Raw genomic sequence first — 144,179 nt, 5'->3', positions numbered from 1 at the left:
GAAATTAGAAGAGGTTGATCTCACAGTCCTTTAAATAAAAACTATAAGAATATTATTGTCATGAGATTTCCAGAGTTCACATTTATTTTAAACATTGCGGAACTGTATGACTTTTACCAATCAAATGAAATCAGTATCAATAAAATCTTGTCTGTTATCAGAAACCATTTACACTGAAATCACAATTGCATAAATAATCATCATAGAATAATGTTTTAAATCTAACATTTGAACATGAAAACTAAATGAAACTGTACTGTCTGAATCTAAACCCCCAGCAGGAGGCAGCAAGAGTAATACAAATACAGAAATAATTTCACCTTCACTTTCTCAGGAGCATTGCATTTATAATAAACTCTGGATGGACTTGAGAAGAATTCACAGTTTTATATAACAGAAATATAAATATTAATATAGTGAATTACTGGAGTAAATTTACATTCTGATAATCCTCAAAACATAACATTAATCTAACAATTTCTTAAATGCTCTCAGAATAATTACTAGCATGAATAGAGATAATTCATCCGTCTCACTAAACTATAAAGAGTAAATTATTAATGTTGTTCTCAGATAAATTAATGTTGCACATTGTAATACAAGTATAAACATGACTCATTATTTAGTTTTGTGGTCTGCATGTAAATATCTGTTAAGTGGAATATCTCGTTTTAAAGACCAAATGTAATTATTAGCTTTAAGAGTTTTTGCAAGAGTAAATGTATTATCTCAACAGTACATTTATTTAATGTTGCCTTCTAAAATTACATCAATTGCATAATATTTAATACATTACATCACATTTAAGGTTTCCATAGCTATCGTCGCTCTGTTGAGAATGTCTCTAGTCTTAATCAACTCCAATAATTCAACTTTAATAAGAAAGGTTTGGGGTTAATCAACTGAAAGTTCAGGGGTTAGCTGACGGTAAATTCACTGTGTTTTCTGGAATACACCCACACGGTTAAAAATCGCTGTAAAAAAAACAACCAAATTTCGACAGTAACATACTGTTTTTCATTAAAACAGTGCATTCTGGGTAATATTCATCATTTTTGAGAAGGTAGTCTGCTGCTATATATCGTAAATTAACAACGTTCAAAGTCGACAATCGACACAGCGGCTGTGTTTCAAATCACACCTTACACCCTCATTCACTATTCCCTACATGAGTTTACTAATATAGTCCACCTGATGGAGAGAATGAACACTAATGAGTGAATTCAGACACTGATGAACAGCTGCTGTTAACGAGTAGAATCACTGAAGAAAAAAGAAACAAGACACACCCAAAAACTACAACTGATTTCAGCCACAGCTTTAGATGAAATCAACTGAAGATTTAAACAATCAACAAACAGCTTTACCAACTTCACTCATTACTAACCAGACTGACTTTATTTCTGTCAGATCAGAGATCAGAGATCAGAGATCAAAAGATCTTATTGAGAATTACAGAGATGTAGATGATAATGTCACTGTTTCGTTTGACGTCACCATTGTGGAGATCAGTGTTTGCTTTAGTTGGGCTCCTGACCCTTGACTTTTGTACTTTACATTTTGTTTCATTGCTGTGTTTGTATCTTTATGGTACATCTGTTACAGCAATACTAATATTGATAGTCAAGTGATTATGGCTGCTTCTGTCAGGCATTATCTACTAGACTGACTTAAAGTTTTACTATCGTAATCAAATATTAATTTGGTCTTGAGATATGTGAGTTACACAATTTTTTTTTTTTTTCAATTTTATAAGATTGAACAGTAATGTGATAACCAGAACATATGGATTTAACGACAGTTTGAGTTTTAAATATTTTGGGCAACAGAGACGCGAACCGTTTAAAACGATTCAGTTCGGTTTGGTGAACTGGTTCAAAAAGTTCCGGTTACATCGAATGATTCGTTCGTGAACCAGATATCACAAACAGCTTTGTTTTGAACTCTCTCTCACAACAGACACGGAAGAAAAGACAATGCTTAATAAAGTCGTAGTTTTTGTTATTTTTGGAACAAAATGTATTTTCGATGCTTCAACAAATTCTAACTGACCCTCTGATGTCACATGGACTACTTTGATGATGTTTTTCTTACCTTTCTGGACATGGACAGTATACTGTACACACAGCTTCAATGGAGGCACTGAGAGCTCTCGGACTAAATCTAAAATATCTTAAACTGTGTTCCGAAGATAAACACAGGTCTTACTGGTTTGGAACGACATGAGGGTGAGTTATTAATGACATAATTTAAATTTTTGGGTGAACTATCCCTTTAAGAACCCCCTCCTCACAGTCAAGCACAGAGGGGGAAATAGAAACACTAGTTATTTTACATTCAATATGGAAGCTCCGAAGCTTGCACTAAAAAACCCAACACATTTCACATTAAAGAACTGTATCCAAGCTTGATTCGTTTTGCCAAAAGCATGTGATCTCTGACGTCTGAAGCTTTGTTCACCTGAAAAATACGGGACTGCTTCAGAGTCTGTTAAATGAAGTGAGCCTCAGTGCTGTTTCTTTTGCATTTGGCTATATCACATTATAATGCTTTAGCATTGTTCTATTTTAATATTGTTATTTATACGTTAAGCTCAAATGAACTTTGCCTATGAAATAATAGTGTAAGGTTTGAGGCAGGGTTAAAACAGGCAAATCACGTTTTTCATTTATGGATTTGTTTAATTTATTTGACTTATTTGTAGATGGATTTGTAGATCCATATGTGAAACCAGCGGCTGTAATTGAACACACAGTACTTTGGAAGGTGCCCCCTTCATTTTAATGACCACTAGATGGACACAACATAAACCATGTTGAAAAGCTTAGAGTAATGAATCTTTTCCTGATTTAACTGTGTTGAAAGCTTCGCTGGTTCAGAAAGATTCACTTCACCATTAAACATAGCAAAACTATCCAAAATGCTGAACAATGAAAAATAAAATTAAAAGAGAAACGGAAACGCAGAACAGAAGCAAACAATATATATATATATATATATATATATATATATATATATATATATATATATATATATATATATATATATATATACACACACACATGGGGCTATCAAGTTTCAGATAATGTCATGTGTAACTGCAACACTCACCAATTTCAAATGTAGTGGAGTAAAGAAGACAGATTCGAAAGTGAAGTGAAGTAGAGAATAAAAGTTGCTAATATCTTTGATAATCAGTAAAATCTACATCTGGATTGTGTTTTCCGTCGGCCCGGTCCAGAATGATCTGATGTGAGTCTGGATGTAGAGGATGCCACAGATCTCATTGTCTTGTGTATCTTCTCCTTACTAGAAGTTAATGGGTGAATTGATGGATTTCAATTATGCTTGCAGCCGCTATTGACAAAAAAAATAAATCAATAAATAATTCAGATTTGCAGCACTAGCTAATATAACTTGTGTGCTTAGATTTGGTCATGCATTTAAATATTTTTTTTATTTAGAAGATGACTGTTAATCAAACTCATTCACAAATTATTTATTTTGTGGTATTTTTCTTCTTCAGAAAATGCACTTAAATAAATTAAATGTTTTATACTAACGGAGGGTCAGAGTCCATTGGTCCACGACTGAAGTTAATGGGCTTCTCGGTGGAGCTCTGTCTGACAATCTTATTGATACTGAAAAAAAGAAAAACAGATTTGAGGCACTAGCTAATATAACTTGTGTGCATAGATTTGGTCATGCATTTAAATATTTATTCATTTAGCAGATGACTGTCATTCAAACTCATTCACAAATTATTTATTTTGTGGTATTTTTTCTTCAGAGATGCACTTAAATAAATTAAATGTTTATACTAACGGAGGGTCAGAGATCATTGGTCCATCACTGAAGTCAATTGATGTCTCGGTGGAGCTCTGTCTGACCATCTCATTGACACTGAAAAAAAAAAAGAAAAAAAAAAAAAATATTTGCAGCACTAGCTAATATAACTTGTGTGCTTAGATTTGGTCATGCATTTAAATATTTTTTTTTTATTTAGCAGATGATTGTTAATCAAACTCATTCACAAATTATTTATTTTGTGGTATTTTTTTTTTTTCTTCAGAGATGCACCTAAATAAATTAAATGTTTTATACTAACGAAGGGTCAGAGATCATTGGTCCATCACTGGAGTTAATGGGTCTCTCGGTGGATCTCTCTGTGGTCACCTCGCTGAGACTGAAAAAAAAAATCTGATTTGAAGCACTAGCTAATATAACTTGTGTGCATAGATTTGGTCATGCATTTAAATATTTATTCATTTAGCAGATGATTGTCATTCAAACTCATTCATAAATTATTTATTTTGTGGTATTTATTTTTTTTTATTTTTTTTTTTTTCAGAAAATGCACTTAAATAAATTAAATGTTTTATACTAACGGAGGGTCAGAGATCATTGGTCCATCACTGAAGTCAGTGGGTCTCTCGGTGGAGCTCTGTTTGACCATCTCATTGATACTGAAAAAAAGAAAATCAGATTTGAAGCACTAGCTAATATAACTTGTGTGCATAGATTTGGTCATGCATTTAAATATTTATTAATTTAGCAGATGACTGTCATTCAAACTCATTTAAGGAAAACATCAAGTAATTCAGCGTGGAGGCAGTAACATGATAATTGCTGTGATAAAAATTACAAAACTGTTCAAAGTACAGACTGGAAAAGAGATGAAACTATAAGCTATGTTAAGATTTAATGTGCATACATTACAAGAAAAAAAGAGTGTGTGTGGATTATCAGGAAGTTAGTCAAGTGATCACAGAAAGCTCTTTACATGCTTCATGAAAATTGAAAGAGACTCAGATATTTGGGAAGATCATTAATGAGGATCAGAAGAGAGAAGGCTCAGGAAAGGGGTTTTGTAAATCTCTGTGATGGTATCATGAGACACCTCTCAAGCAGAAATGACCAGTGTCTTACCCGGGGGACAGATCCTTCATGGGTTGCTTGCAGGTTGATTCAGGAGATGGAGAACTCATTTTATATTCCTGATCTTCACTCTTTTCACTGCAGGGAATAATTCTGGAGTCACTGTTCTCCAGCTGTCACGTGAAGATAGAGTTAGCTGTTTTCTTTATTTTCCAGAAGTACAATGATACACATATTTTACTCAAACACAGAGAAACTTTGAGCCACAGAAACTGAATCATCTGCATAGTCTAAAATGGACAACAACAACAATAATGTAGAAGGTGAAGACATTGTATTGTACTGGATCTTCTGCTTCATTTCCACTAATTTTATGTATTTATCTCAATACTGAATTATTCATGTATCCAGCTTGCTGACCACTTATATCTTACCCTGTTCAGCACTGTTTAAAGGAAATGTATTTAAAATATGTATTTGATTATTTGATTGTGAACTTTTTTAGGATATTGGAGCTAAAGTTCACTGCAGATCCGTTAATAATTCACCTTAAACATCTTGAGTAATAGGCTACTCTGGTACATTTATGTACTTCTTTCTTACTGATTATTGAGTTACCAATACAGTATAATTTCACCTGTTTTTTTTTAATAGTTTCATATTAAAGTGGTTATTCTCTATGTCATCCAGCATTTATTTTGTACAGTGATCGTATACCACCCACTGTAATGTAACGCAGAAGTGTTTCTCAATCCGCTCGAGATCACAACTCATTAATGTTTGTGTAACAAATCAACAAGCAGATGGTTATTACTTTTATATAATGTGATCGATGTGCAATAACGCCTCTGTTCGTTTTGTTAGTTAAATATCTTTAAAATCTAATAATTTATCATCAAACTTGTATTTTGTTGAAGCTGATCAAGAAATGCTCATGTATAAAACAATTAGTCTATACAAGGACTTATTTCTACATGTTTAATGATATTGTAGGTATGTAACAAAGGTCTGGATATCACAATTAAATCTCAATAGTATTCATGTCCTTTACTTAAGTACTGCTATCGTCAAAGTTTCGCCATTTTGGTTATTAGGTAAAAACTAAATCTAATAATTCCATAAAGTAGATGAAATATCAAATAACATCTTATTATATATGACAAGACATAAAGAATAAATTCTTAACTTACCATAAAAAATGAGAAATGTTTCTTATTTACTTAGCAGGTTAACAGGTTCAGAGCCACGAAATGGGGTTTCATTTTTCTTCCTTTACTTTGTCTTTTACCTGAGTCAGGTGTTTTTTCCCCTTTATCTGCCCTCATGAGAAAAACAAATTTACTCCCTCTAGTGGCGCAGAGCGACATCACATCATGACCACACAGAAGTCTTGCATTGTCCTCACTAATATAGTCAAACAAACGTGTGTGTGTGTCTTACTCTGGAGTCATGCAGCAAGGAGGAGAGCAGACAGTGTGTGTGTGTGTGTGTGTGTGTGACGTCTGTCCGAACACATGCTGTTATACACACTGCATCACTAATTCCTCTCAAGAGTTTAGTGTCTGAATCAGTCCTGAATCTCAACTTTACATATGGAACACACCGTGAATGTGATTCATGCACAGATTTATTATTTTAAACCAGTAACCCAGTGTTTGTGCAGCGTTTAAAACATTAAAGAGACTTTCAGAAAAAAAAAAATACAAAAGCTGTCACTGGGGCAGTACCCTATTAAAAAGTAAAGCTTTGAAAAGATTGCATATTAGTACCTCAAAGGTGCATACTGGTGCCAAAAGTGAATGTAAGCTGCTTTTGATAAAAGCATTAATGAAATAAAAACACTCCAAAATTAAAAATGTAAATGAACATATTGTGTATCTTCAGTCCGGGACACAATCAGGATGGACAGCAGTTACACTACAAATACATTGTGGTTACATGTTTTTTATAAATGCCTTGAATGTAGTTTCAACCCAATCTCATAATGATTTAGACCAGGGGTGGGCAACAGTTTTAGTCTGAGGGCCACAGTTACTTTGGCAAAGTAAACGGAGGGCCACACTTTGGACAATTGCAATTAAACATAGTTACTTGATTAAATAGTACAAATTAATGCAATGCAAATATGTATAAGGCTACTATACAGTTACTTTGACAGCCTATTTCAAGGCCTATTTTTTTGCTAGGCCTGTCTTACCTAGGCTACTCTAAGGTTACAATAACTGGATTTACTTTCAAGGATTCATTTCCTACACTACCCTGCATTTAGTTCAACTGTCATTCATACCAGCTGTAGCTTTTCAAGATAGAAAACTATTAACAACTGAACTGCAAATGTATGTGTGCAAGTTACATTAACATACAGACTTCAGGCAATCTGGCTTGGAATTATCTAATTTAATTGAGGCTATATATCAGAGGGAGACCTTCATAACTGCATGAAAAACATATTCAGTTTTCAGTTGTGATTATTATTTTTTTTTGTAATTTCTTTCACATATTTTGTTAAAATCTTTTATAAAATAGAACACAATTTAAGTGCAGATCAACTTCATTAGACTGCTTGGTAAAAATATTCTGCCTGGCAGTTAAATTGGAGGACAATCTCGTGGCTTTTCTTCTCTCTCCTTTGCATGTTTACCATTGAAGTGCCTGCTAATATTATATTCTTTAAAGACAGCGACGCTCTCCTTACATATCAGACAAATGATGAAATATTTTGACGTCCATTCTTTATTGAATGCTCGACATTCAGAGTCAACATTTTTCTCTTTTTTACTGCACTCATTTTGACATTTTTTTTATTCCGCCAGCCGTTTAGAATTTGTTACTTTGAGGAGTGAAGAAGAGAAGTAAAGGCGCAAATTGTAATTTCACACAGCGACATCTGTTGGATTGTTTTTAACCCCTTTCACATCAAAGATCACAGATTATTGTTGTTCAAAATTCATTACTCGTCAAAATATCACACTATTACTTCTGGACAATCTGAGCATCATTTTAGACACTTCAGAAAGGTTTAAGACTCCAGCTTCGATATTTGACCACTGTTTATGATTAAACTGGTTTGCAGTTAATTTCTTAATTTATGCCAGGAGTGCAAAATAATTAATCTTTAATGATCGTTATTTTGAATAGAAATCATTATACTCACACAACATTTATTCTCCGGTTTATTTGTGTTCAGATGCATAAAAAATACAGCATCCGCCAGGCCTATTAGTCCAATGATTTAGACTGTTTCCACCTGTATTTAACACATTTGTGGAAAAAAAGAACTAATATTTGATTGTTTGACTTGAGCAAAATGATGTGTCAGATGTTTCTAACTGGAGGCTGTTAAAACTGACACAGAGACATTGAGGATTCATAAACCCTAAATCCAGCATACAGGGGTTCAGTGAATGTGTTGTTGAATGTGTGTAAGTGTGTGAGTGTGTGTGTGTCAGAGACGCTGTAGAATGACAGAGTACCGGCCGACACGTCCACATACACTCCTACTCTCTTAGAGTATGAAGGGACTGATATATTACTGCTCTTATTATTGCGCCAGATAGTAAATTCATTAGCAGAGCAGTACAGACTCCAGGATTTTTCACTGTATCCAAACCAACAGTCATAACTCCCTCCTTTCCTTCCGATTTCTTTATAGGTCACTGCTATATCAACCCCTCCCTCGTCCCATTCAGCCTCCCAGTAACAGCGTCCAGTCAGACGCTCTTTACAGAGGACCTGCTCATGGTGCTTAAATCTGTCTGGATGATCAGGATACGACTGTGGATCTTTCACATGTGTAATCTTTCTGTTGTCCTCAGACAGGATGAGATGATAGTTTGCTGTGTTTGGATCCAGTGTGAGATCACACGCATCTGAACTCAAGAAGAGATTAGAAATACATGAAGACAGTTTTAGAGCCGTATGAATAAAAGAGAGAAAATACCTACATTTTCTCAGTCCTGGTGTGATTCTGAAAGTTTCTCCATGATCCAAACTAGAAAGACAGATAAAACAAGTATAAACAAATTATAAATGTCTGATTGCTATAAGTGTGCAAGAAACAACAAAAATATCAGTGAGCAAAGTAACAGAAAACAAAGCAGCTTAATACAGTTTTCTGCTAGGAAACAGAAAAGTGATAGAAGAGTCTATAGACCAGGGCAATTCAATTAGTTTCATGTAAGCGCGAGATTATCAAACTGAAAGGTTGAAGGGGCCGGGTTCAATGGCATCTTTTTACTTAGTAGCCTACTGTTAATGAAGGCCAGTAGCATTGATAATGAACTAAAATTGTATATGTATAAACTATTAAATGAATGTTAAATAATCTTTATTCAAACTATTAACTAAAAGTTAATCAGCGTCTAGAGCAGTGGAGTGATTTATCTTTTTTCTTTTGTTCTTTGATTTACATCAATGACAGACTTCTTCAGGTTTCACTTTAAAAGCAGCGTTATCTCTTTAAAACCTGATGCACATGTGGCGAATCACACACATTTGCTTTTCTCCCAACACTTTACCATCATTTAGGACTTACTTAAGACCATGTTTACAAGGTTACTCACAATAACCGCATATTTTCACATAATTGTGTGCGTTTTTGTCTGCTGAAGTGGCTCAGCATATGTGGAATGTTGAACGTGCAGACTTTCAAACTCTATTTGACAATCAGCTTTGTCCAGTCTCTGTGCTTTTTCTCACTAGAAGATATGACAGACAGCATGGTCTTTATACTCATTGTCTTCCTTTTATTTTTCGGCTGTGAAACAATGACCCGGGCCAGTGTTGACACCTTTTGGACAAACTAATTAGAGAAAAAACAATTTGAGGCATGTGTACGACTCTTCTCCGGGCTGGATGAAGATGATTGGTGGGCTGGATTAGGCCTGCGGGCCGCCAATTGAATAGCCCTGCTATAAACCTCTAAATTCAGAACAGTTTATCAAAACCAATACAATGATTTAAAACTATAGATCAACTGACTAAACCAATTTTTATTTTACAAGGGTTAGTGTTAAGCCAGAAAAATACCTAATGCTAGTACACAAAAATTAAAATGTTTTGTATGAAGATCTTATTTATTCACTTAGGCCTCGTTTACACTGCCAGTTAAATGTGACCCAATTCAGAATTTTTGCCCATATGTGACAACAATGGACATCTGTATAATTATGATAATGTTAATCTAACAATAAAAGAAAAGAGGTTATCACTCGCTGCACTCCACTGAACTGCTTTTGTAGTTTTAATAATCAATTTATTTGTAATGCACACACTTAAGTTATTTTTACATTTGATTATTTGTTTTTCGTACATGAATGCTTTAGTTTAGATATAAAATGATAACGGTATTGTATTATTTGTTTCTTTCTAGGCTATTTGTTCTGGGGTTTGTTTTTGCATCTGTTCTTATTTATAATAACAAAGATAAAAAAATAGCTGTATTGTGATTATTAATAGTAATTAAGAATTATAGTTAAAAGAAAGATAAAGGACTTCATTCTATTGAGTTCAAATGGGTGTGACTTAGTAATTTTTTGTCCAATTCGAACAAATCATAAATCATTTTGAAGGTATTTTAATGGAGAATGTATTTTTTTTAATTGCTCATTGTGACTCGTTTTGTCAGCATAGGTCACAGTATTTTCAGGAGGAAGCACATGTGGGGGCGGTAAATAACAACAACGCATGCGCAATGTTTCAGCCGATATGGCAAGTGTAAACACATGAATCATACATGGGTCACAATTGAAATAATGTGTAAATGGACAGCCAAAAAATTCAGACGTAGGCAACAAATCAGAATTGGCATCAAGACCTGCAGTGTAAATGAGGCCTTAGTATTCAGGAGTGACATGCTGTAAAAAACTTTGGACCCACTTTATATTAAGTGGCCTTAACTACTATGTACTTACATTTTAATTAATAATTTAGTACAATTTACTTACTGTGTACATACATGTTTTTACATTGTACTTATATTTTTTAAAAAACTACATGTAATTACATCTGTATTTAATTTCTGTAATTACATTTATAATTACACTGTTGACCCTTACTTTACACCTTAACCCACCTTTAAACTTACTCATACCTCCAACCCTCTCCCTAACCTTACCCCATCCCACCTCAATAGCAACAAAAGTGTTTTACAATACAATATGAACACAATAAGTACATTGTACTTATTTTTTATGTAAGTACATAGTAGTTAAGGCCACCTAATATAAAGTTTGACCAAAACTTTTATTGAATTCCTGAAGAAAAACAACAACAAGTTACACTGATCATTCTGTTAAAAAATAAGCACATCTGGCTTTTAAATTAATGCATCAATCAGTGTAACTGCTCAAAACAAAAACAAAAAACTTATGACTACCTATTACTTAACATAAAATCAAATAGATAATGATGCAAAATATAGAAGGGGTACATAAACACTTGTACTGAGTCATTTGTGTAAATTTAATTATTGTGGATGACAACACAGCCAATAATGAACAGCCAACAACTATAGAAATTAACCAGTTTAAATCAACCAATATTAAGCAGTATTACCAATCTAGTTTAAAACTACTACCATACTGCCCCACATACTTGAGTTTCTCCAGTTTATAGTTTGGATCCTGCAGTTTGTGGTTGAGCTGGACTCCTGAATCTCCTGGGTGATTGTAGCTCAGATCCAGCTCTCTCAGGTGTGAGGGGTTGGAGCTCAGAGCTGAAGACAAATAACCGCAGCCTTCCTCTGTCACCATACAGCCAGACAACCTACAGACACAGAGTCAGATTATCTACAGACACACATCAACATTATGACTGACTGACTGACTACACATCATCCCTTATATGTTCTTAATACCGCAGTATCTGCAGTAGACAGTTTGGACTCTTCAGTCCATAAGAGAGCAGCTTCACTCCTGAATCCTGCAGGTCATTGTTACTCAGATCCAGCTCTCTCAGTAAAGAATTTGAGGATTGTAGAGCTGATGACACAATTTCACAGGACTGAGCAGTGAGATTACAGCCAGCAAGACTGAAAGAAAGCAAATTACATAAAAAAGAGAATTAAAATTAAATTAACTGCATTCTACAATTTCAATCATATAATTTTGATTTTGTACAAGAGTTCAAGACATAATAAACATTATTTTTTCCCTTGAATAAATTCTGAGCTTAGTTTTTGACAGCAGATGGCACTGAATGCTTTAGAAACAGCTATAATTTGCTTGCTTCCAGTTCCTTACACATGCACCTCTTGAAAAAAAAAATCAGTAACTTTCATTTATTAATCATTCACAAACATCATGTAACACTTAACGGATTATTGGTTAATATATATTCACATATCTAGAAATGTGAAATAATGTGTTTGTTAATGTTTACCTATACATTTTCTGAACATTAATAATAATTAACATTACATGTTAATTTAAATGCTTACAAATGTCATTAAACTTCTAATTCATACGATCATGCTCATTACTATAAATTACTATATTAGTTTTTTCCCATGTTGGCTGTGCTGTGATTTCAGCTATGACTAAAGTTAGACAAAAAATTTCACCATTTCACCTTTGCATCCTGCCCTGAAAATAAACCAGGCCGGGATCAGCCAGCGGCGGCACATGCACAATTCATTTGCAGTCTGGAAGCAGAGGCGTGAACATTTGCTCTGACTGCAGCTGGGAGACGTAAGAGTCGCCAAAAGTCTCCAATAACACCAGAAAATGTTGCTAGATTTGTCGCTAGTCGCTTTTTAAAAAATGTGTCACTAAACGGGTCTGGAAACTCACTAAAAATAGTGATAGTGTTACAAAGTTGGCAACCACATTGTTCTTCTTCTTGAGCATTCAAGTGGGCGGTTAAAAACTAGTCTATAGAGTGCCATCTACTTAACTCAGAATCGATTCCCGAGAGAACCGTGATGCATTTGGAAAATCGAATCGATTTATCATTGTACCCCTACTAAACACATTCAGGATGAATCAGCAGAACAACATAAACTGTAATTCAATTCACTCACAGTGCTTTTCTGCAGTTGATCACAGCTGGTATCAGTCTTCTTGTCCCCTCATCTGATGTGTTGTATTTCATGAGATCATACTCATCCAGTGGCTCCTCTGATATCTGAATCATGTAGGAGATTGTTGAGCAGTGACCAGGAGAGAGTTTCTTCTCTGAGTGTTTGTCTGATTTCACAAACTCCTGAATCTCTCTGGATAGAGTTTGATCTTTCACTTCAAGCAAACAGAGGAACAGATTGATGGATCTTTCAGTGGAGAGTCCATGTCCATCTTTGATCTTCTCTGTGATGTACTGTGTGGTTCTCCTGATGCTCTCTGAGCTGTTCTCTGTGTGTGTCAGTAGATCCTGTAAGAGTCTCTGATTGGACTCCAGTGAGACGCCCAGAAGGAACCGCAGGAACAGATCCAGACGACCATTCTTACTCTTGAAAGCTTTGTCTACCACACTTCTAAGCAAATTATGCAATAAATCAAAGACCTTAAGGGTCTCCATGGTGCTGCTTAAATAGCAGTAAAAGACATGGAAAGCAGCGAGAAACTCCTGAACACTCAGATGAATGAAGCTGTAGACTTTCCACTGATGAATCACAGACTCCTCCTTAAAGATCTCAGTACAAATCCCAGAATACACCGAGGCCTCAGTGACGTCTATGCTGCTCTCAATCAGGTCATCCTCATAGAACATCACATTGCCCTTCATCAGCTGTTTGAAAGCCACTTCAGCAAGTTTCACAATCACTTCTCTGTTGGACGGCAGGAGTTTCTCTGGATCTCTCTCTTCATACTTCTGCTTCCTCATGTTGATCTGAATCAGCAGGAAGTGGATGTACATTTCAGTCAGAGTTTGAGGGATTTCTGCTCTCAGATCTTCTTCCAGGAGCTTCTGAAGCACAGTGGATGATATCCAGCAGAAGACGGGGATGTGGCACATGATGTGGAGGCTTCTTGCTCTTCTGATGTGTGAGATGATTCTGCTGGCTTGATGCTCATCACTGATTCTCTTCCTGAAATATTCCTCCTTCTGAGGCTCAGTGAATCCCTGAATTTCTGTCAGACGGTGGATGTATTTGGAGGGGATCTGATTGGCTGCTGCTGGTCTGGAGGTGATCCAGATGAGAGCAGAGGGAAGCAGCTCTCCTTTCATGAGCTTTGACATCAACACAGCCACTGATGAAGTCTCAGTCACATCACAAACTTTCTGAGCATCTGAAAACATCAGTGTGATTCTGCTTTCATCCAGACCATCAAAGATGAACACAACTTTACACTTCTCATACATCTGTGAGTCCAGATCTTGAAGTTCAGGATGAAAGTCCAGTAGAAGTCTGTGAAGACTGTACTGATGATCTCTGATCAAGTTCAGCTCTCGAAATGGAAGCACAAACATGAAATCTACATCCTGATTGGCTTTTCCCTCGGCCCAGTCCAGAATGAACTTCTGCACAGAGACGGTTTTTCCGATTCCAGCGATGCCTTTAGTAAGAACAGTCTTGATCTGCTCTTTCTCCTCACATCCTGCTTCAGCGGAGGCTTTAAAGATGTCATTGCAGTAGATTGGAGCGTCTTGTGAGTGTTGTGTTCTGGCTGTTTTCTCCATCTGTAAAACCTCATGTTCTTCACTCACTCCTTCTCTCTCTCCCTCTATGATGTAGAGCTGTGTGTAGATCCTGTGCAGGAGAATTTCACTCTTTGAGAGTTTGATTCCCTCAAATAATCTCTCATACTTGTTCTTCATGCTGGTTTTGTGCTGCTCTTTGACTCTTTGCAGGTCTCCTGTGTCCAGTGTGGGTTTCTGCAGGACCGGGACAGATCTGATCAGCTCATGTATCTCTCCCCTGCTGGAAATAAAAAGAAAACAGCAGCAAAATTACTATTATTTTAATGCTCCTCTTCAAAAGAAATGTTTATATGTAAAGATGTTAAATATTTGGGATATATTTATTGTTACGTAATTCTTTAAAATTGTTATTCATCTGAGATGCACTACAGGAAACTAGCAAGTTAATGTTTACACTAACAAAGGGTCAGAGGTCACTGGTCCATCACTGAATTCAGGGGGACGAATGTTCATGGATCTGTTACTCTTCACAGACACACAGCTGGGTGGAGATTCTGATCTCAATCTCTTCCTCCTGCTGATACTGACAGAGGACAAACAAAACAGTCAAATATAGCACTTTATGCAAAAGTACAAAACGATTCAGTGACACGTTTCAAGACTATTCATATGAGAAAAGACTAAAATAGAGATTGATAAATAGTTGATAAAAAATTGAAATCAAGGGGGTGTTCAGGTAAAGCTCAAAAAGCATTCCACCACCAATAACCAGTTTCAGGAAAGTTATTTGTGACGCTACCATGAGGTGCCACCAACTCTCTGACCACAGGATTCTGGATTACACCGAGCATTTATATTTATGCATTTGGCAGACACAAAGAAAAATGTACACTCTTTGTCAATTATCACAGTCTCTATCAAACCCATGATCTTGAGCCTTGTGAAAAAAAGACCAATTTTCATACCATGCGTCACTGATTGTAGAGGGCAAATTGTGTATGGATTCATAACTTGAAGAACTCGCTTCAGACATAATGTCTTCATCCTCTCTTTCTTCATGGAAACTCATTTTGGATGTGCTGTCCTCCTACTTCCTGTGACTCAAAAAGAGTGTGACTGCAGACCTATTGTGTGGTAAAAAAAAAAAAAAAAAGGTAAAAAAAAGAAAAAGATGTAGTTTAAGATGTACCCTGATGTATGTAGTTAAACAGATAAATAGTTACATGCCAGAAATTAAACTAAACACAACTGTGAATTAAACAGTGAAAATAATATTTTCATAAATTAAGTTTTATTTGTATCGTTCTGTTCCAAAAATCCAAGGATGATTTACATAGAGCTGATAGATAACATGAATGCAAATATTTACACATATAGTCACGTGATCAAGCAAATAGAGCAGACAGAGATCATACAGTACACAAGGGTAAGTATCAAAAACAAGTATTGAACTGAAACTTGAGACAATCAATAAATTAACATAACATATATCAAATAATTAAGCTTCAGTTGTAAATTAATTTAAGGTCAGCTGTAAAAATGCCCACAAAGCATCCACAGAGAAATTGTAATCCCTTTCTTTTCAATAGTAGTGCAAATAATAAAAAAATGTTATATTGATTGGATTCAGTATAAACATTTAGACATAATATTAATTTATTTTTAATGTAGGATCACTTAAAATAATAAATAATATAAAAGTTTTTGTTTCTTATTACAGTATACATGATGTAATTTATACAGGTATTTAGTAGAAAAAGCAGAGGAAATATTTGAGCATATTTGTTCAGGAAACAAATTCTGTGCATTTAAAAGTGTCTGAAATATATATATGAAATAATGAAATATGTTCAAACTCGACTGCAATTGACCTTCAAACTTCTGCTGATGTCACAGGATGTATACTGTAAATACTGTCTTATCTGGATTTAAAACAATTACACACGACAAGTCTTTATAGTATTATTTATTAATATAATTATAAAAACAAAACTATTCAAAATGTTAAAGTAAAAATCGTAAGGCTGAATCTTCCAAGTGCTTTAATCATTCAACTATTTTAGTCATCTACGTTTATGCTAATTTGGTCAGAAAGTTTGGAAATTAACAGTTAGATCGGGTTAAAATCCAACAAATTAGATCATTTTTAGATGATAATATTAATGCTACTTGAAGAATAAGTTCTGGACTTACCACGAAATATGCTGGCTGCTTACAGCTTGTGTTAAAAGATTTAAACCCTCAAAATGGCGACTTACCTTTTACTTTCGTTTAGTCACGCAGTCAAGGTGAGTCTTGTTTACCTGAGCTGCAGTAATATGAAACCAGCACAGACGAGCTCCCTCTAGTGGCACAGAGCAGCATCACTTTCTCAGAGAAGTTGTGCTTCGAGCTGAATAAACTGAACACACAACTGAATCAGAATGAGTTTATTTGCAGGTATTTTAACACATAAAAGGAATTAGTTTTAGTGATGTTACTGTCTCTGTAGCAGCTTCAAAAACGCTCCAATCAGTGACGTCGAAACAAAACTGTAAATCCTGCTCTGCTTCATTAGTCCATCTTTTTACAGTCCTTAAAACAGGTTTAGCTGATTTCTGCCTGTAGGTCGGTACAAAATGAACTAAACAAATCTCAGTTGTCATGTTTAGTTTAAAGGGATAGTTCACCAAAAAATCTAAATTATGTCATTGACAACTCACCCTCATGTCGTTTCAAACCCGTGAGACTTCCTTTTATCTTCAGAACAGTTTAAGATATTTTAGATTTAGTCCGAGAGCTCTCAGTCCCTCCATTGAAGCTGTGTGTACGGTCTACTGTCCATGTCCAGAAAGGTAAGAAAAACATCATCAAAGTAGTCCATGTGACATCAGAGGGTCAGTTAGAATATTCTGAAGCATCGAAAATACATTTTGGTCCAAAAATAGCAAAAACTACGAATTTATTCAGCATTGTCTTCTCTTCCGTGTCTGATGTGAGAAAGTTCAAAACAAAGCAGTTTGTCATATCCAGTTCGCGAACGAATCATTCGATGTAACCGGATCTTTCTGAACCAGTTCACCAAATCGAACTGAATCGTTTTAAACGGTTCGCGTGTCCAATACGCATTAATCCACAAATTACTTAAGCTGTTAACTTGTTTAATGTGGCTGACACTCGCTCTGAGTTCAAACAAACCAATATCCCGGAGTAATTCATTTACTCAAACAGTACACTGACTGAACTGCTGTGAAGAGAGAACTGAAGATGAACACCGAGTTACTACTACATACACATATTTCTGCTGTAAAGTTATTGTGTATTTATCACTACAAGGGTGATTCCATGTGATGCTGAGATACTGAATACTGCTGAATGCTGTTAAAAGTACAATTAATCTTAGTGTTACTTGAGAAGTAATTTAAAAAGCAGTATTAAAATGTATTTTGATAACTTTGTTTACTAATTTCATATGGTAATTTAGTCAAAAAGATCATTTAGAAAGCATTAAAAAGGTTGTGACTGTGGTTGATGAGTGCACAAATGTTGAAATGATGTTTTCTTGTATACATTGTTCAAAAGCTCATTCAATACAGATGAGTGAAGGCGAGAGCTGCAACATGTGTGTTTCTTAAACATTCTCCCGTTTCTTTTTCCCCTTTTAAGGGTACAACATTATCATTGTTATGCAGACGGCACACAAATATATTTTCCCCTTAAACATAAAAATAGTCTAGAACAGATGGCTGCTTGCCCTGAGGATGTTAAAGCATGGATGTCACTGAATTTATTAAGTCTGAATGAGAATAAGACTGAGGTTATTGTGTTTACATCTTCCAGTGTACATGACACAACAAATTCTCTAATTTAGAAAAAGTTATACATGGTTTTATCACTACAAGGCTTGATTATTGCAATTGTCTTTATTTGGGGATCAGTCAATCATCCTTAAATTGCCTGCAGATGGTCCAGGATGCTGCTGCTAGAGTTCGTAATCAGGAACATATAACTCCTGTCCTTCAGTCACTTCATTGGCTGCTGGTGTGTCACAGAATAAATGTTAAAGTCCTGCTATTAGTTTTTAAGTCATTAAATGGGTTAGCTCCAGCTTACCTTTCTGATCTACTGACACTCCACCAACCTACAAGAGCTCTTAAGTCTGCAAATTTAGACCTCTTAGTGGTTCCTAGATCAAAACTTAAGAATAGAGAAGATAGCGCATTTTCTATTGCTGCTCCAAGACTGTGGAACAATCTCCCACCTGAAATTAGAATTGCACCCACCCTGTCCATTTTTAAAGTGAGGTTAAAGGCTTTTCTATTTGATCTGTTGTCTGATCGTGGTACCCAACAAAACTCTGACAAATAAGGATTTCTCACACTTGGCTGAATGACGCCATACCGGACAACTCGCTCCATCTGCCGGACTTTCAGCTATTGAGAGAGGACTGCGAAGAAGAATCAACGGGGAAATCGCGCGGCGGCGGGACATGCTTTTACATCAATGGACGGTGGTGTACAGATGTAACTGTGTTAATTGACGTGCTGCTCAAATCTCGAAACACTCTTCATTAACTGCAAGCCGTTCTATTCGCCGCGGGAGTTTCACTCGTTCATTCTGGTCAGTGTTTACATCCGTCCGCAAGCGCACGTGAGCTCAGCTTTACAGAAACTCTCTGATCAGATCACAGAGACAGAACAACAACACCCGGACTCTGTTTTAATCATTCTCGGGGACTTTAATAAAGCCGATCTCTCCCGTGAACTGCCAAAATACAGACAGCATGTTACTTGTCACACAAGAGACAGTAATATATTGGATCACTGTTACACCACAATAAAGGATGCATTTCACTCTGTTCCACGAGCAGCTTTGGGACGTTCTGATCACTGTCTGGTTCGTCTTATACCGTCCTACAGGCAGAAACTAAAATCTGCTAAACCTGTAGTAAAGACTGTGAAGAGATGGACTAATGAAGCAGAGCAGGATTTACAATCTTGTTTTGACCTCACTGATTGGAGTGTTTTTGAATATTTTGGCTGTAGTCCAAACGGGTAGTTTTTTGTAGGCAAATTCTGTTAAATCAAATATCTCGCATGGCATTGAACTTTGAGCTTTAGAATTTTACAGATATTATTTATAATCTAACAACAACATTACACATGAACTAAAGTTTAAAACATGGGATCACGAAGAACGGGACCTTTTAAGTCTAAGAATATTGTGCGTTCAATGGATGGTGCTGTCTAGTTACAGTAACAATAAAATATATTTAAGTGAAAAGCTCATGTAAACTGGTCTTGACTTTGTTTTTCCAAGAACCTTTTCACCTTGCCCACCGTGGATCATATCTGAAGCATTCATAACTGGAATCAAAGGTTTATACTGTAAACATGTCCTTATCTAAAACAAACTAATGTGATGCTGCTGGTTGTGTGTAAAGGGATATACTGTAAAGGGATATATAGTGTTACCTGTTCAAATGGAAATCCTTATAGCAAACTCTTTTAGGTGTTGCATTCACTGTTTATATAACTTGTAAAATACAATGATATTCTCCTGAGAATAATGGATATTTTACCCTTTTTTTGGAGTGTTGGTGATTTTTTGTATATTTATTATTATTATTATTTTATATGTCCTGTGTAGAGGACACCATAACTTAGTATATATGAAAGTATATATAACATATAAAAGAGATTATTTTACCTTACACAATATATTTAGAAAAATAAATAACATTTTCTATTACAACCAGTGTATGTATTTATTGTCATATTAATGTGTTATTTGGCAACATGTAATAACAAAATAAGTAGTATAATGAGAGCAATAACTTAGCAACATTTTCGTATAAAATCTTATAATTCATATAAATATTTTTTTCTTTTACTCATTATGTTTACCTAAAATGCCTGATACGCATGAAGTATATCCTGGTGTCCTCTACTGTGGAGCTGTATATGAAACAAAATCCCATTAACGTTTTCCTGATATGATCATTTAGGGCAAACAAAAATCAGTCCAATTTAAATTATGCTTACAAAATATTATCATATTTCCATAAAATTGCTGAATTTAGACATGCACTCAATGTCTGTCATATTTAAAGGCCAGGGAGAGAGACTTGTCATGATCAAACCTCCAGATATTTGGTATCTCTGAAATACTGTGAATGTGCTCTAAACCAGACTTAAAACTCTGACATGCATGTACTCAGAGAAAACTGCTCAAATATAATGTGCTCTACAGATGATAAAAAAGTCTATGCCTGGGTCCCATTGTATTAGTTTGTTTCACTGGGGTGCAAAAATATATGCTCTATGTCCAAGAATCAGACCCTTTCTTCGACTTCCTTTCTTCACATTGCAGTGTAGACTAATAGTAACATGATCAATTGTTTTATGTCTTGTCATTATTGCTATTTGGGTTATTTAGAATTATTCATTCTCTGTTTACTTCTGTTAAACTTTCATTTTCTCATAAAGCCCCTCCCCTTCTGATAAGATATAAAATGAGCACTCAAACTGAAACATTTCATTCACCTCCTGATCAAAGATGGATATTCAAATCTCAGCTTTTCTTCTGTTCGTTCTTTTCACTGCAGGTACAAAGATAGATCATGCTTTTACTGTTATTGGGTTCAAATACAGATCACTGATGTCTCTCTCTGTTTTATTAATGAAGGACACTCTCTCAGGTGCTATCAGTGCTGGGATGATACAAGATATTGTACGGATCTTGGGAATATAACATGTCCCAGTGGAAGTTCAGGGTGCATGAGTGAAACAACAGTATGGAAATTTAGTAAGTCTAATATGATTTATTGAAATACTGTTATATTTGACTGATGGAGATGCTAGTATTATTTAATGGTGCTGAAAAAGTGGAAATGCTAATAATTTTCTGTCAGAATTTACCATTTCAATCACAGAATATTCTATATATAGATTTCTGCTATTTAATTGTTTCAGTTCTTACACTTTCACTGCTGCTTTCTACTTTTTAAAAAATATATCTATTTCAATCAAAGTAATGAGCAGTTTAACTGGTCTTTTCTGTATTATTCATGTATTTAGATTCAACTAAAGTAAAAAGTAAATATTGTACTGATTACTGTGCAAGTGGGTCCTGGAACACTGGGTTTGCACACATGTCTTATTCCTGCTGTGACACTGACCTTTGCAACGTCCAAGATGCTCCAGGTATTATACTTTATACTTACTACAGAATCTATCAAACTTCATTTTACTTCCATATGATATTTAGTAAGGAATAAAAATGAGAGTGCAGCTGGATTTTCTACCAATTGATGGAGCAGCTAAAGGAGTGTTGTTAGATGTCATATTTAGAACGAAAAATAAAAGAACAGTCTTGTTTCCCTCCTGTAGATCCCAGCACTAACACTCCCAATGGAAAGAAATGTTACTATTGTGATGCTCAGAACTGCTCAAACACAGTGAACTGTTCAGGGAGTGAAGACCAATGCTTTACAGCAATAACAGGTGAGAATCTGAAAAAAGTAGAAAATTCATGTTATTTTGTTTCTCCATTATTATTTTTAAACATCTGATACAGATCACATACATCAATTGCTATCTTAGATTAACATCAGTTTTCTTTCTTTTCATCAGTGAATTTCAACGAATCTGAAACTACTATAAAAGGCTGTATCTCTAATTCTTCTTGTGATAATGCCACAACATCTTCTTCTCTCATCTCATGTTGTGAGGGGGACTTGTGTAATGACGTTTATAATGTCACCCAGAACATCCCTCAAAACATCAACGTCACCCAGAACATCCCTCAAAACATCAACGTCACCCAGAACATCACTCAAAACATCAACGCCACCCAGAACATCACTCAGGGCGTCACTCAGGGCGTCACTCAGAAAGTCCCCCAGAGTACTAACAGTGCTAAGAGTATCACCCAGAGCTTCCTGTTACTATTGATTGTTTACTTAATAAGTAAAACATTTCTAATAAAATAAGAAGAAAGAAGCAAATTTTTAGCCGTAGGATAGAGATAATAGATCACTGTTGTCTGTTGTTGGGTGATAGGATTATCTTTCCATATGATGAGTGTGTATTTAAAAAAAAGATACATTTTGGAAAAGGATAAAACAGTTTTGAATGCATTGCTTTTGTTAGATGTGTGTGTTTGTGTATTTGAGGCTTTCCAGTGCCTTTGCCGTTGATAAAAGGTGTAAGCAAGTTTAGAACGCGTACAAACAGAGTCCAAAACGGATGTAGATGCAAAACAAATGTCTTTGTTTATTACTTGAGCTCCATTAAACATGATCTCAAACTTCTTGTGGCCTCTCCTTGTTCACATGTACACACAAAGCCATACCTTATGGACCGCATACAACTAGAATCCTCCTTGCGAGCTTCTCTGCCGTGCGCTCAAAAACTGTTTGCTTCTTAATTACCAGCACACACTTGTTGCTCAGGTGCTCTAATTAAACATAGACACGTCACCAACCAGTGGACAAAACCTTTACCATCCTCAAAATGGCTCACACACCAGCCCCTTAATTCATTATGACATATTGACATAACAATTACAAATTCATACAAAATGGAGCCATACATACCAATTCAAGATTTGTACCAATGTATGTATAGGACAATAAATACACTCAAAATGTTGAGTGCCCTAATTTAATCTGCTTCTAATGAAAGGCAAAGCTTGCTAATTGGATGTTCTAAGATGTTATTTTTAGTTTTAATTTTTGCTGAACGTACCAAGCCACTGTTGTAATCCTTTGGTGGAGATGTGTATATATATATATAAACTGATGTGTACCAATCCAGTGTTGACACCTATCACATGCAATCTATTTAAATTCCTATTTGTCAGTGTCTCTTCCATTGCATTGCTGCTTGCAATTAACTCCTTCCACCAACCCCAACTCCACCAACTGAACCTGTAATCCAAACTAACTTTGTTCTTTCTTTACAGTGTCTTCATTGGAAGCAGTCTCTATCATGTTTCGTTAATAACTCATGCAATTGTGAATTGTAATTATGTATGCTTATAATGGTTCTGTTCTGTACCCCAGGGGGGGTTTGTCTTGCTGCTCTCCCCACTCTGTCCAAGCATGGCTGCATGGACAGAACATAACCATACCGCCAACACTAACTGTATGCAATTATAATTGACATTAAATATACTTGACGGAAGTGGTCCTGATTGAACTGACAAAACCTCCAATAACCTCCCTTTGGGGACATCCTAATTTGTAAAATTAGGTAATAATTTCAAAACCTAATTGGTAATTGGTATTTTTTTTTTTTTCAATTGTAAAAATGCAGAAAGTATTATATCACTCAGAGCTTCCTGTTGGTCTGCTGTTCTCTTCTCTTCTTCCTCCTGCTGCACTGAATCCAGCAGCTCTTCACATTCTACAATCAGACACTGTACTGAACATAAAGATTGTATTTTCTTTGCACAATGCATCTTTTATGTCCTGATACTGATGTGATATGTGAAAAAAATTAAATACTATCTTACTTTGTTTCTGCAGTTATATTTATAGCTTGTCAGAAGAAACATGTATGCCAATTATTTAATTGTGCAAAGTATTATTATTATTATTATTTTTATTATTATTTTTATTATTATTATTATTATTATTATTATTATTATTATTATTATTATTTTGTCTTTTTTTATATTTGGGTTCACCCTTTTTAGTATTTTGAATACACAGATATTCATGAACAGAGTATTTCACAGTAAATACTGGTCTATTCTTACAGAGTAAACACTCATATAGAACATTTAAAAACAACAACAACAACAACAAAAACATCCTGGCATCATGAGACATTTAGATGCAATGAAATGAAACATCAAAATGTTTCACTTGATTATACATTTAGTCAGAAATTACAGTTTAGAAAAAGTCTCACTACTAAAATGTGTAGAAGTTTATGTCACAATGCAAGTAATTCAAGTAATAATAATAAAAAAAAAAAGACGTACACATCAGAAAAGATCTCCTTCATCTCCTCTGCTCCACTAAATCAAGCTGCATGGTGCATCATGTACTTATTAGGAGGTACATTTTGGATTATTCCTCTCAGCACATCTTCTTCCAGAAACAATTTTGGATTATTCCTCTCAGCACATCTTCTTGCAGAAATGCAAAGTAGTCGAGATGAACTTGATAAATAGCCGCTCTGCTTGTGTGTGTGATATATATATATATGCCCAGAGGTCTAGCAATAGGGCAGGCAAGGCAGCCAATTGCCTGGTACCCCGCATTTTAAGGGAGCCCCCAACAGCTGACCATTTGAACAATTGGAAATTATTCTACTAAGTCATTATTAATATAATATGGAGCAATATATCTGCATCTCCCCTAGGGAGCCCCCTCTTGCATTACGCTGGATGTGCTTGCTTTTTCCTCGTGATGCGTCGGCCACCATTTTTAAACTGGCACAGCGCTTACTCGTACATTTGCTGATTTAAACATGAAGAGGACTTCTTCTGGCAGCCAGAGGAGGAAAAGAGGAAACAGCAGTAGATGATGGAGATAAGATTGACTTAAGCATAATTATATGACAATCAAATGTTTTGTTGTTAATTTCATCTTATTTTAGTTTAATTATTTGCTAGATGAATTACTGGTAATAGTAAAATTACGTATAGGTTTACTGGGAAACAGGTTAGCTAGGGTTGCAATTAACAGCATCTTATAATACAGTGTGTAGCAGGAATTAATATAAGCTGCAATAATGTAGGTGGTAGCTGGGAAGACACGCACATCACAACCATGACCACTTGCCAAGTTTTGGTACCTTATTACCTTTAATTGTTAATTTTTTAATTGTTTTTTTACAGTTCCAGACAGTAGAATCAACTCAATTCTGTAGCCGCTCCAAGTCACCCGCTTTCAAACCCTCCTGTGTGTTTTTGTGTATGCTTCAAATTACAAAACCAAAAGCTTGTATTTACGATGTATTTTCCATTTCGAACCTTCACTCTTGTTATGTATGGGAAAACGTAATTTTTCCTTTCTGCTGAAGCCTGATTTGTTCACGTTTGTGTAGCTGCAAACACCAATGGCGCTTCAGCCCACCAAAAGGGACGGGCCCAACCACTAGATAAGTTGGCCAGTAGCGCTATTCATCATATTATTCTCGTTCAGCGAAAGCGATCATCTCTTCGCTGACTCTTCTGCAAGAAAAAGTTATAAGAAAAAGCTCCAGCTCTGGAAGAAGCTGAAGGACCAAATGCAATCATCACTTCAGGTATCCGACATCCCAGCAAAGAGCCAATTGAGCCAAATTTTCAGCAAGCGTTTCTTTAAATGTCTCTCTGAATGCGTCAAAGGCCACAGTGCAAGCGATCGGCAAGACCATGTTCAGATTTAATGATTTTAGCCCCGATTTTGGCCTGCTTTTTTTCAGTTTTCAGTTTTTGTTTTCAGTGGGTTACGTCCTGCAGGTGCAGCGATTGCCCAAATAGTTTAAACCTCTTGCCTGCAAGACTACTCATTCTCTTTCAATCACTTATAGGAATATAGACTCCCCGCTTTTTCAAGGCGAGCTCTATAATAAATAAAACAACTTGCCTCCAATTATTTGGCCTGGGCAGCCATTCTGGGGATGTCAAGATGGGTTTTGGAAACAATTCAACGAGGCTACTCGCTACAGTTCGCTCGTAGGCCACACAGAGGCATTGTTCAAACTTCTGTCTTAGACAACGAGGCTATTGTTCTCCGGCTGGAGATGCAAGCACTGCTTGCAAAAGGCGCTGTGTTCAGACCCATTCTAGAACTCGGATATCTGAACAGCTCGCTTATGCGCCAGTCATTCAAGATGATGAAAGATGAAAGATGCTTACTTTCACTTCCACATAGCCCCCTGTCACAGATTCATGTTCTTGTGATTCATGTTAAAGGGAGAGGCCTATCAGTATGCAGTCTTTCTGTTTGTACTGTCCCTGGCCCCACACACTTTTACAAAGTGCATAGACTCGTCTCTGTCCCTTCTCAGGCAGATATGAATCCGCATATTGAACAACCTTGATAATTGGCTTGTTTTAGGCGGATCAAAACAGGAACTGAACACACACAAAGAGTCACCTAGAGCAACTCAGGTGTGTCTGTCATCTCACGCAAGAGCCAGTTGTTGCCCAAACGACAAACTGTCTTTCTGAGAATTCATTCTAAGAGTCTATGTGAAAAGTTATAAACTGTTTAGGCCATCTGAACAACTGTTTGTTTGCTTTGGAAGCTGTATTAATCAGTATATAAAAAGTGTTTCGGTTGCTTATGAAAACCACCATCTGTAAAACTGCTTCTATAAAACACCTAATGACTCCAACTCGATTACTTCATAGATGAACTTATCAAATCTCTTTCCGGCTCAGACTGCACAGGGTAAAGTTTGTGGGGCTGTCACGTGATGAAAGAATGACACAAACCCAAAGACTCGACAGATAAGCGGTGAGGTGAGCTAGTCATAGACAGAAGACCCAGGTAAACAATGAATTAATCTTTTCTGTTTCTTATAACAAAATGATGCGTCAACACTTTTTAATATAAACACTGTTTCAAAGCTGCTTAACAGAAAATGTATGTCTCTCTACATAACAAATAAGAGTTCTGTAACTGTGCCAATGTAATGTTCATATGGCAGAAGTTTTCTAAAATTAGGCTTTACAAATAATGCAGTCAAGGTCATGTATTCAGAAACAATGAAAGATATACAGGAACAACGGAGAACAATGAAGAAATTAAAGCAGTGGTTACATGATGTGATCATGATGATTACAATGAAAGGACAATTGAGCAGTTGTGTATGTTTATTCAGAGTCAGCTTCATCTGAAGTCTCTGTAAGAGGCTGGATATAGTCAGCAGGAGCAGTCTATAGATTACAGCAACAAAATGTGAAGGAATCATAGGGAACTGGCACTATTTTACAAAGACACAGAGAACAGGGAGAGACTTGCCAAACCCAGTGGAGAGACTCATTGTGAGGGTGATGTCTGTGCAGATAGTCTTCAGGTGGTTCTTGTTCTGAAAGCAGTCCTGTGGCATCACTGCTCAGTCTCAGCTTTTTCTTTTCATGATCAGCTCCATCTGCATCCTACACAATATATCCAAATATTATTTAATAATTAACTCCCCACCAGCAAAATCAGTTTAATAAGCTTTAATTACACAATGATTGATGAAACTGCATGAAAAGAATGAATAAGATCCCGTAAATCTACTAATTAAATGAGGAATAATCTAATAATTTGATTAGCTATGCTGATAATATAAAATCATATATTATATATATCTTACCTTTCAAAAGTTCATCACAGCCGTCTCTTCTGCCACATTCTCTCAAGTAACTATGCAAATTTATAGATTATACAATTAAATTAAAAGACCATTAAGCAAGCAGTGTACAAATTATAAGACTCAATATAACATATTACACTCTCAAGAAATATTTACATTTTGCAGTAATAATCAACTGTACATTTCCTCTTTTTTTCATTTTAACTCTCATTTTAACTAAATAATTATGTTATGCTTGGACATGATTCACAGGTTAAGTCTGTCAGGGGACTTCACTGTGGGTTTTGATCTTCACAATACTGGGGAAAACATATCCTCAGCTGGCTCCTTGTCATCCAGTACTAACAGACTGTGTCCTCTGTGGAAGTATCTCGGCTTCACCTCATCCAGGACTGTAGCTCTTTTACACCAGGGACTGTGATCCTGAAGACTTACTGTGTCGTTATTGGAGAGTGGTTCTTGGCCTTTTAATGCCTTGTCATAATTAGCTTTTTTTCACTGTTTCAGGTGCTGTGGTTTCTTTTTTTAGGTATTTCTTTTTGTTTGGTGATGCTAAGCTAGGAAGTGTGGTGTGTAATCTGCATCCGATCAGGATTTCTGTAGGAGACACACCACGTTCTAGTGGAGAAGACACGGTTATTAAGAAGAGCTAAATAAAGATCCCATCGACTGTCTGCTGCTTTCTTGAGCAGTAACTTCACTATGCGTACTCCTTTCTCTGCTTTTCCACTCGACTGCGGATACAATGGGCCTGATGTCACATGTTTAAACCCATATTCCTCAGCAGAATTCTGGAAGTTTTATTTTTACTGCAGCATGGTCCATGGTCCATTATCTCTGCAAACCAACTGTGGAATGGCGTATCTCGTGAAGATGTGGTTACATCTCTGGATAGTTTTCGGATGGGGATATATCTCGTTTGGAACACACCACCTATGATCCTCATCCAGCTGCTGATCTCTGATTCTCTTCACTGACTTTAACCTCAAACTAAACACCTTTGAGACTGAAAATACAGTTCTGCCTTCTAGTGGGCAAATAAGATAACTGCAGGTCATATATTAAACACATCTACTGATGCATGTTTCATTTACAAAGCCTTAAATAATATTTAATACAACATTCATCTTAATTCAGTAAATGTCATTCAGTTATCAGCTCACACATAATAATAATGATGCTGATTTAACCTTTTGTGTGACTTTTAAATGTCACAATTTCTTCTCTAATGACTGTGTTGTGTTAAACAGTAGAAGTCTGGTGTAAAGTCTGGAGTCTTGTGTTTCTGTTAAAGTCATTGATGAGCTGCTGATGTGAATCAGGTGTGTTTCATCACACATTTACATCTTCTTCAGCTCTGTGTCACTCATTTAACCTTTACACTCAGATTTAAACTCTACAAACAATATTAGACTGCGTCTGAAAAAAAGAACTGAATAATTGTGTGTTTGTTTGTATGCTCCATTTAAACACATGAAAACACATCCAGGTCTAATTTCATCTCAGATTTGAAAATAATAAATTATATTTAGCACTACCATATTATTATATATTTGAATTGCGATATTATTTTCATGATAATTTTAATGAATCTACATATTTTCATTACTGTGATTAAAATAATTTTCATGAAAAAATTAAATCAGCATGAATTAATGTGAGAATTTAGAGGTTTAATAAAGTTTTAAACAAAAAAAAAAAATCTTACGGCTGAACAAAATGTAAAGTTACTCCACAAGTTCACTGTGTTAATAGATTTGATTTAAATGACTGTAATATCTGATATGACGCTGATGATCATGTGATCTGTGGATCTGCTGTAATATTAATAATCTCCAGTAGAGAGCGACACTTGACTGTCTGACTCTGACACACTGAAGTCTGTCTCTCTCTCTCTCTGTGTGTGTGTGTGTGTGTGTGTGTGTGTGTGTGTGTGTAACAGTCATGAGTGTGTCCAGCCAACCACGTGACTGTCTCTAGATCTCATAAAGTACAGGTTTGAGTCTGGAGTGTCTCAAAGTGTTTGAGAGTTCAGGAAAACTTGACACTTCAACAACTAAAGTGTAAAGAAAAAAACTCTGTTTTAAATGGAGTTGAGTGTTGTTAAACTCACCGCTGATGAACGCGCTAAACCTTTGCGCAGAGGGCACTTTGATATCAGATTGTGAGGATTTCTAAACCTCAAAAACCAGTTGTAGGGCCAGATAAAAATGATCTGCCATTTGACTCGCCCTGTCATAGATCATTTTTTGTAGCCTATTCTTTTGTTTTTTTTATTCTTTGTAATCTCAACCCATACAAGGCAGACAACGAGTTGCGGTGTGCTGACCCAAGACGTCAAATTTAAACGCTGTCTATCGGACTAACCTGTACGTTGAAAAATAACGCCAAAGGTATACAGTGCATTAAGAAGTGATGCCAGATCCCTTGACCATGTGTCAGACATTTGACGAGTAGGGAGTGAGACTGTGCAGGTTTTATTACTAGTTTAGCAGTAGTACACTTGTTTATTTCCAGGGGGGCAGGGTTTCATATTTTATTGAAGCACCCCTGGGTGCCGCCATTGGCTAGCGGACCCCCACCTGCTGTTAGCATCCCATTGACTCCCATTCAATTTTGAGCCACTTTGACAGCGAATAACTTTACATCTGAGGCGTTTAAAAACTCCATTTGTCCATTCATTATTTCTAAAAAAATAATGTATAATGTATAAAAGGCTCCATTACCTTTCATCTTACGTTATGGTCCCGTAAGGAAAAATGATAAAAGTACCGATGCCTGCCATTATTTACATAGTGAGAAAATGGGTCATGTACCGTTACCGTGATTTCGTCTTTTTAAAAGCGAACATGCACCCAGTCCAGTCCAGTCCAGACCAGTCAGTGTGGGAGCTGGTCAGAGAGCAGGGATCCGTGGAGACTACTGGTTGTTTGTGTATCACTGGTTTGGGAAGGTCATGTTGCCATGTAGCCTCCATATTATGGACGAAAGGACTATCACACACACCATCATTCATTATTATTAGTGAAGATATCTTGCAGCGTGTTGTGTTGTTTACATACAGTATGTTATAAATGCATAAACGTATATTAACATGTTTGTGACATATACAGCTGATGACCTAATGACCATCAGACCAAGTATTTTGTCTAATCTCCTAATTGTGCAGTCGAGTAAGGTAAGTGAACATTTATAAATTACACATTAGAAAAGGAGGAGGCTGGAACTTGGTAGTGAAAACACCTTATATTAGGGTGTGCATAATTATTAGGCAGATGTTTTTTTTGCAGATAAAATGAGGCAAAAAAAAAAAAAAAGATTATACATCACTTATAAAGGATTGGATGCAAAATGAATAGTTATTAAGACTGATGTGGTTTGGAATAGGTAAAATATACTTGGGGAAAAAAAATATGATCAGAAAAATCAACTTGCCTAGGAATTCTGCACAGTGTATATGCAAAATGTAAGGTAAAGGTAGGATTTGGTAGGTGTACTGTACATTAAGTCTAATCAATGAATAAGGCAGGTAAACACCATGTGTGACAATAATAAATGATCCTGAAATAACTGTGAAATATTTGAAATGTATTTTAGGTTTTCCATGTTCTGTAGAGAGTTGAGGTCCTGTAAGCTGCTCGTCTGGGTCCCATCACACCAGGTTCTGCTACATGTGCCACACAATGAGCGTTTCTGTGCCAAGACTGTAGCTAGACTAAAAACCTGAGCAATATAATATGTTTGCGTTCTGTTATCTAGCCGGAACTAGCACAATGGCGGCACCGTTGTTGCCATGGAAAACTCTATATGCTACAATTCATAATAAATGAGTAATGTCAATAAACAAGATAAGCATTCATGTACACAGAACTGTAAAATTTTAATGCAGGTTCAAAGGTTCATACTGAAATATAATTACTGCCTAAACATCACTTCTGAATGCTTTCACTTTGATCCTGGGTCCAAAGTTAAACCTCAATAAAAGCCAAATGAACATTCATTTAAACTTAGTTTTCTTAAGAAACTGCAACATTTTAATTAAAATGTTGGAATGAACGTCAGATTCTCAGTGATTTGAGGAAATCAAATCAAACCATCAGTTGAAGAAAACATAATCTCACATAATCTCATAATCTCCTGACAAATCCTTCCCCAGAGAAAAAAAAAGACATCTATACTGTATAATTAACAAAATCACAATAATGCAATGTAAGAAATTTGTAAACGTAGGATGTGAAATTGTAAGAAACCATTTCAACTCTTTTGACTGCTTTTCTTAAACATCTTTGTAATTATAATCAGGTTTTGCCGTAATGTAGGCAACACTTGCTGTTTTAAATGTCACCTTTGTCCGGTTCCCAGCAGGAGAGAGTCATGAAGTGTGATAATGCTTGATTGTTGTAGATTATTAACCAATAGCACCAATGACACCGGACACAGGACAATCTGACAAACATACAACTGTATCTGTACAAGACGCAAGCGGATACAAGTCTGAATTTCTGCAAATGTATTAATGCTTGAAAAAGATGGAGGTGTACTGAAAAAATGTATCATCTGTTTTCATTATCCAGGTAATACAGTTTATTTTCTCTTAAAAAAAAAAAAAAAACTTTATGTAAGACATGTCTTTATATCTTCCTTTTTTTCCTTTATGGGGATGAAAATACTTTTAAGGACATTTTTAATACTTCTGCATCATGGATGAGGGAATTCATATTTAGTTTGATTTGGAAGAGATATTTCTGCTGGAGTGAGTCTGATATGCGATAGAGAGGATTCAGAGAACACAATTCTGAGAAAGCTGCATGAGAGATACAGATTAATAGATAATACAGAAAATACTGTGGTTTTGAAATGACTCAAATGGAGAATATCAACTGGTAATGTATGTATTTTATGTTATTAAATTTAATTAAATTCTGCTAAATAGGAAAGTGTAAGTGTAAGCAAGCCAAAGGTGACAGTGGCAAGGAAACGGAGAAAAAAATAATAATAATAAAAAACCTTGGGAGAACCCAGGATCAGCCGGGGACCAGACGAATCATGGTGTGATTTAATCACAAGTCAAACTGTGGATCTTTCTGAAATTCTTTCTGAATATTTCACTCAGCTCCTTCTGCTTGAGGTAAACTTATCCCAAGAAATGGATCACCATCATCAACTTTCTGAATCCAGTGATGACAGCGATGCTTTAGATAAGAGTATTGGTCTTCCTCCTTACTTTAACTGTAAGTCCATAAATTACATGATGAATTCTTTATCGTAATTAATTTTGTGTTCAAATAAATAAACAAATGATCCTCAGAAATCACATCCTCATGCCAAATAGAGATGAAAATGATTTAGAATGAAAAACAAAGAAAAATCAAAGTTATTTGTATTGGCAATTATTTATCATAATCTTTGGAAATGTTTAATATCAGCTGCAGGTGATGGGAGTAAACCAGAGGAGATACTACAGTGGTAAGAGTTTCCTTGCTCTAAGTCTTGGCCTCATCAGTTTATTGATGTTATTAGAAGTACAAAAAATAAAAAATAAAAAAAAATAAGCTACATTATGTCAAATATTTAGTTGCTAAATACTTGTAAGAGTACTTATATAGTAGTAAATCATACAGTGTACTATATACACATGCAGAACATATGCTCTCATTGGCAAGTATTGTAAAATTATAAAGCACACAAAACACAATAATTATCCTTTAATCCTTATAAAAGTTTTAATATTTCAGGAAACTTCAATCTTTTGATACATTCAAAAGATCCATTGAGGAACTACAGTCAGAATATGAAAGAAATCTCCCCACACTCACTGATCAAATGAAGAAACTGAATGACATCGCTGATGAGATTGAATCTGTGCACAAGAACACTACAGTGGTCAGTTTGATTGGAGGATCAGTTGGAGCAGTTGGAGGAATCGCAGGACTAGGGGGTCTGGCTTTATCTCCATTCACATTAGCAGCTTATTTGTGTGTTACTGTTGTTGCAGCTGTTGCTGGAGTAACTTGAGGAGTAACACGTGCAGCATCAAACATCACTAACATGCTCAAGCAAAGAAAACTATGTCCGACTGTTGAGAAGATCATCAGTGATTTCCTGGAGACAATCAAACCAATGACTAAGCCTCTGAATATAATTTCTAACATCACTGCAGATATTCAACGGAACAAGCTGAAGTTTCAGACACCAGCAAGAGGTTTTGATGACTCTTTAAAGATTGCAAAAGTGCACTGTAAAAAAAAAAAATCGTAAAATAATGGGAAAAAGTCTGGCAGCAAAGATGCCAACCACTTTCCATCAAATGACAGTAAAAAACCTTCACTTATTTTACAAAAAAAAGTTATTTGAAAACGCATATTTACCGTAAACATTTTCTGTATTTTTATAGTCAAACTGCTGTAGAAAGAAAACAAATCTCATAAAAAAATCTCTGTTGAATGTTAAACGAATGTATAAATCTGCATAAAAACTTAAAAATATTGCAGAAATTCCTTAAAATTACACAATTAAAACCAAGACTTCTGTTTTAATACAGTATTATTTGGTATATTTTAAAGTAAAGACTTTTCTATGTAAAACACACAGAAAATGTTGTATAATAACTTTCAGATACCTTAATTTAAAGCCCAATACCAGTATATTGATCAATTTAAACTTTTATTTCATGTCATTATTCAATCTATATACAGTCAATTCCTGTTAGATATTGGTTTTATCCTGTACAAAAAACACAAGCTCTTGTGATATTAGGTTTCAGGAACATATTTTAACAGTTATTGATTTATATAAACATTATTTGACAGTATTAACAAGCAACTCTCCAATATTTCTACATATTTGTAGCTTCAATACAAGGGTTTACTTTAAATAAACAATATATTATAGTGATTACAGGCTATCCAATGAACTATCCAATAAATGTATATACATTTACCATCAATGTATGAGATATACTTTATATAAACATTTATTAAACATTAATTAAAATCAACTTTCCAATATATCAACATGACATTTACTCAATGTATGGGTTCACTTTATATAAACATTAATAGACAGTAATTACAAGCATTTCTCCAATATATGCAAAAATACATGTTTATTTTATGTAAACCATATTTGATAGCAATTACAAGCAACTGTCCAATATATCTACATACTTTTTCCATTACAGCATGGGGTTTACTTTATTTAACCACTGTTTGACAGTAGACTTGTGCCGGTATTCGGTAATGCGATATATTGCGGTGATTAATATGCATGATATTGTTATCGTGGGCACTTCTAAATACCGTGAATAAATATACATTACAAATTATGCAGAATTTGGAATGCATTTTAAGAATAGTATTCCCATCAGCTGCTTAAAAACCTCTCAACTCGCACGTGTCAGTGTTTATGAATAGATTAATGAAACAGGACAAATTTAATCTTGACAAAATATATATCAATATAAAGATCTAACCCTCAAGCATCGATGACAGATCGCTGTTTTTTCAATGGAAAGCTTATAAAGACTGTATTTGCTACATTTGTGTAAGCAGTACACATAAAAATACGGAATGGAAACGCTGTACATACTGTTCCAGATCCGTCGTAATAACGAGTTATAAACACATCCACAGCTGTAAATCCTGGCTTAGTTAGAAAGGTAAGGGTCCACTGAATGACATCTCATGAAGCACTTTTAGTCCAACGAAGCAATAACGTTGTAATATGGATCATAATTCCTTAGTTTACTTTTCAGTTCTTCAGCGACAGAACTGTTTGCGTCCGTTATGGAATAACTCACGGTCAGAAACAACCTCTTGGTAGTAAAAGAAACGGCATGGTTTTGCAGCTTACAGTGTCACAAACAGAATGAGACGATCCACTGGAAAAAAGAATGAATGAAAGATAGGCGAGAGATAGTTTATTTGAATTTTGGCGCTCTCTCATGACGTGACGCGTTCTGACGCACCTGTCAGGTGATGGAGGCGGCATTTACAGCGATCGCTTTCCTAGTGTTTTATAATTGAAAAAAAACTATGCATTGGTATGTTTACTGACTAAATAGTTTTTTAGAAGCCTTCAATACTATTGGGAAATATATTTTCTTATATTTGGGGGGTGGGGGGTGTAGACATAGTCTCATAAAAATATTTGCAGGAGTCTCATTTTTCATGATATCTTATTCAGATTTGAAATAGAAACTCATGAGACATGTGGCTTTCAACCCAATACTTTTCTAGATTGCTCCAGGACTCATTTCATGTATTTTTATATCAAATAAAAAAATATTTAAGAGTGGTAAAAAAAAAAAAAAAAAAAGCAGCCGTGAGTCCCATAATGGGGGGTGCTGGCTAACAGGTTAATAATTTATTAAAACTAAGGCATAAAGTAATCAACATATAAGCAAAAGGTCTAAAGACGCTATCCCCAGGTTTCACAGGCTTTATCTAAACCCTGTCTGTGACCTACATACAGTAATATAGCATATTTGTGATTTTGATGTAAGCATGTTTTATAATGAATAACTAACATTGAAGCTCCATTAAGTACACGACTCAATAGTGGATTTACATAAACCATGTATACTTCTTAAAGACTATTACTTAATGTCTATTTATGATCTGACTGGATAATGTTTGATAAGAATTGTAGATGAGCACATCTAACAGACATGATACAGGTGTCTAAGTGATGTGTGTGTGATATTGTGTAGAATTCACTTTTGTCATCACTGCTTTGTGTTGTGTTGAGATTGTGAAGCGCAGCAGAACTGTATCAGCTGTGTTCAGATGACAGGAGGATGTTAGCTTCACCATCTTTAAATACATGATTGTTAGAACAATAAATTTGAATGAAGCTTTGTTTCATGTGTTGTTGACTTGTACATGTATGCATTTATTGTGATGCTAACTTTTATACATTATTTTAATCATTTAGACATGTTTTTGTTCTCAGTAAATAAAATATAAATATTTTGTATTAATTGTTTGACTTAAAATTGATGTATTCACATCGACTGTATTCGTTTAACTAGTATATAGTCATGTATAGCTATGTAACAAAAGAAAATACATTTAATGTAATGTAATTTTAAGAAAAAAATATATATAATTATTGGTTGGCATTTATCGTTATTATTGCATGGTAAATGTTGGGGTGGGCAAAAGATACAGTTCATTATGGGGTAATGTTAATTTTCGAGTAGTAATACTTACATTTTTAGAGTATCAAATCAAGTCTTCTCCAAAGGTGAGATCTTCGAGCAGCTGATCGACGTACCCTTTGTGCAGATATTGCAGATTCGCTGTGAGGTGTTTGTGCACCTGACCCACTTTTTATTATTAATGCCAAATTATTACATAAAAGATCATGGTAAGAGGTTGTATCTAACAATAAACAATCATAATGCCATAAAACAGTAAATAAAAAAATAATGTGTTCATCATAGTATGAGATACTTTACTAGAAAGACACTTTTCACGTAAAAAAATAAAAAAATATATTAAAGAGATAACGATTTTGAGTTTTCTAATAATACAAAAAATGCTTTAAGGATAACACTTGATCACATTAGTGGAGTTAAAAATATACATCAGTTAAAATCAACAGTAGTTATTGGCTATACTACAATCACAAAATAAAAAGGCAGCCGTTTCTGCGACAAGCCTACAACATGGACAATGTTCTTCATTATCAAGATACTTAAAAATACATTAATTAAACCTGTCACTTATATCTTTTAAGTTTTTCTGCTTGTTTTACCTTTGTAGGTCACATGATCAACATAGAGGATGATGATATACAAATTGCACTCATACTTCATACATACGCATTTAGGCTGTTGTACTCTTTTAGCGCTCGTTAAGTTAGTTAGTACTTATTGAAATTACAGGTTTTTTTCAACTGCTTAAGCACAATTTTGAAAACAGGGCCCGGTTTTTCAAACCCCTTCACACAATTAGCACAACACTACACCAAAGTAGCACAACACCTCAGATCATTTGCAAAATGAAACACTTTTGTCAAAACAATACAATGTCTTATAAAAACCTTATTTTGTTGTCATAACATAAACACAACCATCATATGGTCTGACTCTGTTTGAATCAGTTAAACACTCCTGTGCTCAACCTAAAACACTTTTAGCATTTACACAGAAAGTGTACAAATAAATTCACCGACTGATGAAAATATTAATTTATTTTCATGTACTCAAGTCAGTCAATACTGAACATTTCAACAAAACATTCATAAAACATTTTCCAGTTTTCATATATTACTTTATTACTAAACGTACCATTGTACTCTAAGCTTACAGTAATACTGTAACATAAATTACATATCCAGTTCAGTACCGAAAAAAAAAAAAAAAAATGAAAGAGGAGATCAGGCTGGCACATGGGAGTGTCACATCCAGAGCTGGTTTTTGAATGGACTGAGACCTGAAATTGCACAAGCAGTAAAGACCAGCTACATAAAATGGAAAAGTGGACAGCTATCTGCTGTTTTAGCACGCTTTGCATGCAGAGGAGATGCAGACGGCAAAGAAGGAAAGGGTTAAAGCCAAAACCGACAAAGAATGGCAGCTGGCGGTAGTGCAAGCCGTGTCGAGGCCGGGGGGGCTATTCTGCTCAGCAAAACCAGCAATCGAAAGGGGGGAGATGGAAAAGAGGAGGAGGAAGATATCGGAATGAAACTGAAAGAAACTCTGAAAGGTGGGGTTGTTGGATCTGCGAGACTGATGAACATGAGATATTGAATTGTACCAGATGCAGACTGTGCAAAAAGGACGATCATTGGGCGAGGGAATGCCCGGAGAACCAGCGAAATCAACAAGCAGACTGAAGCGAGGGAGACGGAGAGCAGAGAGGAGGGGTCCAGGGCGAGCGACCAACAGTCACAAGTCAGGGAAGTGAAAATTTTCTAACCACAAACACACACACATACACTGATGTACTTTCTGCTCTCTGCAATGAAGAAAACGCTTGCTTTCCTTTGTGTATGTCTGATTCTGTTGATAAGCATCCTGACAAATGTGCTATTATGTTTAAGAGTGAAGCTTTTATGAAAATGCCTAAATATCCTATGCTAGTGGAGGGGATATTGATTGAGTTTTTAGCTGATATATATATATATATATATATATATATATATATATATATAGCTGTACAGCCATGTGATTTGCAATGCCAACCACAATTAACAGGTGAAATGAATGAGTCAATATCTGCATCAGGGAACGTAATTTGTGAAAGATTCACAGTGCCTCTGAATTTTAAACCAGAAAGGGGTGAGGGCCTGAGGCATGCTTTTCTCTACACCCCTGCATGTCCAGTGCCTTTGATGGGGAGAGATTTATTGTGCAAACTAAATTTGACACTGACTGCAGACTCTGGGGATGTCCGAGTGGCAGAGAAAGAGCAGATTTGCTGTCTGTAAGCAGAACCAAAATGGGCATATGAATGGCACATCATAAATTCTGATTGGGCTGAAATGATGTGTGAATTGGCTAAAAATCAATCATCAGAGAAATCATGTTGCCTGACAAATTGCATTGCACGTCACATGTTGTAGGACAACGAGATGACCGGTATGAAAAAGACTGGTTTGAGGGAGGAAAAGGAGAAACTTTACGTTTTGAGAAAATGTTTTAGACAGATAATGTGTGTGCAGTTTCAGTTTGTCTGACAGAAGAAAAAAAAACAGCTTCAGTTTTACTCAATGGCAGAAGATTCTGTGCCTCGCTCTCCAAGGCCAGCAGACAGGGCCCAGATTAGAACTGTTTGTGAAAAGCTGTGTTTGTGTTACAGACAGAGGAAGAAAGGGGAGGGGGTGAAACACAGTGAGAGTCTGGGAGCGTTTATGTCTGAGTGCAAGCATGACATTGAAACAGAGAGAGTTGTGGTACCCATTGACAAAAGGAAAAAGGAAAATCATTGCATGACAATTATTTGTGCCTCAGATATTCATCCAGCATTAGCAGAAGTGCCATCAGAGTGAAGGGCAAAACACAAATATGATGTGGGTTTGATTAAAGGATGTGAACCAGTTGTGGTCACCCCAAAATCTGATTAAAGACCATGTCAACGTCAATACCCTCTAAAACTAGAAGCAATTCTTGGTATAAAACCAGTATTTGAGTCACTATTGAAAAAGGGAATAATGGTGCCATGCAATGATTCTCCAGTTCGCACTCCAATTTTTCCTGTAAATAAAAATAAAAATAAGGGATGAGGGTCAGCCCACAGAGTGGCGATTTGTACAGGATTTACAGGCTGTGAAAGTCAGCCTGACAAAATTGCAGTTCGTAAAACAACAGATAACATTCCTGGGGCATGTAATAACACCGAATAGCAAATCACTGTCTGAAAAAAAGGGTTAAAGCTATAAGAGAAGTCCCAAAATAAGTAACAAAGAAACAAATGCTTAAATTTTTGGGAATGTGTTCCTATGGTAGAACATCTATTCCAAATTATGCAATTTTTGAGCTACCCCTGAGAGCCCTAAGAGGGAAGTGGTTGAATTTATGACAGGATTGAGTGGACAGAGAAAGCGGAAGAGGCATTTCTGAACATGAAAGTTCAGCTGTCTATTGCGCCAACTCTGGGCTTGCAGGCCCCAAATAAACCCTTTGTTCAGATGGTTGATGAGAAAAATGGGTTTATGACTTCTGTGTTATTGCAGCATCATGGAGACAAGTTGAGACCTGTGTCACATTTTTACAGCAAACTGGACCCAGTTACAGAAGGCCTGCCACACTGTCTGAGGGTGCTGTTAGCTGCTGAGAAGGCTGTGATGGCTTCTAGAGAATTCGTAGGTTACTCTGATTTGACATTGATGGTGTCTCACGCAGTGACCATAATTTAGCAGGTACAGAAAACATAACGATGGTTAAGATATCATACTATTCTGCTTGATATGACTAACATCACTGTTAAGTGATGCACAACCTTGAATGTTGCTACTCTCCTTCCAACAGAAGAGGATGGAGAAAAGCATCATTGTTGAAACCAGTTTTGGACCAGAGCAGAACGATGGAAAGCTACATTGTCCCAGACGACAATGTATTGGATCTGGTCCCTTTGGTTTGGTGCTGTGATGATATTGTGTAATCGGTCTAAAAATGTAAGAATGAGTTCAGTTTTGTAAGGACCCAAGTCGGCATGGCGGTGGAGGACCCCATTCTGTGTAATGGCAGCACAAAAGGTAATGTTACCCCCACGTTGCCCTGGTACATTGACAATAGCCCTGCGGCCGATGATGTTTCTTCCCCCTCTTCGTACTGTTGTGAGGTTAAATCCAGCCTCATCAATGTAAATAAACTCATGCGGGACTTCCTCCGGATCCATTTGCAAAACTCTCTGAAATACAGCAAAAGATCATATGGTGTAGATCAGTATACTGTAGGTCTGCTATACAGTAAATTTACATGTACAGTAAAAAAGTTATGTGTGCAGTACACAATACTACAGTCAGTGAACAAAACTTACCACCACATATATGTTGGCCAAACAAAATACACAGCTGTGGTGGACTTTTACCACCGCTTGATTTTCAACAAGCACAGCGGGTTGGAGGAAGCAGATGAGCGAGGAGATCAGGCTGGCACATGGGAGTGTCACATGCGGAGCTGGTTTTTGAATGGACTGAGACCTGAAATTGCACAAGCAGTAAAGACCAGCTACATAAAATGGAAAAGTGGACGGCTATCTGCTGTTTTAGCTCACGCTTTGCATGCAGAAGAGATGCAGACGGCAAAGAAGGAAAGGGTTAAAGCCAAAACCGACAAAGAATGGCAGCTGGCGGTAGTGCAAGCCGTGTCGAGGCCGGGGGGGCTATTCTGCTCAGCAAAACCAGCAATCGAAAGGGGGGAGATGGAAAAGAGGAGGAGGAAGATATCGGAATGAAACTGAAAGAAACTCTGAAAGGTGGGGTTGTTGGATCTGCGAGACTGATGAACATGAGATATTGAATTGTACCAGATGCAGACTGTGCAAAAAGGACGGTCATTGGGCCGAGGGTTGCCCGGAGAACCAGCGAAATCAACAAGCAGACTGAAGCAAGGGAGACTGAGAGCAAAGAGGAGGGGTCCAGGGCGAGCGACCAACAGTCACAAGTCAGGGAAGTGAAAATTTTCTAACCACAAACACACACACATACACTGATGTACTTTCTGCTCTCTGCAATGAAGAAAACGCTTGCTTTCCTTTGTGTATGTCTGATTCTGTTGATAAGCATCCTGACAAATGTGCTATTATGTTTAAGAGTGAAGCTTTTATGAAAATGCCTAAATATCCTATGCTAGTGGAGGGGATATTGATTGAGTTTTTAGCTGATATATATATATATATATATATATATATATATATATATATATATATATATATATATATATATATATATATATATATATATATATAGCTGTACAGCCATGTGATTTGCAATGCCAACCACAATTAACAGGTGAAATGAATGAGTCAATATCTGCATCAGGGAACGTAATTTGTGAAAGATTCACAGTGCCTCTGAATTTTAAACCAGAAAGGGGTGAGGGCCTGAGGCATGCTTTTCTCTACACCCCTGCATGTCCAGTGCCTTTGATGGGGAGAGATTTGTTGTGCAAACTAAATTTGACACTGACTGCAGACTCTGGGGATGTCCGAGTGGCAGAGAAAGAGCAGATTTGCTGTCTGTAAGCAGAACCAAAATGGGCATATGAATGGCACATCATAAATTCTGATTGGGCTGAAATGATGTGTGAACTGGCTAAAAATCGAACAAAACCATTTGACAGAGAAATCATGTTGCCTGACAAATTGCATTGCACGTCACATGTTGTAGGACAACGAGATGACCGGTATGAAAAAGACTGGTTTGAGGGAGGAAAAGGAGAAACTTTACGTTTTGAGAAAATGTTTTAGACAGATAATGTGTGTGCAGTTTCAGTTTGTCTGACAGAAGAAAAAAAAAAACAGCTTCAGTTTTACTCAATGGCAGAAGATTCTGTGCCTCGCTCTCCAAGGCCAGCAGACAGGGCCCAGATTAGAACTGTTTGTGAAAAGCTGTGTTTGTGTTACAGACAGAGGAAGAAAGGGGAGGGGGTGAAACACAGTGAGAGTCTGGGAGCGTTTATGTCTGAGTGCAAGCATGACATTGAAACAGAGAGAGTTGTGGTACCCATTGACAAAAGGAAAAAGGAAAATCATTGCATGACAATTATTTGTGCCTCAGATATTCATCATTAGCAGAAGTGCCATCAGAGTGAAGGGCAAAACACAAATATGATGTGGGTTTGATTAAAGGATGTAAACCAGTTGTGGTCACCCCAAAATCTGATTACAGACCATGTCAACGTCAATACCCTCTAAAACTAGAAGCAATTCTTGGTATAAAACCAGTATTTGAGTCACTATTGAAAAAGGGAATAATGGTGCCATGCAATGATTCTCCAGTTCGCACTCCAATTTTTCCTGTAAATAAAAATAAAAATAAGGGATGAGGGTCAGCCCACAGAGTGGCGATTTGTACAGGATTTACAGGCTGTGAAAGTCAGCCTGACAAAATTGCAGTTCGTAAAACAACAGATAACATTCCTGGGGCATGTAATAACACCGAATAGCAAATCACTGTCTGAAAAAAAGGGTTAAAGCTATAAGAGAAGTCCCAAAATAAGTAACAAAGAAACAAATGCTTAAATTTTTGGGAATGTGTTCCTATGGTAGAACATCTATTCCAAATTATGCAATTTTTGAGCTACCCCTGAGAGCCCTAAGAGGGAAGTGGTTGAATTTATGACAGGATTGAGTGGACAGAGAAAGCGGAAGAGGCATTTCTGAACATGAAAGTTCAGCTGTCTATTGCGCCAACTCTGGGCTTGCAGGCCCCAAATAAACCCTTTGTTCAGATGGTTGATGAGAAAAATGGGTTTATGACTTCTGTGTTATTGCAGCATCATGGAGACAAGTTGAGACCTGTGTCACATTTTTACAGCAAACTGGACCCAGTTACAGAAGGCCTGCCACACTGTCTGAGGGTGCTGTTAGCTGCTGAGAAGGCTGTGATGGCTTCTAGAGAATTCGTAGGTTACTCTGATTTGACATTGATGGTGTCTCACGCAGTGACCATAATTTAGCAGGAACAGAAAACATAACGATGGTTAAGATATCATACTATTCTGCTTGATATGACTAACATCACTGTTAAGTGATGCACAACCTTGAATGTTGCTACTCTCCTTCCAACAGAAGAGGATGGAGAAAAGCATCATTGTTGTTTAACAGCACTTGAACAAGTGTGTACGCCACGTCCAGACCTGTCTGACGTGCCATGTGAAAATTGTGAAAATGTCCTCTTTGTGGATGGCTCAGCTTTTAAAGATCCACAAACAGGCCTGAATAAGGTTGGTTATGAGATAACTGAATTGGACATTGTGACCTCTGGCTCATTGCCATCAAATTATTCGGCACAAGCAGCTGAGCCTGTGGCATTAACAGAAGCATGCAAACTAATGACAGACAAATGTGTAACGATTTACACAGATTCACGATATGCATTTGGGGATACTCATGATTTTGGGGCGCTGTGGAAACACAGAAAGTTTTTAAAGTCAGATGAGCGACCAATATTAAATGCACCCCTCGTGGCAGATTTGTTAGACGCTATTGTGCTTCCAAAAAAGATAGCGATTTGTAAATGCGCAGCGCATACTAATAACAAAGATTCTGTATCTACAGGAAACGCCAGAGCAGACGCAGCGTCGAAGGCTGCAGCAACGCAGCAGACAAAATCATCAGAGTGTACTTTGTTATCTGAAAATAACCCTGACATTTCTTCATCTTTACAGGGCATGCAGACATTTGCGACAGGGCAGGAGAGAGAGAAATGGAAACAGTGTGGCTATGAGGTGGTGAATGGAGTATGGATGAGCAGAGATGGCAAGCCTTGTTTACCCAAACACTTCTTTCGTCGATGCATGGAAAAGACCACGCATTGAAAGGGGGAATTATTATGTGAATTAAAGAATTGTGGTTTACAAAGGGGTTCAAAATTGATGCAGAAAATATTTGAAAAAAGATGTGTCATTTGTAATACACATAATGTGGCAAGAGGCATAAAAATGTCTCAGGTATCCCAGACAGCGCCGATGGATTTCATTGAACTGTTCCCATGTGAAGGGAAGGAAAAAGGGTTTGGTATTTGTGGACATGTGGTCCAAATGGGTAGAGGTCTGCCCAATGTCCAAACAGGATGCAGCAGCAGTAGTAAGGGCTCTGCTGACTGAAATAGTCCCGAGATGGGGAAATTCCACGAAAAAGCAGTTCGGGCAATGGAACACATTTTGTGTAGGGGCAATAAAAACCTAACTGGTTAAGTGTTGTGAGAAAACTGGAGAATGTACATGAGAATGAGAAATCGATCCAGAGTAAACCTGAGCCCTTTTGAAATTCTCTTTGGCTATACACCATTTGTGAGTATTGAAGGGGTTAAACAACAGCTACCATCTACAGGTGTGTGAGCATGACACGTTGAGTTATCGCAAGGAAATGTCTTCTCTGTTGTCTAATGTCTGTGTTCAGGTGAAAGCTGCTCAGGAGAAGGGTGCTGAAACACGACCTGAAACCAGGAGATTTCGTGGTGGTACGAGATCTGAGGAGAAAGAGCAGGAAGGCGAAAAGGTGGCTGGGACCGTTCCAGGTGCTTCTGACCAGTCACACGGCTGTGAAGGGAGCAGAGAGAGCAACGTGGATCCAGGCTAGTCACTGCAGAAAGGTCCCACAGAAAGGATCTGGAGACACACGTCAACAAGGCCAAGAATCCAGCCTAAACATCAATCGTCCTTATCAGCGGGAAGAGCAAGATTAAGACTGAAAAACAGCATCGAAGTAGTCTGCGCGCAAGTGAAAAGATAAATATGAGCATCATAGTTGGGTACATCATGTTGTTTTCATATTTCAGACTACAGTGACAACGTTATCAATATCATCACCCACATGAGAATGGCCGTAAAAGAGCCTGAACGTACACATAATGCTGCTAAATGATTTTTGCTGCTATTATGTCTACCATGTATTTTTTTAGTTGAGATCCAGCTCAATGAAGGGGCGACACCTGGGGGGAAAACAGATGTCTGAGAATGACCTGAAAGGGTCATTGGGCCATATAGTGGGGGGACAATGTCTGAGGATGACCTGAGGGGGTCACCTAAGTCCTAAATATGTGAGAAACCGCCCATAGAGAGTGTTCCTTGTTATTTGTGGAAAGTTACAGCTGTTGAGACTCTGTAACCTTGAAGCAGCAGAGGTATATAAGGTGGAGGACTGCCCTCTTCCTGGGTCGCTTTCACTCTGCAGGAACTCAGTGTTGCTGTATGACTGTCTGACCTTCTTTGCAAAGAATAAAAGCTTGCTTTTTAATTATACCTGAGAATGAGTCTGTCTCTTATGCTGATGAGAGTTGATTTACATTTTGCCACGACACAGCTTACTGTAAAAATGATACATACAGGAATATGTACAGTACCAAATATAGAGTACATATACAGTACTGTTGATATAGTACATGCAGTAAGCAATGGATTTTCTGTTGACTGAAGAGAAGTTTCTCACCTGTGCTCTTGACGAAATGTCCGAACTATTGATGCCACAGTGTACCTGCTTAGGTTAGGCTGTACTCTCAATCCAGCCTCCCTCAGTGTTAGTCCGTGGTTTATTACATGGTCCACAATTGTAGCACGAATTTCGTTACACAGATTTGGTTGTCTTTGTGCATGTCCTACCCCTCCTCCAGGTCTCCCTCTCCATCTTCCTCTCCCTCTCCCTCTCCCTCTCCCTCTCCCTCTCCCTCTCCCTCTCCATCTCCCTCCACCTGGTACTCTCCGGATTCCCCCTCTCATCCACACTCTCCCTCTTCCTATCCCTCTTCCTCTCCCTCTCCCTCTCCCTGGTACTCTCTGTATTCCCCCTCTCATCCGCACTCTCCCTCTTCCTCTTCTTCTCCCTCTTCCTCTTCCTCTTCCTCCACCTGGTACTCTCCGGATTCCCCCTCTCATCCGCACTCTCCCTCTTCCTCTTCCTCTTCCTCTTCCTCCACCTGGTACTCTCCGGATTCCCTCTCTCATCCACACTCTCCCTCTCCCTCTTCCTCTTCCTCTTCCTCCACCTGGTACTCTCCGGATTCCCCCTCTCATCCGCACTCTCCCTCTTCCTCTTCCTCTCCCTCTTCCTCTTCCTCTTCCTACACCTGGTACTCTCCGGATTCCCTCTCTCATCCACACTCTCCCTCTTCCTCTCCCTCTTCCTCTTCCTCTTCCTCCACCTGGTACTCTCCGGATTCCCTCTCTCATCCACACTCTCCCTATCCCTCTTCCTCTCCCTCTTCCTCTCCCTCTTCCTCCACCTGGTACTCTCCGGATTCCCCCTCTCATCTGCACTCTCCCTCTTCCTATCCCTCTCCCTCTTCCTCTCCCTCTTCCTTTTCCTCTTCCTCTCCCTCTTCCTCTTCCTCTTCCTACACCTGGTACTCTCCGGATTCCCTCTCTCATCCACACTCTCCCTCTTCCTCTCCCTCTTCCTCTTCCTCTTCCTCCACCTGGTACTCTCCGGATTCCCTCTCTCATCCACACTCTCCCTATCCCTCTTCCTCTCCCTCTTCCTCTTCCTCTTCCTCCACCTGGTACTCTCCGGATTCCCTCTCTCATCCACACTCTCCCTATCCCTCTTCCTCTCCCTCTTCCTCTCCCTCTTCCTCCACCTGGTACTCTCCGGATTCCCCCTCTCATCTGCACTCTCCCTCTTCCTATCCCTCTCCCTCTTCCTCTCCCTCTTCCTTTTCCTCTCCCTCTCCCTCTCCCTCTTCCTCTCCCTGGTACTCTCTGGATTCCCCCTCTCATCCGCACCCTCCCTCTCCCTATCCCTCTCCCTCTTCCTCTTCCTCTTCCTCTCCCTCCTCCTCTTCCTCTCCCTCTCCCTCTTCCTCTTCCTCTTCCTCTCCCTCTCCTTCTCCCTGGTACTCCCCCTCTCATCCGCACTCTCCCTCTCCCTCTTCCTCTCCCTCTCCCTCTTCCTCTTCCTCTTCCTCTTCCTCTTCCTCTCCCTCTCCTTCTCCCTGGTACTCCCCCTCTCATCCGCACTCTCCCTATCCCTCTTCCTCTTCCTCTCCCTCTCCCTCTCCCTCTCCCTCTCTGGATTCCCCCTCTCATCCGCACTCTCCCTCTTCCTCTGATACCAGCCATTTTTGTTGAAGACAGGTGTACTTACCTGTTGCCTTTTTATAGTGCTTTAACCTGATCGGTGTGTCTACAATTAAGCAGCAGTTTGTGTGCACACCTGGTGCCTGTGTTTAACCAATTGGTTCATGGGTGTGCTCATTTGAAAGCCTTTGTTTTGAAATTGCAAGAAAATTACATCATGATAAATTGCTGTGTCAAATGCATACAAGTGTGTTTAGTGTTTTGCAAATCACTGTGTGTAATGTTTTGCAAAAAAGTGTGAAGCTGACAATGTGCTTACAGTTGTGCAAATCTAGGCCGGTGTTTAGCTCCTTGAGTGTAAGGTCTTGCTAATTGTGGGAAAGTTCTAATTTTAGTGGGTAAGCAACTGTCCAGGTACAGAAAGCGAATAATTCAATGTAAAATAGCACTGTAAAAATTTAATATACAGTCAAACCAAAAAACCAAACCACATTATCAGTTTATTTGCTGTAGTTTAGAAAATGGTAATAAAATATTACAAGAACTCAGTTTCACACACGTTCTACGCAGCAGCGCTCCGTCAACTGTCCTGAGCGTCTTTTTAGACTGACCTCTGCCAGACGCTTGAGATGGTTTACTTTTGGAAACTAAAAGTACATACTGTAATTCGAACAAATAATTTTCAGGGCTAATCCTTAAATTGCAATCAGCAGTGTTTGATATCTCTTCTGTTTTGAATGTGTGCTTCACAGTTTTGTCAGCAGTGTGTTAGCATTTGAACAAAGTGCTGGAAATCCACAGTGTTGTGCAGGTTGTGGTTAAAGTCATGGTATAAGTGTGTAGAGTTTTGAAACCTGTGTTCAAGCAATGAAAAACAAAGCACATGAACTGCTGCAGTGCAGACTGTGGTTAGAGTTTTGCACATCCAGTTGTGGCTCCAGTTGTGCTCACTGTTGTTTAGCATTCGAACAAAACTGTAAGATGGTGAAAATGCTTTATAATGATATTACAGTTTTTTACAGATGCTAGGACACATTTCTCAATACTTAAGTCACTTTTGCAAATCTCTTCACACAGTTCTCCTAACCAACTTTCAGCTTGGCAAAGCAGTTCATTTCACATTCATGAATAATTCATGAAATTTGAGAGATGGAGTCATTGAATGCATTTTGTGCCAAAGCAATGATAATTAATCCTCAGTTTAGCCTACATACAGACTTCTGTTGTGCTCACTGTGTGAAGAGTTCTGCAAAAGTGACCTAGGTATTGAGAAATGTATCCTAGCGTCTGTAAAAAACTGTAATGAAATGTAGAGCAGTAAAAAGTATTATATTGTGCTTTGGAATGTACTGAAAATAAAGTTTTCCACAGAAAAACACTCTGATAAACTACAGATACTTTTCATACAGCGATATCCATCCAGAGGCAGATACTAACTGCCCACAACAGCCACAGTTCATCATGCACACACACACACACACACACACACACACACACACACACACACAGACACACACACACACTTGTGGTTAAAAGCCTCTTTCCAGTCATAATGTGCGTCTTCTCGTAAATTGAAACACCCTCATTCTGCACCACATCAATAGACATCTCAGAGTTGTGTTTCATGTTTCTTCTCTTCAGCTCACCACAAGACGATTAAAACTCATCTTTCATTTTTTGTTAAGAGTTTTTATTCATTTATTACTGAAGCTGTTACAGTAGTCAAACTGTGAAATAAATCAAATAAAATACAGTGACATAGCAAAGATAGTAATAAGAATATATTAACGTCCAATAACACCAATACAACTTTCACTTTAAGAGCTCTATTGTGTAGATCGGGGGGAAATGCCTGTCTTAAGACATTATTTAGTATAGTTTCTCAAGGCTAAAATCAGACCATTCTGTTTTTGCTTAAAACTTCAACTACAAATAAAACCAAAAAACATGGTTCCTATAGTTTAGGGATGGGTAACTGACGGGCCACTATACCGAAGAGTTTAGCTCCAGGTCAAACTAAACAAGCTGATCAAGGTCTTCCAGATAACTAGAAAGCTACAGTCTGGTGTGTTTGATTAGGGTTGAGCTGATAGTGGCTCTCAGGTTACTCATATACACAGGCATCACCATTACGAAAATTAACCATGGTTTTACTACAAAATAAAACCAAAAAACCATGGTTACTGTAGTTAAACCATGGTAACCACAAATTAACCATGGTTTTGCTATATTAACCATAGTTTAACCATGGTATTTGTAGTAAATCTGTGGTTTTACAAATGGCAGTCAATACGCCAAAAAACCATGGGTTACTACAGTTTTACTATAATAAAACCATGGTTTTTTTTCGTAAGGGCAGGGATGTAGTGGAGGCTAAACGCACGTAAACGCCGTTTACGTACTTCCCAAAATTCGGAAATAGCGTTTACCCACCTCCAAAGTGCGTTTACCCTTACAAAAAATAACCATGGTTTTATTACAGTAAAACTGTAGTAACCCATGTTTTTTTGGCGTGTTGACTACCATTTGTATAACCACAGATTTACTACAAATACCATGGTTAAACTATGGTTAATATAGCAAAACCATGGTTATTTTGTGGTTACCACGGTTTAACTATAGTAACCATGGTGTTTTGGTGTTATTTGTAGTTTTATTTCCATTTGTAGTGGTTAATTTTCGTAAGGGTATCCACCTCTGAATTGAGTTTATCCACCTCTAAATAGCCTACAGTTCCTATGACATTTTAAATTAAGCTTATGTCATTTAGTTATTGTTCATTATTAGTTTCATAGGTTGTTTGTTGTCTTTCACATTGTGCTGCAACTTGTCAGTGTTGACCAATGCTTGCGGTGTTGCCAGTAGTAGTGGGAAGTTCGGATCATTTTACTGACTCGGATCTTTGAGTCTCGTTCAGCAAAAGGAACTAATCTTTTCTTTTCCCGTCTCTATGGGACTGACAGGAAGAATAAAATACTCGGACCTCACCTGTCGATTCAGAACCCATATGTTGTGTAATGCGCATGTGCGGTCAGCACAAAATGAACGAATCACTCTCTGAGACAACTCGGTAACGTTAGTCCTGAGTCATTTTAAAGATTCGTTCAAAATGAACGACACGCAACAGACTGCATCAAGATTCAAAAATGGATATCCGGCAATTAATAATAATAATAATAGGCTAATAATAATAATAATAATAATAATAATAATAATAATAACAACGTTAGTTATTTTGAATAGAAATCATCACTCATACAGCAGCCATTCATCTCATCTCCGGTTTATTTGTGTTCGTATAGCTACATACAATATCCACGATCCGCCAGGGCTATAGTCCAATGGTACGCACATTTGAATAGATAATCATTTTATGACATGTTCGTAAAATATTGCGTCATACAGAATAACATTTCTATTCATTTTACACTGATTTATGTGATCTGAAGAGCTAAAACAGCTAACATAGCTTGCGATTACTCTCCTCTTATTGATTTGCGTCAGTCATGACATCAGTGCGACATCATTAGTTTGTAAAGCTGTCAATCATCTCACGTGAACCACGTGATCAAAAGGATGTCCTTCTGCGATGAAGCTGTCTGTGTCATTGATAAATGATATGAAAGACAAAAGTAAAAAAAAAAATATATATATATATATATATATATATATATATATATATATATATATATATATATATATATATATATATATATATATATATTTGATTCCAGCTTGTTAAATGTGAATATGTTGTGTCTTCTCTCCTCTGTGACAGTCAACTGAACTTTGAGTTGTGGACAAAACGAGACATTTAAGGACCATTCCTGGGCTTTTGGGGAAACACTGATCCACATTTTTCTGACATATTATAGACCAAACAACTAACCGATTAACTGAGAAAATATTAAACATATTAATCGACTATGAAAATAATCCAAAATTCCTAATCAATACGTACAAGTGCATTGCATTGGAACCCCCGGATATAAGCCTCCCTCTCTATTCCTCTTTAAAAAAAAATTCTCTCTGTTTTGTCATTTAGTTAACTTTATAGATTTCAACCTTATTATTCCTTCTTGAGTCTCTTTAACAAGAACTTAGATTAATGTATGAATTGAATAGTGATTGTGCGACCTATATGAGGGAACAACCAGTGATACCCTTGGTAGTAATATCAAATGATAGCCTATAGCGATGTCATCAGGATACACATACAACGGTACCAGTGGCCCACCTTACCGTGAATTTATAGTTTACCCACCTCTTTTTTTACCACTACACCTCTGACAGGCATCACCCAAAACCTGAAAAATCCTCTACAACTCACAAACAACTCACAAGCAGCCAATCAAAGACAGACTTCAGTTAAAACCACAGAGAACTATTTGTCATGTTTCCTGTTCTTAGAATTGAAGCGCTTGGTGTCACAGTTTTTGAGTATTAGGCCGGCGACACACTGGATGCGCGGTGCAAGCGTCTCAGCTGCGTGGCTGTTTTTAATTTGGCTCAACAGGTTAGAGCCGCGCGGACAACGTGTGCATGCAAGAGAGTTTGTTGTCATGTGCATCCTCTCCACCTATAAAATCCCCCTGAAGCTCAGACGGCACAACATCAGCAGAGATCTGTCGTGATGAATGTTTCTTCTCTTCAGCTCAACACAAGGTGATTAAAACAATCGTATTTAATTTCTAAAGAGTTTTTATTATTCATTATTTAAGCTCTTACATTGCGGTGAAACTGTGAAACAGTCAAAACTTATATTATATTATATTATAGACTGTTAACAACAACACAAATGAAAGAACAAGTCTGGCAGGTTAGAGATTAGATGAAAATGAAAGAGGAGCACTTCTAAACTCAAACAACAACTTTAATGCTTTTATCTCTTTTAATGCATTGATGTAGAAACACATTTTTACTGAACAAGTGTTTTGCATTCCATGCTTTGTAAGCAAGAAAGTACTGTATTGTTTTGATTATATTCAATGTTCATCTTCTTCTCGTGTGAATGACAGTCAGTAACGGCTTTACTTCGTTACTGTACTTTAGTACATTTTTCAAGTATCTGTACTTTACTGGAGTAGTTTTATGATGAGTAACTTTTACTTTAACTTCACTACATTCCAAAGCATTAGATCATACTTTTTACTTCATTACATTTCATAAAACATATCTTTACTCCCTATAATATATCACGTGAGGTTTCTGATTCATGAACAAACCGATTCTTTTCAATCGGTTCCTGAATCGCACGATTGGTTTATGAATTAGAATGATCCGATTGCAGCTGTTCTTGAGTCGACAACAATCTAAAATCTACCCCAGAATCCTCCTTGTGCCTTGTGTTCTTGAAAATGTAGTTAATCTAGTGACTAAAAAGACTATACCATGATTCCTTCTTTATTTTAATTATGAGTTATTATGTTATGATACTTAGACCCAATAATTACTCAGCATTCCTAGGAAACAAGGTTTAATTGCAATAAAGAAAAAACTAATCCTATAAAAACCTCTAAAACTCCTAAGTAGTTAAAACTGGTGAAAATACTGCCTTGGTGGTATTTATTTGCTGAGACTTGGAGCAATGGCCGTGGATAAAAACGTATTTTAGGTTACATTTCAGGTTTAGGGATGTGTCAGATGTGCTTAAAACACAAACTTGCCTGATTGTCACTTTCCAGCAAATAAAGATGACAACATCGTGTTACTACAATATTGTGTGTGATTATGCTGATAGAGATAAATCAATGGATTAAAAACAATGTAACTTACACAGTCACTTCTTTCTATATTTCTCTGGAAAGGGTTCTTCACAACCAGTGTGTTGGTTCTTGAAACACATCTTCAGATGCACCTGAACACAGCTCTCCAACGTAGAAATGGGAACCTCATACACAAATAGTTGAATATACTCTGCATTAGTTGGACACCCAGCAGAAAGGTAGAAACAAACCCAAAAATTTGACTTTTTTAATTTATCTAATCGTCTTCATAGATTGATTGATCTTCATACAGTTGTAATAGCAGAGGTGGTAATAGTTATTATACTTACAGGGTGTATTCTGTACTGTATTGTACAAAAAGGACGCAGATATAACCTATCATCTCTGAAGGATTCGCGTCGATGTAGATGCGTCATCATATTGTCTCAGTGTACACGTCTTTCAAAAACGTATTGTATCAAGCTATAGTAATATACATGTTTGTGGTAAATAAAGCTTAGATAAACATATGATGAATAATTACACCACATATTATCGCCGCCACCTTATCTTGTCTAAAGGAAATTACATAATTGTATATTTACAGCTGATTTTCCAACACAGTAAAACTCCTTTTAAAAATTACATTAATATTGCTTTTCTATACATTTCTTTTTAATGCTTAAGACGGAAATTGAGTAAACACGTGGAGACTGAAAAGAGATGAAGACAAAAAGCAGTGGAAACATGGAGATTGTGAAGATCATCAGATGGAGCAGCTTCAGTGATATAAGACCAGACTGTAAGTAGATGAATCCTGATCTTTATCATCAGACCATGTACTTGTCTCTAAATGATGAGTGTTTTATTCCCAGTCTCTGATCCACACACACATGTGAAGAGCTGCTCTCATCAAACACAGAAGATCAGACATGATGATGCAAGAACATTAAAGTCTCTTCTGGACTCTCCAGCTCCTGCAGCATTCTTCTCTTTATTATTTTATGAAGCATATATTGTACTTGTTTTCTGCAATTCAGTATATATATTGCACTGCATTGCATTCAAGGAAAGTTTAACACTTCTGAACACTTTTCAAATAAATATGAATAAAGTCCTTGTGTTTTCTTTCTCTCTCTCTAAGATCAAAGTTCAGATATAATATATGAAAATGTGTTGTATGACGTATGATCCCTCTCTCTCTCTCTCAAATACATATTTAGCTGCTAGTGTGACAGTCATCTCATTGTCTCCAAGTATATAGAGTAGTTTCTCTGAGTCGTTTAGAGACAAGAATGAAGGATTCAAAGTTTTTCTCTTGTAGTGCTGTATTTGGGACAGACCAGAAGGAAGTGTTTCTCATCCTCTGTTTGATTCAGCTCACAGTGTTTGCACAGGCGCTCTTCTCTCGGGAGAAAGGATCTTTTATGTCGACCAATCTCTATCTCCAAATCATGATCACTGAGTCTATATTTGGAAAGGATTTGTCTTTCTTTTAATTGCTTGAGTGATAAGTAGTTTGACAGGTTTGTGGTTCTGTTTAGGGCCGAATAACACTGGAGTTTGGTTTGGAGCTCAAATTCATTTATTAATTATTCATCATAATTATACTTCAGATTTGTGTCAGTTTCTGAATGTTGGGTTTGTGATTGGAGTCAGACTCAGTTTGGGTGTCCTTCATCATGTCTGAAATATCATAATCTTAGTTTTGGGGATGTTGACGTCTAAGGCCCAATCCTGGCAGTATTTAGTTAAAATGTCGAGGTTGTTCTGAAGACCTTCTGGTGTTTTAGACAGAATTAGTTAGTCGTCTGCATACAGTAAGTATTTGACCTCTGTGTGGTGTAATTGTAGTCCTGGACTGTTCGACTGGTCCAGTTCATTGATATATATGTAAAATAAGGTCGGGCTGAGGCAGCAAATTAAAAATCAAATTAAAAAGTTTGAGTAATGCAATTTGCAGTTCAGGAGAGCTGTTTTTAAGCATCTCGTTCTTGTCAGGGCCACAGGATTTCTGACATTTGAGGGATTTCAGATTTTCACTAAGTTAGGGTTAGGGTTATTGGATAATCTAGTGGATTTTGGTTGTTTTTGATGCATGATTCAAGAGCATTCAACTTTTGGAGGACATTTAATTGGTTGGGGTTATTCAGAGGGTCAGTTTGAGGTGTATAGAGCTTCTCAAAGTAATCCTTCCAGATCTGACCATCTTGTATGGCTAACTCTTGTGGTTTTGTCTTGTTCAGACTGTTCCACATGCTCCAGAACTGACCCTGATCAATTGAGTTTTCCATCTTTTGAAGTGTGTTGTTATAATAGTCCAGTTTCTTCTGTCTCACTGTGTTTCTGTATTGTTTCAGGAGTTCTGAGTGTTTAGAGCGTAACTCTAAGTTGACCGGATCTTTATGTTTTTGATTTGAAATGAATCGTAGCTCTTGTCTTATTGTTTTACATTCATGGTCAAACCACTTTTCAGAAGGTTTTTGTTTAGCTCTATTTTTGTGTTTATATGTTGTTGTTTCATTTAAATTAGCATTTTTTGCTATATTTTCAAAAATGTCATTAATATGTTTAATTGCTAAATTTATTCCTTTCCAATTATTATCATATGTTGAATTGTCAAATAGTGTAATTGTCGCTCTGAGCGGTGTGTAAATCAAATACTCTACAGAAGACAAGATGATATTATCATGCTGTGAGAAAAGAGATCTGACTAACACAAGGGGAAAATGAGAATGAGAGAACTAGACAGTTGAGTTTGTGGTTCAGTGAAGTATCATGTTTACAGCAGAGATTATCACATATCCATCTATATCATATCAGAATTTAGAAGAGGTTTATTTAAATGAAAACTGTACATTGAGTGATAAATACTATATTTTGATCAGTGTCAAGATACTAAAGAGATGATGCATCTGAGAGTTTTGTGACCTCACTTTAATTTAAAGCTCATTTTAATATGTTTTTCTACAACAATAACTATATCACTACCATTCCAATCATGTGATTATTTGTGGTTAGTTGTTTACAGTAAGGCTGTAACTGACTAATGATTTGTTAAATGTGTTTCAATTAAATGTTTTCTGTTATTCTACATGGACGTCCATTCATTGTCATTTCCACAACACCAAGTCATTTCCACCACCTCATAACTCTTTTTAAAAAAATATGTACAAAATTCTAATCACTCATTACAAATGTCTGCATAGTTTATGGGATAATGTTCCACTTAATGTAATAACACAAGTAGTAATTTTCAGAAATGTATCTGTTACATAAGACAGAAACAGGATGTAAATGCAAAGCGTAGTTTATTAATTCAGCACAAAGATCAGATTTGACGAAGTAACACAGAAGCACAAGGCAGGGTGGAACGATGACGCAGGTACTTCGATGGACAACGGATGGTGGTGCTCAGTCCAGTGATGATCCCTCAAATGATTCCCGGTGAGTAATCCTCGTGATGGTGCTCGGTGATCCAGTGCTGAGTGGAGATCCAGGGAAGAATGCTGAACTTATAAAGGGAACAAACAATTGAATCCAGCTGGCACTGCTGATCATCGCTGATCAGTGACAACTCCCACAGACACACAACACAACAGCACATTAGACGAGAGAGAGAGAGAGAGAGTGAATTCATGAACCGTGACAGTATCTAACCAATGCAATATTATATTTCAGGTTGTGGTGGATGTAAGCTTTGCGTTTGGGCCTCATGACAAATAATTTACTTAATCCACAAATCTATGGTAATTGCAATATAGGTATAAATTGGTAAAACTATGTGTGACAGTGGTCTTCCACTGTTGAGAAATTATGTATATCATATTAATTTTAAATAATGATCAAATATTTACATGTGATGGAAATGACATTTGTTTAGTGCGGATTGGAAAATATGTCAAAAAACACCAATTTGTCTTATAATGTAAGTGCGTTCTCTTATGGATCATTAAACTAGAATAGTTATATTTAACTGTTAGATTGTGAAAATTTTGATTTGAATGCTTTTTTTTCCCTCAAGTTCACAAGGCCAAAAGTGCCTGTAGATAAAGAACCACCCATAAACATAAAACTACTCACTCATTTTAGTTGCATTCTCTGGGCCTTTCTTTCGGCAAATTCATCCACGATGAACGTGGTGTTTAATTCACTGCTTCGTGCATTCTCGATGGAAAGAATTGTCAGTCCCGATAGTTTGTTTTGCGACATGGTGTTCACTAACATTAGGTCGGCAAGAAAAACAGTCTATTTTGGGTAGTTTTTGTGTCGTGACTAACTTCTCCACCTTCTCTTTTCTCTTTAAGGCCCCGCTTTTATGTTTATATTAGTGTTAATATTAATGTTCACGTAGATAGCCACTATAGTAACCTCTCACATTGTGTTTTCTTTTTTTTGGCGCGACGATGCGTCATGTAAATAAATGATGGCGTAGTAGCTAGTCTACGGCAGCCACGGAGTGCAAAAAAATTTATAAATGCAAACAAGAAATGACGGAGAAATTAGACATTACAGAGAAATAAGAAATTACTACACATGAAATGCATAAAAAAATATATTTATTGCGGCCACAATTTAAAATTAAATAGAAAAAAAAAACTGTATTAAAAGCTGGGGCGGGCCCCCTATTGGCCCTGGCCCATTTGCACGAGCATACCCTGCATGCCCAGATGCTACGCCACGATTCTTTTTTCAACTGTTCAACAGAAGCTCTAAGCGACCATGCAGTATAACTTTTTCCTTCTTGTTTTCTTGTTATAACAATTTATTTTTCTCATTATCTCAACATAACGAAAGTTTGTTTTCTCGTTATAACGACTTAATTTTCTCTAAGAAGTTACAAAACTATTAATTCAGTTTTGTTCTATAATGTTGTAAAAAAAATTTTTCTACACGTACACACACACACACACACACACACACTGAACATGAACACTCTTTTCAAACAGAAGCTTGTAACGCACATGATATCTGTCACAGCATATAATGACTACTAAAAATGACAAATTATATATAATTTTATTTCAAATAAAGGGGAAATCAAAAGTGAGTTTAATCCAAGCACCTCAATAAAAGATCTTAGAATAGTTCTGAAGTGTTTGCAGTGTTGTTTTGAAATGTTAATTAAAAAAGCAAAAAGTTTAGTGTACTGTCTTTGGAAAGAGCAACAGTGATTGATCAGCCTTTATTTATGTACGGTATTGTAGACGTTATTACCTAGGCGAAGCAGAATTAGCTAACTATTACAGTAAGAGCGTATGCATGGTTGTCCATCAGATGCCTGTCAAAGTTGAGCTTGTTATTATAGCAACAGTAAAACTGTTATGTTGTTATTATGAGAAAACAAAATTTCGTTATGTCGAGATACCGAAAAATTTAAATCGTTATAACAAGAAAACAACTTTCGTCATGTTGAGATAACGAGAAAATTAAGTCGTTAAAACGAGAAAATGATTTTTTGTCATGTTGAGATAATGAGAAAATTAAGTTGTTATAATGAGAAAATGACTTTCGTTATGTCAAGATAACGAGAAAATGACGTCGTTGTAATGAGAAAATGACTTTCGTTACGACGAGATGACGAGAAAATTAAGTCGTTATAACGAGAAAACAACTTTCGTTATGTCGAGATAATTAAGTCGTTATAATGAGAAAAAGTCTTTCGTTATGTCGAAATAATGAGATAATTAAGTCGTTATAATGAGAAAACAAGAAGGCCGCTTAGAAGTTCCGTACACTTAAGACATAACCGACAGTTTTTTTGAACATAGTAATCAAGAAGGGTATTTTCACATATTTTTTATGTATTTCTCAGCACAAGAGCAAAATGATAGGCTTTCGTGACGACACGCAGCAGCGTTCTGTAAACTGTCCTGAGCGTCTTCTTAGACTGACCTCAGTCAGACGGTTGAGACCCCCCACCCCCCCACCAGCTCTGGGCCCCTATAATCATCACCACCTTTCACCCCACTAGCGACGGCCTGCTGTATTAGATCAATATGGTGCTTCTACTAAATACTGAGCAAAGGGTCTGAATACTTAGGACCATGTGATATTTCCGTTTTTCTTTTTTAATAAATGTGCAAAAATGTCAACAAATCTGTTTTTTTGTTTTTGTTTTTGTTTTTGTCAATATGGGGTGCTGTGTGTAAATTAATGAGAAAAAAAAAACTTGAGGCTGAACAATGTTACTCCATAAGTTCACTGTATTAATAGATCTGATTTAAATGACTGAAATATCTGATGTGATGCTGATGATCATGTGATCTGCTGTAATATTAATAATCTCCAGTAGAGAGCGACACTTGACTGTCTGAAATATGAAATCATGTTCATCTGCATTATATTCCTGAGTTCGTACAGTCAGAGCTCAGATGTGTTTTCATGATTTCAGTGATCCTGTATTTCAGCAGATATCATCTACAGTATGAACTACAGCAGTACATATTATTACAGTAAAATTAATTTAATAAAAAACTCATAGTTCATATTTATTTACAATTAATTCTAGTAATATTTTATTTCATAATGTTCAGTGTGGGGACATGACCAGAACAAAGGCAGGGAGACACTCCAGTCAAAAAGAGAGTTTATTGACTCACAACTACTGGTGACATTAAAGTTGATCATCCTCACAGAGACCCAAACCAGAACTAACTGCTGAGAGGTCAAGTACGCCCCTTTTACACTCGAGGGTCAAACCATCCCAAATTACAGGAAAACACTTCACCCCGAACCATGCAGTCATGAGCCCCGAGGAAAAAACTGATCAACTTTGAAAAAGTAGCTACAAAATAAACATTTTAGGTGTCTCTTTTCCATGACCGAATGTGCAGCTTAGCACAACAAACACACAATAGAAAACAAACATTCATATCAATGATGTAAAATAAACAAATACTGTATAAACCAGAAAAAAAAATAAAAATAAAAGGGCATAGCCCAAAGATTAAAAATAAATACAGTAAAAAGCTGATGATATGTTAGATTACTGTAAAACTGTATCATATTCATTCAGAATTATGTGTGTGTACACAGTACAGATGAAATAAACTGAACCATTGGTTGTGATCAGATGAGTGTGAAAAGAGTCCAGGAACTGATCAGACTGTATTCTGATGATGATGAAGATGATGATGATGATGCTGGTGTCTGGTCTCTGTGATGTTGTGTTCTCTGAATAACATCTGAATGAACATCACAGGTCCGTCTGGATCACGTGAGACTAGAAATCACAAACATATAGAAATATTCTCATTGGTTTGGATTTATAGTTTTTTCTATAATCACACATCTGTAAATATGTAGTACATCTAGTGCAGAAAGTCTGATGAATCTGTCTGAAAGTGATATTTTATGACAGGAGTGTGACGGTTAAAAGATAATGATCAAACGCTTACAATCTGGCTTTAGTGTCTCCATACTGTTCCATCTCCCAAGTATCTCTCTGCTTTTCTCTTGTGATCCAGTCATTTCTGTTTCATTCCTGTCCTCCATTTCTCTCTCTGTCCTGGTGCTTTGTGGTGGTTCCTGATGCTCCAGCAGATTTCTCTGTGTGTTTTTGTTTTTGTCTACATCACATTTATACCTAATTTGCAGACAACACAACAAAAATAGTTCAACAATGAATCAAACATCAGTTTAGGTCAAACTCAGATGAATTCGTCCATCCTAGAAACACAGTGGGGCCAAAATAATTAAAACATTAATATTTCCAGCAGATATATTTTTATTATTTCTATCTTTTGTTGTAGTGTCTCCTATGAGTTTCCATTTCCAAACATTCATTTGAGACAGACTTTCTGGAAGCGTCTGGGAGACACAGTTGTTCAGATTGAGTCTGTCTCAGTTTGTTCTGTTTCTTCATGTGACTCCAGACAGACTGATGAAGATCAGATCACATCTCTGTGTGCAGCACACACATCTCACTGCATTATTAATATTAATGACACAATCAGTGTTTGGAAACTGATATTTCCATCTGACACACTACAGCAAAAGATAGAAATAACTGACTTCAAACCAGTTTCAGCAGCTGAAAATACTAAGTGTTAGAAATATTATGACCACCACTGTATCATTTTTATTTATGTATTCATTTTCTGACAGTATTTTCTACAAATTAAATAATAAAAAAAAAAAAACTCAGAGTGATAACCAGATCAATCTAAACCTCCCTCTGGAGAAATGAGTACATAGGCCTATTACATGAGATAATGCCTCATTTGCATGTTTAAACATAGGATTACCAAAAACTCTTGCTACTCTTAATGTAATCAATCAGGTGATGAAGTACAGTGATGTCTTCTGTCTTGAATTCACATATGAGTGTTTCCAGTGTAATTTCACATAAATACATCTGGAACAAAATAAGTCTTTCTTATGAGCTCACTGGGGAAATGTGAAATATGAACTGTTCATACAGTATTGTTCAAAATAATAGCAGTACAATGTGACTAACCAGAATAATCAAGGTTTTTAGTATATTTTTTATTGCTACGTGGCAAACAAGTTACCAGTAGGTTCAGTAGATTGTCAGAAAACAAACAAGACCCAGCATTCATGATATGCACGCTCTTAAGGCTGTGCACTTGGGCAATTAGTTGAAAGGGGTGTGTTCAAAAAAATAGCAGTGTCTACCTTTGACTGTACAAACTCAAAACTATTTTGTACAAACATTTTTTTTTTTCTGGGATTTAGCAATCCTGTGAATCACTAAACTAATATTTAGTTGTATGACCACAGTTTTTTAAAACTGCTTGACATCTGTGTGGCATGGAGTCAACCAACTTGTGGCACCTCTCAGCTGTTATTCCACTCCATGATTCTTTAACAACATTCCACAATTCATTCACATTTCTTGGTTTTGCTTCAGAAACAGCATTTTTGATATCACCCCACAAGTTCTCAATTGGATTAAGGTCTGGAGATTGGGCTGGCCACTCCATAACATTAATTTTGTTGGTTTGGAACCAAGACTTTGCCCGTTTACTAGTGTGTTTTGGGTCATTGTCTTGTTGAAACAACCATTTCAAGGGCATGTCCTCTTCAGCATAGGGCAACATGACCTCTTCAAGTATTTTAACATATGCAAACTGATCCATGATCCCTGGTATGCGATAAATAGGCCCAACACCATAGTAGGAGAAACATGCCCATATCATGATGCTTGCACCTCCATGCTTCACTGTCTTCACTGTGTACTGTGGCTTGAATTCAGAGTTTGGGGGTCGTCTCACAAACTGCCTGTGGCCCTTGGACCCAAAAAGAACAATTTTACTCTCATCAGTCCACAAAATGTTCCTCCATTTCTCTTTAGGCCAGTTGATGTGTTCTTTGGCAAATTGTAACCTCTTCTGCACATGCCTTTTTTTTAACAGAGGGACTTTGCGGTGGATTCTTGAAAATACATTAGCTTCACACAGACGTCTTCTAACTGTCACAGTACTTACAGGTAACTCCAGACTGTCTTTGATCATCCTGGAGGTGATCATTGGCTGAGCCTTTGCCATTCTGGTTATTCTTCTATCCATTTTGATGGTTGTCTTCCGTTTTCTTCCACGTCTCTCTGGTTTTGCTCTCCATTTTAAGGCATTGGAGATCATTTTAGCTGAACAGCCTATCATTTTTTGCACCTCTTTATAGGTTTTCCCCTCTCTAATCAACTTTTTAATCAAAGTACGCTGTTCTTCTGAACAATGTCTTGAACGACCCATTTTCCTCAGCTTTCAAATGCATGTTCAACAAGTGTTGGCTTCATCCTTAAATAGGGGCCACCTGATTCACACCTGTTTCTTCACAAAATTGATGACCTCAGTGATTGAATGCCACACTGCTATTTTTTTGAACACATCCCTTTCAACTAATTCAACTAATTGCCCAATTGCACAGCCTTAAGAGCGTGCATATCATGAATGCTGGGTCTCATTTGTTTTCTGAGAATCTACTGAACCTACTGGTAACTTGTTTGCCACGTAGCAATAAAAAAATATACGAAAAACCTTGATTATTCTGGTTAGTCACATTGTACTGCTATTATTTTGAACAATACTGTAGATAAACTGAAGAAGAAAAACTTTTTTAAGGTAAGTGGTTGCAGTCAATTTATTTGAGCAACATTTCAATAAACACATTTATTTGAATAATTAAAAAAATAATAATTATGAAGCTAAAATAAATAGTTTGAAACCCATTTTTTTTTTATTTTTCAGTTTAGTATTGATCATAATTCCTAGGAGACAAATGAAATCTATCACATGGAATATCACAATGACAGATTTTACTAGTCTCTGTGTGGTGATGTAAAAAGTGTTTGTGTCTCCAGATTTACACTTCAGTTTCACTGAATACAAACAGCAATGATTAAAATAAACCAATAAAATACAACAAACAGTGAAATATAAAAGGGTTTAATGACCTTGTGAAGATCTGAAGAGAGAGACATATCCTCTGTGGATCTGAGAGATCTGCTGCTGGTTTATATACAGTAGATGTGATGAGAGGAGAGAGAGTTTAACTCACACAATAGAGAAGAGTTCTGCTGCTGGTTATATACAGATGGTGATCAGAGGAGGAGTCTAGTGTAGTCTACAACAGAACAGGTTCTCCAGGTTCCTGTTTCCTTCTCGTCAGTTTAAAGTCACACATAATGATGACATCTGACACATCTGTCAAATTGATTGATGAGTTGTTGTCACTTTATTCTAACATTTAGCAAAAAAAAAATGTAACCGTAAGTGCTGTTCTCAGGATGTATAATAATAATAATAATAATAATAATAATAATAATAAACATATTCATCGAAATGGGTCTCAAGTCTAGGAGTCCATCAGTGTGTTTTAACAGATTGTAGATCCTGATATCTAAAGTCCATTACGGTCCATTATCTACAGAAGAGCCAAGACTGATGACTGATATAATGCTGAGAAACTCATTTCAGAATGTAAAACAAACAATGCACAAATTATTGAAATATGAAGAACAATATTTACAAAATTTACAGAAAGCTAAAAAGATGCTCATTATGCACTGACGAACATGAGTGTATGTACAATCATATTTTCTAGAGACATTAGGGAGAAATTACAGTTCTTCTGTTCAGTAACACACTGATGGCTCATATTCATAATCTCAAACTGACCAATAAACCTGATGAATCAGTCTGTGATTTGTCATCATCTTGTGCACGATCACTTTATACTTGATCTTCTGGTTTTTATATTCTCTGTGCAGTATTTTCTCACTCTCTTTTCTCTGTTTCAGTCTATTTGTTGGTAATATTCAGTGAAATATTATTGTCTTGGGTGTTCATGTAGTTCATCATTGTGTATTAAATCTAGAGCTGAAAGTGTTCATTATCATAACTGATCTACAGTAGCTGTTGTGTGTGTGTGTGTGTGTGTGTGTGTGTGTTGAATTAAAGGAGACTAGGTTACTGTATGGCATGAGTAAAGTAAGAAATATGATTTCTTTTCTTGTGCTTGACTTAATTTTATCCCACTGATAAATCCTTTACAATAAAAGCAATGTTAAGAGAGTAATTACAGTCCGTGTTGATTCTGTGGAGCTAATATATTTGATTCTATGATAAAAGTCTGATTTATTGTACACGCTGCTCTGGATAACAAACATTAAACAAAGACTTCTGTGAAAACTAAACTCTTTCTATGTCCAAAGATCCAATGGAAACCTTTATTAAGAGTATTCTGTGTTTTTGTTGTATATGTGGTTTTCATCTCTTTCTCTGAAGAGGAAGAATCATCTGCGAGTCTGTTCAGAAACTGCAGGAGTAATGCTGAGGATCGTGTTTCGTGTTATGAGCAGTAATCAGAAGAAAGTCCTGGAGGGGAATAACATCAAAACTAAAAACTAAACCGGTCTGACGAGTTTAGTTCACAGACTATTAACAGTACAATGTCCTGGTTCACTAGTATGAGGAACATATATCATTTTAAGAGGAAACAATGAAGCATACATGTGTTACTCAGTCAGTGTAATATCAGTCTGATTATTGTAATAATACAGGTAAAATGGCATTCTTTATTATTTAAAGTAAAACTAAATGAATAGTTACTTTAAGTGATAATAATTTTGTGTAACTATATCTAATCATCTTACTGGTGAGCTGTTAAACCGACTGGAAGAAAGTTCAGTGTTATACACAAGAAAACAGACGTGTAGGAAACAGCTTCAGTCAGAAGAAGTGTGTGTCACGCTGTAGTGAGTTCGTGTGGCAAGGAAGAGGACAAAGGGGTCGGCTGGACTGCTGACGTATTTATTTGACCCAAAACTAAACAAAGAACAAAGAAAATCACAACCACCCAAACGGGGACTGTTATTCTGACACTCCGTCAAACTTCCGGTTCACTCCTTCCGGTTCGGGTCAGCAGTCCGTCTCTCTCTCGCTTGCATCCGTTTCTCCCGGCGTTTTATACTCTCTCCAGGCCAATTACTAGAACGAGAAACAGGTGATGATAATTTTTGCCCAAACCACTCACTTACCGCTCGTCTCCTGATTCTCTCTCCCGCTGCAGACTTCGCTAAACCACGCCCCCCCTGCCACATACCCCCACCGCCCGACTCAGGCCGGGGAGCCATCCGGCCTGCAGCCCCCCCCCCCCATTTCTGGAGAGGAAGTCGGCCACCGCCATCTGAACACCCGGCCTGTGGATCACCTTGAACTTAAAAGGCTGAAGAGCTAGATACCAACGAGTGATCCGCGCGTTGGTATCCTTCATGCGGTGGAGCCACTGCAGCGGAGCGTGGTCCGAACAGAGGGTGAACTCCCGTCCCAGGAGATAATAGCGGAGGGTGAGGACGGCCCATCTGATGGCAAGGCACTCTTTCTCGATGGTGCTGTACTTAGCCTCTCTCTTCGAGAGCTTCCGGCTAATGTACAGCACCGGCCGTTCCTCCCCCTCTATCTCCTGGGACAGGACTGCCCCCAGCCCCCTGTCCGATGCGTCTGTCTGCAACAGAAAAGGGAGAGAAAAATCAGGAGAGTGTAACAGCGGCCCGCCACACAGAGCAGCCTTGACCTGAGTAAAGGCCTGCTGACACGGCTCCGTCCACTGGACCGTATCTGGTACCTCCTTTTTAGTAAGGTCAGTCAAAGGGCTGGTGAGGTCCGAATAATTAGGAATAAACCGTCTATAATATCCCGCCAGCCCCAAGAACTGTCTTACCTCCTTTTTGGTCTTGGGTCGTGGGCAGGTCGCAATAGCGGCAGTCTTATCAATTTGGGGACGCACCTGCCCATGCCCCAAGTGGAAGCCCAGATACCTTACTTCCACACGCCCAATCGCACACTTCTTTGGGTTGGCCGTGAGCCCCGCTCCCCTCAGCGACCTCAGGACAGCCCTCAGATGCTGCATATGCCGCTGCCAGTCATTACTAAATATAATAATATCATCTAGGTAGGCAGCAGCATATGCAGCATGGGGCCGTAGAATCCGATCCATGAGGCGCTGGAAGGTAGCTGGGGCCCCGAACAAGCCAAACGGAAGGGTAACAAACTGGTGTAATCCGAACGGCGTTGTGAAAGCTGTCTTTTCTCTGGACAATGGAGACAAGGGGATCTGCCAATAGCCCTTTGTTAAGTCCAATGTCGAATAAAAGCGAGCCGTGCCTAGCCGATCAAGCAACTCGTCAACCCGCGGCATTGGATACGCGTCGAATTTCGACACAGCATTCACCTTGCGGTAATCTACACAGAATCGGACTGAGCCGTCCGTTTTCGGAACTAAAACTATCGGGCTCGCCCAGTTACTATTAGATTCTTCTATTACCCCCATGTCAAGCATAGCGCCCAATTCAGCCTGAACTACTTGTTTCTTGTGCTCAGGTAAACGATACGGCCGGCTGCGAACTACCACGCCCGGCTCGGTCTCGATATGGTGCTGAATTAGGTTAGTACGGCCCGGCAGGGGCGAGAAGACGTCGGCAAACTCTGCTTGTAATTTCGTTACATCAGTGAGTTGGGACGGCGAGAGGTGGTCTCCACCTGGAGCCAGAGCGAGGGATTGGGGTTTGATATTCGCCTCTGGCCCGAGATCATCCTCTCCGCCAATCACCGTTGCCAACATCACTGATTCCGCCTCATTCCATTTTTTAAGGAGGTTGAGGTGGTATATCTGACGGGACCCGTTCCTATCGGACCGTATTACCTCATAATCGAGATCTCCGACCTGTCGTGCGACCTCAAACGGTCCCTGCCACTTAGCCATTAATTTGGAGCTCGACGTTGGGAGTAATACAAGTACTTTCTCTCCCGGTGCAAATTTGCGTAACCTAGTTCCCCTGTTATACAGCTGGCTCTGGCGGTCCTGGGCTTGTAACAAATTCTCCATGGATAGCCGCCCCAATGTGTGGAGTTTTGTTCTCAAGTCCAGCACATACTGAATTTCGTTTTTGCCCTGAGACGGTCCCTCCTCCCAAGTTTCTCTCAGTACGTCGAGCACCCCCCGGGGCTGGCGTCCATAGAGAAGCTCGAAGGGGGAAAACCCCGTGGAGGCTTGTGGGACCTCTCGCACAGCAAATAACAAGGGCTCTAGCCACCTATCCCAATTTTTGGCGTCTTCGTGAACGAACTTACGAATCATGGATTTAAGTGTGCGATTAAATCGTTCGACCAGGCCGTCGGTTTGTGGGTGATAGACGCTAGTTCGAATCGATTTAATGCCCAACAATCCGTACAGTTCGCGTAGCGTACGTGACATAAACGCCGTGCCCTGATCGGTGAGGATTTCTTTTGGAACCCCCACCCGGGAGATAAGACGAAACAGGGCATCCGCAACACTTTTAGCGGAAATGTTGCGGAGGGCCACCGCTTCAGGATATCGTGTTGCATAATCAACTATGACTAATGCAAAGCGATGTCCTCGTGCCGATCGCTCTAATGGCCCGATGAGGTCCATGCCAATTCTCTCGAAGGGGACCTGCATTAAGGGAAGAGGGCGCAAAGGCGCTTTTGGGGCGGCCGGTGGGTTTACCAATTGACATTCCGGACAAGACGCGCACCACCTGCGCACGTTGTCATGAATGCCCGGCCAAAAGAAGCGGGCCATGAGGCGATTTAGTGTTGCGGCCTGTCCCAAATGGCCCGCCATAGGATTAGAATGAGCCGCCTGGAAAAGCATTTCCCGGCGGCTCTTTGGAATTAACAATTGGGTTGTATTCAATTTTGTCCGAGCGTCTTGGGTCACTCTATACAACCGGTCTTTTAAAATGGCAAAATACGGATAGGAGAGCGGGAGGGCAGGTTGGAGAGACTGGCCATCGATGGCGCGGACCTGTTGAAACGCATGTTTTAGTGTCTCATCCTGAGACTGCTCCAGAGGAAAGTCATCACGCTCCGAGAGAATTAGTCTCCCGATTTCGTTCAGTTCCCCTGAAGCAGACCACAGCGACCCTGGCTCAGTTTCTCCCACCTGTACCCGCACGGCCTCCTTCCGTGCCTTATTTCCCCAAGAGGCATCCGCACATAACGACCCCAATAAAACCGTAAACGCAGGCCAATTCGTTCCCAAAATTACCGGATGCCGGAGGTGGGGACTAACCGCCACCTCTACACTATGTTTTTGTCCCCGGAAATGAATGCTAATTGGGACAACCGGATACTCCACCACATCCCCGTGTACACACCGCACCTTAACCACGCGGCTTGTATCCAATGCCCCCGGTTGAATCAGGCTTTGATGGATTGAGGTTTGGTTACATCCCGAATCCACCAAGGCCGGATATGTACCCCCCTTGATACTCACGGGTATTTGGTACTCGCCAGCCTGACCGGGGGTGACCTGTGGGACATCCGGGACCCGGATCATTGTCCCCACCTCCATCGCTGGACACCTGTCCACGAAATGCTCCGGGTCCCCGCAACGCCAACAGGCCAGCCCAGACCTACCCGCCGCCCCAGTGGCAGGGAGTGGATTGGAGAATTGGCGCGGAGAGAGTGGAGAAAAGGAAGCACTGTCCCCCCCAGCAGGCACAATCCCTGCCCCCCTGGGCGGGGCCCTTGGGCTCCCGAAGTGTCCATGGTCGATCCTGTCCCGCCCCCGGGGCGGGACACGAGGAGGGCCGGGTGGACGGGACCTAGGGAGAGGGACAGGGCGAGAGAGAGAGGGGGGAGAGAGAGAAGGAGAGAGAGAGTTAGCAGGTGGGGGTGCGCCGACCCCTGGGCACGCCACCATGTGGTCCTCCGCCAGATGGGGAAGCCGAGCGATGAACTGCTCCAGCACCACCAGGTCGACGACATGCTCCACGTCACTTCCCTCGGCCAGTAGCCACTTGCGGCAGGAGTCCCGGAGCTGTTGGGCCATCACGAAGGGCCGGCCGGCCTCGCCCAAATCCAGGTACCGGAAGCGCTGGCGATGTTGCTCTGGCGACCGGCCGACCCGCTGGATAATGGCCCTCTTGAGGTCGTCGAAGACCAGGAGGTTCGCCACCGGAAGTTGTTGCGTGGCCACCTGGGCCTCACCGGAGAGCAGGGGTATTAGGCGTACCGGCCACTGCTCGCGGGGCCACCCGCAGGCCTCCGCCGACTTTTCGAAGAGCTCCAGGAAGGCCTCCGGATCGTCCTGGGCCCCCATCTTGTGAAGCGGCAGGTGCATGGGGGCGGCGGGCGGCCCGGCGGCCTCGGCGCGAACCTCCCGATCCATCCAGCTCCGGAACCTCTCGCGGTCCTCCTGCTGGGCCTGAACGATGGCCTGGAATCGTCTCTCCTGATCGGTCCTCAGGTCCAGCAGGGCCTGATGTTGTTCTTGGTGCAGGACCGCGAGGGAAGCGATGATATCCGCAAGCGGCGTGGAGGACGGGCTTTGCATGGCGGCGGCGGTCCTTCTTCCTTCCCGGGTTTCGGCACCAGTGTAGTGAGTTCGTGTGGCAAGGAAGAGGACAAAGGGGTCGGCTGGACTGCTGACGTATTTATTTGACCCAAAACTAAACAAAGAACAAAGAAAATCACAACCACCCAAACGGGGACTCTTATTCTGACACTCCGTCAAACTTCCGGTTCACTCCTTCCGGTTCGGGTCAGCAGTCCGTCTCTCTCTCGCTTGCATCCGTTTCTCCCGGCGTTTTATACTCTCTCCACGCCAATTACTAGAACGAGAAACAGGTGATGATAATTTTTGCCCAAACCACTCACTTACCGCTCGTCTCCTGATTCTCTCTCCCGCTGCAGACTTCGCTAAACCACGCCCCCCCTGCCACACACGCGTATAACAGCTTTCTGAACGAGAAGAAGAGACTGCGGGACTCAAGTTATTTTCACACTACTCAATTCATTATAATGATAAATGATGAAAACACAAGGACAATACAAATGTTACAGAAGACAGCAGCTACACAATGCTACAAACATCAGATTGTGTATCATGATAAACATTACAGGAACTAATATACTAATATTCTAACAGTTGTTTGGCTGAAATAAATAAATGCTGGATTGTTCTCACAGCACAGTTTGTATTCTGGTAACCCGACTGAGAAAAGAGTTGTTCTTTTTTATAAATGTAGACGTCTGAATAAAGATCCAGAAGAGATTTTAATGTGCTGCTGTGGTTTACAAAAGAGAAAAAAGTCAAGAGTGTTATTCAGAAGAACAACAGGAAAACATTGTTTGTGTGGATTATGATTCATATCTGTTGTGTTATTAATCATTCAGTCACAACCGTCTCTCTAAACATTTAACATCATGCAAACTTTTCACTCTGTACAAGCAATTGCTCTTCCCATAAACAATATTTACTAAAATACTGGAAACATTTGATTGACAAGTCCTCAAGTTGTATGGGTTTAAAAAACAAACCCAGTCAAACCACAGTCAAATTATAAACCAACACGTGACATAATCTCACTTCATCTTCAAGTTGCATTCAGTTCATTCTCTGTTGCATTCAGATCATTGTTGTTGAGTTCCTTTTCATAAAGACCAGATTCATGAAATACCTTCAGACATGTCTGCAGTCACACCTCTACAGTATTTAACTTCACACATTCTTCTGTTTGTCTGAGATGGCCTTTGAAGCAGTTATGCTGATACTCATACTGTTCTATGAAAGCTATAATAATGTTATCAATAATAATGTTTTATTTACAGAGCACATTTCAAGAACCCAAGGACAGAATATGATTTCAACAAGTAACACAAATAATACAGCTAGACAGTGATCATATGAGATATGAATTATTATAGATCTGAAAGCTGGAAAGCCGTCTCTTCTCACCTTTATTCATTACAGTATTATAAAGTAGACACATTCACATCTGTCCAGCTGCAGTAACACTTCTGCTGGATCAAACTCAATCAAGTCAACTTCTCTTCAGCGATGTTCTTCAGAAGAAACAGTTTTCTGTCTGTCACCCGTTACAGACTCACATCTGTCTCTGATCAGACTCATTTTTAGCTGAAACTCGTGCTGTACACCAGTATAGAAGCTATTTTCAGTGACAGGAAATACATTACTGTAACTATATGGGTGCCGTGCTTTCAGAAAGTGCAGAAACACTGCTGTAGAGCAAGAATAAAGATGTGAATCTAAGAGATCTGCTGTTTCTAGACCTGATTCAGCATCATTTCTCTAGTTCTCATCATATGTTTAGTGCATCTTTCATTAATACAAGTCAGTAGTGTGTTACTGAACACACTGTAGTCTGGAGTGATGAAGATGATGATGATGATGATGATGGTGATGATGATGAAGATGATGATGAAGATGATGAAGAGGATGATGATGAAGATGATGATGATGAGCCCGGCGGCTCGTACACGACATCTTTTCAGCAAGCAGCGGCGCTAATTTGTCAATTCCCCACACAGTGAAATGATAGAGAATATGAAACCGCTTGGTGGCAGCAGCACAGAGAATTGTTTTTATTGTTATTGTTATTATTATTTGTAACTGCTCGTGCCACCCCTCATGTATCACGAGAAACACAATATACAGTAATAATTTAAAGGAATTTTAAGTTTTTGTTTTTTGAATTACTCTTTGCATCGTGGAAGAAGAACCAGATTTCAGGTTTGGAGAACTGTTCTTACACTTCAATGATAAATGAATTTTTGTCAAATGTCACATAAACTGGTTTATTTGTCAAATGATTGTCAGAGCCTTGTATTCATCATCTTCACTCGACTGAAGAGCAGCACAACTGTGTTTAGAGACGTTTAATGACTACAACAGAAGCTGACAGAAGAACTATCATCATCTTCATCATCTTCATCATCTTCTTTATCTTCATGATCACCATCATCTTCTTTATCAAACATAGACTTTTGTGATTTACAAAACTGTTTGTTTCATTTTGCACTGTTTTTCTTGTATAATATATATTTTCTGTATATTTTTTAAAATTCATTTAACTGTAATAAATCTGTCCTGCTTCAGGAGAAAACAAGCCTGTTTACAATTAAAATCAGTCAATCTATCAATCAATAAATAATAATAAATCGTACTTTTCCAACTACATCACAAACCAAAGATAATTATGCATAACACAAACAATAAATAAAAGACGTCACTATCCACAGATTTAATATGGACTATGCAGGTTTGTTTGTTGAGAGAGACAAGTTTCAGTGTGTCAGAGTCAGACAGTATTGTCTCTCTACTGGAGATTATTAATATTACAGCAGATCAACAGATCACATGATCATCAGCGTCATATCAGATACAATTAAAATAGAGATATAATGGTAAGTCATTTTAACTTTTTAATTACTTAATAATAATTAATATAATTAATATAACATAATTACTTTTTTTCTTTTTTTATTAGATCTGGATATGTTTTCATGTGTTTAAACGGAGCGACAACATACTGACAGTTATTCACTATAATCTGAGATAGAGAATGATCTGCAGCATTAGATCTCCACACACTGCATGATCTGTGTAATATCAGAAGCACATTTCAGTGACCTCTGATAACAGATCAATAAAGTGAAAGTGAAAGTGAAAGTGACGTGACAATATTAACTGTACACTAGAAACATTCGTGTTATGTGAAGCTGCTTTTAAATTATATTATATGAATTGAATATTATCTATAATCTAGATAAATAATCACAACTAACAGACTCAATGTTTCTCTTCCTGCATCGACCTTTGACCCCTGTGACACAGTGAGGTATCTCCCTCTACAGGCGATCCTCAGAATCACACAGAGTTACAGATCTACAAATATATATGAAAGTAATTTCCAGTATTTTTAGTTCTCACTAGAGGGCGCTGCATCAATCTGCGTCTGAAAATTTTTTTCTGTAAAAAAAATTTACAGAAACTAATCTTAATGAGTAAAGTTGTCTCACCCTCCAGCAGACAGATGCATCAGTGTATGTCAGCTACAAGTGTGCATTTTGCTGTTTACCTGGTTCTTCCTGCGGAATTTCAATCACAAAATGAAATCAAAGACCACTTTTGGTTAATTTTAGTTCATCAACCACACATTTCTTCAGAGTAAGTAATGACTCGGCAGTCGGCACAGTCATGTGACGCAGACAGACGCAGATTGATGGGAAGTCGTGGCCTAATGGTTAGAGAGTCGGACTCCCAATCGAAGGGTTGTGGGTTCTAGTCTCGGGCCGGCAGGAATTGTGGGTGGGGGGAGTGCATCAAACCCCCAACTGCTCCCCGGGCGCCGCAGCATAAATGATGCACACTGCTCCGGGTGTGTGCTCACAGTGTGTGTGTGTGTGTGTGTGTGTGTGTGTGTTCACTGCTCTGTGTGTGTGCATTTTGGATGGGTTAAATGCAGAGCATGAATTCTGAGTATGGGTCACCATACTTGGCTGAATGTCACGTCACTTTCACTTTTTGCAACCACACCCCAGGTGCATGTGCATACACAGCATCTTCTCAGCAAGCAGGGGTAGCGTTAGTAGCTGCAAACTCGGAGCCTGCTGCATCTATAGTCCCCTATTCTCAGACCCCTTGCGACCCGATCTCACTGCATATTTTAGGAGGTATGAATTTGTACGAATGACCTACACACCTAACTCAGACCCTAAACCTAACCGACACAGGGGTTTAGACTAATCGTATAAAATCGTGGTTCAATCGTCTTTCATAGACATAAATAAATGTTAGGGAACCTGGGCGTAGTTGGTGTAGAATTGAGTAATTGGTTTAAAAAGCTTGGTTTACAGAGACTTCATTATAATGCACAGTTGTTTATTGTTAACTTAAATCACTGTTTGATTTGTTGAATCACGAGATGTTAGCTGCTGCAAGTTTAATCTTCTGGACCAGTTAAATTCACAAAATAAATCACTGGAACATTCTAAAACGCTTAACGTGAAAGTACGTGGCTTAATGTATTCAAACGGTGTATAGAAAGACCAAACTCAGTAAACATATTAATAAAGCATTCTATTCACAGACAAGCAGATATGACGATTAGACAAAATGTGTTTAATTACGTGTTAAGCATTTGGCTCCCATAACCTGCTTGTCTGTAAATAGAATGCTTTATTAAACATTTTGAGTTTGGTCTTTTTATTACACGTTTTAATGTATTACGCCACGTTAAGCGTTTTCCTTTTAGACCAATTGTTTTCTTATGGGAGGAAAACGCTTACAGCGTGGCTTAGTCAAGGATGTGCATTTATTACATGGACTGAGAAAAAACATAAAACAGTGTCTAAAATGCGTGCATTTCAGCTGCATGACAACAATAATATCTTATGCTATATAAATTAAAACAGTAATGATTCATCCTTTTCATTTGCTTTCTTATACTCTGATGATATTAAATAATAAAATGTTCTATAATTATTTAATTCATAATTCTTCTATCTGAACTGAAGACCTGATCCTCCCACCGTGGAAAATAAATCCAATTAATTTTTTAAATGTAGTGGGTTGTTTGTCTGTTAGCCTAAAGATCTTCTTAATTTAACAAAACAATCATTTCAGGCACATTGGGGAGTTATAGGCTAATGTTTTTTCTTCTTATGTGCATTATAATGAAGGCGTTATAAAACTCATAGACAGTAAAAGAAATGGACACAGCGACCCCGTTGGATTCAACGGAGACAAGTGAAGTCGATAAGAAGCAGACACTTCCTGGGGGTCGAGTGTACTGCGCAGACTCAAACTGAGCTTGATGACGTAAATGTCACGTGAACAACCTGCAATCTTGCAGACGTTGTTGAATAATCTTGTCCTGTTGCTTTTATGGACACTCTATGGGCTTCTCCCTTGACTTCATGCCTCCACCAGGAAGTGATCACGTTCATCTGTCAGCTGTCATTTTGACTGCCATGACAACCGAAGCTCCAGTCCGGAGTCAGTGAAGAAAATACACATTTTTGGGGGATTTCCATGCTAAGTTTTTTATATCGAGCATCGCGTTAGTTCAGTCAGGCCATGTTAGTCACACTTGCATCAGCCGACAGTGAGCTGTTCCTGACGTGTACCAATCCGGTCTTGACACCTATCATCTGCGGTCTATTTAAATTCCCATTATTCAGTGTCTCTTCCATCGCATTGCTTCTTGCAAATCAAGCTGTTGCAGTTTGTTTCAGCACATCTGAAATCCACATCTAAGATAAGTGAATGCTTTTTAATCCATATCGCTGTGTATGTTGCCTGGTGGTTAACATGGTTTTGCATCGGTTGCAGGAATGAATTTTAAAGGGGGGTGGGGGGGGGGGTGAAATGCTATTTCATGCATACTGAGTTTTTTACACTGTTAAAGAGTTGGATTCCCATGCTAAACATGGACAAAGTTTCAAAAATTAAGTTGTACGTTTGAAGGAGTATTTCTGTTCCAAAAATACTCCTTCCGGTTTGTCACAAGTTTGGGAAAGTTTTTTTCGAGTATGGCTCTGTGTGACGTTAGATGGAGCGGAATTTCCTTATATGGGTCCTGAGGCACTTCTGCCGGAAGAGCGCGCTCCCGTATAGCAGAGCACTGAGAGCACAACAGACTTCACTGATCAGAGCGAGAGCGTCGCCAAATGTCACAAAAGAAGTGTGTTTTTGGTTGCCAGGGCAAGACAACCCTGCACAGATTACCAAAGAAAAAACAGCATTAAGGGACCAGTGGATGGAGTTTATTTTTACAGAGCATCAACGGAGTTGTGCAAGTGTTTGTGTTTGTTCCCTGCATTTCGAAGATGCTTGTTTTACAAACAAGGCCCAGTTTGACGACGGATTTGCACATCGTTTATTTCTCAAGGATGATGCAATCCCAACGAAAAAGGGTCACGATCGTGTGTTGGAACTGCAGGCGGTGAGTAAAACTGCTTAAAATATCTCTGCCTCCTTGTTAGTGCATCTGCCTCCCATGCCGGAGACCCGGGTTCGAGCCCCGCTTGGAGCGAGTCGTTGCTGCTGCTGCTCTCGTTCAGTTTCAGCCTCGGGATCTGATTCTGGATCATAAATAAATGGCTGAATCTGACTGTTAGCCATGGTTTGTTTGGGATGATGTTTTTTTCCTCACGGTAATGTCACAGCTTCCAAACGCTCTCAACACAAAAGCCAACTGGCGCTCGTGATTCTTTAGCTCCGCCCACACGTCACGCCTCCAGACGCTCGTGTTTTTCCGGGAAAAATCGGTACAGACTATCTTTCTCTTATGAATATAATAAAACTAAAGACTTTTTGTAGTTATGAAGGATGCAGTACTACTCTATAGGTACTCAAGATTAACAAGATATTAAGTGAAAAGGAGCATTTAAGCATATTAGCAGCAGCATTTATACATCTGTGTTCATACCCCTGGAGCAATACGCAGCTAGGGCATGTAATCGCTCTAAGGACACGCTGATAAGGCCATGAGAACAGGGCTAAACGAGACCAGCATTCTCGTGTAAGCGTTTCAATGGGGTTCGCTGTATTTAGCGGCGAAATATCAATGTCACTGGTGTTTATTTCTAAGGTTGATGTCACATTAACTGTGTGAGTGTTCAGATGCACGCAGCTTCAAAAGCAGACATTTATCTCTCTATGGCTTCTATACATAGGGTTATAAGAACGTGACAAAAATAGCCACGTTTACATGTATTTGATTCGGTGTACCACATGAGACGTTATCTAATCCGATGTGGTGTTTACATGTGCTTGTGCTTCGATTTTGGGACATAAGTGGCTTCGATGACATGCAAATTACCAGAAGAGGAAAATAAATAAATAAATAATATTAATATTTTTAATAGCCGCTCGCACTTGCCTGGAATTAACTAATATTGAACCTCTAGTGTTAATTCGTGTGCTCAGTCATGTGGCTTAAATACGATCACATAAACACTAAGGCTGTCTTCTATCGTACCACGTGGTGTGGTTGGGGCCATTAAGTATACCCACTTGTTTTGTTGCTTCGCAAAATCTGTAATTTACTATCATGAATCGTTCCCTTTAATGGTGTACCATACAGTTATGAAACTAGTGATTCTTTGTTGTAATTAGTGCATTATCAGTTCTGTCATCTCACATTTCCCTGCCCATCATCTACTGAGTGCGCGTGTCCACTGCAGCGAGAGAACTCCGCTCAAATGTCATCGGGAGCACTGGGATATTTCTGGTTCGGTTGAGTGAGAGCTGATCGCCAAAGCGAGGGAATTCTCCCCCACTGTTTCTAAATTACACCAAACTGCAAGAAAGTGTGAGGCGGCGCTACGCACTGCATCCGCCAGCTGAATGCAAGAGCAGAGTCTCCCGCACAGCGCTGCATTTGCTCAACAATGTAAAGTGATAAACCGCTTCATGCATTCAGATGTTACACAGAATTATTGATACTGTCGTGTCGTGTGACACTTGAGAACATTAAAGGTTCTGTAATGTTGCTGGCTGAAAACATCCAGAATAATTTTAATGGCATGAGGAGGAAAACTGGAAAACACCAAGGCATGTCAATCCAGCAAGGGGAAATAACTGTAGTCTAAGACCTTATTTAATGCAGTTCTGAAATGAATTGTATTATGATATAAAAAAAGGTAACTTTAAATGGTAAAATACATGATTCTCACCAAGTTTTGTAAAAACATGAATCACGAGGGGGCAGCTTATGAATGCAGATAGTGCTTGCAATGAGCTATCTTACGACATTTACAAATGGGTTTATGAATCTGTAATAATTCATACAATAACAGGCAAATTTTGGTCAAGTTTTTTTATTGAGCTATTCACTATCATAAGCTGCATCCAAAAACTGAAAAATGCTGCCTTTGGAGGTCGCATTCGCAGGTAGGAAGGCTTCAAGGCACGTCCTGAGATGACTTCATCTGGCCGGTTTTTGAAGGCAGCATAGATGTATCCTTCGCTGCCTTTCATATCCCACAAATTAAGCCAAAAAATAAAGATGGCGTCTGAAAGTTGCGATCGGTGGTCAGTTTGTGTGTAAATGTATGTTTTGAACAACGTTATCCACCTATGTAATTTCTAGCGAGAAATTAATATTGCAGTAATGAAATATCCACTTAGTTATAACCAAAGCTCTCTATATTTTGCTGTAGATCATTAAACCATTACTTCGCCTCAGAAGCCTGTCCAAAATCCGTTTCATGACGTGCCTTCGGGAAAAAAAAACTTTGTCATTGACGGATTAGACAGTAAGCCAGCAAGTGGAATTTTATCATTTTTGTCCACTATTTCCCAGTCTCTACTGTATTGTCAGTGTCTACTAATCAATGAATGCACAGCGTTGCCAACATCACGTTCCCATTCTGATGACCGACTATTGATGTGATTACATGGGTACAAGTAATCGGTTTAACATATTTACATGGCAGGATTTTAACTTAGTTCAGGTATAGAAGGTTATCCTACCTCTCAACAGATTACCATTTCTGTTTAGCCATTTTTATTCTGACAGAGGTGTTTCTATGGAGCATTTTCATTCATACTGGACACCATTCTAAGTTTCCGAAGGGTGCATGCTTCCCCTGCTGGACTACAACCCTCCATTATGCAACCTACAGCATTAATGTATATTACATGTTCCTCATGCCGCAGCAAGGGATCGTATGTATCACACGTTGGGGAGTTTTGGCATATGGTTGTTTTGGGGTTTTGTCTTGCTGCTCTCCCCGCTCTGTCCAAGCATGGCTGCATGGACAGGTGAGTGGAGTGTTGCCCAGAACATGATCATACTGCCAACACGAACTGTATGCAATTATAATTGTCATAAATATACTTGACGGAAGTGGTCCTGATTAAAATCGAGCATTGCGTTAGTTCAGTCAGGCCATGTTAGTCACGTTTGCATCAGCTGACAGTCAGCTGTTTCTGACGTGTACCAATCCGGTCTTGACACCTATCACATGCGGTCTATTTAAATTCCCATTATTCAGTGTCTCTTTCATCGCATTGCTGCTTGCAATTAACTCCCTCCTCCAACCCCAACTCCACCAATTGACCCTGTAATCCGAACTAACTTGTTCTTTCTTTACAGTGTCTTCTTTGGAAGCAGTCTCTATGACGTTTTGTTTACAACTCATGTAATTGAGAATTGTAATTATGTATGCTTATATGGTTCTGTTCTGTACCCCAGGGGGGGTTTGTCTTGCTGCTCTCCCCACTCTGTCCAAGCATGGCTGCATGGACAGAACATAACCATACCGCCAACACTAACAGTATGCAATTATAATTGTCATAAATATACTTGACGGAAGTGGTCCTGATTTAAGTAATATTTTTATAAATCTTGATTTTTTTCACAACTTGTGTGCAATTCAGTGTGAACTGAACTAATAGTGTCTCATGAACACACAGTCATGCACAGAGACCAACAATCAAGTCAGGATGTTTGTTAAATAATATGAAAAAGTTTAGTTGTAACAGTCAAACCTGTTAACATGTTTTTTTCGTTGTTCCTCTACTACTCACCATGAGGGGGCAACAAGATGTAATACTCTGATGTATAAAACTGGGGTAGAGAGTAGAAATAGTAGATTGGTAATGGAGGAATAAGCATGGCTTATGGCTCCAAACAATCATTGGTCCTGATTGGGAAACTAATAGTTTCATGCTCAATCTGAAAAGGACTCCACATTCTGTGGGAGACATCTTTTTCTTTTATATGCCTGTCTGAAACATGTCAATGAAGTGAAAGTAGAGGCAATGTGAAATACTGCTGTGGATCCTGAAACCGGATTGTGCCACACTAGTGATTTTGAAGACTTGGGTTTACTGTGATTCGATATCAACACAAAGGTTTGCACGTGGAAACTTTTGGATGTACACCGTGGACATGAGCTTTCGTGGACATTCATGGATTAGAGTGTGGTGAGTGAACTTTCAGGATTATTGTCTTTGTCATTATCGTCGCCGTCAGCATCGTCATCATCATCAACGTCTTCATCACCGCCACTGAAAAACAGATAAGACTTATGTTTATATGCTGTTGGTTCCCTGTCAAGGGAACTTCGAACTGCGTCCTCTGAAGGGACACTATGGGGAACACCTCGTCGTGACCCGTGTCTGAAGCATACTTTGAAAAACGCCAATGTGTTGGCCGGCGACAGCCTCTGACGTCGCTACCGGCGCGACTATAAATATGCGCTCGTAGGACCCGTCACTTATCTTCTTCGTCTTCATTGACGGTTTTGTTTGAAGCGTGCATCTGAGAAACGACCAGAATGGTAAGAGCGATCTATTATGGTTATCATGGCATCCACTAGCAAGGCGTTTAAACAGTGTGTGCATCCATGTCAGCGTTATTTGACACCTGATGACACACACAGTCTTTGCGTCTCTTGTTTGGGCAAAGAGCACGCGCGCGATGTCCTTGAGGGGGCAATCTGCGCGCACTGCGAGCGTTTTTCTGTGGAAAAGCTCCGCTCTCGTTTGTCATCTGGATCTCGCGGCTCAGGACCCGCCGTTGCCGAGGCACAGAGGAGAATGAGCTCGTGGGGATCGCAGGTGGATCTCGCTGAGGAGTTTAGAGAGGGACTTTCCTCTCACACTCTCCGGCGGCAAACGAGAGCGAACTTCGAGAGGAAGATGCGTTGTCATTAACCCTTTCTGACACTGAAGTTAGTGCTCTGCTGGGTTCTAACCAGAAAGAGCAGGAGATATTTGAGAGTGGTGAAGAAGCTGAGGCTGAGCCGCTCATTTCTCCTGCTCTGCGTAAGGGGAGCTGTTAGAGGTTATGGATCGCGCCGCGGCAAAAAAAAAAAAAAAAAAAAAATATATATATATATATATATTTTTTTTTTAAATAAAATAAAAATAAATAAACTTGCCATGGAAGTGTGCCAGAAAGGTAACGTCGCGAGGTAGACTCGATGAGTGTTATTTTTCTGACCATAGCCCGCAGCCCAGGTGAGCCTTCCATTCTCGCCTGACTTACATGCAGAAGTTGAAAAGGAATGGAAGAGGCCGTTTTCTCTTGCATCCATCGGTTTCAGCATACGAGTTATGCTGATATCGATGGCATGCACGAGGACGGCTATGAGAGGATGCCCCCTGTAGAAGAGATGCTGGCTTGCTATCTCTCAGTGGGGGAACATCCTCTCTAAAATCTCCTTCTTTGCCATCTAAGCCCTTCCAGGATACATCCCGCTTAAATGGTAAATCATACGCAGTAGCAGAGCCCGAACAACAAAGGGGTCCTGGCCCATCTCGATCTGAGGATCGAAGACGGGCGCAGAAGGCTAGTGTCGCGGCTCGTGCTCCTCCCCCGCCTGAGGGCAGGGGCAAGAGGAATCGCGGGTCACGAAGAGCCACCAGCGCTCCACCTGATCGTGGTTAGGTGGAAAGTTTCTCACATAACAGTCTCCTATCCTGGACCTATTATGTTTTTGGTTGGTCCTATTTTCATAGTGACCTCCTTACTGACGGTCCGGACCAAAAGGGGACGCCCCGTAAAGCGGGACTCCAGTACAGGAGGGTGGGTGAGTATGTAACCCTTTCTGCTTATGGGTGTTATGTTGCTGGTGGTTATGTCTTCTAACAGACTCTGTGAGTTTCCTTTTACAGTGCTCAGTTCCAGCCTTGTGCTCTGGCCACGATCACACGCTTTCGGCAGGCGGCCGTGCCGCGTGGGTTCGCCCCCCCAGGGCGCGACACCCACCGCGGAGCGAGTTCCACGTGCGGGAAGCAAGCGCTCTGCGGTTGCTCGTCCCACACCCCTCCCGAGGAGCCTGGCTGATCGTCAGAACTGGCATAGCACTGCAGGGAATATCATGGATATCCGGCCAGGTCACCCTGAGGGGCCGCCTGGCCGCTTGGCGCATCCGGGGAGGTGGTAGTTACGGAGTCCTTCTGTATGTACTGCCTCAGGTGATGCTCCCCTCGCTTGAGGGTTGGAGCTCGCCTCTCCCGTGCGATCCAGCGCCTCTGCGATGCTTAGGAACCTTTCTGTACACACGCTAAGCCTGTGTACTGTCTCAAAACCACATGGTGGTCAGTGTGCACGTGAACACTTTGCGCACTGTCTCAAATCCACGTAAGTGGTAAGTGTGCACGCAAGGCTCTGCGCACTTTCTAAAATCCTGTACGGTAAGGGTTACGCGCTCCGCTTCGTTCCCTTTCTTAAGATGATTAGCCCCGGGGTTCCTTGGGCTTCATCCAACCAGTGTGTATTTGTTATACACCTCAAGCACCGCCCCTTAACATGGGGGGCTGTGTGGACTCCCGCATATTGTGGTCTTTTCAGATAGTAGGCTTCACCAGGCCTCTCTGATGGTGAGCTCTCACATACTGTGGTTGTCAGGTAGTAGGCCTCACCAGGCCTCCCTGGAGATTTAGCTCCCACATGCTGTGCGTTTCCACTAAAAAAAACAAAAAAACAAGCTCCCACGGTTTGTGGTTGTCAGGTAGTAGGCCTCACCAGGCCTCCCTGGAGTCGAGTTCCATATTAACTTCCACTGAGGTGGTTATCAGGTAACCGGTAGTAGGCCTCTCTAGGCCTCTCTGTTGGTGAACTCCCACATATTGTGGTTATCAGATAGTAGGCTTCACAGGTCTCTCTGAAGGTGAGCTCCCACATACAGTGGTTGTCAGGTAACTTTTTTCTGTACACACGCTAAGCCTGTGTACTTTCTCAAAACCACATGGTGGTCAGTGTGCACGTGAACACTTTGCGCACTGTCTCAAATCCACGTAAGTGGTAAGTGTGCACGCAAGGCTCTGCGCACTTTCTAAAATCCTGTACGGTAAGGGTTACGCGCTCCGCTTCGTTCCCTTTCTTAAGATGATTAGCCCCGGGGTTCCTTGGGCTTCATCCAACCAGTGTGTATTTGTTATACACCTCAAGCACCGCCCCTTAACATGGGGGGCTGTGTGGGCAATTCTCGCGGTAGTTTAGCAGCGCTCCCCTTTTCTAAAAGGGTCGCCTATGAGCATGCTGCTCGGAGCTCGGAGTCCTCCTCTCATGGGAGACTGAATTCTCGTTTTTTTCATCAGAGCGCTCCAGTACTACATACTGTTTTGAGACGCACTGTGAGAGCAGACATCCTGCTGAGGCAGGGGCTGAGGCTCGGGGAATGGCGCCTTCGCACCAAGGTGTTGAAGTAGAGTTAGAGAGATTGGCCAGACCTGGGTGGATCGGTTTTGCGGCTCAAGAGAGCGTCGCACTATCCCCTCTGGCTTCCTCTGACTCATCCAGCTCCATTGGGGCTGGACGCCATGGTACAGGCGTGGCCGAGGCTTCATCTGTATGTTCCGTCCTCCAATTGCTCTGCTCCCGGGCCATTCCATCTACGAGCTGCTCTTATCAGAGTGCCACGAGAGCCCCTCCTTTGTGACAGGCAAGACTTGGTAATAAACAGTGCTAAGTTCTTAGCCGTATCCCTTTAAAGGAATCTTTCGTGATTCCAAGCCTTCAGCTCTACCCCGGGCCGAGGTCCTTCAGGTAAGTTGGGTATGTAGCTTTGGCCATAAGGGATAATGTCATGGACAGCCGTCGAACCGTCCCAGGGGCGACTCCCGGTGAAATGGTAGAGTTGGTACTTAGTGTTTGCCATGATTCTGGCCTGCACTCCCCTCAGCATGGCGGCGTGGGTATACTGTTCCCCATAGTGTCCCTTCAGAGGACGCAGTTCGAAGTTCCCTTGACAGGGAACGAGACACTGCGTCCTCTAGCTCCCTGCCATGCTTCGGACGCAAGCTTCACGAAGAAGATAAGTGACGGGTCCTACGGGCGCGTATTTATAGTCGCGCCGGTAGCGACGTCAGAGGCTGTCGCCGGCCAACACATTGGCGTTTTTCAAAGTATGCTTCAGACACGGGTCACGACGAGGTGTTCCCCATAGTGTCCCTTCAGAGGACGCAGTGTCTCGTTCCCTCTCAGGGAACCATGGTTACATTCGTAACCTGAGACGTTTTTGAGGTTAAAAACATGTACGATTTCTGTGTGTGTCAATGAAAGGGTATAAAAAGATAAAACAATATGCAAATGAATGTGAAGTATTTTTTTATTTTATTTGTTTTTTATATTACAGACTTGTGAAGGTTGTATTGAAACATAGTTAGTGATTCCACCTTATAAAAACAGAGTTATAACTAATACCATTTTGAGGAAGCGGTTATACAGTATGTTTCTCACTAAACCTTATTGTATACCTGCAGAACACTTGGAATATACATCACGATACATAAGACCACTCTGTGATACTTTGGCTTCTATTTTAACAGCGTAATGTTATTCGCCATACACTGACATTATATGGGCAAGCACATTTGGGCACAAAATTCAAGGGTGAGTAGATGATTATTTATTTTTTTTGGGTAAACTATAACCCTTTAAGGAAAAGCATTTAACTCACTGTAAAAGTATATATTTTTGTTGTAAAAAGAAGTCTATCTTACTGGAAAATAGGTTGTGATTCCTGAATTCAATGTTGATCTCAATGCGCTGAGGCAGGGCTCCGTCTATCAAAATGAATGCTCATAAATGGGACAGCACATAAATAAATTACATGTATGTTTAATTCTCCAAGTCTTGTGAGGGCACAAATTCACTTTGAATGGTGAACAATTTAACTCACTCAGTATAGAGAGTTTGAGTAATGTATATTGAAAAGTTATTTACAAATATATAAAAATGAATATATATGAAAATATATGAGTATATGAAACAAACACACACACACACACACATATATATATAATAGTCACCCACTATCAGAGTCCTTGGTTCGGCTGCGCTCTTAGCTGCTCGTCCTTGAGCGCCTGTTAGTAGCGGAGTGCTGGCTGATCCGATCCATGTTTAATCACATTTGGGGATTCCTCACCCACATTCATTAATGCTTCAAATCTGTTCTCCAGATGTATAGGGGGTGGTAGAATACCAGGATTCACAAGCCTTGTCATAGTCGAATCTGGAGTAGAGGAAGCTATGGCAGCAATATGTCTCGTGTTGCTTTTGGTCTCGCTCCCTGTGTGTGCCATCGATTAGTGTGGCGATCAGTTTCGGCTTGTTCCTCTACACTTGGTGTAAACTATTGAGATTCAGAAGATTCATGGGACTCACCGGCTGTATGCTGAGGGGGTGATTTTTGTAGTATTATTCCAGTCCCAAAGAGTTTTTAGTTTTAGCGTTTGTGCCAAAAATCTGTTGTTTGAGCACTGTGCTGATCTGCTGAAGTAAAAAACTGCTGAAGTAAAAAATCTGAGAAAAGTACAGAAATAAGAAGCAAAGCACAGAGCAGTAAGATAGAACGTCCGAATGTTAGCAAAGGCGGAAGCTAAAAAAAAAGAAGGTCTTTGTATTTTTGTATTTTGGTTTTTTTTATTTTTTATTGTGGTCTTTAAAAACAATGTCTTAGGACTGTAATGTGTTCATTTGTAGGAGATGTTCATATATTTGTAGTTTTGATACCATTTCAGGTCCAAATGTTAATGATCTCTGTGATCATCATTTGCTGGGCAGAACTGCATTGTGTTAGATGTTTTATTCTCATATATGGATGATTGACAGCTGAAATCACATTGAATGTTATACTTTTTCATGGGAAGCCCCTTACAAAGCTTTAAATTGCTGAATATTGAAATTAATCAAACAACAAACATGACCATTTAGATTTGACTTTTTTACATATTTATATATTACAATATTCAACAAACGGTCAAAATGATCAGTAAAGAGATGGAAACTCAGTTTGTGCAGTTTGTGGCACAGAGAGCACACTTTCACTTTTAGCAATAACAGACATTTAAAATGAATCAATCTTTAAGTCATATATTATTTATTTTATTAATAATTTTTCATTATACTGATGGGTGTATGTTTTGAAGCCAGATTCAGACGTGAGGACTAATGAAACTCAAGTTCAGACTGACGTCTCATCAGCGTTGGGTTCTGTGTGTGTTTGTGGCGTCTGAACATCTCTGAGATTTTCTCTGCAGACCAAACCACACAGAATAGAGTCTGAAAACACTCTCGAATTAATCAAACAGAAAAACATTACCCACCAAGATGAGCTGACATATGAGTGTAAATGAAAGAAAATCACCCAGATGAAGAACATGAAAGGTAAGTACATCAAAACAAATGTAAGAATAGCAACAGTGAGCACCGAACGTTTTTTTCTGACAGGAGTGGAAGAGGCTTTACAGCTGATTGTAGATGATACAGACAATACGATCAGAGGAACAACACTTGTGCTGAGACTGAATAATGACATGTTTGTATCTTGTGAATGCGTGAAAAGAAATAATGCACTCACTATAGAAAAAAAAAGCACAAGGATGGAGATTGTGATGTAACAGGGCACTGAGAAAATACGAGCAGACCAAAGCGGATATTTCAGAGTCACAATCCCCTCCAGAGCCACCAGCTGATGCAGATGAAAACCAAACCAATGTAATCCCAACCAAAACTGACCAAGCGGAATGATAAAGGATCTGAATCTTGTCAGTATATCTGCTAGTATATATAGATTAAGGGGCAATTGTATCAGGTCATTGAGGAGGAGGAGGAGGATGAAGACTGAGATTCGGCCTCTGATCTTTCTGTGAAGCCACAGAAGACGAAAAGCCCAAACCAGAGCTGGCAGACCCACACAAACACTAGTGATGAGGAAGATAATCCTTATGATATCTGAAGAATCATATATTTGAGTTTCAACAATCAGATAATCAGTAATATTGTAATAATAACCAGTATCAAAATAATAACTGTGCTCACCTATCAAGGTCTGATTTTCACCGTTCATGTTGCTGAAAAAAAAAAAGTTTTATGTTATTTAATACTGAGTAATAGTGTGAATTATACAAAACATAGCTGTTTCATATATTCATTGCTCTCTTTAATGGAAATGACTTGCTCTAATTAATAATGGTTACACTGTCATAGTTAAATCAGAGCTCAGTGAATATTTTTATTTATTTTTTAAATCCATGCGGGCCAGATCTTGGCCGAAACTGTTTGCTGTCTGGGTAGTTTCGATTAAATCTTTTAAAGAAATGTTGATAACTAGGAAATACATAATAAGAATTTAAATAGAAAGACAGTAAACATCAGTGTTCATCTGTTTGTCTGTGTTTTTCGAGTCAGGTTGAGTCTGAGAATGCAGTGTACTTGGTGTGTTCAGACTAATGCTAGTCAGCTAGTCGTGTTTAGTTATACTCTACTGTTTTCCATCATTTCTGAGATATATAAAATAATATCTTCATTAAAAGAAGTTCTTGTAATATAACTTTCACATTAAAATCTGCATTAAATCAGACAGATGAGAGCTTACCTGAATGAAACTGAAATGTGTTACAGTCGCTGTCTTCAGTTCAGATCACTGTGGTTCAGTTTGTCTTTGTCTCTCACAAGCTAATGATGTTTTCTCATCAGTCAGCAGTTGGTCGATGGTTAGTGGTTAAAGCTCAGTGTGTCTCTGTTCTCATCTCACAGCCCACACTGTTGTTCCAGAATAAGTTTTCCTTTGGAAAAATAAAGACATTAATTGTATTGAATGTGCACTTGTAGTGTAGGCTCTACTTTGAATCTTAAAAGTATATAAAATGTGTACAGGGTACTCGCAGATAATATAATATTATTAAAATACTTGAGTGTACCTAAAGAGAGGCACTTCCATGACTGTTTCTTAACACTCTTGAAAAGGGCCCTTTTCCAAACGTCAAATCTGCAGTCTAATAAAAATATAAAACATAGAACTAACCTATTGGCCTATATAGAATACAGTCTATTTATATTTTATTTTTTATTTTATTTTATTTTTTAGCAAATTTAACTTCATTTGTTATAAGTTAAGATGTATGATCTTTGTTTTGTATGTATGTATGACCTTGTTGTTTTATTATTTCTATTATTTACTTATTTATTCTAGAAATTACAGGTAATGTTCAGTTGCAAAAATCCTTTTGAATGCAGATCTATATTGTGAGAGGATAAAATAAATCTATTAAATACAAATAAGCAATGCTTTATGTTAATTGTGCTTCATAATTAAAACAAATTGTATATAAAATATATATAAAAACATATAATATAATGTGTGACTTAAGCGGTTAACATTTTTAACGTGGCTGACACTCCCTCTGAACGGGGCCGTGCAGAGACCTTTGGAGGGGCAGGTGCTCAAAGTATAAAAGGGGCACATGGAACAAGGCTTTAAATGGCGCTGTTCAAAATATAAATACAGCAATATATTGAGATGCATTCCTTGCCGATTTGCGTATTGATATGCATGGTTATGTATTGATACAGCAGCAAATGCTTTGTTGCAGTTTTGAAAAAGAAACAATAGAGAAGACAATTTTAAGTTTAAAATAATAATAGCTCTGGGATTAGAAACTGAAATGTCTTAAATTGTCCCAACCTGAAGGCTTTTTCTTCTCTGTTCTACAGAATAATTAAGAAGAGCTGTTATAGTAAAAACTATAGAAAACACTTGTACCTCTACATTTTCCTCTTTCTCACCAGCCTCTGTCTCCTGGCTTGCTGTTACCTGCTTTCTTTCTGTCATGTGTGCCTCTACATTTCCCTCTTTTTCTTTCTCTATCTCCATCTCCTCATTTGATCTATTACTTTCCACTCTCTGTCCATCTAGGAACAAGGCACAATTTACTATTTCAGCATCAATCTATTATTTTAACCATCACTACTACTCTTGCACCTAATCAATAGGTCCACCTTGAAAATTGATACAAAACATTAAAAAAACTGATCCACTGGAATATAGTGATTCATATTTTTATTACTGTTGTAGTTGTTGTCTAAAATCGAACACCTTTGCAATGTAAACAAATTACAGGCTACATTTGTTATTCATCTCCTTCACACTGCACTTTGATGTCAGGTATATTATGCATTTTTTATTGACACTGATATTTTTACATCTATTTCCAGAGAGATATTATTGAGTTTACAGGCTAAAGTGGTCTTGCTGTTGTAAACACTGTTGCTATTGTAAAAAAAATATTTGCGTCACATTTAAAATATAATTATATTTTAATTAATTTCTAAATTTTTATAATGATAATTCAGAGAATGAGAAAATCTAAATAAGCCTTACCAGTGTTGCGATAATTATTTTTAAGGCACTCAACGTGTAAAAAAATAAATAAGTACTGTAATATAATAATAGTGTAGTCAAACTTTTATTATCCGCGCTTATAACACTAGCACAGAATCAGTTCAGAATCAATCACCAAAAGAATCAGTTCGGTTCAGACGCGCTCTGTGTGTCGGTCTGCTTCACACTGAATCACACATGCGCAGTATCATCAGCTCCTCGGTTCTCGAATCGGACGAGTCCAACAGAAACGGTTCTCGGGTTCAGTGTACGAATAAATGTCGAAATAATTATTATTTATTATTGTTCTGCGTAGTTTGAAGAGAAACATGTTTTAATCTTTTTCTCGGATATATATATATATATTTTAATCAGGAAGAGGATGGGGGGTCATAGCGTTTTTTTGCAGGGTCTTGAAAACCCCAAGACCCCCCCGGCGCTACCGCAGGATAGATGTTGTCTACAGCTTTTTACATTGTAGATAAAAACAATGTCAGCTTAATAAAAAGTCATTTATGCAGCATCTTAATTAAGAATTCTGACATCTGAAAAGTCTGATAGCCTTACACAATATGCTATAATATTTACTGTAAACTGTAAAAAGTTACTGCTGCAATTAGTTATAAGAACTTAAAATTAACTTTAGTTTAGATTAATTAAAATTTGTTGAGTTAACTTAAATATCCAATTTAAGTCAAGCAGGAACACTTGCTTTTTTAAAGTTGAAAACTGTTGAGGATTCGGAAGCTGAAAGATTTACAGAAACACTCTGAGCAATGAGCCTAGAGAAATATAACTGATAATTGAGTTTGCTTAAACAGTCGTATATTGGGATTTAAGTTATATGTTAATTTTTCTGTACTAATTGGTATTCTAATAATATGAAATAAAATTGTCTTTAAGTAAACAAGTTTCAAAATCCTGATTAATCATTTTGAGCTTCTAAACAGTGGCGGCTCTAGACAAATTTTACTACGGGGGCCAAGGAGGGGCCAGTGTTTAACCAGAGGGGCACATTAAAAATGGCAACATATTTTATTTAAATGTAATGCAAATAAATACAAAAAGTAATTCTTGAAAAAATCTACACAGTAATTTTACACAATCTAAACATGTTTATAAAAACAAATTACTATTAGTACTCTTATAAAATTCAATCAGGCAATCATACATTTCATAATTTAATATTTATATATGAATGTCAAGAATTCAGAAGTGTATATATTTAAAATCCTTACACTACACTACACAGAAATAATATACAATTAAATTATCCTTATTTTAAATGTATTGTGCAGGCTAAAAATATAATAAGCTTTTAATAATCTTTCAGTGCGCAAAACCATGATAATATGAAACGCTTCAGAACTGAGCTCACAAAATGATTTTAAAAGTTTACGGCTTTTAAAACGTGTGTGATCTAACAGCCACAAGCGAGTCTTTTAAAAACAGCAACAAACATAAAATACAAATGCACAAAATAAAGTCATTTTATGCAAATCCACAGCCTTTTTATCTACAGATCAAGCATTATAATGTGACTATATAATATCGGAGAGAGTTTTACCATACATCCTGCTGTAAATGGACGAGGTGCGCGCTATTTGAATACTGAATGATTGACAGCCGCAGAGGAGGGCTTTAATTTAATGATGTAAATAGTCTTCTGTCCATAACAAACAAGAGGGTCTGGCTGCAGACATATGGGCGAGTGGAGCCCCACTCAAGAGCGGAAATACGTCACTTCCACTAGCGACGCCGCCGCCATGTTGGTCCGGGCAACACTTTCCGTAGAATTACGTCACCTCCATGGCGGCGAGTGGAGCTCCATTCAAGAGCGAAAATACGTCAACTCCACCTAATTTTCGTTTTGTATTACTTGTTATATACATATAAAGGGTGCTTTTCAAGTTATGTCATCTCTTTGTACGTAATGTTCATATGTTCTGTTACTTTTACCTAGAAATAATAAAAATAATAATATACTATTTTTTTACGGTTTATGACACGACAGATATATATATATATATATATATATATATATATATATATATATATATATATATATATATATATATATATATATATATATATATATCAACATTGATACAGTATGTATTGCGTGTGTGTGTTGTTTGTGTGTGTATACCTTTCAACTAATAGTGATCCTGACTATTGTTGTATTTATTTTCAAGCTAAAACTATTATACAATTTTTGTACAATTTAAAGGCAAATCACTTCAAAAATCAATGCATTCTCACTCTTTTCTCATAAAAAGCACTTACTTGTAAAATGCTTTCCTTAAAAGGTTTGCTCCTTTTTCCAATTGATAACTTTTAACAGTGACGCAGAATATTACTGAATTAATTTTTTAAGTTATTTTACTGTATAGTGTTGAAGAAAATTAATGGCAAAATGACTCCAAAAAGTGCATTTTAGCACTTGCACCGTTACCCATATTCATACACTCATAAAAATCTTTGCTTTATGGGTTTGCTCTTTCTTTCAGTGGATTCCTATTCACAGTCACTCTTACCATTGATGTACTTGTTTTCAAATATTTCTACTGTATAGTTTTGGAGAAAACTAAAGCCAAATTCAACCCCAAGAATCTAATCGCATAAGCTTTTTTACACCATGTCCCATTTTCAAACATTTATAAAAATAGGTTTGCTCATTCTTTCACTTGATTCCTAATCACAGTCACTCTGACCATTACTGCGTTAATTTTCAATTATTTTTACTGTATAGTTTTGGAAAAAATCATTGGCAAAATCATGCCAAAATCAAAGTTTATTCTATCTGTTGCACCATTACCCATTTTCAAACACTCATAAAAAAAATCTTTGCTCTATAGGTTTGCTCGTTCTTTCAGTTTATTTCTGTTTACAGTCAATTTGACCATTACTGTACTCATTTTTAAATAATTCTACTGTATAGTTTTGGAGAAAACGAAAGCCAAATTCAACCCCAAGAATATAAGCACAAAAGCACTTTTACATCATGTCCAATTTTCAAACACTCATAAAAAATCTTTGCTTTATAGGTTTGCTCGTTATTTCAGTTTATTTCTGTTTACAGTCAATCTGACCATTACTGTATTAAGTTTCAAATATTTCTACTGTATAGTTTCGGAGAAAACTAAAGCCAAAAATCAACCCCAAGCATCTAAGTGCATAAGAACTTTACATCATGTCCCATTTTCAAGCATTCATAAAAATCTTTGCTTTATAGGTTTGCTCGTTCTTTCAGTTTATTTACTTTAGTTACTAGTTACTTTTAATATTAAAATTTTCCATACAGTTCTTGTACACTGAAAGCAATGTACTTAAAAATTTAGTGATTTCAAATTGTTTCTGATAAACTGAGGCATTAAGTTATATTAGTGGGTTGAGGAAAATCTCCTATTTGTTAGGAGAAAAAAAACTCTTGGATTAGTTGAAAAGTGGCTACTTCTGACGTGCAGAGGCAGAATAAGTTTAGAAATTTCAGCATGTTATCATATTGTGTTCCAAGCAGATTTGGCAGTTCTACCAAATAAGGGTAGTGGTTTGTTTTTGTGAATTGTGGGGACATTTTATAGGCGTAATGTTTTTACACTGTACAAACTGTATATTCTACATTAGCAAACTGTATATTCTGCCTCTATAGCCAGGGACACACTTAACAACTAGCTGAAACATTCTATTCGGGACGCTAAGGCTGTGATGTTAATGTTGTCCACTAGATGGCGCCATGGGATTGATTTTAACCCAAATGTGCTTCGAGAAGTTTTAATTCCTCATGAATTGAATCAAACGCGATCTATTTCATAACTATGGTGCGCTGACAGTATAGTTTTATATAATTACAGTACATATAAATCTTTGAATCTTATATTTATCATTACATTAACTTTTATAGACATCAATAAGACATAAAACATCAAGATAGGATTAAATACAACCCCAAATCAGAAAAAGATTTTTAAAATGCAATAAAATCAAGATCTTATAATAAAATCGTAATTCTATTGTTTATTTTATTGGCAAAAGTGCAAAGAAAAGATTTTCAATGTTTTCACTGACCAAAAATTGGTAATCTGTAAATATAAGATAACTGGGACAGAGACATGTTTAACACTGTGTCCCAGCAACTCTTTTAAATTAAAATGTTTATTTTTTTGTAAATCGAAGATATTAATAGTTTTTTTCCAAGACTTCAGCTGCTCATCAGTCTGTGGTCATCATTGCCTGATGTCCTTTTCATGATGGGTCAGGGTTCATGATGTTCAATATAAGAGACAGATCTGGACTGATCTAGAACATTCACTCTGTCTCTACGAAACCATGCTGTTGTAGCACATGAATGAGAGAAGGACAGAATGAGAGCTGACGTTGTCTTTGTCTAATAACCATGGACTTCTCTTGAAAGATGTCATCTTGATGGCAGTATATGTCTCTGTACAATAATGAGATGTAATGCCTCCATGTCAGTGTACCCTCACACATGACAGTCACCCATTCCTCTTGCTCTGATGAACCCCCTTCCAATAACAAATGTTTGCTTTTGCATCTATCACTGGTAAAATTCTGGATGGCCCATTGGTCTGACTGAGAACTCATCTGTTTTTCCCAGTGGACTCATCTGAGCACATCACACATTTCCATTGTCTCTGACTATCTGAGAGAATCCGTGGCATCACTGCACAGAATTGATGTATAGCTTTCTGATGAGTCAAACCTGATACCCTGAACTATTACCAATTTACTCTGATTATAGACCGTTTGAACCCTTTAAGCGCTGAGGCTTCACCTCAGGGAAGATATTGTTTTTGCTTTGATATACACAAAAATAATGACTCATAACTCAAAAACTGTAGCAAGGAGAGTCAAAAGGATGCTGTCATTTGATAGAAATCTTTCTATATTTTTAGGGGAAAAAATCTTTGCCCTCTGAATATTCTCATGTGGAGAAATAGATGATAAAATGTAAGATAAATTTGCGTGGTCAAGGGATATTTTTTTATATCTCTTTTATATTTATCTCAAGATAAATCGAGCGCAGCGTTAGTTCAGTCAGGCCACGGAGGCAAGGCTGTGAACAGCTGATGTGGTCATCTGTCAAATATATATGTGGTACCACTGCTCTGTAAGTATGCTCAACGGCTCACAACCCTCCCTCCCTCCCCATTATAAGCATGAGCACACTACTGCGAACCTTCTGGCTGTTGTCTTCTTTGTTTCAGATCACTAAGGTTTCCTAAATCTTAGCTGGTGGACCCCAGTGCTGAGAGACACCCATCTTCATAACCAGGCTACAGGATAGACATACCACTGCCACATCCATATGATTATCACTGTTTGCTTTAAAGACTTTATTAAAAGTCTTAATTGTTATGTATTTCTAAATTCATGGTTCCAGGGGGTTAATGTTAAAGCTCTTGTATGTTCAGTTATTCTGGGAGCAGGAACCCCCATAAGGAACCATACCGCTAAAGATAAATTGTGTTCAATATACTCAAGGAAACTTGCCAAAGTGGTTCCTGTCTGAAATAAGGTACACTCTCAGAAATTAAGGTACAAAAGCTGTCACTGGGGCGGTACCTTTTCAAAAGGTACATATTTGTATATGTTTTGGAACATTTTGTTTCCTTTGAGGTACGTATTAGTACTTAAAGTGTACATATTAGAACCCAATAGGTATAAAAGTGTACCTTTTGAAAAGGTACTGCCCCAGTGACAGCTTTTGTACCTTTATTTCTGAGAGTGATAGGAGAAAATTTCACTTTTGGTGATGTTCTACATGATTCATTCATGTATGTGAATTACATTTTATTGTGATATCATGAAGTAATCAAAAGTTACAGCATTTGGAACCAAGCTAGCCTTTCTCTTAGTCCTTGACAGTTTATAAACTTTTGTTTTGAATTTCAAGTTTAGTCAAAGTCCTAAATAATTACACTTGTTTTATTTTACTATGAGACCTTTCAAATTACATATGACAAAAACTAACTGAGCTGTATGATGTTTCTGACATTTTAGGGTACAAGGCAAAAAAAAAAAAAAAAAGATTTAATTTCTTTAATTATATATAGTTATATAAGTTATATAAAAGATAAAATACAGAAACATTCTAGGTTTTATATTCTGCTTGCCAAGTGTTCAAAGGATATTTCCAACTGATTTCTTTAATTCATGGGTTTAGGTATTATTATTGACACGAAATACGAAATGTGCTGTAAATAATGATAGGACATTTTCCACAATCAGAGCATGTGTTATGAAATGACCAGCATAAAAATCCACGAGAAAGTTACACAATGTGCACACTTGGAGTTTATAATTAGATGATGAATATCTTTAGATCTATGACAGATCATGGTAAACTCTTTTTAATCAGGAGAATTTCCTGAAAATAATGACATCCAATTATGAGAATGTTTTGAGAAGTTAAGAATAAAAACTTGTAGCATTGGGCCTTTTTTTCTTTGCTGCATCATATGTGTCCCTGTGACCCTGTCTGGTTTAATGTGTTGTGCTTCATGAGGAATATCTATCTATCAATCTGATCGACTGATTATGGTCAATTTTGTTTTATTAATCAGAAGAATTTTCTGAAAAGAATGTGTCATTTTTCAAGATCTATGCATGTTTGGCAGGAGTGCAACCTCTGATTTTTTAAAAATATATATATTATTTAATTAATTAATTAATATTTTGCTCAGCTCCATGTCATAATTAATTTTTATGTATTATAGCTTTATGAGAGATATCTTAGGATCTAAATGATGGATTTTCTGCAAATAATGACGTGCCTGTTTCTATGATATATGATATTTCATGAGGTTAGGAACAAAATCGCCATCACAGATATCTTTGATGTTTTTTTTTTTTGTTTGTTTGTTTGTTTTTTGCCAAGCTCCTGTGTAGTTTAATACGTGTTATAACTTAATAGGAATATCTTTAGATAATGACAGATTATAGTGATTTGGGGCTCTTTTTAATCAGGAGAATCTAAATAATGGTATTTATTTTTGTTTTATGTTTTATAAAGTTATGAGCAAAAATAATAAAGCCCAACAATAATATTACTTACATTCATTAGAGCTGAGATATTCGAAGCTTTTAAATACATTTTGGTTATTTCATTCAGGGGTTACTTACTAATTTGATTATTTTTCATGCAGCAGGTGTTCTTTCACTTTCATTTTTTATTTTATTTTATTATTATTATTATTATTATTTTTGCAGCCATCAAAATTAAAATGTGTTTATATTTACAAAATATATTTAATCTTTTAAATTATTTTATTTGTACTTTTGTTAATTTAAAAAACAGTTAAAGATTAAAGATTGTATTGTAAAACATTTACAAAAACTCCAACCGATAATATATTTGTTATTAAATGATTAAACTTTCATCTGAAACATCACATGGTTTTCTTGTTGTAACTTTTACTCAAGTTTAAATATTTAATAACCATTTTAAAAAAAATTATATTTTGTTTTCAAGTCATCAAAACAGTTGGATCATAATATGAAAGTATACTTTGATTTTTATTCTTAGTATTTTTTTTTTTCATTTATCTAGATTTCTCACAATCCAAAATTATGATTCAGAGAATTGTGATGGGTTTAAGACCTCTTCCCACAATATTAAATAAAGCAGTGTCAATTTTTTATACTTTGCTTTATTCCATGAGCAAGTAGAGTACGAACAATGTTTAAGTAATGAAATCTGAAAACAGCAGAAGTCAACAAATTAAAAAGGGGGAAAAAAATACCAGAACATAAATTGATAAATTACTAAAGTTCTCCGGGTGTGTGTTCACTGCGCACTTTGGACGGGTTAAATGCAGAGCATGAATTCTGAGTATGGGTCATACTTGGCTGTTTATCATGTTATCTCTTTTTTTTTATGAATACATATATGATATGTTTTATAAATATTAGTCATGATAGTTTTTTTGTAATATTCAGTGAAATGAGCCATTGTATACTTATCGTAAGCCAAAAATCATATGTTTGAGGGACATGGAAAAAATATTGGATTATAGGAAAGTCTTAGAATAACTTTTATGTCCCACAGAAGAAATAAAATCCTGCAGGTTTGGAAAGACATGAAAATCAGTAAATTATTTCTCAGTGATTACTTTATTATGAAGTTCTTGATTTTGGTGAACTATCCTATAAGTAAAATACAAATACATCCCTTAAGTAAAATCAAATGCATTACTATATGCATGAAAGTATACTTCAGATATAACTTATTATAGAAAAACATGTTCACTTTCATTTTATTACTTGGTACCTCGGATGATGATGTATTATAGTATATATGTAGTATAGAACATCACAAAGTAGCAGTTAAATTCGCGCATGTGCAATAACGCCAGAATGGCGTTGCCGTTCCACCAGAGGCTGTTGCTAAGTCCCTATTGTTCGGTCTGAAACATAGACCGTAAAAGAAATGGACACAGCGACCCCATTGGAACTCAATTGAGACAAGTGAAGCCCATTTTTAGCATTTTTTAGCACTTCGGTTTCTGAGGCGCAGACTCAAACGAAGCTTGACGACGTCAGCAACCTGTCTGACAGATGTAAATCTTCTAGCAGCTGTGCGTGCAAACTGCCATCATTAATCTTGCAGAGACGGCGAGCTTGAGCGGGGAGTTCTTTGTCGTGAGTGAGCAGGAGTAAGTATTCTGATTAATAGTATTTTAAAATATAACGCCAGTACGCCATATTAAGTTAATTGCCTGCGAGCTTCTCCTCCTGTCTGTACGGTAATGCGACAGAGAGATGAGTGGTTATGACGCAATCGTTAGCCTATTTTTACAAAAACTGTTTCTACGGGGCCATAATGTAACATAGACGGTAATGGAGCCCTTTATACATTGTCGTGTATCTTTAGAAATAAATAATGGACAAACGGAGTCTTTAAACGCCTCAGATGTAAAGTTATTCGCTGTCAAAGTGACGCCAAAATGAATGGGAGTCAATGAGAATGCTAACGCAAGTGAAGTTCTGCTAAAAGATGGCAGCTCCCACCCAACTTCAACTTCCGGTCGACTTCCTTGCCGCCTGGTCTGAAACGGCGCTCAGTGATGGATGGTGTTGCAATTTTGTTGTCCGGGTGGTAATCAGGGGAAATTCGGGAGCAAGGTCGGCCCAGGAGATTTTCGGGAGGGGTTTTGAAATTCGGGAGTCTCCCGGAAAAATCGGGAGGGTTGACATGTATGAATTAACCGTCCTAATAAATTGCTGCCTTACACGTCTAAAAGTTCTAAACACAACTTGTCCTGATTCTACAGTTTGATTGTGTAAATTTAAGAATAGTCTCGATCTCAATTAATTAATTTCTACTTACCGAGTGGAAAGGGAAAAACGCAATGGACCTCGGGATCACGATCGCGACATACAATGACGTCAGAGTTATTAATTTAGAGGATATTTAATAAATAAATAAATAAACAAGACATTGATTAATCGAACACAAGCATATATGCATTTATTTATCAATACCAGGCTCCTATAAAAATAAAAATAAACATTATCCAGCATGCATCACCTATAATTAGTCACTTACCCTGTGACCTGGCAGAAAACGCTTAAACTGCTTACTGCACGCACCACGGAGCGTTGTTAAACTCACCTCTGAATAGTGTTTTACCTGCAGTAGAGCGTTGTTAAACTCACCTCTGAATAGTGTTTTACCTGCAGTAGAGCGTTGTTAAACTCACCTCTGAATAGTGTTTTACCTGCAGTAGAGCGTTGTTAAACTCACCTCTGAATAGTGATTTACCTGCAGTAGAGCGTTGTTTTGGTTAAACTCACCTCTGAATAGTGTTTTACCTGCAGTAGAGCGTTGTTAAACTCACCTCTGAATAGTGATTTACCTGCAGTAGAGCGTTGTTTTGGTTAAACTCACCTCTGAATAGTGTTTTACCTGCAGTAGAGCGTTGTTAAACTCACCTCTGAATAGTGTTTTACCTGCAGTAGAGCGTTGTTAAACTCACCTCTGAATAGTGTTTTACCTGCAGTAGAGCGTTGTTAAACTCACCTCTGAATAGTGTTTTACCTGCAGTAGAGCGTTGTTAAACTCACCTCTGAATAGTGTTTTACCTGCAGTAGAGCGTTGTTAAACTCACCTCTGAATAGTGTTTTACCTGCAGTAGAGCGTTGTTAAACTCACCTCTGAATAGTGTTTTACCTGCAGTAGAGCGTTGTTAAACTCACCTCTGAATAGTGTTTTACCTGCAGTAGAGCGTTGTTAAACTCACCTCTGAATAGTGTTTTACCTGCAGTAGAGCGTTGTTAAACTCACCGCTGAATAGTGTTTTACCTGCAGTAGAGCGTTGTTAAACTCACCGCTGAATAGTGTTTTACCTGCAGTAGAGCGTTGTTAAACTCACCTCTGAATAGTGTTTTACCTGCAGTAGAGCGTTGTTAAACTCACCTCTGAATAGTGTTTTACCTGCAGTAGAGCGTTGTTAAACTCACCTCTGAATAGTGTTTTACCTGCAGTTGAGCGTTCTTAAACTCACCTCTGAATAGTGTTTTACCTGCAGTAGAGCGTTGTTAAACTCACCTCTGAATAGTGTTTTACCTGCAGTAGAGCGTTGTTAAACTCACCTCTGAATAGTGTTTTACCTGCAGTTGAGCGTTGTTTTGGTTAAACTCACCTCTGAATAGTGTTTTACCTGCAGTAGAGCGTTGTTAAACTCACCGCTGAATAGTGTTTTACCTGCAGTTGAGCGTTGTTTTGGTTAAACTCACCTCTGAATAGTGTTTTACCTGCAGTAGAGCGTTGTTAAACTCACCTCTGAATAGTGTTTTACCTGCAGTTGAGCGTTGTTAAACTCACCTCTGAATAGTGTTTTACCTGCAGTAGAGCGTTGTTAAACTCACCTCTGAATAGTGTTTTACCTGCAGTTGAGCGTTGTTTTGGTTAAACTCACCTCTGAATAGTGTTTTACCTGCAGTAGAGCGTTGTTAAACTCACCGCTGAATAGTGTTTTACCTGCAGTAGAGCGTTGTTAAACTCACCTCTGAATAGTGTTTTACCTGCAGTAGAGCGTTGTTAAACTCACCGCTGAATAGTGTTTTACCTGCAGTTGAGCGTTGTTTTGGTTAAACTCACCTCTGAATAGTGTTTTACCTGCAGTAGAGCGTTGTTAAACTCACCTCTGAATAGTGTTTTACCTGCAGTAGAGCGTTGTTAAACTCACCTCTGAATAGTGTTTTACCTGCAGTAGAGCGTTGTTAAACTCACCTCTGAATAGTGTTTTACCTGCAGTAGAGCGTTGTTAAACTCACCTCTGAATAGTGTTTTACCTGCAGTAGAGCGTTGTTAAACTCACCTCTGAATAGTGATTTACCTGCAGTAGAGCGTTGTTAAACTCACCTCTGAATAGTGTTTTACCTGCAGTTGAGCGTTGTTAAACTCACCTCTGAATAGTGTTTTACCTGCAGTAGAGCGTTGTTAAACTCACCTCTGAATAGTGATTTACCTGCAGTAGAGCGTTGTTAAACTCACCTCTGAATAGTGTTTTACCTGCAGTTGAGCGTTGTTAAACTCACCTCTGAATAGTGTTTTACCTGCAGTTGAGCGTTGTTAAACTCACCTCTGAATAGTGTTTTACCTGCAGTAGAGCGTTGTTAAACTCACCTCTGAATAGTGTTTTACCTGCAGTAGAGCGTTGTTAAACTCACCTCTGAATAGTGTTTTACCTGCAGTTGAGCGTTGTTAAACTCACCTCTGAATAGTGTTTTACCTGCAGTAGAGCGTTGTTAAACTCACCTCTGAATAGTGTTTTACCTGCAGTTGAGCGTTGTTTTGGTTAAACTCACCTCTGAATAGTGTTTTACCTGCAGTAGAGCGTTGTTAAACTCACCGCTGAATAGTGTTTTACCTGCAGTTGAGCGTTGTTTTGGTTAAACTCACCTCTGAATAGTGTTTTACCTGCAGTAGAGCGTTGTTAAACTCACCTCTGAATAGTGTTTTACCTGCAATAGAGCGTTGTTAAACTCACCTCTGAATAGTGTTTTACCTGCAGTAGAGCGTTGTTAAACTCACCTCTGAAAAGTGTTTTACCTGCAGTTGAGCGTTGTTTTGGTTAAACTCACCTCTGAATAGTGTTTTACCTGCAGTAGAGCGTTGTTAAACTCACCGCTGAATAGTGTTTTACCTGCAGTTGAGCGTTGTTTTGGTTAAACTCACCTCTGAATAGTGTTTTACCTGCAGTAGAGCGTTGTTAAACTCACCTCTGAATAGTGTTTTACCTGCAGTTGAGCGTTGTTTTGGTTAAACTCACCTCTGAATAGTGTTTTACCTGCAGTAGAGCGTTGTTAAACTCACCGCTGAATAGTGTTTTACCTGCAGTTGAGCGTTGTTTTGGTTAAACTCACCTCTGAATAGTGTTTTACCTGCAGTAGAGCGTTGTTAAACTCACCTCTGAATAGTGTTTTACCTGCAGTAGAGCGTTGTTAAACTCACCTCTGAATAGTGTTTTACCTGCAGTAGAGCGTTGTTAAACTCACCTCTGAATAGTGTTTTACCTGCAGTTGAGCGTTGTTTTGGTTAAACTCACCTCTGAATAGTGTTTTACCTGCAGTAGAGCGTTGTTAAACTCACCGCTGAATAGTGTTTTACCTGCAGTTGAGCGTTGTTTTGGTTAAACTCACCTCTGAATAGTGTTTTACCTGCAGTAGAGCGTTGTTAAACTCACCGCTGAATAGTGTTTTACCTGCAGTAGAGCGTTGTTAAACTCACCTCTGAATAGTGTTTTACCTGCAGTAGAGCGTTGTTAAACTCACCTCTGAATAGTGTTTTACCTGCAGTAGAGCGTTGTTAAACTCACCTCTGAATAGTGTTTTACCTGCAGTAGAGCGTTGTTAAACTCACCTCTGAATAGTGTTTTACCTGCAGTTGAGCGTTGTTTTGGTTAAACTCACCTCTGAATAGTGTTTTACCTGCAGTAGAGCGTTGTTAAACTCACCGCTGAATAGTGTTTTACCTGCAGTTGAGCGTTGTTTTGGTTAAACTCACCTCTGAATAGTGTTTTACCTGCAGTAGAGCGTTGTTAAACTCACCGCTGAATAGTGTTTTACCTGCAGTAGAGCGTTGTTAAACTCACCTCTGAATAGTGTTTTACCTGCAGTAGAGCGTTGTTAAACTCACCTCTGAATAGTGTTTTACCTGCAGTTGAGCGTTGTTAAACTCACCTCTGAATAGTGTTTTACCTGCAGTAGAGCGTTGTTAAACTCACCTCTGAATAGTGTTTTACCTGCAGTAGAGCGTTGTTAAACTCACCTCTGAATAGTGTTTTACCTGCAGTTGAGCGTTGTTTTGGTTAAACTCACCTCTGAATAGTGTTTTACCTGCAGTAGAGCGTTGTTAAACTCACCGCTGAATAGTGTTTTACCTGCAGTTGAGCGTTGTTTTGGTTAAACTCACCTCTGAATAGTGTTTTACCTGCAGTAGAGCGTTGTTAAACTCACCTCTGAATAGTGTTTTACCTGCAGTAGAGCGTTGTTAAACTCACCTCTGAATAGTGTTTTACCTGCAGTAGAGCGTTGTTAAACTCACCTCTGAATAGTGTTTTACCTGCAGTTGAGCGTTGTTTTGGTTAAACTCACCTCTGAATAGTGTTTTACCTGCAGTAGAGCGTTGTTAAACTCACCTCTGAATAGTGTTTTACCTGCAGTTGAGCGTTGTTTTGGTTAAACTCACCGCTGAATAGTGTTTTACCTGCAGTTGAGCGTTGTTTTGGTTAAACTCACCTCTGAATAGTGTTTTACCTGCAGTAGAGCGTTGTTAAACTCACCTCTGAATAGTGTTTTACCTGCAGTAGAGCGTTGTTAAACTCACCTCTGAATAGTGTTTTACCTGCAGTTGAGCGTTGTTAAACTCACCTCTGAATAGTGTTTTACCTGCAGTAGAGCGTTGTTAAACTCACCTCTGAATAGTGTTTTACCTGCAGTAGAGCGTTGTTAAACTCACCGCTGAATAGTGTTTTACCTGCAGTAGAGCGTTGTTAAACTCACCGCTGAATAGTGTTTTACCTGCAGTAGAGCGTTGTTAAACTCACCGCTGAATAGTGTTTTACCTGCAGTAGAGCGTTGTTAAACTCACCTCTGAATAGTGTTTTACCTGCAGTTGAGCGTTGTTAAACTCACCTCTGAATAGTGTTTTACCTGCAGTAGAGCGTTGTTAAACTCACCTCTGAATAGTGTTTTACCTGCAGTTGAGCGTTGTTTTGGTTAAACTCACATCTGAATAGTGTTTTACCTGCAGTAGAGCGTTGTTAAACTCATCTCTGAATAGTGTTTTACCTGCAGTTGAGCGTTGTTTTGGTTAAACTCACCTCTGAATAGTGTTTTACCTGCAGTTGAGCGTTGTTTTTGTAAACTCACATCTGGATGCTGTTCTACCTGCAGTAGAGCGTTGTTAAACTCACCTCTGAATAGTGTTTTACCTGCAGTTGAGCGTTGTTTTTGTAAACTCACATCTGGATGCTGTTCTACCTGCAGTAGAGCGTTGTTAAACTCACCGCTGAATGCTGTTAAACAGCACGACGAACGCTCCCCCTATTTCTCAGAGGGCGCTTTGATATCAGACTGCGAGGGATTTCTTAACATTAAAACCTAGTTGTGTGGCCAGATAAAGATGATATGGGGGACACCATTTGACCAGCCTCGGCATAGATCATTTATTGTAGCCTATTCCTATCTATTCCTATTTATTGTAGTCTCGATCCATCCATTTTTTTTTTCATCCACAGCAAACAAAGGGCTGCGCGTGCTTACCCAAAACGTCAAATTTCGGCGCCTCAGGCTCGGGTTCAGGGTTCCATAGAAAGTCAATTGGACTGCCCTGCTCGTTGAAAAATAATGCCAAAGGGATACCAAGTGCGTTAAAATGTGACGCCAAGGGGTCCTGACCAAGCGTCCATATGTGACGAGTTGGGAGTGAGACCGTGTTGTTTTGAAATACATAGGCTTACACTTTATTGGCTGAATAACTGGTGAAGATGATGCAGAGCTCAGTCTGCACGTGGAGATGGAGGCGACAAAGAAGACTGCATGTGGAACAACAGCGCTGTTTTTGGTAAAACATGATTTTGACGACTTCATTAAGTTTTGTTTTATAGAAAACTCTTTTTAAAAGATTTTCGTTTTGTATAAATTGTATCTTAATTTTGATTAATGTTTTATCAATCAGTTGCCTGTATTTAATAAATAAGAATCAAATATATAGCCTAGCAGACAATGTAATAAGGCTCCGGCACGATCACTTGCATTGCATCTGAACTAAACTCAGCGTGTGCCTCACAGATTTGAGAAATACAGGATATATATTACAGAAAGCTTAATGTCTACTTTTAAACGAAAATATTAAAACCAAAATAAATGTGCTACTCTCTGATGATGTAATCCATATGAAATGTGCATTTCTCTCTTGCGTTCATGGCGAGTCTGCATCGTCAACTTCATCTTAGCAGCAACACAGAAAACACCAGTTTATTACTAAACAATGAAATGACTCCTTGCATATTTTGCCAATTAAACCGTTCTGAATCGGAATGAGCGATTCAGAAATGCTCTCTCCGCTCACGTGCTGTGATCGGAACAAACCCGAACCTCAATGTCTGCTGACCCTGCAGAAACATACAAATAGACATAGCCAGACTAGACTATTTTACACATTATGAGCTTACTGATGATTTTTTATAAATCTTGACAAAATTAAAATATTATTTTAATATATATATATATATATATATATATATATATATATATATATATATATATATATATATATATATATATATATATATATTTGGCCTAGTTAGTTTTGCATACGTTCCTATGGCCCAATGACGCTACTATGAGCATTTGCTGCTTTTTAAAAATGGGGGTCAGGAAGCGGGTCGGGTAAGCTACAATATTTTATTTTTTATTTTTTTGTGGTCCGAGTTGCGAGTTGGGTGCGGGTTATTGACCCACACATCACTGGCGCCTGAAGCCTAAAGCTATGTTCGAAATCGACCTATTACACTAATGTTATGCACGACTTGAAGGGACAACCACAGTGTTTTCAGTCATATTAGACATTATACCGATGTAAGTTACACTTAAAGTGAATACACAGGCAGTGAAAGTCTGATAGTCCTTCTTCAGACCAGACACTCACATGATTTTGCACACTCATTTTCATTAACTTCTTCAAGTGCACTAGTTTATTAATATCTGAATACAGCCACTGCCAACGGACTGTGGATAATTTAGTTGTATATTTGATTTTGTTTGATATTCACGATAATGGCTATTATAATCCCCGTTTTTTTTTTGTTTTTGTTTTTTTTTTGTCACTTTGGGTGTTTCTTGTTTCTTATTTGTGACAAAACAGGTTCTCCCTCGAAATCGGGTCTCTGTTGGGACCCCAAGAGATCTCAACTTAATTGTAGGTAAATAAATAAATAAATAATAATAATTAAATAGATTAGCCATCTTTTTTTAAAAGTAATAAATTAAATGCAGCTTGAATAATTAATACTAGCATTCAATTATTTAATTAACTAAAATTATATATTAACTTTTTCGTATTTTTAATTTGCATTTAAGTTGTTAGCTTGTCATTTCTGGTCTTTGAAATTTGTTTTCTTTTCAAATTATTTATTTAGATGTTATATTTTGGAATTATTTTGTAACCTTTTTATGTTTTGATCCATATTTCTCTTTGTCTTACAGGTAAAAATCCTTGGTGAAGTCACCAGATATAGATGGGTAAGTACTGCATCTAACGTTAAAATTGTTTGGAAATAAGATTAGAAATGCCTTCACATCTGCCCTGGCTGTCTTCTTTGCTTCCTCCTACATTTTCAACCTGGAGGACCAAGCTGAGGCTGCAACAATCCGGGAATTCATCCAAAGGTAACTATTGATGAATCCATAAAAAATCATACTGTTTGGCATGAGCAGATCATGGTGAGTGCTAGAAAAATGAACTCTTGTATCCAGTGTGGTCAGCTTAGGACTGATTTCCATTCAAAATTGTGAAACTAATGCTATTGTTGCTTGTCCACATCTGTAGTGAAAGTACTATGGTCATTCAAACCCATGCAAACATTAGAAGTTTATTTTTACCTTCCCAAGCTGGGAAAATAAATGTAGAATGTAGCATACACTGTTGTGATAGACAACAGTATATTTCAGTATATTTATATTTTAAAAATATATAGATGGTGCAACGTAGAAAAGGGCCCTGAATCCACATGTTGCCAGCTTCATCAAGGAATTCACCAAATATGACTGGCTGATTTATTAGAGTTAGGTAAGACTTTTAAGTACTGATTTAGAAAAGAGGAAAGATTAGTCAGTGTAGTTAAAAGTAGCAACAAACAAAAATCTAATTTCAATATTTTATTGGCTTTTAATGGGAAATACAAACATTACATTTAAATGTAGTCAGGAGCATCTTTACATTAATTGTATCAAGAAGGAAATTCAGAAAGGGGATGCATTGTGAAACGAATATCTCTGTGTAGGTCTATGCAGTGTTGAATATGTTTTTCATTTCTTTCAGCGTGTATGTTGTTCGACATTGCAGCGTGCTGATGAGTTAATAAAGAGGTAAGTCACTTTCAAGTCTGTTTATCACATTGATGTCTGTCAAGCTGTAGTGCAACTAAACTTTTGTGTTTTGTTCTCTATAGGCAGCAAAAACCTGGGATCTGCATTGGCCCTGTCAAGTCTGGAGAGTGTTTTTACCGTTTAATGAAACTGTAATAAATGTTCTGAGTGTTGTCATAATTTACGTGACATCTAATAATCAGTAATATAACTGTGTGAATTTTTTTTGCCTTTATATTTCATTATTTTTTAAGCATGTAACAGGTTGTAGTTAGTTATATGTTGTGTATATATGCGTATATGTGAATATAAAAACTACCGTAATCAATTATACTGCAGAGTAACTTTACGGTATTTTAAAATACAGTGCAAAAACATGAACTGTAATTAATTTTACAGTATAAATATACTGTAAGTTATTATACAGTATGTTGTCAACTACTGTAGTCAGATTTACAGTAATATTACCGTGGAATAAAATACTGAAGCTTGCTGGCTATTTGTTGCCAGTAAGCTACTGTTGATTTTACGTTACATTTTTTACAGTGAAGGTTTAATACACTTTTTGGGACCCAGTGCAGCTTGTCCCATAAAAAAAGTCCATGAAACATGGCTGAATCTTTGATCAAACATCAGCAAACACACTAAACACACTCCACAAACACACACAGAATCAGTTTCAGGAAAGAAGTTGGTCTATCACTGCACTCAGCATCAGTCGTATCTGTTCCTTCTCTGATTGTTGTCTTGTCTAGAGATTCACAGCTGTTAGAGAGAGATACAGAACTCACGATTAACTACAAATATATCTCTTGTGAGGGGAAAATTTAATTTAAGAAGGTGTCAGTGTTTTAAAATATTAATACTTACTCTGTATGCAGTTTGCAGACTGTCCCATCTGAATATGAACCAGCAGGACAGTGATCACACACTGTATCTCTGAACTCTGTTCCTATACAAATACAATTAAACACACAGCATCAGTACATGAGCAATAAACACAGTCTCACAGACGATCACATCATCATTCAGTAGAGCATCTGACACTAAATTAATCTTCACATAACTAACTTATAATCAACCTGATCATAATTTAGTAGATTTGTTCAGGTGGATATAAGAGACACAAGCAATGTCTATCACGAGGAACTACTTAATACTTTCTCCAGGTGAAATAAATTGTAAAGCTGCTTTAGAACAACATACATATTTCCATAATTGAGTTATTTAATAGAGAGTTATTCCTCTCAGTTTTTATGGATGTATATTAAAGCTGCTGGACTGATAAAAGACTGACCGGTTTGCTTGATGTATTGTCCAGGTGAGCAGGATGAATGTTTCTTGGCTCTTTTACAGTTATAGAGTGAGTCTATACAGTAATAACCAGGAAGAGGTTCACACACTGTGTCTGATGTTACTGTACATGCATGCTTTACTCTCAGCCCATCACCTTCAACAAGAAAGAAAACTAATGAATCAATTGAAGAAAACCTGGCAATGACAAGTCATCTGGAGAAAAAATAAAATACAATATATATGAACCCATGAGGATTCAGTAAGAAAGACAGTTTTACTCACTCGTATCACACACAGAACAGGGCACACACTCTGTAAATCCATTAGGTGTATTAGAGTAAGTCATGAAGGGACATGAATCACATGTTGTGCTTGTGAACTCATCACAGTGTTTATAAACTCGGTTTCCTAGACAACATCAAAGAAAATCAACAACACAATTATTATTCATTATTTATACATGCGTACATAACTTTAACATGTATCTGTAACTGTGTAAGTTATATATATATATATATATATATATAACCATCTTCTGTCTCAGAAACCACTAACCTAGACCCTGAAATATATCTGGGGATTATGTAACTATAATAATATCTGTCAGATAAGTGACTTATAATGAAGAATCGAATCAGAAATAAAACGGTGCACTATATAAACAGATCTCAGACTGTAACTCAACACATGGCCTGCACTCGCTGCTTCTATTTATTATTTTTACACCAGATGAAGAGAATCTACCACAGAGAAACACCAGATTGGTGCAGGTTTACTTTTAACAAGGCCCTGGCCACATCAGTCCAAACCCTGAAGATTATATTAAGAGCATATTACAGTTGTTCATCAGTAATAATGAATGATAATGAAACGGTATCATGACTCTTTAAGTGTCTGAGTTCATCTGCATCTAGTGTGTGTTTGGGTGAAGAGAAATCTTATCCTGGATTTACCTGGATCACACATTGGGCAACACTCTCCATTAATTTCATATTCTGCATTATTACAAGCTGCCACACAAAGCACAATGTTCACGAAGAGGAGAGGAAGCAGTTTTGATAGATTATATAATATAGACATCTCTGGGAACTGAATAAATTGTCTGCAGAGATGAAAAAGAGATTTGTGTTAGATGGCTTTCAGTAAAATAGACAGAAATAAATTGTGCCAGACACTTTTAAATGCATTTTACTAAAATGTATGGGTCTCAAAACTATACACTAATTATACATTGACTCATTATTTTATACATTAATACAGCAGCAGGAGACTCAACTCCTTAAAACAAGAGGAATGACCATTTACAAAATGCCTTTAGTTCACATTATACAAACCCGACACGTTGGGACACTGTACAAATTGTGAAAAAAACAAAAAAAAAAAAAAAAAATGCAATGATGCGGAAGTTTCAAATTTCAATATTTTATTCAGATATATTATATTATTATACAATATAGATGACATAAAATGTTTAAACTGAGAAAATTTATCATTTTAAGTAGATTTTATATTTTATGGCATCAACACATCTCAAGAAAGTTGGGACAAGGCCATGTTTACCACTGTGTGGCATCTCCTCTTCTTTTTATAACAGTCTGCAAACGTCTGGGGACTGAGGACACAAGCTGCTCAAGTTTAGGAATATGAATGTTGTCCCATTCTTGTCTAATACAGGCTTCTAGTTGCTCAACTGTCTTAGGACTTCTTTGTCGCATCGTCCTCTTTATGATGCACCAAATGTTTTCTATGGGTGAAAGATCTGGACTGCAGGCTGGTCATTTCAGACCCGGATCCTTCTTCTAAACAGCCATGATGTTGTAATTGATGCAGCATGTGGTCTGGCATTGTCATGATGGAAAATGCAAGCTCTTCTCAGTATGGTTTTCCTGCTTTGACCCTTACACACAGAGATTGTTCCAGATTCTCTGAATCTTTGGATGATATTATGCACTGTAGATGATGATAACTTCAAACTCTTTGCAATGTTTCTCTGAGAAACTCCTTTCTGATATTGCTCCACCATTTTTCGCCACAGCATTGGGGGAATTGGTGATCCTCTGCCCATCTTGACTTCTGAGAGACACTTGAGAGGCTCTTTTTATTCCCAATCATGTTCCCTATTGACCTTATAAGTTGCAGATTGGTCCTCCAGCTGTTCCTTAAATGTACAATTAACTTCTCCGGCCTCTTACTGCTACCTGTCCCAACTTATTTGGAATGTCTAGCTCTCATGAAATCCAAAATGAGCCAAAATTTGGCATGACATTTCAAAATTTCTCACTTTCAACATTTGATATGTTATCTATATTCTATTGTGAATGAAATATTAGTTTATGAGATTTGTAAATTATTCCATTCCTTTTTTACTCACAGTTTGTGCAGTGCTCCGACTTTTTCGTAATCGGGGTTGTACACACTGTTTAATGAGGCTCAGGTGGCATGAATGCATTTAAATTCATAATAACAATGTTATTAGATAATAAGTGCAGGTACTAATAATATTTTATGTTAATTTCTTGTTTAGTTAATTGTTTATACAGATTTGACAGTAAAGCACTAAGCTTGAGTTAAGATGCATCCCATACTTTTACTAACAACAGTAACAGGTGCAAAAACTACTTTTTATACACAGAACATTTATATATTCCACTCTTATTAAATGTAACGTTATTCTTCTAGAATACAGAACTGAACAACTTCAGTGATTATGTGTGATTTAGTAACAAACTGAAGAAAAGTTTGTGACTTGTCTTACTTACACAAAAAATACATTTCTGACAAAATCTGATTTCTAGATGATTTTATATTTTATAGTGATTTTATCATTTCAAAATATAGAGAAATGAATGACTATTAAGCCAATAAGTGCTCCTCTGCTGCTGTCTACCACTTACAATTGTGATTTGATGTATTTTTTTTAATTGTATATAAGTGTTTGTTTACCACAAAGTATATTTTGTTTATCCCGTTAAAAATAGCATTCAAATTGGATCATATTAGAGTTTAAAAGTGCTGGAAATAGATGTGTGAAATGCTTGAGAGTCATAGATAAGTGCTTTGGTTGTACAAACCCTGAAATGAATGATGTAATGCACTCGAGTATTTCTACCACAACAACAAGGTTACAGTCATAACTGCTGTTTTCTGGTGTGTGTCAGCGCTGTTCATGACGCTTCTTACTGGATCTCACAGACAATAGTGTTACAAACATGAAAGTCGCTTAATATGAACTTGTTTATCGAAATATATATATATAAAAAAAAAAACGCTTCAGTTAGCGCCTCTCTGTGTTAACCACTTCCGCACTACTCTAAACAGAAAGTAAAGTCAGGAGTAATTTTTCTTCACCTTATAAACACACACTGACTATGCACTGGAGGTAGTTTCTGAAATAAACAATAACACAGAAATAAATAAACGAAGTGTCTACTGTCACAGTAAAAGTCGCTTTTCAAATTAAACAATATCAACAACTTTCTTAAAACGCGGTCAGCAGAGTAATACTCGATATAAACAGAATATAAAGAAAAATAAACAACTTAAGGTACATTATACAACGTCCACATTATTAAATTAAAGAAATACAGTATATTATAAAGAATCATAAATGTAAGAGAAATATTGCCAATATGAGCAAAATAAGCAACAAAGCTAGCAACATGTTCATGAGATGAACGAATAATCATAAAGTGAAACACCAACGACATTATTACAGACAGTAGTGTCGGCAGTATTCATTACCATCCAGTAACACAAACATAAAGTCCAGAATTACACTTACTTTGTCAGTAACTGTGTGCTGCGAGTACCGTTAGTGATGCAGTTTAAAACGCTTCCTGTAGGAGGCGATCTGTTCAAACCGGAAGCGTGTTTCAGACTGCGCTGACTGACTACTGGTGTGTCTTCTTTTACTGTCTTATTGAGTATACCAATAATTGGCATGAACATCAGAATCCAACAAAAACATCAAAATGCAACAATAAATGAGCAAATAAAGCACTAACAAAATATGAATTCGTTTTTAAATATATATATTAAATGGGAAGCAATCAAACAACTAGGAATAAAAATTGGTGGTCTTATCTCATAAAGTCTATGAGTTTTTGTAGTTTATGAGTGGCACATTTATTTTGCAAGCGAACAGCAGAACTCCAGAGGCCCTGCTTAAAAAAGGAACAAATTGCATGCTCATTAACAACGCAGAACACACATAAGCAGAAACACACACACACACACACACACACACACACACACACACACACACACACACACACACACACACACACACACAGCTGTTTGCTTATTGGTACTCGATATGTAATATAACTTATAATTTTTGTTCTCTTACAGACAGTAACTGAAGTGTAAATTCAATTTGTAGAATTTAAATTGCATGAAAAAAAAAAACGTGAAATAGTAAATAGAGCTCTGCAGCCATCTAGTGGTAAAAGCTGAGATTGTTGAGATTGTTGTCTTTGGACCCCCCAGGTGCTGTCTCGGATATCAACATCAATCTAGATCATATGTCATCAAACATTCATCCTTTTGCTAAAACGTTAGGTGTAATTTTTGACACTGATCTTAATTTTGAAAAACAGATAAGTGCTGTGGTGAGGAACAGCTTTTTTCAACTTAGGCAAATAGCCAAATTAAAATCTATGCTTTCGTTTAAGGATTTATAGATAGTTACCCATGCTTTCATCACTTCTAGACTTGATTATTGCATTTTTTGGGTATCAAGCATTCATAGTTGAATCACTTGCGGTTGGTCCAGAACGCAGCTGCGAGGTTGAAACTTCCCAATTATCTAAGCTAACAGAGTGTGTTAAAAATGTAAATGATTGGATGACAAATAATTTTCTCCAATTAAATTCAGATAAGACAGAGATATTAAATATTGGACCGAAAACAATCTGCAACTAGACGGATGTACTGTTACTTCTACAGTCAGAAATCTGGGTGTTATATTAGACAGCAACTTGTCTTTTGAAAATCATATTTCCAATGTTACAAAAACTGCATTCTTCCATCTTAGAAATATTGCCAAGCTACGAAACATGTTATCTGTTTCTGATGCAGAAAAGCTAGTTCATGCATTCATGACCTCTAGACTGGATTATTGTAATGCACTTCTAGGTGGTTGTCCTGCTTCTTCAATAAACAAGCTACAGGTCGTCCAAAACACAGCAGCTAGAGTCCTTACCAGGTCAAGAAAATATGATCATATTACCCCAATTTTACAGTCTCTGCACTGGCTACCTATTAAGTTCCGTATCATTTACAAATTATCATTACTTACCTATAAGGTTTAGCTCCAGCGTACCTAACTAGCCTTCTACCACGCTACAACCCATCACGCACCCTAAGGTCACAAAACACTGGACTTTTGGTAGTTCCTAGGATAGCAAAGTCCACTAAAGGAGGTAGAGCTTTCTCACATTTGGCTCCCAAACTCTGGAATAGCCTTCCTGATAATGTTCGGGGTTCAGACACACTCTCTGTTTAAATCTAGATTAAAAACACATCTCTTTCGCCAAGCATTCGAATAATGTATCTTTTTAATTGTGAGTGTAGTTGCATCTGATCAAATGCACATTCTTATTCTTTAGCTTGGGTTAAACTAATTAATTTTACTTTGTTGGAACAGCAGCTACGCTAATGATGTCTCTATTTGTTTCTCTGTTTTGGGAACTAGGATTTACACAAGCTCCAGTCTGGATCCAGAACATCTGAGAAGAGATGATGCTGACCCTCAGAGGACCCCAGATGATGCTAACCCTGAATCAACAACAGAACTAACAAATATTGCTACAAGTGTGACTACATCATATAATAATTGCTGTTAATAATGTTCATCGTCTAGCTGACTACGTCTTGTATTAACTTTTTCTAAAAATCCTGTCAAACTTGCACAAACTGACAGTCACCACTTATAAGCTACTACTAAATATTGTAGAAACGTAATTTTCTGTAAAGTTGCTTTGTAACGATTCGTATTGTAAAAAGCGCTATACAAATAAACGTGAATTGAATTGAATTGAATTGTGGATTTGAAACGCTTGAACAAGGGAGTGAAGCGTGAACGTTATATTTTGCCCACACTGGATGATATTACACCTAAGCTGGCAGGAGCCAAGGTTTTCTCCACTCTGGATGCCTCTAGCACTGCTGAACATGTTCCCGGTGAGCAGCTAGTAGTTGCAGATACACTCTCCAGACATCCACTGAAAGACAGTTACGTGCCTGAAACAGAAACGCAAGTAAAGGCATATGTGAACACTATGGTGGCTAGCAAACCAATCAAGTCTTCCAAGCTCCAGGAAATTCGCAAAGTCACACAAAGCGATGCCGAACTTCAAAAAGTAATCACATTCATCCGAAAAGGGTGGCCTCGCAAAATGACGGAGGGTTCACCACTGCATGGATACTATGCAGCCAGAAGTCACTTCTCAGAGTCGGACAGTCTGGTCCTATATCACGACCGCACAGTAGTTCCAGCAGTACTCAGAGCTGGGGTCCTGGACCAACTGCACGAAGGTCACCAGGGCCTCATCAAATGTTGTGAGCGAGCCAAGTTGAGAGTTTGGTGGCCAAACATTGGAGCTCAGATCACAAACAAAGTGAAATTATGTGATTTTTGCACGGAGCACAAACCTACACAAAGATGTGAACCACTGGTAACCCCTCCCCTGCCCAGTGGCCCATGGCAAAGGATTGCTTTTGACCTGTTCGAGTCAGAGGGTAAGACTTTTCTTGTCGCTGTCGATTATTTCTCTAGAGACACTGAGACTGATTCCCTCACCACCATTACCAGCAAGCAGGTTATTAACAAGCTCAAACACATATTTTAAATGGAGCTGCCGAAAGGGCTGTTCGGACTGCCAAGTACATCCTCAAACAGCCTGGACCCCTGCTTAGCCCTTATGGGTTATCGCTTTACACCAATTGCAGCAACAGGTGAAAGCCCAGCACAGCTCATGACTGCTAGACAAATCCGTACTACTGTTCCTGTTCTAGAAAAGACATTGCTGCCACGTCCATTCGACCCGGATCAAGTCTACATGAAGGACGCAACAGCAAAAAGTTCATACAGATTCTACTACAACCGCAGGCATTCGGCACGCGCCTTCCCTGAACTTCACCCTGGTCAAACTGTTAGAGTGAAGCTGGATGGGGAGAAGGGATGGACAACACCTGCCAGGGTCATCAGTAATCCAAGGAGCCAAGATCCCACCTCGTGGAGATGGACAACGGAAACGTGACTCGTCGGAACAGGAGTCACCTCCAGACTGTTCCTGAGACCGAACCTCCTGCGGAACAGCAATGTGCTCAGCCTACAGTGTGTCAGCAGGACAGCAGTTCCCTACCGACAGACGTGACGGCGCCGCTGGAATCACCAGTGAGCCAGAAGGTCCTTCCTCAGGGTCTCCCCTTCCGCTATCCACTCCTGTGAGAAGAACTTCCAGGGGCCGTGAGATAAAGGTGTCTCTTAGCTTTCAAGACTGATGATGTTCAAAAGGGAAGAATAATCTCTTTCAGGACTGAGGGCAGTCTACCCCTGTGACGTCCTGCACCGTTCTGAGACTATTGCTAAGATGTACTGAAAAAATGTTATTTGATAACAAAGTTGTTGCATTTATTTTTGTTATATTATTTAAGAAAATTTAAGATTTAATTAATATTGCAAAATGCAGATGTTTGGGATCTTGTTATTGCTAACTTCTAAAAGGGGAAGATGTTGAGAGATTGTCTTTTGTCCATGTTAAGTTACCGTAGTTTGGGTATGCTGACCACTAGAGGGCACTGTATGATCATTATTGATGGAGTCCAATGGATGGCTGAGGCTGCTCTGTGTTTTAGTAAAATAAAAACGCTCTTGAATAAATAGAACTAACCGTGTCTTACCTGATAATATGACAACATCTGTTTTAAACATTGTTGACTTTTACCAATCAAATAAAATCAGTATTAACAAAATCTTGTCTGTTATCAGAAACCATTTACACTGAAATAACAATTGCATAAATAATCATCATAGAATATATTTTTTAAATCTAACATTTGAATATGAAACGTTGGGGAAAACTAAATGAAACTGTTCTGTCTGAATCTAAACCCCCAGCAGGAGGCAGCAAGAGTAATACAAGAATCATTACAGAAATCATTTCACTTTCTCTTTCTCAAGAGCATTGCATTTATAATGAACCACGTGGACTTCCCAGACAGCAAGCAGTTTCGGCCCAGGTCTGGCCCACATCTGGCCCACATGGATTTCATGCGGGCCAGATGTGGGCCGGATCTGGGCCAACACTATGTTGCTGTCTGGGTTTAGAAGAATTCCCAGTTGTATGTCACAGAAATATAAATATTAATATAGTGAATTACTGGAGTAAATTTACATTGTGATAATCCTCAAAACTTGCATTTTTAAAACATTAACATTAATCTAACAATTTCTTAAACGCTCTCAGAATGATTACTAGCATGAATAGAGATAATTCATCTGTCTCACTAAACTATAAAGAGTAAATTATTAATGTTGTTCTCAGATAAATTAATTTTACACATTTTAATACAAGCATAAATATGACTCATTGTTTGAGTCATAGTCATCATGAGTCATAAGTGAACTATCTTTGTGTCGAGTGGGGTGGAGCCGAGAGTTTTTGGAACAGGAGTGTGGCCGGTCTCGAGTCCCACGGAGGAATCTTGTTTTAAAGACCAAATTTCATTTTTAATGGTCCCTCATTTTTAATTATTAGCTTTAGGAGTTTTTGCAAGAGTAAATGTATTATCTCAACAGTACATTTATTTAATGTTGCCTTCTAAAATTACATAAATTACATAATATTAAATACATTACATCTGTTAGGGCTGCTGGGAGAAAAAGGGACCCAAGAGCAGATTCGCAGTTTGCCAAAATTTATTGAACAAAAACAGGCAATAGTCCAAAACAAAGACAGTAGTCCAAAACAAAGGCAATAATCCAAAACAAACGCTGACAATCAGCAACCCGGGAAGGACTCCAAAAACTGGACTGTGTACGGGACTGGGTACACCAAAAAGACAAAAAACAAGATTAAATGAACAAACAGGGCATGACAACTAGGCACAACTTGAGCACAATAGTTTTAAGGACAGTAGTGAAACGGATGGTAGCCAAGACACACTGACAGAGAAGCACAGAAAGAGAGAAGCATAAGTATAGAAGAAAATCAATGTGAAATTGAGAGACAGGTGTGTGTGTGTGAGCTGGAACACTAATTAGGATGAGGTGCAGCTGTGAAGACAGAGTGAGTGGAATTAACCACTTTAGACATAACACAACAGAAGTCCTGATGATCAAACCAGTGTCCTGACAGGACCCCCCGCCCCAGGAATGCCACCAGGCTTTCCAGGTTGAGGGGCAGATCGATGGTAATCCTCAATAAGAGAGCGGTCCAGAATGTCCCGAGTCGGGACCCAACATCTCTCCTCTGGACCGTACCCCTCCCAATCAACCAGGTACTGGTATCCCCTGCCCCGCCGCCTGGAATCAAGAATCCTCCTAACGGAAAAAGCGGGAGCACCCTCAACTATCAAGGGAGGAGGGGGTAGGGGTTTAGGGGAAGATGATGAAGAGAGAGAACGAATAAAAGGCTTGACACAAGACACGTGAAACACTGGATGCACTCGACGAAGAGGATGCGGAAGCCGAAGCCGAACCGCCACCGGACTGAGCACCTTAACAATGGGGTATGGCCCAATGAACCGCGGTGCCAACTTCTTGGAGGGCACCTTAAGAGGCAGGTTCTTGGTGGAGAGCCATACCTTTTGCCCACAGATGTATCTGGGTGCCTCAGCCCGACGACGATCCGCCAATCTCTTGGTGCGTTCCCTAGTTCTCAGAAGCGCTTCCCTGGCCCTCCTCCAGGTTCGCCGGCATCGACTGATAAATGCCTGAACTGAGGGAACCGCAGCTTCGGAACTCTGTGAAGGAAACAGAGGGGGTTGATATCCGAGACAGCAAAAGAAAGGAGACAATCCAGTAGACGACACCGGCAATGTATTGTGCGCATACTCAACCCACGTAAGCTGCTGGCACCAGGACGAGGGATTATGTGAAGCCAGACAACGAAGGGTCCTCCCAAGGTCCTGGTTCGCACGCTCGGTCTGGCCATTGGTCTGTGGGTGGAATCCTGACGACAGGCTAGTGGTAGCACCAATCTGTCGACAGAACTCCCTCCAGAAGTGGGAGACGAACTGGGGTCCCCGGTCAGAAACCACGTCCTCCGGAAGACCATGGATCCGAAAGACGTGGTCCACGACCGCCCGAGCAGTCTCCCTGGCAGAAGGAAGTTTAGGGAGAGGGATAAAGTGAACCGCCTTAGAAAAGCGGTCCACTACAGTGAGAACAACCGTATTGCCACTGGACTCTGGTAAACCACACACAAAGTCCAGTGCAATATGAGACCAGGGACGAGATGGGACAGGAAGAGGTTGGAGCAAACCAACGGGTACAGAACTAGAGGACTTGTTTTGGGCACAGACCGAGCAGGCGACCACAAAATCACGAACCTCCCCCCCCATGCCTGGCCACCAAAAACGCTGACGAATGGCAGCCAACGTTCTCCTCACTCCTGGGTGACAGACCAGTTTGGAGGCGTGACCCCACTCCAGAACCTCTGGCCGAACCAACTCCGGAACAAACAGCCGACCCACCGGGCCCCCCTCTGGCACCTCTGCCTCCGACTGAGCCAGCCTGACATGCTCCTCGATGCCCCAGGTGACGGACCCCACCACACAACCAGGTGAAATAATGGTGTCTGGTGGAGTTGCATCCTCCGGGGCAGTGAATTGACGGGAGAGCGCATCAGGCTTAATGTTTTTGGAGCCTGGTCGGTAAGACAGGGTAAAATTAAAGCGACCAAAGAAGAGTGCCCAGCGAGCCTGCCTGGAATTTAGTCGTTTGGCAGTTTGGATATATTCCAAGTTCCGATGGTCGGTCCAGACCAGAAACGGCTCCGCCGAGCCCTCCAACCAGTGGCGCCACTCCCCCAAAGCTAGCCGTACAGCCAGCAACTCCCGGTTGCCGATGTCGTAGTTCCGTTCTGTGGGGGACAATCGGTGTGAAAAATAAGCGCAAGGATGTATTTTATTGTCAAGAGGGGATCGTTGAGATAAAACCGCTCCAACACCTACCTCTGACGCATCAACCTCCACAATAAACTGCCGGGAAGGGTCCGGAGTTATTAAAATAGGTGCGGATGAAAACCGCCTCTTAAGTTCATCAAAGGCTGCCTGAGCAGCTAAGGACCAGCAAAACGGTTTCTTTGTGGAGGTTAATGCTGTCAGAGGAGCCGCCACCTGGCCGAAATTACGGATAAACCGCCTGTAGAAATTAGCAAATCCAATAAAACTTTGCAGAGATTTACGGTTGCCAGGGGTGGGCCAGTCAGAGACGGCCTTTACCTTCGTAGGGTCCATGCAGATCCCCTCCACCGAGATGATGTGGCCCAAGAACGGAACTGACTGGTTGTGGAAGGAACACTTCTCCACCTTAGCAAACAGTTGGTTCTCTAGCAACCGCTGCAGCACTCGTCTGACGTGCTGAATGTGTACCTGGAGTGAACGAGAAAAAATTAGGATGTCATCCAGATACACAAAGACAAATTTGTTGATCATGTCTCTCAGCACGTCATTGACGAGCGCCTGGAAGACGGCTGGGGCATTAGTCAAACCGAAGGGAAGGACCCTGTACTCAAAATGCCCTGTGGGTGTATTAAAAGCCGTCTTCCATTCATCCCCCTCCCTGATCCGAACCAAATGATAGGCATTGCGAAGGTCCAACTTCGTGAAGTACCTTGCCCCCTGCAGGATCTCAAAGGCTGATGACATCAAAGGTAGGGGATACCTATTCTTAATGGTGATGTCATTCAGCCCCCGATAATCAATGCAAGGACGCAAGGAACCATCCTTCTTCTTCACGAAGAAGAACCCCGCCCCCGCCGGAGAAGAGGAGGGACGAATAACACCGGCCGCCAGAGACTCAGACAGATACCGCTCCATGGCCGCCCTTTCAGGACCGGACAAGGAGAACAATCGCCCCCTAGGAGGAGAAGTGCCAGGGAGAAGATTGATGGCACAATCATAGGGACGGTGTGGAGGGAGAGATGCGGCCCGGGAATGACTGAAAACCGCCCGCAAATCATGGTAGACCTCAGGAACACTGGAGAGATCAATCGGCTCCTCCTGCAACACAGGAAAAGAAGAGACAGAAGACAAGGCAGACACAAGACAATGGGCATGACAATAGGGACTCCATGATAGGATGGTGCTTTCAGACCAATTAATGTGTGGATTGTGAGTGGTTAACCAGGAATGGCCTAAGACCACCGGAGTGAGGGGTGAGCGAGTGACAAAGAATACTATTTCCTCTCTATGATTACCAGATGTGATTAATTGTAATGGAACTGTGGCCTGAGAAATGGTGGTAAGTTCGCGACCATCTAAAGCATGAGCAGTGAGGACAGGAGAGAGAGATTGAAAAGAAATGCCCTTCTTCAAAGCCCAAGAAAAATCTATAAAATTCCCCTCAGCTCCTGAATCGATGAGAGCAGAGAGTTGATGAACTGCACCTTCATAAGTGACTGAGACAGGAATCATAGAGCGCGAACCAGTAGACGGGGTGGTGGAAGTAGCGCTCGCCAGAACCCCCTTTCTTACTAGCGAGCGTTGGCTTTTGCCGGACAGGAAGAAGCAAAATGTCCATGACGGCCACAGTAGAGGCATAATCCTTTGGAAAGACGTTTCTGTTTCTCCTCTGCAGATAACCGGTACCTGCCCAACTGCATAGGTTCCGGAGCAGATAAGGGAACGGGAGTATCGGACCCCGAAAAGGCAGACACAGGGTTTACAAAGGGCAAGAATGTAGAAGCCCGAGCTCTCCGACGAAGATCCCGTCGATTATCCAAACGGATAGCCAGGTCAACAAGTTCATCTAGATGTTCAGGAAGATCGTGAGCATACATCTCATCCCTTATCTCATCCTCCAGGCCTTCCGTGAACCTGGCTGCCAGTGCTGCATCATTCCACTTACTGGACGCAGCCAGAGTGCGAAACTCGATAGCGAAGTCCGCCACCGAACGCCTCCCCTGATGAAGTGCTGCCAACAGCCGCGATGCCTCTTTACCGAGTGCTGAGCGGTCAAATATCTTGACAAATTCCGCTTTGAAGCTGGCGAACTCCATACAACATGCTGCCTTAGCAGCCCATACAGCAGTGGCCCATTCCCGAGCCCGACCGGTAAGAAGGGAGATGACAAATGCCACCTTGGCTGAATCTGAGGCATAAGTGAGGGGTTGCAGAGAGAAAATCACCTCACATTGTATAATAAATGATCGACATTCCGTAGGCTCACCGGAGTAATTGGGAGGATTGTTGATGCGTGGTTCAGGGGTGACTGAAGAACGTCCGGTGGCTGTTGACAGTAGGTTACGTTCAGTCTCCATCCGGCGAATGGTTTCAGTTAGCTCAGAGACTTGACTGGCTAAAGTGTCCATGGCATGATGAGCTGCCGCCAGCTTTCCCTGATGCTGTCCGAGCAGCACACCCTGCGCTTCCAAAGCTGAGCGAAACTGCGATTGATCTGCTGGATCCATCCTGGTCAGTGTGTACTGTTAGGGCTGCTGGGAGAAAAAGGGACCCAAGAGCAGATTCGCAGTTTGCCAAAATTTATTGAACAAAAACAGGCAATAGTCCAAAACAAAGACAGTAGTCCAAAACAAAGGCAATAATCCAAAACAAACGCTGACAATCAGCAACCCGGGAAGGACTCCAAAAACTGGACTGTGTACGGGACTGGGTACACCAAAAAGACAAAAAACAAGATTAAATGAACAAACAGGGCATGACAACTAGGCACAACTTGAGCACAATAGTTTTAAGGACAGTAGTGAAACGGATGGTAGCCAAGACACACTGACAGAGAAGCACAGAAAGAGAGAAGCATAAGTATAGAAGAAAATCAATGTGAAATTGAGAGACAGGTGTGTGTGTGTGAGCTGGAACACTAATTAGGATGAGGTGCAGCTGTGAAGACAGAGTGAGTGGAATTAACCACTTTAGACATAACACAACAGAAGTCCTGATGATCAAACCAGTGTCCTGACAACATCACATTTAAAGTTTCCATAGCTATCGTCGCTCTGTTGAGAATGTCTCTAGTCTTAATCAACTCCAATAATTCAACTTTAATAAGAAAGGTTTGGGGTTAATCAACTGAAAGTTCTGGGATTAGCTAACAGTAAGTTCACTGTGTTTTCTGGAATACACCCGGCTAAATATCTATATTAATGATTAAATCAATATACAGGATGTCATTTTGAATGAAACCATCCAAGTGTCATTATCTTATGGCAACATATCTTCTGGTGCAAGCTTTATTACTGATAGAGGATTATAAAGGTAAAATATGATACAGTATATCATGTACAGAGATTAAAGCTTAAACTGTAGAAATGATGCAGTAAACTATAACATCTACAGCTGTGTGTTACAAACACTTTCTCTCTTTAGAAAGAGGTTGTTCCTTTTGTCTAACAGCAGAATATTTATCAAATTCAGACACTTATTGAGTCGTGTATGTCTTTTATTATCAGTTTATTAGATAAGATATGCAGTAGTAGATGAATGTGTTATACTGTATGGTTTTTCATATAGTGCATATTTTTATATATAAATTGCTGTATGCCACACTATATTCATTTAAAACACTGAAAATAATGATTTATTATTTCTTCACAATGTATTATAAACTTTAGAGAATAGTTAAATATGAACTGGAATTAAATTATTTGTATAATCTGTACTACTGAAGGAATAACACTGATTTATTATATTGTTAATCCAGAGCTTGTTGAAATGACCTTTTGTAAAGTTCTGCCTGAGATACTCTAACCAACAGATCTTCATCCTGGCAGACGTTTTCAGAAGTGTTTCAGTGACCTACTGCTGCGTTTGCATGCGCGACCTTGAAGTGTGAAGCATACTTTATTGTCCTGTCTGCTGTCTGTGAAAGTCAGTAGTTAAGCTTTGAGTCTGTAACACAACGTAATTTCCCAGCAGCTCCAGAACTGTGTGGTCATGTGACATTTACAGCTCCGGTGATTGGCTCAAGTCAAATGTAGCAGAAGAAAGCCAGATAACATTGTAACACTATTAAATACAATGCATAGTGAATATTACTTCTTGTTAGTGTGAAAATACAAATGTATATTGTACAAAATAAAAATGGTATAAAATAATTTACAAATATGACTATATATTTGCATGAATATATTGTGGCTCAGTGGGAGGCAGTGTTGTCTCACAGTAAATGATTACAGTGTGAGAACTGGTTTAGTTTGTAGTTTTTCTGTGATTGTACTTGGTCTCTTGTCTTATCTTGTGTTTCCATCAGCTACCTCAGTTTCCTCAATCCAAAGGTGAACTGAAGTCATTTAACAAGATGTGTGTTTGTTTTGTTTGTACTTGGTCTTGTCTTATCTTGTGTTTTCACAGAGTGTCTCCATGTCTTAAATGATATAAATCACTGTCAAATCCAGGGAACTGTGATGTGCTGAGTGTTGTCAGTAAAGTGCAGAATACAGACACAGATCCGAGGAAGAGTCTGTTTCTGATCAGATGAGTCTGAGAAAGAGTGCAGGATCTGAACAGACTGAGTTAATGGAGTCTGTGTGATGATCTTCAGTCATTAGTAGCTGGACTCTCCTGATGATGATGATGATGATGATGAAGATCAGGTCTTCAGCTGCTGGTGTCTCACTGATGTTATGTGTTCTTGAGAACACGATGAAGAGTTTTGGTTTGATTTGACAGCAGAATCATCTGGATCATCTCAGACTAGAAATCACAAATATATATCAGATTATCCTCAAATACATTGTTTGGTATTTATAATGTTTATAATGTTCTTGAACAAGAACCAATCTGTCAATTACACACAATCACACATCTGTAAAAATTAATTCATCTGTGACTGCAGAACATCTGATGAATCTGATAAATGTGAAAATGATTTCTAGCAAAACTAAAAGGTCCACAATAAACACACACTTACGCTTTGGTTTTAATTTCTCCATACTCTTCCATCTAACAAGTCTTTTTCTTCTTTTCTCTTGTGATCCACAGGTTTGTGTCTCATTTCTATCCTCCATTTCTCTCTCTGTGCTGTTGTTTCTTCCTCGTCTGTGGTTTCTAATGATCCAGCAGTTTTCTCTCATTACTCCTGTTCTACACAACATCTGAATCTGTTAAAACACACAGATCACAAACACATTGTGTTAAAACACATCAGTTAAAGCCAGTGGGTTCAGTTCAGGAGCAAGTTCAGATGATACTGTCTTCTGTGTGTTTATAGCAGTCACATAATTATCAACAGTTAACTGGAAATAAACTGACTCCCAGCTGCAATGTACTAACATTTAAATTCATAATTTGACACAATTCACTTACTATGCTGTACATACATTGTACTTATAAGGATATAATAATAATAATCATAATAAAACTTCATTTTGAAATTAATGGAATTTATTTCTGTAAATCCATCTGGAAATATACTGATAACCTTATAACTACCACTTAACCCACTCTTAACCATAACCAGACCACTAAACCTGTCTAACCTAACCATATCAGCCTCAACAGCATTACAGTATGAAGATAAAGTACACTGTACATGACTATTAGTGCTTTTGGTGTAACTACATCTGAAAGACACCTAATATAACGTAGAAGCAGAAAACTAATTCAAGACACAGTTAATCATTCAGTTTTGAGTTTAGCTCTCAAAAGACAGAAGAGAGGAAAATGAAAGGTACACTTTACCCTAAAATCATCATTCTGTCATTTGTTTACATTGATCACTCATGATTAGTTGTAGTATGATGTATGCATATGGTAAGTGTGCATTTTGACATTTCACTTTCATACTAAAATCCATCAGTAATGAATGAATGAATTAATAAAAACTTCACAAAAAAAGAAAAGATAAATAAACATGTTTTAATTACCTTGTCACGAGCTGAGGAGATGAAAGATACAATATCTCTGCTGTGTTTGAGCTTTATGAGCTTCAGTATAAGGATCTGAACCTTTATAACCACAGACTCAGCACAACCAGCCAATCAGAGCTTGGTTTCAGGAGGTTGCTCTTGCTGATTGGTTGGTTCACAGCACAGAAAACAGAACAAAGAACCAGTCCACATTTCAAAGTACACAATTCTAAACTGAACCTAGCTGATTTTTTTTTTATATATATATTTCTTTGTTTTGAAATGTTGAGACAGCTATGTTACCTATTGGAAAAGTGCGGTATCTATAATTCAACCAAAAGTCAAATTTATTTTCATTATTTTCCTTTCTTTTGCACACACATATTTCAAGTAAAACTTAAGAATGGAATTAATTAAATTATGTAATACACAAAGTAGACAGTCTGTTATTTTTTAAAGATAATATGCTCATTCAATAAAATGAATAGCTAAATGATCTCAGAGAGCTCAATACATGGTGCACCACACACAATGAAGGTAACAATCAGTAAACAGTGTCTGAGTGTGAATGGGTCATTTTGAGTAGAAAAAAAAAAAACTCCTAAAAACAAAACTAAAAAAAAAAAGCAACCATAAAACAGTGTAAATACTACTCGAAGAAAGTTAAATAAAATAAGCTTTTTAATTATTCATGCCCCAGGGCATGATGGGAAATACAGGATCATAACTGCAATTTACCTAAAGAATCCTTTTAAACAGAACAAACAATTAAAGCTGCAAGCAGCGATGAACGGGCCCTCGCACCCGGGCTCACCACCCGGTGCCCATAGGAGGAACCGTGAACGTTGGGCCATATGCTTATAAAATAGTAAATATTTTTGCCACATTTCCTGCTGCCACATGTGGCGTTATGATTATAACTGAATATCGTCATGTAAATGTCTTTAGGCCAGGACTCTTACCAAACATGCAAAGTTTCAGGCAGATCAGACATCTCATGTTTAAGTTAGTATGAAATAAGTCATTCCTGTTGCCAGCAGGCGTCGCCATACTTATAATTGAATATTGGACTTTAGTTGTGTTCAGGCCAGGACTCTTATAAAACATGTGAAGTTTGGGTCAGATTGGGAATTGTATGCATGAGTTACAACAACTTCCTGTTTCATTGTATTAATAGCATCCTTTAGCACATAGTAAGTGTTGTTAGAATGTTTGAAAATATTTCTAGCATGATTAGCACACAATGGCAAATTGTATGGTGTTGCAAATAATGCATAAAATTGTTAAACATGACACCTGTTCCTGTTGCCAGCAGGTGGGGCTATGACTATAACTGAATACGGGCATGCTGATGTGTTCAGTACGGGACTCTTGTCAAAAGTTTGGGGCAGATCGGACGTTGCTAGCTTGAGTTACAACAACTTCCTTATTCAATGCCTTAGTAGAATGCTTTAACACTTAGCAAAGTGTTGCTAGCATGTTTTATTATGCCTCTAGCATGTTGCCAGCCTATTTAACACTTATTGACAATTTTTAATTTGTTCTTAGAAGTCCATAACAGTGTTAACCTTGTCACTTCCTGTTACCAGCAGGTGGCGCTATGACTATAACTGAATTTGGCCATGGGTGTTTGTTCAGGACAGAACACCTATCACATGTGTGAAGTTTGGGGAAGATCGGACATTGCTTGCCTGAGTTACAGCAACTTCCTTTTCACTACATTATTAGCATGCTTTAGCACTTAGCTAATGTTGCTAGCATGTATTAGTATGTATCTAGTATGTTGCCAGCCTATTTAACACTTGTTTACACTTTTTAATATGTTCCTAGGAGTCTGTAACAGTGTTAACCTTGTCACTTCCTGTTACCAGCAGGTGGCGCTATGACTATTACTGAATTTGGTCATGGGTGTTTGTTCAGAACAGAACACCTATCACACGTGTGAAGTTTGGGGAAGATCGGACATTGCTTGCCTGAGTTACAGCAACTTCCTCTTTCACGGCGAAACATCAAACTTTGTCAGGCCGCCAGGGACACACCCCTTGACGAAAACTCAATTGTGACTGGTAAAGAATGAATTTCATTTGTTCATTCTCTGGAGTGGGGATAAACATACGTCTGTTAATTTGCTCACACACACACACACACACACACAAACACACATTTTGTGAAAAGTGGGGACATCCCATTGGCGTAATGGTTTTTATACTGTACAAACTGTATATTCTATGGCCCTTCACCAACCCTACCCCTAACCCTAACCCTCACAGGAAACTTTGTGCATTTTTACTTTCTCAAAAAAACTCATTCTGTATGATTTATAAGCGTTTTGAAAAATGGGGACATGGGTTATGTCCTCACAAGTCACCCTCTCCTTGTAATACCTGTGTCATACCCATGTCATTATAGAGCTGTGTCCTGATATGTCACAAAAACAAGAGCACACACACACTCACACACACACACACACACACATGAATGTGCACGTACAGACATGCACACACACACAAAGGCACACATGCACAAAAACACACAAAATATGCTCATACACTCCCCATATTCACACATATTTATTGTTGCAGTCATTCATTTAAAATAAAACTGTTGTTGTGGCATATCACTTGGAGTACCCTTAGTTTTTGTATATTTTGTCTACCTGTTACAACTTACCCCAGTATGTGTTACAACCTACCCCAGTAGTGGGGTAGGTTGTAACAAAGGACCACCTTGTATTTGTCATCATCTCACAAAGTCTGTGATATAGTTGAATAAATTTAAATTGTTGCCATTTATAGTATAAACATGTGGGTACTTTGCCTAGAAGTTTTAGACGTTTAGCCCACAAAAAAAGGTTATTTTAGGCGCTGAAGAAAAAAGTGTTACAACCACACCCGGTCTCCCCTAATGAAGAAACGAAGTTACGTTTAAGTTATGTTTTTCCTTTGTTTTATTTTGTTATTTGCAATGCCAGATGGACAATAAATGGATTGGCATATCCGACTTTTGTTCGCCATATTTCTCTTTCCTATCAGTTTAATTATCCTGCAAGTTTTTATTTCTCCATATTTGCTCTCCGATGCCATATTGTCTTGTAAATTCTGCCTTTGTTCTGTTTCTGTTCCAAAACGTTCAGAGATTCAATGTAGAGTTAAGAGAAGTTTTAATTTGTTGTTCATATTGCGTAATACAGGTTTACATTGCACAAACATAAATGTCCAGATTGAGATTAATTAATGAATACAAATAACTATACAAAACAATAAAAAAGATGTTTTAATTAAAAAAGTGTTTTAATTACCTTGTGTTGAGCCAATAAGAGGAATCATCATGCAGCTCTGACATCTGAACTACATGGGGAGCCTTTTTAAATGAACAAAAGGAGGAACTTCAATCCTACTTCTCTATTTTAATATGACCGAAATCACACACTTAACTCACGCCTCAGTTTCTGTTCCACAACCTTTGTCCTGTCACGATGTATAATACACTCTAAAAACTGCTGGGTTGAAAACAACCCAATTTGGGTTATTTTGACAACCCAGCGCTGGGTCAAAAAGGGACGAACCCAGCGCTGGGTTGTTTTAACCCAACCAGTTGGGTTATCATATTTAACCCAGCCTGCTGGGTTGCCTTTTTTATGGTTTAAAATGACTATATTGCAGGGTTTAAAAAAACAGAGCGGGTGTTTTTTTTATCACTGTATTTCAGAAGGAAAACTACTGTATTTAGAAAATGTTCGATATCATTTCGCATGTGCTTGATAAGGCAGCGTTTGTGAGCTCAGCACCGCTCTGCAGCCGTTACCGGAGAAACCTACCTCCCGCTCTTAGCGCCTCCTGCTGGCAGAAAATAAACTCGCAGAGTGCAGCCATGTGGGGAAACAATGCATTTCTACGTTAAAATTAACCCAAATTGAGCTAGGCATTAAACCTACAAATGTTGGTCATTTTAAATATAACTTTTACACACAAATAATAATTACCAAAAGGAAAATATTTATTAAAAACAAGAGAAAAGTCAAAAAGTAACATGTTAGAAGAAATGCAGAAAAGGATGGCATTAACAGCTACAGAGTTCATAAACATAGCATTGAACATTTGATGAATATAACTTAAGATCAAATTGGACTTTGTTCAATTGTATATATTGTAGAAAAATATACGAAAACACAATAAATTTACAATTAGTTAGTTTTTTTTCCAACTATTCTGGCATGACAGTACACAAATAAATCACAACATTAACTTTGATATTATAACCTTTAACAGATGCATGTGTGTGTGTGTGTGTGTGTGTGTGTGTGTGTGTGTGAAAGAATGTTAGCAGGTCTATGAATGACAGAGTGTAAACTTTTCTACTAAACACAGAAAAAGCATTTAACTTTTTTTTTTTTAACAAATTATACACTTACAGTTTGTTTCATAGTCCATTAATACAGATCATGCATCACGGTCAATTTTCATGATCTCTTTAGCATAACTGATGTAATCATGAAGAAACCCCATCAGCACAACATCTGACATCATCTACATCATCCAGGGCAGCGTCCTCCTTTAAAACCACCGCTGCATCAGTTTAGGGGAAAGAAGATTCTCCTCTCTGACCAGGATTCATCCCAGTCACCGCCTGTTCTTCATCAGTGGCCTAAGAGAAACAAATTTGAAAAAATTAAACATTTAATTAAACTATCCATTTTCAGGTAGAGGTGTATTCACATCCGTAAGGATAGGTAAATAATCGGTGTTAAAGTTTCAACACTTTGTGCGGTTGTTTAATGTCTGTCTATCACAGCTCTCATGAAGTCTATAATGGCAGCACTAGTGTGAGGACATGCGATATTGTTTGAATAAATATTGCTTTCAGAAAGCTTCTTTACTGAAACATTAAAACAGACATGACATTCACATACCTCACAAATGTTCATGTACATGGAGGGCTGCTCTCGAAACAATTGGTTCACCAAATAATTATAATGTTTATAATTTACTCTCCCCATGTTTTTCCAGACTCATACAAAATCTGCAATTTTTTTGGAAAACGTATGAATATATTTAATTTTATCTTTTTGTGTCCCCCATTGCTGGTCTGGGAGACCAGTATTTTATTTTGAACATACATGTTTGCTATCATATAATTTAAGATGTATTCATATATAAATATCAGAATTTACTTCTACAATAACTCTATATTTATGAAGCTTGAAAATACTGATTATCTAAACTATAAATGGATTAACAAATATTATGAGAAAACTAAAAATATATTAATTTATGTTGTAAAGACAGACAAAAGTCTTATAGGTTTGGAATGACATGAGGGCAAGTAAATGATTTTTTTGTGTGAACTTTACCTCTAAGAGCGAAGACCAAGAATAATGACTCTCCAAATCAGACAAGACAACTCCAAACTTGGTTTGATTTCTGCAATAAAAAACACAGACATCAATGGTCTTAATGAAATGAGCACGTAATCACACTGTTGTTGCATCAAAATGTGAAGTAAACTGGCAGGAGACAACAGAAAAATGTATTTTCTAAAAATAACTTACATAAAATCTCAAGGGAATGATGATCTCCCATGTCTCTTGCTTTTAACATCTACAAAAACAAAAAACAAACATTATTTTACTCTAAGTAAAAAAACAACAACTGATAACATGAAATTATGAAGTTTACTTGCCTTAAACGATCTTTCCCTCTCTTCAGAAGAAGCTGAGAAAACCACCTCCTCACACAAGCAGACTTCTGTGTCCTTAACTCCAGTTAGTTTGAGTTCTGCAAAGAGGGGCATCAATGGTTTCAATAAAATATTAACATATACATACATATATAAAATCACACTGTTTTTGCATCAAAATGTGAAGTTAACAGGCAGGACACAACAGAAACATACATTTTCTAAAAAAAAAAAAGTAATAATAATTTAACTTACATCAGTCTCAAAAGAATGAAGTTATCTTGTCTCTGGATTTCAACATCTAAAAAAAAACACACATTATTTTAGTCTTAGTAAAAATAAAGATAACTTGATGTTATTCTGAAGTTTACTCTCCTTAAACCGTCTGTCCCTCTCTTCAGAAGAACACCTCCTCCTCATCCTCACACAGGTCTGAGACTCCTCACACAAACAGCTTCTGTGTCTTTAACTCTCAGCGCGAGGACAATGAAGACAGGAGCTGGACAAGTCTGAAATATTACATGTAAAACATACTTTTAACAGTTACCACTTCAACAGCCTCAAAATAATTATGCTAGTCTTTACTACACAATGCCGTTTCCTTTAGGAGACAAACATACATTCAGTTTAACCGCGAAAAAAAAAGACAAATTCACATGAGCGTAACCGTGACCATAACCGTCTGTTAACGCCTCAAAGAGAACAGATAATGTAAAATCTTATGTAAATATGACAAAATACATTCACAGACGTTATATTAAAAGTACATCCTCCGTTCAATAACGTTACATGAGGCAGTTAAGACCTCCGTGTCCGAGGCGAAAACCGCGTCCGTTTTTTTTATATAACGTTAGATATAACGTTAAGCTCCTTTGTTTCCGCCTTTCATAAAACCTTCCGCCTTTCATACAACCGGGTAAACAATAAAAGATAACTTTACATTTTGAATATTTAACGTTACTTACCATAGTCTTTCACTCGCTTCTCGCTTCTATCACGCTGAGAAAATGGCGGCTGCTCGCACTGGAGAGACGTACGATTTTGACGTGACGTGCGTGCTCTCCTTCACGTCCGCGTCCTCAACCCACCCCGCTGGGTTAAAAAAAAGAGTTATTTTCAACCCAAACTTGGGTTAAAACATCCCAAAGTCCTATCCAACGGCCTCAACCCAGCAGTTGGGTTGAAAAAACAACCCAGCGTTTTTTAGAGTGTAGAACAATCATTATATCTGCACTGTTTACGTTACTGGTTTGCTCTCTACCATGTGCTGCTTTACTTATCTTTCTTTTTACATGATTTGTATAGTTTTAATGTTTTATTATCTGTATTTAATGTTCTGCTGTTAATGTTATCTGTGTGCACCAAGGGTCTGAGAGTAACACAATTTCAATTCTCTGTATGTATCTACTGTACATGTGGAAGAATTGACAATAAAGCAGACTTGACCTGCTATGACATTTACATTAGAGACCAGCGGAATTTCAAAAGAACAAATACAATAGAATAAAAACATACAAAATTAAACAAACTGTGCTTTAATGTTTTTTTATGCAAGTCTCGAGCAGTATGATTATTTCATTTATTCACTATACCATTTACTAATAATGTCTCATTTCAGTTTATTTTTGTATTTATTGCAGTTTATATGAAAAGGTTCATGTAGCGTGGTACAGAAATGAATAATCAAATGTAAAATAAAATATAGCCCGCTGTCACTTTAAGTGCCGTTAAACGCGTATTTTCATTCTCAACTCTTTACATTCATTTATTACATGACCGACGAACGTATACATGAATGATAACTAAGCGCAGCATTTTGACACATTTTTGCGTGTTTTGGAGCGTTTAAGAGCGCACCTTGAGTAAAATATGACTTTAAATGTCCGTGTTCTGTTCTGTTTCTGGGAGCTTATATCTTACTGAGCAGCGCAAGTCCTCTTTCACGCTTTTAAAAACAGAATAAATATACTTCGATCATTCAAGCATGTCCCATTTTGCAAATGTTACTTTACACGATTTTACTGATTTGCACGGGAAATTGGGCTTTTATGGAGGAACGAAAGCGTAGCCCTAAAATAAGGACATTAATTTGTAGGTCCTACGTTGAATCTTAAAAGTATATAGCCTACAATGTGTACAGGGTACTTGCAAATAATATAATATTATTAAAATACTTGAGTGTACCTAAAGAGAGACACATCCATGACTGTTTCTGTCAATTCTGTGCTGAATGTTTGTAATATTGTAATCATTGTTTGTTTCTATATTTCTTGTTGATTTAAGTATGGGAGAAACACATGAAGACAGAAGAGTAAAACACTGAGCCTTGAGCAGCTGCAGTGAAATAAGAGAGAACAGATGAATATCAGTCAAGATACAAACAGTGGATGATATGGGACTCGACATCACAGGCTTTACCAGCTTTACTTACATTTATTAGAAACATTTATTCATTTTAATTACAAATCTGCTGCTTGAAACACCGCTGCTTGATCAGGTCTTCTGTGTGATTACAGAGTAAAAATCTGTGAAAGGGAAAAACATGTTGGAAACTGCGTTCTGAAACCAGAGGTGAGTCAAAACCACAGCACTGTGGGGGAAACAGAGTCAGTAAATGACACACAAACCACAAACCACTTGTTTAACAGCATGAATAACCTAAAGACCATGTAGATGTGTTTATTCGTTATTGAACTTTGTGTCATCTAAATCATCCTTACATATTTACTGATTGTTCTTTTTTTTTTTTTCATGTCATAAAGTTCCAGATTACTCAGATGAATCAGACGTCCTGCAGTCACAGAAGACTGTTTACAGATCCGTGAGATTGAATAACTAAAGGATGAATTATAAATTGAGAACATAAAACCCTATAAATCCAGCACAAGAATAATCTGATATATGTTTGTGATTTCTAGTCTCTTGTGAAGACCTGGACATTATCCTTGATCACCACATCAGCTCCTGAACTCATCTGATCACAAACAGATCTGTGTCTCACTGCTGCACTTCACTGACATCATTCTGCATGAACACTCAATCTCTGCTTCTGTCTTGTTTTACCCCAATATTCTTAACATATATATTTTTTCTGAGTTATTAACTGAATAAGATTCATCTAGCCACAATTTCCTTTGGCATTAAAGACAAATACTTGTATTTCTGTGTAGCAGCTTTGAAATGAGATGGATAGTGACAAATGCTCTAAAAATAAAATGACAATCAAGAATGTTTGTATCACACTGTTAGCATAAACTGCTAAATGAGTCTAAAGCTGACAACAACAAAATGAAAACAACTGTTAAATCTTGTATTATTACACATCGCATTGAAGTACATCTTATCAGTTCTTATTTTTCCCAGTGTAATATTCATGTTTTTCTTCCAGCATTTCAGTCATTGCTCACAATAAATGAGCTCTGTCACACTTTCTCTGCTTGCACCACTCTTCTCTCCTCTTATGAAATATGAGAGCACCAGAATGAATTATGGCTTCTACAGTCCCTTATTTTTATTTTCAGTTCATTCCTAGGTTACAAAGTAGCTTTTTGTCACCATGGTCACTGATTAAAACTGTTAGTTAGTTTTCATATTTACACTCCTGAGTTTCTGCTTTTTGTCTCTGGGTCTTGTCTTTATTTTGCCCAGACAGGGTTGTTCCATGCATCTGATGATCTGCATCTTGTTTTTGGATTGTTTTTTTAATGGTATTATGAGTATGTTAACTAATAATTAACAGTTTAAGATTTGCTTTGGATAAGTTTAAGTTTGAAATTTTCATTGAATATTAAGTCAAGTCAAGTCAAGTCAAGTCACCTTTATTTATGTAGCGGTTTACACAAAATACATTGCGTCAAAGCAACTGAGCAATTAGGAAAACAGTGTGTCAATAATGCAAAATGACAGTTCATCATTGAATTCAGTGATGTCATCTCTGTTCAGTTAAATAGTGTCTGTGCATTTATTTGCATTCAAAATCAACGATATCGCTGTAGATGAAGTGACCCCAACTAAGCAAGCCAGAGGCGACAGCGGCAAGGAACCGAAACTCCATCGGTGACAGAATGGAGAAAAAAACCTTGGGAGAAACCAGGCTCAGTTGGGGGGTCAGTCTTCTGACCAGACGAAACCAGTAGTTAAATTCCAGGTTGCAGCAAAGTCAGATTGTGCAGAAGAATCATCTGTTTCCTGTGGTCTTGTCCGGGTGCTCCTCTGAGACAAGGTCTTTACAGGGGATCTGTATCTGGGGCTCTAGTTGTCCTGGTCTCCGCTGTCTGTCAGGGATGTAGAGGTCCTTTCTATGTGCTGATCCACCACCGGAATAAGAGAGAAACAAACTAATATTATAGTAGATGCCATTCTTCTAATGATATAGCAAGTACATAGGGTGTTATGGGAAGTGTTCCTGGTTCCAGTTTACCTAATTTTGATATTCTAGGTATTATCAGATTGCCTGAGTTTTGAGAATGTAGCAGATGTAGAGGAGTATAATGTAAAAGGAGCTCACTCAGATACTGAGGTGCTAAACCATTCAGGGCTTTATAAGTAATAAGCAATATTTTAAAATCTATACGATGTTTGATAGGGAGCCAGTGCAGTGTGGACAGGACCGGGCTAATATGGTCATACTTCCTGGTTCTAGTAAGAACTCTTGCTGCTGCATTTTTGGACTAGCTGTAGTTTGTTTACTAAGCGTGCAGAACAACCACCCAATAAACAATTACAATAATCTAACCTTGAGGTCATAAATGCATAGATGAACATTTCTGCATTTGACATTGAGAGCATAGGCCTTCATTTAGACATATTTTTGAGATGGAAAAATGCAGTTTTACAAATGCTAGAAACGTGGCTTTCTAAGGAAAGATTGCGATCAAGTAGCACACCTAGGTTCCTAACTGATGACGAAGAATTGACAGAGCAGCCATCAAGTCTTAGACAGTGTTCTAGGTTATTATATGCAGAGTTTTTAGGACCTAATTAACACCTCTGTTTTTTCAGAATTTAGCAGTAAGAAATTACTCATCATCCAATTTTTTATATCGACTATGCATTCCATTCGTTTTTCAAATTGGTGTGTTTCACCGGGCTGCAAGGAAATATAGACCTGAGTGTCATCAGCATAACAGTGAAAGCTAACACCATGTTTCCTGATGATATCTCCCAAGGGTAACATATAAAGCGAGAAGAGTAGCGGCCCTAGTACTGAGCCTTGAGGTACTCCATACTGCACTTGTGATCGATATGATACATCTTCATTCACTGCTACGAATTGATGGTGGTCATATAAGTACGATTTAAACCATGCTAATGCACTTCCATTAATGCCAACAAGGTGATCAAGTCTAAGCAAAATAATCTTGTGGTTAATTGTATCAAATGCAGCACTAAGATCCAATAGAACTAATAGAGAGATACACCCACGATCAGATGATAAGAGCAGGTCATTTGTAACTCTAAGGAGAGCAGTCTCAGTACTATGATACGGTCTAAATCCTGACTGGAAATCCTCACAGATACCATTTTCTACATTTTCTAGTATCTTGGACAGAAATGGGAGATTCGAGATTGGTCTATAATTAACTAGTTCTTTGGGGTCAAGTTGTGGTTTTTTGATGAGAGGCTTAATAACAGCCAGTTTGAAGGTTTTGGGGACATATCCTAATGACAATGAGGATCTATGACTTCTTAAAGCACCTCTTTTAAGAGCTTAGATGGTATAGGGTCTAACATACATGTTGTTGGTTTAGATGATTTAACAAGTTTATACAATTCTTCCTCTCCTATAGTAGAGAATGAGTGGAACTGTTCCTCAGGGGGTCTATAGTGCACTGTCTGATGTGATACTGTAGCTGACGGCTGAATGGTTGCAATTTCACCTTTAATAGTTTTGATTTTAGAAGTAAAGTAGTTCATAAAGTCATTACTGCTGTGGTGTTGGGAAATGTCAACACTTGTTGAGGCTTTATTTTTCGTTAATTTAGCCACTGTGTTGAATAAATACCTGGGGTTATGGTTGTTTTCTTCTAAAAGAGACAAAAGGTAACCAGATCTAGCAGTTTTTAATGCTTTTCTGTAGGATAGGTTACTTTCCCGCCAAGCAATACGAAATACCTCTAGTTTTGTTTTCCTCCAGCTGCGCTCCATTTTTCGGGCTGCTCTCTTTAGGGTGCGAGTATGCTCATTATACCATGGTGTAAGACTGGTTTCCGTAACCTTCCTTAAGCGTAAAGGAGCAACTGTATTTAAAGTGCTAGAAAAGAGAGAGTCCATATTTTCTGTTACATCATCAAGTTGTTCTGAGGTTTTGGATATGCTAAGGAATTCGGATACATCAGGAAGATAACTTAAAAAGCAGTCTTTTGTGGTAGAAGTGATGGTTTTACCATACTTGTAACAAGAAGTAGAATTTAAAATTTTGGCTATATGAAATTTGTACAAAACTAAATAATGATCTGAGAAATCATCACTTGGCTGCATAATTTCAACACTATCAACATCAATTCCATGTGACAGTATTAAATCTAGAGTATGATTTCGAAAATGAGTAGGTCCTGAAACATGTTGTCTAACACCAATAGAGTTCAGAATGTCTGTTCTCTACTATATTGTCTCTGTGTTCGTTTTGGGGTGGTGTTGGTGCAGTGGACAAGACACATTTCTTTGGTGTGAGAGACCAGGGTCCGAATCCACTGTGAGAGACCAATGTGTCGCTGAGCAAGACACTTAACCCCTAGTTGCTTCAGAGACGTGCGACCTCTGACATAGATAAATTAAAATTAAAATGGTGGCCTGTATACAGTAGCCAGTACAAACATAACAGGGGATTTATCATTAACATTGGTTTCTCTGGATAATGTTATATGAAGCACATTACTTCAAACGAGTTATACTTGAAGCCTGCCATCTGAGAAATCCTGAAAATCAGTCTTTGGAGTGGTTTCACAATGTTGATAAGACAAGACATTTAATTAATGATTGATGTATCAGATGTTATTTTGAATATGAATAGCAGCAAGTAACTGTCCATCTGTCTTTCAGTGCTGTCATTCCTTCCATGTGTCATCCAGCAACACAATAATAATGCTAGTGTTATTTAACTTATAATAAGAAATGCATTATAATATAATGCATGTGTAAGGTAGTTTTGTCAAGATCAGGAAGTTCTTACAGTGCAGTGACATTGTGTTCACAGAGCAGTTAGATTAACACAAGCAGCCAATCAGCACTTCAGCCAAAACCACACATCTTTCCGGTTCGGCAGTCGTCATGTTTCCTGTTCTGAATTAAAGCCCTTTGCTGTTCGCAGAATATCAGGGTGTAGCTTCTTTTCAGAAGTGAGGGGGACAGAAATCACACAAACACACACGCACACACACACACTCACACACCCGAACACACACACACACGCACGCACGCACACACGCACACACACACACACACACACACACACACACACACACGCACGCACGCACGCACGCACACACACACACACACACACACACACACACACACACACACACACACACATATTATCCAAAAAAAAAAAAATTATAATAATAATAAAACAATATAAAATGTTAGTCTGAATGCACTGTTTTTTTATTTATTTTATTTATTTTTTTGGATAAAAGTACAAGTACAAGTAAAAAGTACAAGTACAAGTAAAAGCAAGTACATCGGGTGTTATGGGAAATGTTCTCGGTTCCGGTTTACCTAATTAATGCAAACTTCTAATATTTGGAAATTAAAAGTGTATTAGTGTGTTATTTGTAAACTAGGTTAAGAGATGGGTCTTTAATCTACAAACACAATTTCAAAAAAGTTGGAAAAGGGACACTTTACAAATTGTGAATAATTTTTTTTAGGAAACTTTAATTTTCTTTGCTAAGTAAACATGTTATTAATAAAGAATTCTATTCACAGACAAGCAGATGAGTCCAGAATAAGAATGCAATGTGTTTAAGTATGTGTCAAGCATTTTTCTCCCATAGAAAACTATTAGACTAAAAGGAAAACGCATAATGGATTCAAATGTGTTTTAAAAAGAACAAACTCAGTAAACATTTGTAATAAAGCATTCTATTTACAGTCAAGCAGATTATGGGAGGAAAATGCCTAAAGTGTAATTAAACACGTTGCATTGTATATTCTGGGCTCATATCTGCTTGTCTATGAATAGAATGCTTTAATAATAATTATATTATTTTATAAAGTTTACTGAGTTTGGTCTTTTTAAAACACCATTTTAATGCATAAAGCCACATAGACGACTTTCATGTTAAGTGTTTTATAATGTCACAATAATTCATTTGTGAATTCGACTGGTCCTAAAGATTAAATTTGCAGCAGCTAACATCTCGTGATTCAATAAATCAGACATAGTGAGTCAAGTTAACAATAAACAACCATGCATTAAAATGAAGGCTTTGTAAAACTGCACAGCGTTTTTAGCTTTTTTTATAAACATACTCCATCCTACACCAACTACTGGATTTCCTGTATGTCTATGAAAGACGATCAAACCAATCAGAGTAGGTTTGGGGCGGGGCGACACGTGCAACCCCGCCTCCATGGTTAGGCTAAAAACATCTGACTACAAACAGACCTGCATGGGATATTTCTACTTCTCCTCTCTTTGAGAGGCGTGCCTCATCATGCTGTTGTCTTTACTGCCAGAAATCTGATTATCAGCAGGTCGACAGTTGAAGACAGTGCTGTTGAGTCACCAAACCTGTTCTTCAGATTTCTCTCTGATCCCATCACACAACAGTGTCAGAGAGTCAGTGAGATGATGATCCTCCTTCAGCTTCATATCTGAACTCTGATGTCTCTTATTTCTGTTACTGTCTTGAATCTCAAACTAAAGGCTTTTGTGTTTCAAGTGATAATATAGTTGTGCCATGTAATGCTTGAAGATGATGACAACCGCCTGTGTGTATTGGCATTTTCAATCATTCCTCACCTGTACATGGAAACAGGTCAAATACAATTATGTCAAATACTATTTTATTTAAAGGGGTCATCAGATGCCCATTTTCCACAAGTTGACATGATTCTTTAGGGTCTTAAGGACAAGTCTGTAACATAGTTTGGTTAAAATTTCTCAATGGTAGTGTAAAAAACAACAACATATTTTTAACCCTTTCTTTTTCAGAGCACACAGTTTTATTGCATTTTCCTTTAAATGTTAATGAGCTCTGATTACTCCTCCCCCTTTCTTCCGAGCTGCTAAGAAAGGGCGATTTGCAAAGATTCATTAAAAAAACCTTACACTCAATTCTTCTGTTGGTGAAGCTGGATCATGAATGATTCGCGTAAACATAGACACATTTAGGCTAATCAGGAGCACTTAAGATTTAAGTGCATGTAGCATTTTATAGATACAAAAAATATGTACAATATATAAATTTTTCCAGGCCAGAAAACACATTTGGCCTCTACTCTGTACAAATAAGTTCTGCATAGCTAAATATGTCAACTGCACAAATGAAATATACCGAACCATTATCATCTCCAGTGCTTGTTGCATAAATGTAGAATATGGTGAAAACATGAATAATAAATGCATATAAAATAAATGGTATAAACGGTACAAACATATCCAGAAAACAATCTAAAGCATGTAAAAATGTACATGAATATGTGCAAAATTAAAAATATTTTGTAAAAAAAAGTCTCTGTGTCACACAGATGCAGATCAAACATTCATCGAGTTAAATTGTTGTCATTAAAGTGCAGCATTTGAGATAAAGATCTGAGAGAATAGTTAGCAATGGAATCTGTGATGATGATGATGATGAAGATGATGGCGATGATGATGAAGATGATCTGTTTTCAGCTGCTGGTGTCTCAGAGGTCTGGTGTTTGTCCTTGAGAACATCTGAAGGGTTTTGATGTGAGAATCTCACCTCAGCTTTAACTCAGAGCGACTCTTTACAGGCTCATCTAAATCACATTAGACTAGAAATCACAAACATATTCAGAAATTCTCATTGTTTGGAATTTATAGTTAATATGATCAAAATAATACATCAATTAAACAATCACACATCTGTAAATATTGAATTCATCTGTGTCTGCAGAAAGTCAGTCTGATGAATCTCTTTATGGCAGGAGTGTAAAGGTGATATCTAGCATAAGCTCCATAATAAACAAATACTTACATTCTGGATTTATTCTATCCATACTGCTCCGTCTAACAAGTCTCTGTCTGCTTTTCTCTTGAGATCCACTGGTTTGTGTCTCATTTCTGGCCTCTATTTTTCTAATTCTCTTGTTTTTCGCTGTTCTGTGGATTCTCATGCTCCAGCAGTTTTCTGTATGTGTTTTCCTTTCTACACTCCATTTATATCTATTATATAACACAAAGTCAACAGTTTTAAAGTGATATAACATATGATGTGAGTTCAAATCCTGACCAATCAGCTGCACGAACTCAGTGTGATTAGAAGATGCATTAAGATTATAATATTCCTAATAAAAAAAATAAAAAAATACTGCATGTGAAGTATTTTGTACAGTTTTCTCTTCTCACCTCATGTTTGATCCTGTTTGATTGGTTAGATGACACTTTACAGCTCCATCTGGATTGAGAGACACTGAAAAACATTTGGTATAAAACTTCAGGTGTACATTTTCAAAAGTCTTAGTACAAAACTCCATTGTGATGACACTTGATGTCATCCATTTTCAAAACTGATCTTCGGATTTTATTACAGTTAGACATTTTCACTCCACATAATCATTGTTTCAAAATAAGAGATTATTGTCATATTTAATGAGAACGTTTGTGTTGCGAGTGGGGCGGGGCCGAGAGGCGTGGGAACGAGGAGTGAGGCCAGGTGTAGTGATTGAAGATGAGCTGCACCTGCGCCCCACCGCCAGTATCGAGTCCCACGTAGGAGGTGGAGGGATATAAAACTGGAGCGACGACCGTGAAGGAGGAGAGAGGACCAGGCCTGGGACATATTTTATGTTTTGGTTTTTATTTGCGCGCACCAGTCATCCGCGAGGGGCTGGTGCGCCGTTTTGTATTTATTTTTGAATTATTAAAATGTTTTGATTGTGCGCCGGTTCCCGCCTCCTTCTTCCCGATGAATAGGAAGTTTTTATCATTACAGTTTGATTTAAACACTGTTATCCATATCAGAAATTGCTACAGGAATTATAGCTATGGAATTTATGTCGATAGAAATATGTAGATGTGTCGAATGATTAATTGAGCATGATCAGCTGAATTAAATAATGGACAAATGCATTAAACTGAATGAGAAGAGATGCAAAAGAAACATTACTGTAAATGAAATGTTTGTACTGTATAGATGAAACACTTCTTTTCTGTAGTGAAAAGGATCACTGGGTGATTTTGTGTTTTGTACTCGAACAATTGAAAAGATGTAGAAAATTTTGAAGAATGTGCACTTTTGATGAACTGTTGTAATATTAGTGCTAAAAGTTTGGAAATGTAACAGTTACATGTACAAACTGAACCAAAGTAATTAAACAAGCTGTGTCCAAACTGATGCTGAAATTCAGATCCTGTAGATAACAGATAACATGAACTCAACTAAAAGAAAACAAAACATTTCAAAAATTAAAACGTATTTAAACGATACTCGAAATCCAAAGTTTATAAACTCATTCTGAATATATATTATAACAACCAGCATGTAATATATGCATAAAATATATGATCACAGAGGGGTTAAAGATGAAAGTGTGTGATTACCTTGTGATGAGCCGGAAAGTGTGACTGTGAGATCTGTGTGAAACAGGACACACCGTGTTTAACACCCACATGATGTGTGTATCATCTCTGTCTGCAGTACACACCTTCATCTGGCACTGGATTGAGTCAGACTGGTTTAAATGTGGTTTTATTAACAAAGTTCGGGAGAAGCACGATCAGATAATCATCCAATTTGGCACAGGTGCATCTCGTTTAGCTAATCATCTTAAATAGCACGCAAGCGTATATATATCCAGTCTTCCTACCTACTGTCCCACGACAGTTTTTCGGCAACCCTCCTCCACCCCAACTCCTCACTTCTAATCTATTTATCCCAAATTAGGGATAGGGGGAGTAATTTAGGTTCGGACTATGCTCCGGGCCCGGAACCCCTCCACCAGGACAGCACGTCAAAATATGCCTACTATTTGCCTTCAGATTAGATGTAAGGGTGAACTCGTGAATCAGCTGTGTTGTTCACACACTGTTGATATCATGGGCTTATTTCACAAACAAGTAATTACCTTACAGGTACCAGTGCAGAGATTATAACACTGGGAAGATATTTTCTTGAAATCTAGCAGTTGTGTTTTGGACTAACTGTAATTAGTTTATAGAGAGTAGTTAGTTACAATGATCCAGGTGTGAAGTCATCTTTATTGTTAATGTGGTAGTTTATTATCATCAGCATAACTGATGGAAAAGGAAATGAATCCTCTTTGTGTTGTTGTTTATATAACACATCTACTATATTTGACACACAATA

The 144,179-nt window shown here is 38.2% G+C and overlaps 3 protein-coding genes and 10 long non-coding RNA genes across 16 annotated transcripts; 3 read left to right on the top strand and 10 right to left on the bottom strand.

The window, feature by feature from the left end:
* Positions 1 to 2,247: 2,247 nt before the first annotated feature.
* On the bottom strand, positions 2,248 to 3,881 carry LOC127986375 (uncharacterized). Its single transcript, XR_008160842.1, has 3 exons — positions 3,826 to 3,881; positions 3,564 to 3,641; positions 2,248 to 3,357 (listed from the first exon to the last, which is right to left on the bottom strand). It is a non-coding gene; the product is annotated as an uncharacterized LOC127986375 (long non-coding RNA).
* A 3,725-nt stretch (positions 3,882 to 7,606) lies between these two features.
* LOC127986291 (NACHT, LRR and PYD domains-containing protein 3-like) lies at positions 7,607 to 15,547 on the bottom strand. The gene is made up of 7 exons (XM_052588564.1): positions 15,423 to 15,547; positions 14,918 to 15,040; positions 12,899 to 14,737; positions 11,735 to 11,908; positions 11,473 to 11,643; positions 8,823 to 8,869; positions 7,607 to 8,747 (listed from the first exon to the last, which is right to left on the bottom strand). The coding sequence occupies exons 1-7, from the start codon at positions 15,524 to 15,526 to the stop codon at positions 8,218 to 8,220; spliced, it is 2,988 nt and encodes a 995-aa protein (XP_052444524.1). The 5' UTR covers positions 15,527 to 15,547; the 3' UTR covers positions 7,607 to 8,217.
* A 16,747-nt stretch (positions 15,548 to 32,294) lies between these two features.
* Positions 32,295 to 35,308, top strand: LOC127986345 (uncharacterized). The gene is made up of 4 exons (XR_008160813.1): positions 32,295 to 32,320; positions 32,860 to 32,977; positions 33,179 to 33,212; positions 33,482 to 35,308. It is a non-coding gene; the product is annotated as an uncharacterized LOC127986345 (long non-coding RNA).
* Positions 35,309 to 38,193: 2,885 nt separating this feature from the next.
* LOC127986357 (uncharacterized) lies at positions 38,194 to 46,161 on the top strand. Its single transcript, XR_008160825.1, has 2 exons — positions 38,194 to 38,646; positions 43,734 to 46,161. It is a non-coding gene; the product is annotated as an uncharacterized LOC127986357 (long non-coding RNA).
* Positions 46,162 to 52,302: 6,141 nt separating this feature from the next.
* On the top strand, positions 52,303 to 56,708 carry LOC127986350 (uncharacterized). Its single transcript, XR_008160818.1, has 3 exons — positions 52,303 to 52,596; positions 54,324 to 54,438; positions 54,512 to 56,708. It is a non-coding gene; the product is annotated as an uncharacterized LOC127986350 (long non-coding RNA).
* Positions 56,709 to 60,208: 3,500 nt separating this feature from the next.
* On the bottom strand, positions 60,209 to 64,199 carry LOC127986344 (uncharacterized). Its single transcript, XR_008160812.1, has 3 exons — positions 64,054 to 64,199; positions 61,037 to 61,224; positions 60,209 to 60,861 (listed from the first exon to the last, which is right to left on the bottom strand). It is a non-coding gene; the product is annotated as an uncharacterized LOC127986344 (long non-coding RNA).
* Positions 64,200 to 65,856: 1,657 nt separating this feature from the next.
* LOC127986317 (uncharacterized) lies at positions 65,857 to 69,925 on the bottom strand. Its single transcript, XM_052588601.1, has 2 exons — positions 69,399 to 69,925; positions 65,857 to 66,605 (listed from the first exon to the last, which is right to left on the bottom strand). The coding sequence occupies exons 1-2, from the start codon at positions 69,825 to 69,827 to the stop codon at positions 66,177 to 66,179; spliced, it is 858 nt and encodes a 285-aa protein (XP_052444561.1). The 5' UTR covers positions 69,828 to 69,925; the 3' UTR covers positions 65,857 to 66,176.
* A 15,057-nt stretch (positions 69,926 to 84,982) lies between these two features.
* Positions 84,983 to 91,806, bottom strand: LOC127986354 (uncharacterized). The gene is made up of 4 exons (XR_008160822.1): positions 91,623 to 91,806; positions 88,271 to 88,460; positions 87,715 to 87,746; positions 84,983 to 87,627 (listed from the first exon to the last, which is right to left on the bottom strand). It is a non-coding gene; the product is annotated as an uncharacterized LOC127986354 (long non-coding RNA).
* A 15,645-nt stretch (positions 91,807 to 107,451) lies between these two features.
* Positions 107,452 to 112,927, bottom strand: LOC127986320 (tumor necrosis factor receptor superfamily member 14-like). Of its 3 annotated transcripts, none has more exons than XM_052588603.1 (6): positions 112,752 to 112,927; positions 109,924 to 110,072; positions 109,253 to 109,378; positions 108,972 to 109,124; positions 108,545 to 108,626; positions 107,452 to 108,439 (listed from the first exon to the last, which is right to left on the bottom strand). In XM_052588603.1, the coding sequence occupies exons 1-6, from the start codon at positions 112,916 to 112,918 to the stop codon at positions 108,319 to 108,321; spliced, it is 798 nt and encodes a 265-aa protein (XP_052444563.1). In that variant the 5' UTR covers positions 112,919 to 112,927; the 3' UTR covers positions 107,452 to 108,318. The 3 variants fall into 3 exon arrangements, with proteins under 3 accessions (XP_052444563.1, XP_052444564.1, XP_052444565.1); XM_052588604.1 differs by lacking the exon at positions 112,752 to 112,927 and adding an exon at positions 112,319 to 112,724; XM_052588605.1 differs by lacking the exon at positions 112,752 to 112,927 and adding an exon at positions 112,042 to 112,190.
* Positions 112,928 to 123,488: 10,561 nt separating this feature from the next.
* LOC127986358 (uncharacterized) lies at positions 123,489 to 129,445 on the bottom strand. Its single transcript, XR_008160826.1, has 3 exons — positions 129,305 to 129,445; positions 125,070 to 125,259; positions 123,489 to 124,852 (listed from the first exon to the last, which is right to left on the bottom strand). It is a non-coding gene; the product is annotated as an uncharacterized LOC127986358 (long non-coding RNA).
* A 539-nt stretch (positions 129,446 to 129,984) lies between these two features.
* LOC127986351 (uncharacterized) lies at positions 129,985 to 131,605 on the bottom strand. Of its 2 annotated transcripts, XR_008160820.1 has the most exons (3): positions 131,555 to 131,605; positions 131,357 to 131,426; positions 129,985 to 130,650 (listed from the first exon to the last, which is right to left on the bottom strand). It is a non-coding gene; the product is annotated as an uncharacterized LOC127986351 (long non-coding RNA). The 2 variants fall into 2 exon arrangements; XR_008160819.1 differs by lacking the exon at positions 131,555 to 131,605 and having other exon boundaries at positions 131,357 to 131,537.
* Positions 131,606 to 131,684: 79 nt separating this feature from the next.
* Positions 131,685 to 132,836, bottom strand: LOC127986338 (uncharacterized). Its single transcript, XR_008160802.1, has 3 exons — positions 132,648 to 132,836; positions 131,938 to 132,191; positions 131,685 to 131,780 (listed from the first exon to the last, which is right to left on the bottom strand). It is a non-coding gene; the product is annotated as an uncharacterized LOC127986338 (long non-coding RNA).
* A 7,905-nt stretch (positions 132,837 to 140,741) lies between these two features.
* LOC127986369 (uncharacterized) lies at positions 140,742 to 143,522 on the bottom strand. Its single transcript, XR_008160837.1, has 4 exons — positions 143,414 to 143,522; positions 142,220 to 142,283; positions 141,849 to 142,036; positions 140,742 to 141,645 (listed from the first exon to the last, which is right to left on the bottom strand). It is a non-coding gene; the product is annotated as an uncharacterized LOC127986369 (long non-coding RNA).
* Positions 143,523 to 144,179: the final 657 nt, after the last annotated feature.

This window comes from Carassius gibelio, chromosome B21 (assembly GCF_023724105.1).
Source record: "Carassius gibelio isolate Cgi1373 ecotype wild population from Czech Republic chromosome B21, carGib1.2-hapl.c, whole genome shotgun sequence".
NCBI classification, from domain to species: Eukaryota; Metazoa; Chordata; class Actinopteri; order Cypriniformes; family Cyprinidae; genus Carassius; species Carassius gibelio.
The sequence above is the reverse complement of the archived record's forward strand: the minus strand, read 5'-3'. Positions and strand labels throughout refer to the sequence as shown.

Bases quoted from the DNA above. Each gene is read 5' to 3' on its own strand.
- LOC127986291 (XM_052588564.1), bottom strand. From the start codon at position 15,526: ATGAGTTTCCATGAAGAAAGAGAGGATGAAGACATTATGTCTGAAGCG. The intron at 11,644-11,734 runs GTATTAAGAACA...CTGTGTCTGTAG, and splicing joins TGTCTACTGCAGATACTGCG to GTTGTCTGGCTGTATGGTGA. The intron at 8,870-11,472 runs GTATGTGGGGCA...CTGTCTTTCTAG, and splicing joins TATAAACTGGAGAAACTCAA to TTTGGATCATGGAGAAACTT.
- LOC127986317 (XM_052588601.1), bottom strand. From the start codon at position 69,827: ATGGTGGCGTGCCCAGGGGTCGGCGCACCCCCACCTGCTAACTCTCTC. The intron at 66,606-69,398 runs GTGAGTATCAAG...TTTCTGTTGCAG, and splicing joins CTGGCGAGTACCAAATACCC to ACAGACGCATCGGACAGGGG.
- LOC127986320 (XM_052588603.1), bottom strand. From the start codon at position 112,918: ATGTTCATGCCAATTATTGGTATACTCAATAAGACAGTAAAAGAAGAC. The intron at 109,125-109,252 runs GTGAGTAAAACT...TTCTTGTTGAAG, and splicing joins CTGTTCTGTGTGTGATACGA to GTGATGGGCTGAGAGTAAAG. The intron at 108,440-108,544 runs GTAAGTATTAAT...TCTCTCTAACAG, and splicing joins GTCTGCAAACTGCATACAGA to CTGTGAATCTCTAGACAAGA.